This window comes from Haliotis asinina, chromosome 14 (genome assembly GCF_037392515.1).
Source record: "Haliotis asinina isolate JCU_RB_2024 chromosome 14, JCU_Hal_asi_v2, whole genome shotgun sequence".
NCBI lineage: Eukaryota > Metazoa > Mollusca > Gastropoda > Lepetellida > Haliotidae > Haliotis > Haliotis asinina.
In genome coordinates this window covers 7,136,499-7,242,384 of record NC_090293.1, presented here as the reverse complement: position 1 = coordinate 7,242,384, position 105,886 = coordinate 7,136,499, and the positions used below count along the sequence as shown (strand labels likewise).

The following is a 105,886-nucleotide window of genomic DNA, read 5'->3' as shown; positions in this document are numbered from 1 at the left end:
GTCTTTAATGAATAATACTAATAAATTCGTGAAGGTCTGGGGTAGAGTAGGCCTTCAGAAACCCATGCTTGCCATAAAAGGCAACTGTGCTTGTCGTAAGAGGCGACTAACGGGATCGGGTGTTCACGCTCGCTGACTTGGTTCACACATGTCATCGGTTCCCAGTTGCGTCGGTCGATGTTCATGTTGTTGATTACTGGATTGTCTGGTCCAGACTCGATTATTTACAAACCGCCGTCATATAGTTGGAATATTGCTGAGTGCGGCGTAAAGCTAAACTCACTCACTCACTCATAAATCCCTTTAACGTTTGAACTTTACTTTTCTTTCCAAAACCAACGTTTATATGCCACTTCTGAAATTCAGAACAACTAACCACCTTCTACCCATCGACAAGGGCCGCTGGTAGGGTATAACAAGAGAACATAGAACCTGTAAGTTACGCGACTCCCCCGCTATAGGGCTACGATGAACTTCATTATTTACTGCGATGGAGTTACTTTAACGGCATTAGACTACAATATATTCCTCCACGATACCTCCAATAGAAAAAGTCTGGCTACCTTCAAGCAACTAATGTGTACAAAGAAAACAGCAGAATTGAAAAAAGTTCTCGATGTGTATTAATAGTATACTATCACACTCTTGTACCACCTCTTGGTGGTTGAAGAGAATACAGAAGTTCGGGAGTGGAGAACTTTTAGTCTTCTTCGACGAAAAGCCAGTATTGCGTCTCCACGGCTGATGGCAGAGTGAGAGTGTGGGGACGACTCGGGGAGTGTTTTGCAGATGATTGTGTTCTGGAAAGACACTACTGGGGAGGTGGTGGTGCTATTGCTCTCAGTCACAAACCAGACCCTATTGGTCCTGATTGAGGAAATGGTGTAACATCTACCCGCTACATTGATGAAACGCTGAGTCCCTTCGTCGTGCCACATTTTGGTCGTCATGGAAACTCACGTCTTGTAACAGGACAACGCGCGTGCACATACTGTCAGAGAAAGTACAGACCTTCTCCGTCAACACGGCATACAAACTCTTCAATGGCCTGCCCTCCGTCCAGACTTAAGCCCAATAGATCACTTGTGGGGCGAGATTCAGAGGAGGCCCAGTGATGTGCGACCAAGGTCGACAATTACAGTTGAACTCTTCTCAGGCGTATCACCGAGTCTCGGCGCAAGGTCCTTTGGCCTTCATTAACCGTCCCATTCACTCCATGTACAGATGATACAAAGCTGTTGGAAGCGCTCAAGGAGGCCATAAACGTTATTGACTTTCTGATCTCACTGTCGCGCCTCCTATCGTCATTTTGATTTGTAATTATCTGAAAATCGCCTTTAAGTATTAATAATCAAACATGTCAATTTTCAAATCTTTCTGACAATTATTATGTTATTTACATGTGTTTGAATCAAACTGATTACCAGTTTCAAAAAGGGAGTAGCAGGGTTTTTTTTTTTGCAGGTTTACGATCGTCGTAGCCCTATGCGATCTATGGAACGGAACCCTGATGACAAGTACAGCGAAAGTACGCAGCACACCACTAACATCTTCTCTCAGCCGATATACACGCCACGTTACTGTGGGTTTCAGTATACTTTACTATACATTTCAGTATACTATCTTCGGTGACCAATGAGAGGTTTATCAGGTTTTCACCAAAGTGAAAGACCTGAAACGATGTGTCACTTTTTCGCAAATTAGACTGTTGTAAGACACACGACATAGAGCAGGATTATTTACCCGCTACAGATGAATGGAATATCGTTCGTTTATCTGGATATTGATGGATACATTCCTGAACAAGGTAGTATCCTGACATCGTTGCTATAACATTAGTCTGTTTTAAATTCATTATTTGCATTTTGTTTTAATTTATTTGTTGTAGCATTCAGCAGAATCTATATGACAGAAAACACACACTAGATCGCACATAGGTCGTGTGTGAAACAGGATCCACATTGGCAGTCTATACAATGTTTGAATGTTACAGTCATGTTAGAAATTTACTATAACTATAAGCAGACCGTATGTTCTTTTATTAGTTTTCAAAATCATATAAATATGACTATAAACTAATAAAGGTAATGAGACAAAATATGAAGACGTCCAATGGCTTCGTTATTTTTCCGTCCTAATAGTTTTTTTTACCATTTCTACCACTGGCAGATGATTAACCTTCAAAGTGTTTAATTTGTTTTCATAATACATTAATAATGAAGTGAAAATGACTTCACCTTAGTTCATCCGTCAATAATTAAACTCTCAATTGCGCAGCAGAGGTCACGAACCAGTCACGAATTGTGGGATATCATCCGGACACTCACGGGGAAAAAACAATAACAAAAGGCAAAAGGAACAACGAGTCCACGGAAATTGCTCCGCATCAGTGCCCCTTTAAAATTGCGTGGATTAAAGACCGTGGACCGTGTGTGGTCTATTATTACAACGTCGAACTCACGCCTTTATTGCTCATGCCATGCTGTCAAGCTGATGTTGTGAATGATTTATTCCAGAAAATGAAACCATTTTAAGGCCTTGAGCTGTTACCTTCAGCATGCACAAGTTGACCACTTAAACTACAAAAATGGTCTAAATACATCGTTTTCAATGACTTTGCTGAGAAGGGAACTCTCCCTTTACGACCAGGGCCTAGATTTTCGAAGCTCTCTTAGCGCTAATATAGTCGTAAGTTAATGTTAACGTACGGCACTAACGACTATCTTAGAGCTATAAAAGCTTTGGAAACCTAGGCCCGTGTTCTTACCCGTGCATGCGGGCTTGGACCTCGGTATATTAAGACTTTTTCCCTCTTGGGGTTCACAGCTCTCATGACAAAGCAACCTAATACAGCTGGAATGTTGACAGAAATACAACATAAATTTTATTGGTACCATGTTTGATTGTTGTGTGTAATTTATATGCTCTAGGTATTACGGATTTACTTTCACCACGGAACAAGTGTAATGAACCCTGTCTAAACAGGCACCATACGGGGCCAAAATAAAATGCCGGGTTAGACAGGGTGGCGGATTAGACAGTGACGATCACTTTCCAACACGGCTGCCATTTACACTCGTCAGTCTCTTTATCTCTATAATGCCTTGATCGTTTGTAATTGTGCAATAAATTCTAACACTGTTTTTGACAACCTGCCGGATTAGACAGGAACTGGTGTTTGAAAGTTTCACTGTGTATTTCGTTTGGTATGGATGCAGTATCACTAATGCACCTGAATACTATTTTGGTTTCAAACAAGCCGTAATATTGAGATAAACTGGTATGACGTAAGGTTTAGTTGATCATGTGTCACCAATATGATAGTGTCGATGATAAAGAAGCTATTACAGAGCTGATACAACCATTTCGACGCCCACTGTAACGGCATCAACAACTACGCCAGTATGGAACTACGCGTCTCTCTCTGTATCCTGTTTGGAATCTATTTGTCCACGGTCTGTTGCACAACAGCCACAGGTGGGTATAGTGATCGTCAATAATTATGCTAATTATAACTCCATCATGCTTTGTTTTGAGGCCAATGACAGGACGTTGTACTTATTTGTCCAATCAAACTGATCTCATGACCCGGAAAAACTGTTTAGAGATGGGAGTGATTTAGATGGTGACGTCACGCCCGAAACGAAGCTATATGCTCGCAAAAAGATCCATGGCATTAAACTTTTGAAAAAACTATACTTTGTCAAGAAAAAGAAGCCAGTTTAATAAACAAGCAAATAATCTTAACTTATCTTTTCTAATCATGAAATTAACTATAGATAGTTAGAACAAGGACTGGGGCGTGTCAGTTCGCAGCCATTCGGTTGAGGTTGAAGTCGTTCTTCCTCATGGAATTGATCGCATTACATACGTCGTGTGTCCGATAGCCATGCGCCTTGTTCTCTGTTAAATCGGGTCTATAGGGCGTGTTCTAATCTGTCAACCAAAGGGTACTGTATGTGACATTTATCAGTCATATGCATCTTTGGACTGCAAATTGCCCCTGCCAAAGAGATGACCTACAGTGGGCGATGCATGAGGTCTTGAGGATTTGACACAAAGTCCTCAAAAAAGGGCTTTTACTTCTCGTCTGCCTCTGAGTTAATCAAGTAATGGGCTATTCAATAAGCATTCAACTAGCTAGTTCTTCCATGTCTTGCAGTCTACCTTTAAACAGTACACATCCTGCCTGCATCCACCACGTGCGTCTTGGGCGTGCCAACGTGATGCCCCTTAGAGGTATTGTGGTCGGAATTGCCCGGTTGTCTGGATACAGTGAAGTTTGCAAAACCTGTGCCGGGGACGTTAGTATCGTAATTGTCGACATGGTGATCCTGGTGCTGGACTGGGTCCAACTTTTCGACCTAGGTACCCTATCACCTATTACCCTATCCGGATACCCGTTATGTTAATTTCTCACATCACATTTGTAAGGACAATAAATATTCATTCAGCTTGGAAACTAAATGTTCGAATATTTCAGCATTTTAATCATGTATTTAATTCAAAACAGTAATTAGTGTCTGTAATCATGTTTAAATCTTCAAAGACATATAACATTTTTTACCATGTGGTCATATGACCATAATGGGCCCTGGGATTGGTTACCCGTCCCAGCCCTATATACTCCCGTATATACTGAGCCGCAAAAGAAACGTCGGCCTACGAAAAATTTGCCAGATATGTTTCAACTGAATTTTAGAACTTTTCAGTTTTTATATGTCAACGTTCAAGAAAAACGGTTTCAGATTCTGTATTTGATGCAAAAATATGTCGTCAAAACGCAGTTAGTAAAGTAATGATGGGACGAGGTTATTGCACGTATTCATCCCGAGGTGTCATCCCTCTAAAAGAGCCCCCGAACATGCACTGAACCATTCACAGTTCGACTGTAGCGACATGCCACAATTATCAAGAGAATCGAGCGACCAAGCCTTAGGAAGACCGAATGCTGATCGGGATGCAAGACATGCTACAAATCATTTTCTGTTCATGTCCGAACAATATAGCTCATGTAGCAACGAGACTAAGCCACTGGACTCACAGCCGACCGTGCTCACAGTGGAAGACCGCCTGTGACAACTTTGGGACAAAACCGCAGGTTGTCCGTCATCACCTGCAAAATTGTGTCGCTAGGGCTACAGGAACTGCTCGGACAACCATTGGCAATCACCAGAGAGCAACCAACACCGAACCGACACAATGCGGAGGTGTTTATGGCAGAGGAACGTCAGAGGTCGCAAATGGACCCCAGAGACTATTAACATCTTTCCGTATGTATTGAGAGCAGTGGAAAGTTGATGTCAATGTCTCCAAAACTAAACTTGTTATATTTGGTGGTGGAGAACCTTCTCAAAGTAAACATGTGTTCCATTTCGGAGAACATGTCCTGGAGATTGTTCACTATTATACGTATGCAGGTTTAGCGCTACAGAGATCCGGTAGTTTGGTACACGCTATTAAAACCCTAGTTGACTCAGGAACTAAGGCTATGTTTTGTCTGTTAAATAAGGCAAGAAATATTAATCTTCCTACAAACTGTTTCATCCGGGCTTTTGATGTCATGGTTGTTCCCACTCTCTGATTTGGGTGTGAAATCTGGGGATATGAATCATTGGAAATTATCGAAAAAGTTCATCTGAAGTTTCTGAAAATCATCTGTAATCTTAAAGTATCTACCCCAACTTACATGGTCTACTGAGAAACGGATAGGTACCCTCTGAGAATTTGAGATGGTAAGGCACACCCTTGCAGTACTTGAAATATCAAACGTTAAATTATCTCACACGTTACACAACTTTGTTACTCTACAAAAACAACACTATGGCTGTCACGATAGGTGGATAAATGTTGTCGAATGTACGTTAAATCAGCTAGGTCTTAGTAATATTTTCAGAAACACAGTATGTGTTAACACTGAATGGCTGGCCCCAAAGGTAGAACTAATATTAAAAGATCAATTTACTCTGACCAGGTTGCCTTTAATGAATAATAGCTCCAAGGATCTTTAATGTAGGACTGTAAAATATCCCTATAACATTTGAACGTTACCTTTCTTTTCAAATCAATGTTTATATGCCACTTCTGAAATTCAGTGAGTGAGTGAGAGTGTGGGGACGACTCGGGGAGTGTTTTGCAGATGATTGTGTTCTGGAAAGACACTACTGGGGAGGTGGTGGTGCTATTGCTCTCAGTCACAAACCAGACCCTATTGGTCCTGATTGAGGAAATGGTGTTACATGTACCCGCTACATTGATCAAACGCTGAGACCCTTCGTCGTGCCTCATTTTGGTCGTCATGGAAACCACGTCTTCCAGCTGGACAACGCGCGTGCACATATTGCCAGAGCAACTACAGACTTTCTCCGTCAACACGACATCCAAACTCTTCAATGACCTGCCCTCCGTCCAGACTTAAACCCGATAGAACACTTGTGGGATGAAATTCAGAGGGGGTCCAGTGATGTGCGACCAAGGTCGACAATTACAGTTGAACTCTTTTCAGGCGTATCACGAAGTCTCGGCGCAAGGTCCTTTGGCCTTCATCAACCGCCTCATTCACTCCACGTACAGATGATACAAGGCTGTTGGAAGCGCTCAAGGAGGTTATAAACGTTATTGACTTTCTGATCTCACTGTCGCGCCTCCTGTTGTCATTTTGATTTGTAATTATCTGAAATCCGCCTTAAGGTATTAATAATCAAACATGTCAATTTTCAAATCTTTCTGACAATTATTATGTTATGTACATGTGTTTGAATTAAACTGATTATAAGGTTCAAAAAGGGAGTAGCAGGTGCTTTTTGCGGGTTCAATGTATTATCACTGGCTTACGATCGTCGTAGTCCTATGCGATCTGTGGAACGGAACCCTGATGACGAGTACAGCGAAAGTGTGCAGCACTTCACTAACATCTTCTCTCAGCCGATATACGCGCCACGTTACTGTGGGTTTCAGTATACTTGGCGCACAGTTTGTGCGATTTTGGTATGAATTCTGCTTCTCGACAGTGTATAACCAAAGTTGGACTCTTTTAATTCCAGTACTGAAGAGACCATAGACCTATAGCACAAAGTATGCCAACAATTATGACATACAATCACATATTGTTTGCAAACGTTGTGTTCTGTGTACAAAAGCATGGTGGATATACATATTGCGAATATGGGTTGTATTACTGGAGTTTATTGACAAATCAACTTTAAACATGTAAGGATACGAATGGTAATATTGTAGATAAGGGGGCTAAAGTTCTAGGCCTACATAACTTCAATGCTGGTGACACCAACTAATCTTAGAAGTGTTGTTGGACAGTGTTCGTCATCAGCATTTCCATTTAGTTTACTCCGATAGATCAACTTGTTCGAAAGCAACAGACCCTTGAAACATACAGGGGTATACATACGAATACAACGTACTGGAGTGCTGATTTCACATGACAATGCTTTGTCTCGCACTTCTCGACTGGCTGCACTACAGCAATGTGGCTTCGAAGAACTTCCTCATCCTCCATATTCACCTGATCTGGCCCCAAGCGACTTCAACTCACCTATTTCCAAAACTGAAGGAACATCTCCGTGGAAAACGCAATGCCGGTAATGACGAGCTCACATCTGCTGTACTCGTGCGTATACCCCAGTATGCTTCAACGACCTGTTGCTTTTGAACTAGTTGATCTGGTAAAACAGATTTAAAAGTGCAGTAAAAGTGGGTATTGGCAATTGTCTTGCCATTGCCTGGGTTTGTATCAGCTGTCACCATTCCGTCACCATTTGGCTTCATCACTGTTCATACCTAGAATACTGACACAGTCAGAGTCATATGACAAAGCTGCTTCCATTACGGCAATGGATTTAACAATGGCGTTAAACAACATTCACTCACCTGCAACTTGCACTCACTGTGCATCTATTCTGATAATACTGTGGATTCAATACCTAGCCTCGTTTTAAAAATCATTTCTTCATTTGTAGTCCTTGAGCCAGACCTTGAAAATCTGAAGTTGACTGCCAAATTGAGGTACCAAACAGTCTCTATGATTTTCATACAGCTTAAGGCATGGATACCTCCCACAGCCATGTATAACGCGATGGTCAGAGCTTCTAGAACATTTGTATGGCTTGAGTTCCAAAACAATATCTGGATCTGGATAATTTTCCCAATCTTTAAAAATGGCCGCAAAAAAAGAAAAAATAAATAAAAATAAAGGACAAAGAAAAAACAAAACAAAAACAAAAAGAATTTAGCTGGGTGTGGAGGTAGTCAAATTTTATCTGGCTCATGGAGCCCTTTTCGGAATTTGACCGGCTTCTTGGTAAAATGAACCAAGGTAATCGCCAGATATAGAATGGACATATACTTTCCTGCATTACTGAAGATGCTATTAATAAAGGTGGGGTGTTAAAGTGTTGCTGGACCTATTGTGTGTGATCTCATATTGTGATGGCGCTTCGAATGTCAGTCCCTAATTGTAAACAGGATGACAGAGCCAAGATACTGATAGCGCATGCAGTCGGATTGTAACTGGACACTAACAGTCAAGATCACGATCAACAAAAGAACTTAGCCCAACGATTGTTGAAAGCTTTTGACAAAGTATGAGAGTCATCCCAGCGTTTCGAGCATTGTGTGGTACAGGGAACAAATCACAGTTATGGTGGGGGTGTGTGCGTGCTTGCGCGTGCGTGTGCCTGTGTAAAATTGTAAACATCGAGACTTTAAGAGAACTCGAGTAATCGTTATAACGACCAGCAATACCCGGAAGTCTGAAGACCAACCAAGTCCTCGCGTTTATCCACCAGATCCATTATAGCACCTGCACGGGTTCTGATACGGTTAGATTATGACTCGAAACAAACACAGGGTCACAGCTGAGGGTCATTGTAGATAGGTATGTAATAGATGCAGTTGTTCAACAAAATCAACTTACCTATTCACAATCTGTTACCTATTCACACATAATCTGTTACCTATTCACACATAGTCCGATGCTTATCCTCACACAGTCTCTTACCTATTCACACGATCTGTTTCTTATTCACACACAATCTGTTACCTATTCGCACATACTCTGTTAGTTATTCACACAGTCTGTTACCTATTCGCACATACTCTGTTAGTTATTCACACAGTCTGTTACCTATTCGCACATACTCTGTTAGTTATTCACACAGTCTGTTACCTATTCGCACATACTCTGTTAGTTATTCACACAGTCTGTTACCTATTCGCACATACTCTGTTAGTTATTCACACAGTCTGTTACCTATTCGCACATACTCTGTTAGTTATTCACACAGTCTGTTACCTATTCGCACATACTCTGTTAGTTATTCACACAGTCTGTTACCTGTGCAGGAAAGCTGCTTTGTGCCACATCTCTGTCATGCAACTTCGACTACGACATGTGTGGCTTTACTTCCAAACGTGTGACTGGAACGGGGTTTCTGACATGGGCAAGGGATCTAGAGTTTGGTGGAACCACTGGTGTATCAGGTTAGTGGAAACAACATACCGTGACATCTTATTTTGTTACGAATTGTCATGACAATAAGATCACGCTAAAATGATGTCTTCAAGAATAAACGCTACCATGTCTGTTTTCATAAAGCCAATGAAATGATTTATGTAACTTATTTTTTATTTCCTGTTCCGTGTGACAGTAATGTGACTGGCAAGATGAAGGAAAACATGGCATGTTATCGAATACGATATCTTACGCTTGCATTCCAAGTGCCACTTTGTGCGACTCCCATTGTTCTTGGCTCTTCCTAATCTTCTGAATGAACTTATGGAAGTGCCCGGCGTATACTGTCATATAATGTGCTTGTGTACGAGTAAGGACAACGCTCATGCGTACACTCAGGATTCGAACCACTGAATCAGTTCAACCATCCAGCTATCCCCCTCATCCGCGCCCCGCCCTACTACTCCCATCCCCGCAACAATATATGTTTAAGGACCATGTACAAAGGATCATTTTCAAAGGATCATGTATTGATACCTTGCGTTCTGGTGTAGTCGTAAACGGAATTCTAACCCGCCTCTCTCTCGATGCACTGTGATATTATAGACAATATATGTCCCGTTTCATATGTCAGTTTGAATTTGACATTTTCATGTGTGTTTCATCCGTAAGCACATGTGAATAGTAGCATATCTAAATTCAAGACCATCATGCAAGAAATGTCAAATTATTTTTGCATGTGTTGACAGGGAATTTCGTTCACCTGACAACGACCAGTATACTGGCAAAGGACGGGGACACATCAGACTTGGTCAGCCCCCTGCTCTGCTACAATGAGACTGTGATGCTGTATTTTGATTACATGCTGCGGGGACAAACATCAGACACTCTGGACATCTTAGTTGCGACTTTGGAAGGAACATCTAATGTCATCTCATTGCCTCCCTCACAAAATTGGACAACCACAAACGTAACTCTTCAAGCAGCAGGTGATTCTCAGGTATGCATCTAAGCATGCAGTCGTGGAAAGGGTATTTTCACACATTTCTTAGTGTCTTTTGGAGGATCAAAGATCTCAAATTAGTATAAATTTTAAAGTCTTTAATCCTCGCTAAGACACGAGGGCCTGTGTATTTTCCAAGGGAATCACTTTGAAAGAAGCAGCAATGTTCTGATGGGTTTGCTAACTGTTATCACTTAACATGATGAACGTCAGTCTCAACATCGAAGAGCACTGTGTACACAGCCCACTGTCCAACAAGAGACGGATCACTGTCAACAAACAGACTTTACAATGTAAATCCACTGTCGATCAACCGCCGATTCACTGTCAACCCACTCTCTTTACATTGTTAATCCAATGGCGATCAACCGCCGTTTCACTGTCAATCCACAAGTTTCGTCTGTCAAATGCCGATGCTCTATTGTTCTATTGTCGATGAGTAGTAATCCTCGGCCCATGCGGTAGAAAGACCGCGTGAGACCTTCTAGAAATATGCTTCTCAGTTAAGCTTAATGAAACAAATGTATTTTTGTAGAATGCTTAAGCAAATGTTACAAAATCTTTTATTGTAATAGCAGTAATCCCTTTTACAACTGAAGCTGTGTGTTCATGTATTCGCAGATAATCTTCAGGGGCAGACTTGAGCACCATGGATCAATTGTTGCTATTGACAACGTGCGTGGATGTGAGTATATATATGTTTCGCTACTCAACCTGCTCTTAAATTACGCAGGTAACATGATTTTTACTGTAATGTTGACTGTTTAACTGGGTATTGACGATTCGCGTGTGAATCAGTGGGTAGGTTTTACGCCGCACTCCAGTTATATGGTCTGGATCAGACAATCCAGTGATCAAGAGCAAAAGTATCAATCCGCGCAATTGGGAACGGATGACATGTGTCAACGAAGTTAACAAGCCTGACCACGTCAGTCCCCACTTACGACAAACATGGGTTACTGAAGATCAATAACAACCAAGACCTTTACGTGTCCTCGCCTTTTTCATATTTATATGGGCACATAAACATTCCGAGAAACAGCAAATTCCAGGAGACTGTATAACTAGATGGATAACGTATGTCTTCCAATTTTATCTTGTGTCGGACACAATCCCATCAGTGCAATCCGTCAGTGACCACATTTCACGACTGTTGATATAAATATTATTCGTAGGAAGATCATCATATGACCCTTTTCCGATGCTGTTTGCCCAAGGAGACAACATTCCGTTAGAGGACGTTTCCATTTTTCTAGAATTACTGTACTTTGTCTGGATAGGACAATAGGATACTCTACTATACACACACAATAAGTGTTTCAAACAATGTTTGTTACCACCTAAATACTCAAGACCAACTTTGATTGTGTTTTTTTACAGATTCGGTGAAACCAACAGCATCTGAACTAACTATGTACAAAGCAACTACATACAGACCGTATGGCCCCAAAGCAACTTCGTACCAACCACACTACCCCAAAGCAACTTCGTACCAACCACACTACCCCAAAGCAACTTCGTATGAACCATATCACCCAAAAGCAACTTCGTACGAACCATATCACCCCAAAGCAACTTCATACGAACCATATCACCCCAAAGCAACTTCGTACGAACCATATCACCCCAAAGCAACTTCGTACGAACCATATCACCCCAAAGCAACTTCGTACCAACCGCATCACCCCAAAGCAACTTCGTACGAACCATCAGCTAAACCAACTACATACAAACCAACAACATCTACACCAACTACACATACTTCAACTACATACAATCCAACAACACCTGCACTAATTACATACAGATCGTATGGCCCCAAAGCAACTTCGTACAAACCATCAGCTAACCCAATTACATACAAAACAACTACACCTACATCAGCTACACATGAACCAACAACACCTACTCCAACTTCATACATCAAAGCAACTTCGTACCAACCATATCACCCAAAAGCAACTTCGTACCAACCGTATCACCCCAAAGCAACTTCATTCCAAGCATATCACCCCAAAGCAACTTCGTACGAAACATCAGCTAACCCAACTACATACAAACCAACAACATCTACACCAACTACACATACTTCAACTACATACAATCCAACAACACCTGCACCAACTACATACAGATCGTATGGCCCCAAAGCAACTTCGTACAAACCATCAGCTAACCCAATTACATACAAAACAACTACACCTACATCAACTACATATGAACCAACAACACCTACTCCAACTTCATACATCAAAGCAACTTCGTACCAACCATATCACCCCAAGGCAACTTCGTACCAACCATATCACCCCAAAGCAACTTCGTACGAACCATCAACTAACCCAACTACATACAAACCAACAACATCTACACCAACTACATCTACACCAACTACACATACTTCAACTACATACAATCCAACAACACCTGCACCAACTACATACAAACCAACAACACCTGCACCAACTACATACAAACCAACATCTGCACCAACTATATACAAACTAACAACATCTGCACCAACTAAATACAAACCAACAATACATGCACCAACTACATACAAACCAACACCTGCACCAACTACATACAAACCAACAACACCTGCACCAGCTACATACAAACCAACAACACCTGCACCAACTACATACACACCAACAACACCTGTACCAACTACATACAAACCAACAACATCTACACCAACTACATCTACACCAACTACACATACTTCAACTACATACAATCCAACAACACCTGCACCAACTACATACAAACCAACAACACCTGCACCAACTACATACAAACCAACATCTGCACCAACTATATACAAACTAACAACATCTGCACCAACTAAATACAAACCAACAACACATGCACCAACTACATACAAACCAACAACACCTGCACCAACTACATACAAACCAACAACACCTGCACCAGCTACATACAAACCAACAACACCTGCACCAACTACATACACACCAACAACACCTGCACCAACTACATACACACCAACAACATCTGCACCAACTACACATGAATCAACACCCACACAGGTACCACTGCCAACCCCCGACACCAAATCACCAGCCAACTCAACAGACACTCTATTAGTACAACAGACATTACACACTATTCTAACTTTCAAGAATCAAAACGAAGAATGTACGAAACTAAACAAAGAGGGAAGTGATTCCCTTAAGTCAGAAACTGACATAGTTCTAAATATCAAACAAAAGGTTCAGTTATACTCTTCAGATCTTCAAACAAAACAAACAGACCTCCACACAACCCAGACTCACATTAACACAGACCAGGCCTTGCTGCTAAACGAACAGAACCTGATGCTAACCACGTCACAGCGACTCGTCATGGACATCGGCGACCCCCAAATCTACCCATCGCCATCTGCCCTTTTACGTCAACTGGACTTCATCGAGGACCAGATGAGCCTCCTAGAGAGACTGCAGGACACGTTGATGAAGAACAACGAGGAGAATGTCCTATTGCAACAACAGAAGGTCCTCCTCCACAGCGAGCAGGGATTGTTCCAGCTGGACACGTCGTCCTTGACCCCCGAGGAGCGGCTTCTTCATCAGGCCACCCTGCTGCAACTTCAGGCCTCGTTGCTTCACAACGACAACATCCTCACTAACATCAACAACAACATGACGTCATGTCTTAACCAAGAAATGATAACTATATTGTCTCTTAGAGAACCCGTGTTGCACTACCGGACTACTCTAGGACTACAGGTGTAGTTTCATTAAACGCTCAACTATGTTGTGCAGTTGTTGCCGTGTCAGGTCAAAGTCCTGGGTTCAATTCCCTGCGTTGTGTGTATGTCGATTGCATTCAGTCGCTATGTTGCTTGAATATTGCCAAATCAAACGGTTTAAACACACTGACTGCTTTGGGTCCGGTTACAATGTCTGTTTAATTATTGTCATGACTATGCTTACCTCTGATAAAACATTAGCACATCACGTATTACTGTTAATGAGAGATTGCAATTGGGCATATTTTACTAAAGTTGAAAATATTTCTGCTTCACCATTTCTTAAAGCGACTGCCATTCACAAGATAAATATATATGCTTGCACAATGAATTATGTCCTCAAATATACAAGTTACTGTTAAAGCAATTATGTTTTATCGTTATTTCTTGCACACTTTTCAAGATTGTAAACAAATAAGCTGATACATCTTGTTTTACCACCACCACCACTACTACTACTACTGCTGTTGCTGTTGCTGTTGCTGTTGCTGTTGCTGTTGCTGACACTACTCGTGTACAAGTACGACATCCCCTGAAGTTCCGGGTAACCGCTCACATTCAGCAATCGATGATAACCTTAAGCAGTGGCATTGGTTTGTCAGGCTTGATGCCTTGGTTGACGCATGCCATTGAATCCCACCCGTGTGATTGATTCTCATGATGTCAATCACTGGATCATCAGGTCCAAATTGATTATTTACAGACCGCCATGTCACAATGTAGGGATACATAGTGCTGACTGCGGCGAGAAACAAACCACATGAAACTACAACTACTACTACTACTACTGCTGCTGCTGTTGCTACTACTACTACAACTACTGCTACTACTACTTCTACTACTGCTACTGCTACTGCTGCTGCTACTGCTACTACTACTACTACATCTCCGATATCTGCACAAGAGTTCACGGGGACTGAGGTTAGGAGCTGTGGAGGCCACATATTAACTAACATCAGGTGGTTAACTCCTGCTATTTGCTTCACTTCTTCGTGCACGATGTCGTATGTAAATGTTTGGTCACTGGTCGGTTTCAGACAGGCGTTGCTAAAGTGGAATACTTATGGTTTATTATATTCATGCACCTTTAAATTAACAAAGGATCATAATGAGCAACGTTCGTCTAAGGATTCTTTATTGCACAAGGTTTTACAGTCAACACGGTTATGTCGATTTCCTTATCATGGCGTGGAAATATTAGCGATTATGAAGAGGTCTGAAAACAAACCTCACCCTTACCCAACCCCAGTGAGTATCTAGCTCAGTCATAATAGGAGTTTGACGTCACGATAACGACTACCACGACGATGACGACAACCACAAGGACACAGCCACAGGCCACAGCCCAGAGAGAGTAACGCTTTGCCTGCGCGGACAGCATGAGAGCTGACGGAACATCTCCTCGGTCCAAAGCTCGTCGAGCCTGCAGGGAAGTAGAACATTAATCGGGTGTTAGATCTAGATTTGGGCTGATAATTAATTATATGAAGTATGCAAATAAACTATGGGACATTTCTAATTATCCAATCTTGCTGAACTTTTCAAATCTCAAGACAAGTGCACATGTATGTTTTCTGTATTTCCGAAAGGAACCGTTCCATATGTGAACACGAATGGTGTCTTGTTACAGACAACATATTCGCCTATCCGCTTCCGTGAGCTGTGGCTATTATCCCAAAATAATCACATTTGTTCATAATGTGTGGTACGTAGTTTGAATTATAATTTCAAAATAAAGAAAGAAGAAGTTCAAGAACCTTTTAGGGCACGTTAAGTACCAACCATCAAATTCAGCTATTCTTTGTACCAGAATGTTTACTAAGATAGTATTTACTAAGACAGTGTTTACCAAGATCCATAATAGAACCTGTGCTAGGATTTTGTCATACCCACCTCTTGAGCTCTGAGGATTGCCACAATGCCCAGCGGCCAGCAACACAGTACAGTAGCTAGGATGGCCAGTCCCATGTTATCAGGTACCTCGCTCACATGTCCGCGATAGACCCCTGGCTGGTGCACCTACAGAAACGGCAGAAAATTCAACATCACACAAAGACTTGGAGACCTTGATACATGAACATTCATCGAGTTATCCGTAGTTCGTGACAAGCGGACTACAATATCAAACAGCAGCACTGAATCGCATTATGTCAGAGACATGGACATACATATCCGTTCTGTATGCATCAAGATGAACAAGAGCCTGATCAAGCGTCACCGAATTATGCGCCGGGTTTCCCTTAAACGTAAATTCCCCGTATGGGATTTGTCTAAAGCAAAGAAGCGGCGATGGGGTAGCGTAGTGGTGAAAGCGTTCGCTCGTCACAGCGAAGACCCGGGTTCGATTCCCTACATGGTTACAATGTGTTAAGCCCATTCGTTCCATTGTGATACTGCTGAAATATTGTTAACGGTGGTGTTAGAACTCATTCACTAACTTAAGCAAAGTTAATTTAAGCAAAGCTTTGCTTCAGCTGCGAACTGAGCAACATTACGGGTACCTAAAACTAGTTCAGTTTGTACCAGGCAAACCATTGCACGAGGCGAGGTTATGTTGGCTCAACCACGTCAGCTAAGAACTGGCAGTCAAAAGAAACTTTACCATTTTAAGAAGGAAATTACAAAAGGTTATATACACAAATGAAAACACGTCAATGCAAACACAATTTTTCAAAAAGTGACAGTATGGCACATTTTTTCATGAAAGACAACATGCCGGGATCAACACATGTCGCTTATGCAGCCGAAACTATCAGGTATGTCAATCATAGGGATGGCATGTGAGACTCAACGTGATAGAAAACACCACTGCCATGCCACAATTGGCACACAAACAACAACATGTAGATAGAAGTCACTCATACCAACAATGCTAGTCGTGACGACGAACTACCTACGTCACAGGAAGAGATATAGCCTGAATTTACATCGCCAGGATCAATTCCTGGCAATGACTTAGCGACGACTGTCTGTGGGCGCACTGGCAGACAGTGTCCAGGTGGCCCTGGGTATTACAGCTAACAGACGTTACAGAGGACACTTACTGGCAAAGGCAGAGATTGAGATGAAATGACTTTACGTCGTTGGCAGCGACGTGACTGGCAGAGGGCCGTCTTAACTGATTAAAGTAGTTTTAATTGTTCAGAGTTGATAGATGAAACTGATGTTTACGGCAAATGGGAAAACGAAGCGGGACATGGGGATGGTGGTGTTATGGTGTTGGGAGGAACTTGGGATTTAGAAGAGGGCGGAGGTGCATCATCAACATCCAATTGACAACTGAGAGTTGTATGGATGGCATTCTTGGTCATCCCATTGAACAGCTGCCTACTGAGGTCCTTTGTCAGCACCCTACCGCTAGATCCCCATTCAGTAGGAATTGCACAGAACGCTCTGCTTGCACGCTACCCAAACATGTAACCTAATGATTACATCTACATGTCATGGATCGTCGTTTTCGACAGCGACTTCATCATTCAGGCAAACTACAAGAACAGATCCAGAATGACGGTATATCGCGCCGGGGAGGTCTTGTGGAATCAGGAGATGGTCATGCACGCTGTTAAAGTGACGCATAACAGAACTGAGGCGATTTTTAATGAATGCGTCCATTGTTCAAGAGAAAGCTTGCCCACCTCGGTTCAGGCAACTGTCATGCCAGTAGTAGTAGTAGTAGTAGTAGTAGTAGTAGTAGTAGTAGAGCTTGTTCAGCTTTCAGTTTGAATGTTGATTTCGTCGAGACTTCGCTCTTCCTTACATGTTTTACTTCATGCATCTGTATTTTGGTGACTTTAAACTTTAAAGATTTAAATAATGGCAAAGTGTTTTTTTCTGACCGCTAGTTATAATAACAGATTCATGCGTTTGTGTGTTGTATAAGGAAACGTGCAAAGTTAAATGGAGTAATCATTTCTGATTGTTTGATAGGAATTCTAGAAGTTGGTTAGTCAATAATGACACATACATCTCTATCATTTGTAGAAAACTAAACTGTAAACCCGTATGCATCATTATTAATCGCATCTGGAAATGAAAGTAATATACTGAGGGGGTAAATAAAGGATCACACGTAAGGACAAGTGTTCCTTTATTTTTTTTCCAGATTTCGTCATATGTTTTGCACCACCTAGCTTGTAAACAAATGGAAAGAAATAAGGGAACAGTTGTGCTTTCATGTGATCCCGTGTTTTCCCCCTCAGTACATGATTAGCATTGGTCCACGTGGTCGGAAAGGTCATACCATCAACTACCTAGTCTGACCACCTGATCCACTTAGTCGGCCACGGTCCATTCTAGTCGACGGTCAGTGCAATGTCCAGATGTTGTCTTTACCATCGTTCGTGCGCTGAGATCGCGGTATGGAAGGAGCCCGCTGATGTCAAGGTTCAAGTGCAAGCGATACGATCTTCTTTACGGTAAGATCACAACGTGGAACCAAGACCAGGGTCTCCTTTCACAAAGCACTAGGGTGATCGTAAGTCACTAAGGTAACCTTAGTGCAATGTGCAAGGTGATCGTAGATCACTAAGATAACCTTAGGGCTATGTTATAGCATGGGAGTTAAGGTTAACCTTAGTAAAGACTGGTTCGTGAAAGGGGTCCGAGGGGCTTCTTTCAAGAAGGTTAATGGTAACTCCCATTCTTTAACGTTGCAGTAAGGTTGCCGTAGTGACTTACGATCAAGTTAGTGCTTTGTGAAAGGACAATTTGATGATGAAGGACACTTCTAACCAAGACTCCGGTCCGTGATGCTTTAACCACATGTCCATAGAGCCGACCATGTCCAGTGTGCGGATAAACTGATTTAAATATGGAGAGTAACAACTACAGTATTTGAAAACAAAACCTACTATAACTTGCGGTTGTCCAGTTCCATAAGGTGTGTTATAGCCTTGCTGACCCACAGCTGCATAGCTCGGTACCCCGGGAGTGCCTCCTGGGGTGGGACCGTAGCCCTGGCTTTGCTGATAACTGGGTGGGGCCCCTTGGGGTAAAATTCCTGCGTGGAAAAAATATCACATTTTTTTATCATGACAGTCAATAATGGCTAGTCTAGCCGGAGTAGAGTGAGTCTGGGGTGTTTGTGTACATAAAGTTTAGTAAAGTATGTTTTACAAAGAAAACGTTTTCTTTTTTAACTTCAGCATTAAGAAACTCACTCACTCTTGAAGTAGTATCTGAAATATCCTGTCTGTTACAAACTCTGCTCAGTAAGGTGTAAAATCTCACTCACTCACTCATTCTTGAAGCGGGATCGAAAAACACGTTCCACCAAATAACCCCTTTTCAAAATGCTACTCATTGCGATGTTCTCCCTCGCTCGCCGTCTTGTAAATAGTGTTTAAATTAGAACAAACTGCATTTTGGTGAAAGATATAGGCATCAAAAACATGTACGCCAATTTTTTATTTTTAAGAAAATACTTTTTTATATGTTTTAATCGCGGAAACAGTTTCTGTTATCTAAGCTTCAGTCGTTATGCATATTCCGTTGGAACTCACGTCACCTTCCCGCTCGTGACGACGTATGTGACTAGACTGAGATATTGCCAAAACCACTAATTATTACAAATCGTTTTGTTTCTTTTTTAAATCGGACGGTGGTGTATTGCCTGAGGATGTACGGTATCATTGAACAAGGGAAATAGCCACCTTTACTTCCATGAAAAGACAGATTTAGGCAGGAGAAATGTTGTGCATTTGAAAGTGACAAAGATATGGGTCATGAAAATCTAAATGCTAAGAGGAAGCAGTACCGACGAGATTCATTTACAGAATAAAGTTCAGTCATTCAAAGTTACAAACTAACAAAGCTTATTCAGCGTGACATGAGCTAGTCAACATAGGCGTGACCCGGAAGATCAAATGGCACAAACGACAGTTAACTACATATGGGAACAGAGAATGTTATTAATGTTACGTTCGTGCAAAACATGCATACATCGGGCACATTAAACCATCTCTAGGTCCTTTTTCAAAGAGAGTGAGGACACTGGTGAAGATTTCTCGACACTTAGATGCCAAACGGCAACCTTGTCTCGAGTGTCCGGGCATGTTGACAATCAACTGACAAAGCTGCACCCTTTCACAATAATAGAAGTAACCAGATAGGCCACGGTCAGGCAATGCATTAGTATTCACTTGATCAGGTCAAGATGAACAAGCTGTACTGTCAGTGCTATTTTTAACATAAATAAATCGAGACTGACATGCGATGAAACATCTATAACCAAGATTAGTAAGAGATTTCACATTAGCTTGAAAACGTAGGTGATTTTCAAAATACCTTTACCCCTATGAAAATGTTTGTTTTCGTTAGTGTTCTCTCCTTTAAGGTTGTGTATTATCTGATTAATGTTGCCAGTCTCTAATAATTTAGAATCTGGAGAACACAATCTTAATGAAGACTTGTCCCGTTCTATATAGATAATATTTTACATGTTGACACAACAAGCTATCGCCTGTCTACTGACACTGAGGCCGAAGCTTACTGCTTACAAAATACAGCAGACTTATACAGTACAGAAATGGTAGATCAGAATTAAAATGTGTCAAGTGTAACAGTTCTAAATCTAAATACCTTCTTTTTCCGACATGATTTTGTTGCTATGAGCTCCGAACACAATGTGATATTGATGACCCTCGCCCAGTTATCAACGAGTCGTATCAGTAATCTCCACGTGACTGGAGCTTGACCCTCTCTGTACGTGACGTCATATATCACACCCGCACGAGCAAATGACTTTAATAAGTGTTTGCGGAACCTGATGCATTTCGCAATGAGCACGTGGGTGTATGTTGTCGATGTGTTGATCGACCAACGAGTTTGGAGTATCGGGATATATGTATTGTATATTATATACGTATATAAATATTTCGATATTTATCGCAGCGAGAGGATGGTGCATCGTAACTTATAGATATGTCTAGTACCAAAACATCAAGCATCGCGATACAATATTCTGTCGTTAGCGAGGATGACAAGAACTCTAGTATCGGAATATGCATCGTGTCGTCAATACAACCTTGCAATATCTATTGTATTGTAGACGCACTGTAACTATACTACACCACACTCAGCAGTATTCAAGCTATATGGCGGCGGTCTATAAATGATCAAATCTGGACCAGACAATCCAGTGATCAACAGCATGAGCATCGATCTACACAAGTGCCACTTAAGATACGATGACGGGTTGTCGCTGAACCAAAGAAAAAGTCATTGTCTAAAACACAACTGCAATACGTGGATAAAGCACAAAGTCATCCACATCGATTAACCCGTTCTTGTGTGTCCCATTATATCACTTGGTATATCCCCCGTATGCTTGCTAGTGAAATTAGTGTACTTCGACACAAGGCTTCTGTAAAGGTTTACAGAGCTGGCATTTTACTAACCATCAAGTTAGGGAGGCTCGCTGACTTTGTTGACACATGTCATCGGTTCCCAATTGCGGAGATCGATGCTCATGCTGTTGATCACTGCACTAGCCCGCGATTATTTACAGACTGTCGCCATATAGCTGGAATATTACTGCGTGCGGCGTAAAATTAAACTCACTCACTCAAGTTTTGGAGACGTTCTACTGTTGAATTTCTGCATTTGGAGTCTTGGACTGTCAGACAATTTACTCTAAATGTCCATTTATGGCTGTGAACATCACTAATTTTTGTCTGTAAATCATATGCCTTCATTAGAAAGAGTTGGTGAGTGAGTTTGGTTTTACGCCGCTTTTAGCAATATTCCAGCGATATCACGGCGGGGGACACCAGAAAATGGGCCTCACACATTGTACCCATGTGGGGAATCGAACCCGGGTATTCGGCGTGACGAGCGAATGCTTTAACCACTAGACTATCCCACCGCCTCCTCATTAGAAAGAAATGTATATCAAATTATTTGTATTACCTCTCAAAACCCCCGGATGTAGCTTTTCAATCTATGTTCTCGCAATGAACAAAATATCTTAAATCTGTCATTGTTTATAAAACTCCAGTAAGTTAAGAGATGAATTACTGAAACGTGAGTTAAAACTGACTTGACTAAATATACTTATGCATAACTCTGAAAACTGTATGTCGGCGTATTTTTTCCTGTCTGTCTTGTCTGATTGTGAACACCTTATAGGAAAGGAACTGCTGAGAACAAAACCACATAGATCTAAACAAATATCTCTGAAAACCCAGCAACAAATACTAATCCTAAAACAAACCATACAGTCAACCAATCAGTCAGTCAACCAGTCCGCCTGTCAACAGTCAGCTGGCCAACCAGTCAGCCAGTCACTCTGTCAACCATTTGACCAGTTAACCAGTTAACCAGTTAGCCAGTCAACATGTCACCCAGTCAGTCTGTCAAGCAGACAGCCTGTCACCCAATCAACCAACCAGCCAGTCAACCTGTCAAACAGTCAGCCTGTCAAGCAGACAGCTGGCCAACCAGTCAACCAGCCAGTCAACCAGTCAGCCAATCAGTCTGTCAAGCAGACAGCTAGTCAACTAGTCAGCATGTCAACTACTCAACCTGTCAATCAATCTACCAGTCAACCAGTCTGCCAGTCAACCAGTCAGCCTGTCAACCAATCAGCCAGTCAAGCAGAGAGCCAGTAAACCAGGCAAATCTGTAACATCATAGACACATGGCACTCTCACCGGCATTTATCAACTGAACTAAGGCAATCTTGTTACTGTAGAGTGAACGTCCTGTGCCTTGGTTGTCATGCCCCCACCCCACCCCACCAAAAAACCCCACCTACCTATTTATTCAACAACCGATCTGCTTGGCTACTTATTATTCTAATATTTACAATGTGTATGTTACTATATAGCTTGTGTGTCTTAGACGATTTGGTTAACAAGCAAAGTTCAAAACAACGGTTGTATGCCGGGTACAGGGAACATGTAGTCCCGAATAAATTTGTATTGATACTGCGAACCTGTCCAAGGGGCGCAACTCTACACAGCTGATTGCCTCGTCTCAGACGGTTGGTTTACCCACACGAGTCAACACACGGGTTGTCCGTGAAAGTGGATGTACCGATACGCTACAACATACGGTCGATTTCTCTGCAAGACATATTCACGACACGAGACTGCATCGGTTGATTTTGATCAATTTCGCTTTTCTAAGAGTTGGTCCTCGTGGTCCATGCGACACTAATCACATTTACACCTCCCAGGTCAAGGCCGTATATTGTGTCATTGCATCACAACTTGGTAAGCAGCACTGGCGCATTCATGTAGGATATGTCGATAACAGTTTTGAGATGCATACTTCGTGTGCTTTGTTGGTGTTCTATGTTCTATGTTCACTCCGTGTTACTACACAATAAAGAGCTCTTGTTATTAAATGAGTGAGTCAAAACGCTACCTGTCCAGATCCGTTTTGAAAAACATCAAAACCATGTGATCGTCTGGGGGTGCCGTGTGACGACCTGTTCCTTCCAGATCTAGCACCAAGTGAAAATCCAAAGAATAGCCCGAAAGGGTTCCTTGTGAATCTTGTTGATCTCCTTGAGAATGCATGAGAGCGATGCCGTATCCCACTAGATCGGTGTCCGGTACGTCGAGACGTTGACCGCCTACCGTGCCTTCCCATTCCTTATATCTACAGTGTCTACTGTTTGACCTTGACCTACGAACCATAACTCACTTTCTCCGACGTTAGCTATCCACGCAATCAAGAAAGTTTGACGGATATCTTTGTATGTGCAAAAAAGTGTGAAAAAGAACATTTTGAGGGTGTGCAGTGATCACAGTACTGGCTAGCGACCAGTTAATGGCCATTTTAGTCGTTTTGTAACGATATGCTCCACTGTTTCTTAACATACATAATGAAACACAATTTATCTTGATGGTATAATTAGCTATTCACCGACATTTCCTGCTTGTTTACAGTTGTCGTTCGTATTTCTCTGAAACGTGATCAACTTTAAGCGGGTAAGTGTATATACGTTGCCAACAACTAACAACGCCAGTTATCGCCATTCCAGATTTTTTCATGTTATTCGACAAATGTTAAATATATATGGTACTAAAACTGGCTGTGTTTAAACCTTGACATGTTCAGGGAATTTATTTATTTATTTATTTATTTATTTATTTATTTATTTATTTATTTATTTATTTATTTATTTATTTATTTATTGGTTGGGATGGGGGGGGGGGTGGGGGGTTTAAAATGAAATTTAAAAGATCAAAACTCGCTCTCATTGTAAATGCTGAGGGATGCTGATATAAGCTGACGGGAATACGAAGATGTCTCCGAGCGGATGAACTTATCAAAGTTGACTTTCTGAGTAGCTGTTTCCGGTTTTGGCAATGTTTGATATAAATTATGTAAAGATAGAGGTTATATTTTTGTCAGTATCGTCTGCATGGTATCTGTCGAAGTCCATGAAACGGACATGGAAATAAACATATTACAATCTACACTTTTTATGGACTGAAATGTAATGTCATAGATTCACAACATAGCTAGCCAGTATTTACTTTGAAAATAAGGCTAAACTATGAAGAACCTTGAGTTTACATATACACTAATGCAATGATTTACGTATAACTCGATCACAGTTTTGGTTTCATGTCATCCTTGTGATTAAGTCGTTCCTTCAAAATTAACATTTAGACTTGAATAAAATTCTTCTGTCCCTTTAGCACATCAGTTTTCGCTTTCTCGAACAATTTTCTGTTGCCTCCAAAATTCATAAATTTGTGATCACTGAAAGTATTATGACACATGAATATTTTTTTATGAATGCTACTGTATCTAATATTTCAACACTGTTCGTGAAATGTATATCTCTTTTTTAAAAAATAAATAAATAAATAAATCAGAATTCAGTCATTTTACAATTTACAGACTACTCACCAAAACCACCATCATCCAAAGAAAGTATAAATCTGCTGATTTCGGTATGAAATCAGGTAAAACTAGTTGTATATCAACCGAGGTGAAAGGTATTAGCTGGATATGTCCCGGATACTCAATAATCTCACATTATATAGAGACCAACACATAACCACAGTCCCTCGTGTCATTGCGAGGGTTGAAGATTTTTGTTTTAAAAAATGTGAAAAATATGAGATGACTCACGACTTGAAGCGATTGTACTGTGAAGCGTTTCAAGTCGGGGGTCATCTCAAATTTTTCTTTAAAAAATCTTTAATCCTCGCAATGAAACGACGGCCTGTGCACATAACCAGTTTCTTTCATCACAAAGTGCCTGTGGACGTGGTTTTGTTATACTAGTTGTAGTCGAAGTGTTGTGATACAGAGTCTTTGTTCGCCTGTATCGACGATGGTTCAAGGACTTATTTAGACAACATGTGAGACTACTTTAGATCAGTTTATATTGCTATAACAAAATACACGACGCTTTGTATGGATATATATTCTTTATCACGACGTTTTAAAGCTAATTTCTGTAATTTCCAGAAAATGCAGCATGCACTCACGGTAACATTCTTCCAACCTCATGATTCGTTTGAATTTGCTCCATCTATTTATTTATAAATTCATTCATTCATCCATCCATCCATTCATTCATTCATTCTTTCATTCATTGGTTTTCTTTAATAACTTACTTTGTAATTTATCGTGGAGATGATAAAGTACAAGAGACGATCATTTGAAAAAAAGAACTTCTCTCCCCTCAAAGGATGGGAGTAACAGAAATCTGGACAGCAATGAAAACATGAACATGCCTTACAGTTTATAGTAAAATTCTAAGTCATCGTTTTGTTACATGCAGTATACATGAAGGGCTAGCTATTGCCTCTGGTGTCGCATTGCATCTCAAACCACAATGAGTGAGGCCAGCATGTTATGTGATCCCTCTCAAATCCATACACTCATGGACGGCCGTTTGTTCCACATGGAGAATGCGCTGTGCACACGAAATGTGGCGTCGCCCCCAGATCAACTCCAGCTCCACGATGGATAGTGAAAGAACACGTATGCAACACCATGTACATACGTCGAAACAGTACCAACCCAAACCAATGGTTGATGAACATAGTCTCGAACCAACGGAATGCGTTGACATGCACTCAAACGAGTCCAACCGATCCACACAATCGTCTCTTCCGGTAGGCATGGAATGCTGAGTGTCAATACTTTTTCTCTGCAAACCCACCCGTATCGTAATGCTGAGGATCCTCGCGTTGTTACGGTTGAAAACAGCCGACCCACAGTAAAACAAATACTCACTCGCTACTGTAATATCACATAGTGCTTATTTTGTTTAGCCACCGTAATCCTTCTAAGCAAATCGCGAATTTCCAACTTGGAAATACATCTTAATGTCAATTCAAATAACAAATAACTTCCTTGTATATAGCGCTCCATACACACGTATGTCCAACAAGCAAATCTTATCACAGGTTGCGTAAACACATGGACATGAAGTTGATCAATATCTTTGAAGTAATATTCTTGTGCAGCTGTTCCTTGTTTAAATAATATCCTTCATACAACAGAAATACGAAACTAACCAAAAATAGCTGGTGTCAGTTCACAATGCAGCTATCACTTCGTTGTGACTTTGGCCTTGACCTTACATTCCTCTCAGGATATAACGCCATTTCCTCAGCATAACACCTCGAGGGGGAGCTCGTGGACTCAGTTGAAGCTCGTTGACGCATGTTCTCACGACCAGTCGTGATCAGTATTTCACTCAGTGAAGGCTCCGCCCTCGAATCACTTTCCCCTCGTGGCATCTCACCAAAGTCGTTCCTTGTTCTCATCCAAGGTCGCAAATCGGGGGCTAGAAAATGTGGAGCTTCCGGTGGGTTTGCGCGGGTCTCGAACACCATATATTTAGTCTGGTTGCAGCGTAACCGTTGACGTTCGGCCTCGTTGTGTGCCTCAAGCTCGTTGACTGCTTCCTCGTTGACTGCTTCCGTAACCGCTGGCGAAGAAGGTGATGAGTCAACTTTGTGTTCCGGACCAAAGAGTTCTTCATAACTTGGCGGCGCATCCAAAATAGCCCGGAGTTCAGCTGTTTGAATAGAGAAACAAAGAGATAGACTGACTTGCCGATAATCAACACAATCTGAATGCAGATGCGTGTATTCCTGACAAAGCCACTGCGTACATGAGACTTGCACAGTAGCATGTAATTTCAGAAAGATAAAGAAATGTCAGTATTGATTATTTTCCGACACAGATTCCCTTGGCTGTATTGAGTGAGTGAGTATACTTTCATGTCGCTTTTAGCTATAGTCCAGCAATATCACGACGGGAGAAACCAGAAATGGGTTTTATACATATCACTCATGTGGGGAATGGAACCCGGTCCTTCGGCGTGACGAGCCAACGCTTTAACCACTAGGCTAACACACTGGATCATGATCATTCTCAAAAATAGGACTTTTTCGTTGTCCAGAAAAAATATTGTCATAAATATTAATGGAACCGTACCGACAGTTTCCTTCATATTGATTAATATGTTAGATGTTATCGTAACATTTTCCACAACCATCTCTCTCTCTCTCTCTCACACACACACACACGCGCGCGCACATACATACACACATACACACACGCGCGCGCACGCACACACACACGCACACCACCCCCAAGGTTGTCACTCATCTACTTGTCATACACGTTTCTCCACTCTGTTTATACTACGACTTTCACCTTTCATAGAGTCCAAGGGAGGTTTTCCAACAAGTAATTAAACAATGGGAGGCGTGTCCGCGAGGCGGCTGAGTCGCTCGTACACTGTCACCCCTGTCGTCAGTTTCTATCGTCACGTGACGTGAACAGTACTTTACGCTCTACTGTCGGTACGTAAGACGCCCCGATCTGACATTTGAGCATTAATGTAGTAATCGGAATACACACAGTCGCAACAAACATACATACGGTACTCTCCGGTGTTTCTGGAGGCAGCCATTTTGAACTAAAATTAGAAAGCGATCCTCCTATGCACAGCTTTACCGTATTCGTACTAAAAGGTATTCAGCTACATTTTCCTGCTTCAGTGAGGGAATTGTGACAAGATGTTGCTCCCAGGCCTTTATCACTTCGGTCAAACCTCCGACTAAGGTACTGATAACATGACCGTGATTCGAAACAAGCATAAGGGACTCAACTCAGCGAATATTTGTGCTCTAAACCCCTGGGTTACTCCAACCGATTTACGGACCTATGAAATGCAGTAGTGTCATTATTGTAATCTTCTATTGATATCCGGAGTGTAAAGTTCATAACTAGGCAGATTTATTACCAAATGAAGAATTTATTATGAGCGTGCGGATCTGGATTAGCTTCAGGAACCTATGCTTGCTGTAAGGGACGAATAACGGGATCTGGTGCTTACAATGTCAATCACTAGATTATCTGGTATTGCTCGATTACTTACAGACTGCTGTCATTTACGTGAACTATTGGCCGCTTAAACAAATAACAACGAACGTTTGAGTGAGTTTAGTTTTACAACGCACTCTGCAATATTCTAGCTGGATGTGGTCTGTAAATAATATAGTCTGGGCCAGACAATCCAGTGATCAACAGCATGAGCATCGATCTACGCAGTTGGGAACCGATGACACGTGTCAACCAAGTCAGCGGGCCTGACCACCCGATCCCGTTAGTCGCCTCTTACGACAAGCATAGTCGCCTTTTATAGCGAGCATGGGTTTCTGAAGGCCTATTCTACATAGGACCTTCTCGGGTTCAACCAATTGCAGGTGAACGTGCCTGACTACCCGGTCTCGTAAGTTGCTTCTTACGACAAGTATGAGTTACTGAACATCAATTCTAAGTCAGGTCTCAGTGAAAAATTATTCATCACTGTAGTTAAACGATGAAATAGTATTTCACGGAAGACATGCATGTTGAACTGGTATCTTTTTAATACCTGGTCTCAAATCACTCTCTCATTTGTATCATATGGTACTAATTGTAGTAGAGTTAGCCGTAGTGCTGCTGTTAGTAGACCATGTATTCACATGTGTATTCATGGCGGCTTCACCTGAAATTTAGATTCCCAAGGGATGCCTCGCTCCTCCGGATAAACGGTTATGTGTGGAAAATATATAGATTAATTTTACTTTTCTCAAAAAGCTGTATCCGCCCCAGTCTAAGTAGATTTAGTCTTAGTAATTTCGTGACACTCTGCTACAGAGACTCAGTCGTGGGGTGTCACGAAAAGTACAGAGACTAAGTTTACTGGTATCCTCCCCTGCTTTGATATTCCTTCGGAAAAAAAGTTGGGAGTTACTTGATGACTGCACGTCTTCTTCTTCGTACCTGTTTACTTCATAATCCTGTGCACGTACACATTAATGAATGGAAAATTGGCCACATGAGTTTCGAAATACTCAGCAGATTCGACTCAAGGGAGTGATAATACGTGTACCCAAATCAAATTATCAATATGCATTGTGAACGATAACGCTAGTAGACATTAACTGGCCCAGAAACGTGTCAGATAAGAGGGCTTAACCACGAGTGTTAAGGACGCATGGCCTCTGGGCTTAATTTCAGTTTGTTGTCGTTGTTATTTCACGTCACTCCATTCCCGATATATGATGGCAGGCCACAAATATATGCGTCTGAACCTGACAATCCAGTGACTCTCATCATAAGCAGCCATACGGTTGGATCCAAGGACAGTCGCGGAGACAGCTTTTTGACAGAGGGGTGCACACTGTTGAGAAAGGGGTGAGAGTAGGCGTGGGTGTGGGTGAGTACTCACTGTAATTTCGCGAGAGTTTCAATGGTCATAAATCTCTCTCACTCTGGGGAATATCTAGGCCGACTTCGCAGTACGTGTGTAAGTCAGTCAGCATAATGACGTCATGTGTCAGGTAGTCAGTTCGTAAAGTAACTGCACCGTCATGATCACGTGTGTTGAGAAATCCTTTATCTGCTTCAAAGATATGAACGTTTGCGGTAAACATAACAAAAAGTATATTCTTCACACAGACATTAAAAGTAAGACAGATGTCACTTTATGATGCTTTATTACTGGATTGTCTGGTTCACACCCGATGTATTTTTGAAAAACATCTACTGAAATATCTACTCATGATATTGTCACAATTATACCAGAGACTCTGCTTTTGGCAGAGATTTCTTATAAATGTTTAAAGGGTTTTGTCGCTTGCATCTGTTTGATCAAGGTTGCTCAACTTCTAGAATTATAGTTTCTTAGGTCATATATTCTGCCTTATTTAAAGAGGAAAGAAACAACAACATTATCTGACAAAGCTTTAACGGCATTGTTACAAGTAAGTGTTTTGAAAATTATGGTCACGATCAATCCCAAAGTAATAATTTTCATAACACAAAAGCTTTTATTTAAACGTTTGGTTATTTTTCAAAACAAATTATTTGTAATAAATATCAATGGAATTTCACGACAGTTTCAAGCTTACTTACTATTATATTAGTTATTAATATCACAACATCTTAAAACCACCATCTCTCTCTGCTCCCCCTCTTTCTATCTCTCTTTCTCTCTCACTCTCTCTCTCTCTCACACACACACATGCACATGCATAATGCACAACACTATCCCAATCACATGTGATATGTTCCAGTAAATTGTCTTACCACTGTAGTACGATGTGCTATGCTGCGACATGACGTTACAGTCGTTGTCGTCTTAGGATGTCCCTGCCACAGATGTCACAGATTTTACAGATCACATATCACAGTTTACGATGATCACACAACATCCTGTCGACAGCTAACCTTAGAAACACAGTTTATCCATCACTGGCAATCTTCAACACCAGCAGTTTCACTCAGAAAACATACCGAGTTATATATACAGTAACACTGTCCGACACGGCAGAATCCGGGATCTGGTCCTGGTCACTTGCAAGTTATTATCCAAATCAAACATCAGGTTAACTTATCTCTAAGCCCTGTTGACTTAGTGTATAGACACGTGATTTGGTTGTGATGGAGATGATCTATATATACCTGTATCACGCACCTTGGTACATCACGTGATATTAGTCAGCACGTCCCGTTGATTACCAACGTTAATATTTCGAAAGTTTCCTTTTGATCAATAACATCCTATTTGGCTACTCGTGGGTATTGCATGTACGCTTCAGTCAATACACAGTGGTAACGTTGTTTGTTGCCTCCCCACTCAAACATATTCCAGCTGTGTGATAACAGTAAATAATCGATGCTAGACCTGCGAATACAGACATGTCTTTCTGCCAGTATGTGTTGTTGAAAATGAATTCTATTCCGAACCTTCGTATAATATAAAGGGAGTTTGTACAGTTTTTGGACACTTTCTCTTATCTGCAGATCCGTGGAGATCTGGGTTAGAATTGATGTCCAGCCACCCATGCTTGTTGCAAGAGTCGACTCACAGGACTGGGGCCTAAATTTTGGAAACACTCTCAGCGCTAAGATAGTTCCGAGTGCCGTAATAACATTACCTTACAACTAGCGCTATGAGAGAGCTTCGAAAATCAAGACCCGGACTAGGCTGCCTCGTGTCATCGTATCACATTGCGTATCATGATGCTGATTTTTTTATCACTGGATTGTCTGGTTCAGTCTTGATTATTTACCGACCGCTGCCATACAGCTGGAATATTGCTAAGTGCGGCCAGAGTGTTTGCAGTTCTCTTTTCTTTCACATGTTTATATCATTACTAGGGCTTCGGACAAATCAGGGAGAAAAAGTAATGTTTGTTTATCTTCTGTTAGCTGACCATCCTGTAGCTTTAGTGTACCCTTAAATTACCCGTCCACATAACACCCAAGTTCGGGAAACTTTCAGAAGATATTATTTGACGACATTTCTCATGGTTGAAATGCAGCCGTCTTCATACAGGCAGATATGAGTGCTCTTGTCAACTGTCATTATTTTGGCATATCTTAACCAGAGCAAGGGATATGCCGATATTTAGGCCATTAACATAGTATGGTATGGCCAAGAACAAAATTTTCTATTTATTAAATAAGCCTTTAATTCAGGATAATACTAAAAAGGCAGGCATCGCTGTATTTAGAAGAAGCAACGTGACGTCACTAACATCAGCTGTAGTTATCATCCCCCACCTAGGGTTGAACGTTTCGGTAAACGATAAACAATGCATTGGAAAAGCATACTTTCTGAAACTAGTTAAAAATATATTAACAAACTAAGAAACCAAATTCTGATATTCTATTATAAATCAATTCACTTAACTAAACACTTGATATACTTTCATGTACTTGACAGGCATCAAAGAAGAGTTTGCCTAAAAGTAATGTGCCTTTGTCGAAACACCTTCAACTAGCGAAAGTAACATCGTTCGTATGATATTACAGAACAAAATGGTGGTTCTAACTTCAGGTCAAGGTTTAACATCAATACCGGAAACTGAATGTACTAAAACTAAACCGATCAAGAAAAAACTGAAAAGCTGTAATCATCGTTTCAAAAAAACTGAGGAAAAACACTCTCTACAGTTGAAACGCACGCTCTTGCTGTTAGACAAATACCTTGCAATCATGCTGTACCGTATTTGATTCTTTAAAGGGACAGTACTAGTGTGCCCCGGGGAATTTTTTTAGAAGATTTCCTTTCCTGAATATATGTCATTAATGGGTGGTATAAAACATAGTCCACGTGACACAGAGTTAATGTTTCTTCAATTGCTCTTTGATCGGTTTAGAGAAGACTATACCTCATGATCAACACCTTATGTAGAAGGGTTGCATTCAAGCCAAGAATAGATCTATTTGGTATTAGCAAGGCAAAATGTCGATAGTGATCTTGAGTAGGTGTTGCATTGCTCGGAGAGTACGCTCAAGTTTGAAACCAATTTGAAACGCGTATTTATAATTTAAGCAAATATAGAATTTTTACATGTGGTATTGTCAATCAGTGGTGAAGATGTTTAATGTTAGTTTGTCAACGGTTTTATCATAGGTGAACCCTTTCAGTGTTATACAGATTTTATTTAAAATAGCCCTTAAAGATTTTAAAATATGCATTAACAATCTCACTAGAATCACCTTCCCCAAACCATATGTAATGCAAATGAGGACGAACGTTAAATGGCAATTCATATCCATTATTGTTCAGTACGGTCTATTTCAACATTCTATGTTTGAATATATATTTGAAACATAATATTTGTATAGTTTGACCTTCCAGTGTACAATTTCTCCATTCACACAGTCTTCGAAATAACCACCGGACCGCTAGCCCGTGGCTAGTATATCTGGGCAGCCAAGGGCCCGACTGGCTAGTGAATTTTCATGGTGCCATTTTATAAATATATCACTCTCTCCGACTCGTTAAGTTATACATTAAGGAGTTGGAGAGACGAGCAGAGCTGCACTTGATACTATTCGTTAGACTGTCATCGAAATTCAAGTTTATGCATTTTAAAATTATGTTGTTTTTTAAAATATTACCACAACGACACAGTTTAAATTGTACAACTCTCTCAAATCCCTCGAATTTCATACTTTTGGTAAACGACGCGCCTCAAGAAATATGTAATGCAAGGAAAACGAACACGTGCGTATTTACGTATGGTGAAAACTTTTGTTACAATTTACGTAAATATTTATTACATTTTTTATCAAAACACCAAGTACTTTCTGTGTTTACATTCATTTGGGTGACGCCATTTCTACGTGTAGGGGTGGCAGGTCGCCACTAATTTGAGGTGGTATTTTACGGCGCTTCGATAATTTTAAAGCCATTAGCGACGAACATTGATTCCTTTAAAGAGAAATTAAATTAGAACAATTTCACAATAAACTTTGTTTTGATAAACAAAAAATGCTAACATAAATACACCTTTGTCACACAAAATTTGCAGCATTATTGTACCTTTATAATGACTGGCTGTATGTTCTACACCCAAAAGAAATCTGTCATTACTGTTACTACTAGTATCGAGATAAATTAGACAGGATGTATTTTTTCGTTGTAAAAGGTAACAATATCCACACATGAACCATCGTATATTATATTATATTATATTATATTATATTACATTATATTATATTATATTATATTATATTATATTATATTATATTATATTATATTATATTATATTATATTATATTATATTATATTATATTATATAAACGAAGACCCTAATGACGTCTTGCATATACACCAATTGATAAATCAATTACCATCTCTCTGTGTAGCTTGGGCACGGTTTCAAAAACGTGAATTGCATTTTCAATGCACGGAATTGAATATAATAAATCTAAATTCTTTTAGCCCAAACTACACCGGAAACAGTAGCGTGTTACTAATTCTAACGACATACCCTCATCCAATCCTTCAGTGAAATAGCTTCTACGGGCAAACGCATTTTTTTAACCAAAAAAAATTACATTTAATCTATTGAAACTAAAACCGTACCGAAACCGGTCGGTATTCATCTCAAACCAATGAAATTACATGACTGGTCATGCATTAAATCACGTCACTGAACTGAAAGTGTTATTTTTTCATACATTTTATTAAAGTATTATGCACATCTGTGTCCAACTTCACTCTGAATATAAAACCATACTACATCCACATAAAAAACATACCTGACAAATGAAAAACTAATGAAATGACACATGACTATAAAAATCAGACACAACTGATGATAGCTATTTGAATATAGTCACAACTGCTGACCACTATCCACTGATAAAGAAAAGGAAACAATCACTACTGCTCACACGAATGTCGGTTGTGTCCAACAAGTTGGCACTTGCCACATTTCTTATAACACATCCTTCTTTTTGACGTTACAACGTATTCAACGTATTCAAGGTTTTTATGCATTATCTGCTTAAAGCTTCTCAGACCCTGTCTGAGCTGGTACAAAAGAACCATTTGGTAGAACAGTCATTCAGTTTCTCAAACCCTTGCTGAGCTGGAGTAAAAGAACCATTTGGTAGAACAGTCATTCAGTTTCTCAAACCCTTGCTGAGCTGGAGTAAAAGAACCATTTGGTAGGACAGTGATCCAGTTTCTCAAACCCTTGCTGAGCTGGAGTAAAAGAACCATTTGGTAGAGCAGTCATTCAGTTTCTCAAACCCTTGCTGAGCTGGAGTAAAAGAACCATTTGGTAGGACAGTCATTCAGTTTCTCAAACCCTTGCTGAGCTGGAGTAAAAGAACCATTTGGTAGAACAGTCATTCAGTTTCTCAAACCCTTGCTGAGCTGGAGTAAAAGAACCATTTGGTAGAACAGTCATTCAGTTTCTCAAACCCTTGCTGAGCTGGAGTAAAAGAACCATTTGGTAGAACAGTCATTCAGTTTCTCAAACCCTTGCTGAGCTAGAGAGAAAGAACCATTTGGTAGGACAGTGATCCAGTTTCTCAAACCCTTGCTGAGCTGGAGTAAAATAACCATTTGGTAGGACAGTCATTCAGTTTCTCAAACCCTTGCTGAGCTGGAGTAAAAGAACCATTTGGTAGAACAGTCATTCAGTTTCTCAAACCCTTGCTGAGCTGGAGTAAAAGAACCATTTGGTAGAACAGTCATTCAGTTTCTCAAACCCTTGCTGAGCTGGAGTAAAAGAACCATTTGGTAGAACAGTCATTCAGTTTCTCAAACCCTTGCTGAGCTGGAGTAAAAGAACCATTTGGTAGAACAGTCATTCAGTTTCTCAAACCCTTGCTGAGCTGGAGTAAAAGAACCATTTGGCAGAACAGTCATTCAGTTTCTCAAACCCTTGCTGAGCTGGAGTAAAAGAACCATTTGGTAGGACAGTGATCCAGTTTCTCAAACCCTTGCTGAGCTGGAGTAAAAGAACCATTTGGTAGAACAGTCATTCAGTTTCTCAAACCCTTGCTGAGCTGGAGTAAAAGAACCATTTGGTAGAACAGTGATCCAGTTTCTCAAACCCTTGCTGAGCTAGAGAAAAAGAACCATTTGGTAGGACAGTGATCCAGTTTCTCAAACCCTTGCTGAGCTGGAGTAAAAGAACCATTTGGTAGAACAGTGATCCAGTTTCTCAAACCCTTTCTGAGCTAGAGAAAAAGAACCATTTGGTAGGACAGTGATCCAGTTTCTCAAACCCTTGCTGAGCTGGAGTAAAAGAACCATTTGGTAGAACAGTGATCCAGTTTCTCAAACCCTTGCTGAGCTAGAGAAAAAGAACCATTTGGTAGGACAGTGATCCAGTTTCTCAAATCCTTGCTGAGCTGGAGTAAAAGAACCATTTGGTAGGACAGTCATTCAGTTTCTCAAACCCTTGCTGAGCTGGAGTAAAAGAACCATTTGGTAGAACAGTCATTCAGTTTCTCAAACCCTTGCTGAGCTGGAGTAAAAGAACCATTTGGGAGGACAGTCATTCAGTTTCTCAAACCCTTGCTGAGCTGGAGTAAAAGAACCATTTGGTAGAACAGTCATTCAGTTTCTCAAACCCTTGCTGAGCTGGAGTAAAAGAACCATTTGGTAGGACAGTCATTCAGTTTCTCAAACCCTTGCTGAGCTAGAGAGAAAGAACCATTTGGTAGGACAGTGATCCAGTTTCTCAAACCCTTGCTGAGCTGGAGTAAAAGAACCATTTGGTAGGACAGATATTCGGTTTCTCAAACCCTTGCTGAGAAAATGTAATAATATTACCATGGAGTTTGATCATTTCTGGAGCATGAAAAGCTAAAATATGCCTGTACAGCATAAATCCTTACTTTGATACACATACGAAGATTTTGTTCTGACCCAGTTCCTACATTGTCACATAATAAGTGACATTCACGTGCGTGAAATGATTCTTCTGAGAGAAGCTGAGATATTCGTGCGCTTGTAAAATGCAATATCACATGTCTTAGATTCACCCGGTGTGAACTCTGACACCTTAAGGCTTTCAGAAATCTTTCTATCCTCTGATCCAGTAAAGTCCCTGAACGTAAACCTTCCAGTTTCTTTATCGCTTGTGAAAAGACGAAATTCAATCCCAAAAGTTCGTACAAAATTCAAACTGAAACTGAAACTGAAAGACATTTACACATTTTGAATTATCATATTTTGTACTGCACCTTTGAATGCTACCCCTCCTTCTGAGCTCAGCGATGAGATGTTTCACCAGCTGGTCAGATATTCGGAGGTATAAATGTAAATGCAAGTCAGATACTACTCTGGCTAAGGCAATACGATTCAATAGAACTGGGTGAAGACAGTTGAAATTTTTACTTTGCTTCTAGGATATTGTTGAAATTTCCCGACCATCAGCAAGTGACCACTATCTGCTCACACCATGTCTGCCAGCTGTAAGTGCAGGAAGCTTATCCAAGACCACACCCCACGTTTAGAAACTTTAAATCTGCACCTATCGTTTGGCATGAAATGCATGTCGACCCTTTGTTTGTAAATAACTCTTCATCCGGAAAGAAATCTGTTCTAAAAGTGTGAGACCTTTGAATTTCGCTGACTTTAAAAAAATAATTACAGTCCAACAAATCACTGCGAAATAACGATACAACATCCTGCCGCAACTGAGGCACTGGTAACAAACTTTGAAAACCGGACTTCAACACGAAAACTATAGGTTATCGCCGCAGTCGGCGATCTAACCTCCTCAGCCACCTCGGATGCCGCTGAATGGAAGTAGGACACCTGGTAGTCCAGATCACTTACTTTGAGCGACCAACAGAGTAAGTGAAACCCCAAATATAACATATATGCTAAATTTGGCCACTTTCTGTGGATTCATTGTCTCATTCGGAAACTCTTGGGGTTTTGCTGTCTCCTTTGTGTCGTGTCCATCTCCGTGTCTCTCCCCCACGTTCATTATCCAGATGCATGTGCATGGTGCAGATCAACAGCTGCATTGAAACACATCCTTTGATTCACTCCTTATACGCACTGAGGACATGCAAACCCCGACATCCTTTATTACAAGTCACCTGACTGCATTTTACATAGGCGATAAACGTACGGTGTATGAAAATAAGATGAATGTTAGACAGAATTGATAGTTTCTCAATTTCATTTGAAACCGTGTTTTGAAGACCATTCTAAACGGAAACAAATACAGTGAACTCTGTCTAATTTGGACCGGCTTGGGACCCACTACAAAGTCCTAGTTACACAGAAATTTCCTGTAAAGTTCAGTCCGGTATATACAGCAATCCGAGAAAGACAGAGTCCGAGTTGGACAGAGTGCACTGTGTACCGATTATCAAGTAAACCTTACTTCCGTTTTGTTGTAGAAATAGGGACGTGTATTTCCAAGGTTTTTTGATAAGTTACATATTGTTTGTTTATGGTTGGGGCTGTACATTGTAACTGAGTTTAAATATTCTTATAACGGAATGTAATATGATAGTGATGTTCCCAAATAATTGTGTAGGTAAAAAATCATATAATTGTATTTTAGAATTTTAATAAATATTTTATTATTAACATTTCCATCACGTCTGTTGTGTTGATGACATCACCATGGTGGTGATAAAGTTGAATTGAAGTAGTGCAGCAGTGCTGTATATGTGCGCAGTGAAGCGGTCTTACATCAGAGGCACTTTCAAATTAACAGTGTCTAATTTTACTGACTGTCCAATCATATTCGCGTATTTCACGTAGTCATGGTAGTATAAAATTAATGAAATAAGGTGCATCAAGTGAGGACCCACGACCTACATGTTCATAACCACGTGAGCAATGTTGTGCAACACCTTGTATATAACGGTAATTTTTGCCAACACCTGTCACTCCAGCCACCTTCCTCGAAAATCAAGGTAAGAGTGGGACACTGCAGGATGTGATTATACCATCACTATGTAATGTGATCTCATGCAATGTCCAACTGACGAAAACACGCGTTAACTACTAGCCTGTCCAACTGCCCCGTTTATGAGTCATTCCTGAGTTTCGCAATGTCTACAGAACATTTAAGCTGAAACAATTCATAGAACAACATGAAATTTCAATTTCTCTCTTGTTGAAGTTGTCCTCCTAACTTTACCTTGGGTCGACCTTGCCATGTACCTTGAGTACGTTTATACGTGCACTTCCCTATCTCCGGTAACACATAAAATGCGTTTATGGAGGCTGGGCGGAAGGGGAGGTAAATGCTGTCGAGAACTTCATGTATGAAAATGGTCAGTCATATCATGGCTTTCGCTTATATTGACTGAACGCATAGCTGGATCACTCTAGCCCATCATCATTCCAGTGTACTGGAAATACCATACTCTTAGCTGCGTGTGTATTTGTTTGTACTTGTATGTGTGCGCGTGTGCGTGTGCGTGTCTGCGTGTGTTGTAGTGTAGGAGTATTTAAAACCACTCAGGATACAGTAGCTAGATGTGTTTGTATATATGCCTCAGGAAAACAGGGAGAATGTTAAATCGATAAAAATGTTTCTGTCGCTGCAGATGTTTCGCTTTGTCGTGGTCACCGTGCTTGCTGCTGTTGCTGTCACAGCAGATTTGAACAAAGAGTGGGACATATTCAAAAGTATTTACAACAAGGAATACCCGACAAAGGCGGACGAGGCTAACAGGTATTTTTCGTGAAATACCCAAAACACATCTGAAACTTTCATTAGATGTGTACCAAAACGTATATGGAATTTCCCCCCAAAAGCAGTTTTTGTCTTTCATCAATCAAAACCGACAGACGTCTTTGCGCACTGACTGAGTGAGTGAGTGAGTGAGTGAGTGAGTGAGTAAGTGAGTGTGTGGGTGGGTGGGTGGGTGAGTGAGTGAGTGAGTGAGTGAGTGAATGGTTGAGTATGACGTTCACTATGGCAACAGCTCGTCAGTGCGGCAGTAATTATTGCACATTTGCCGCAGACATTTAACACAGACTGGCAAACCCAGAAACAGAGCAATCAGGGTGTACAATGAAGCAGTAGACTACATCATGTCTGTTGTCATGTCATCATGTCATCATGTCATTAGGCCTAGTGTCTTGTTTCTGGTTTCCGCCTGCGTCAGTTTCCACCAAGCGAGTGAAGCATATTTTTTCCTGATTTAAATGGGCCACAGGTAGGTAACTCGATGCTGTATCGCCGTACAGCAGGGAAAGACAAAATACCACTTGTTTCAGTTCAAATAGAATGTAGGGATAAGATTATATAGCCGTGTGGCCTTGTGGAATGTAGTCTTGATGTGTCGCTACTCGAGTTGTACCAGTCACTGAGGAAAGGGCATTTTCGACCTGTGAAAAGTTTGTTTTATCATGACGGCGTGTCTCAATTTCAGTTGTAAAACATCAGGGATGCCGCAAAAACAGTCAAAGATGTTGTTATTGACAGTGTTCACCGGGCAATTCTTTTCTTGACACAATTAATTAAGAATTTGTTTCTGGAAGAAGTCCCATTTGAAATCTACCGGAGTGCACCAGATGAAGACCTCAAAGAATTTCTTAGTAATCTGAATGTGACAGATGCTACGTCAGGACTTGACATAACAAAGGAAATCGCTCAGAAGTTAACCCAATTCCTTCAGTTTATGGGGAAAAACATTGCCAGGAAAGACGCTATTCCTACTCTGTCAAAAATGCAGTGACAAGGATTGCAAATTCCACTCTATACCACGTGTTGTAACCAGACGTATTCAACAAGAATTATTTGCCTGACCCAGTTCTGGACACAGTGAGTGCAAGAGAAGACACTCTTTATCGTTATTATTATTATTGTATGAGGCAATCACCAGACATAGACCGACCTGTGAAGACTCATGATGGGCACCCTCCTGCACAAACACCAGCCATTGTGCGTAGAACTGTTGTGCGTCAAGGATGCATCAAGCCTAGGCTGTTGCATGCTGCCAGAAACTATACGTGAAGGAACTTTCTGAAATTGACAAGTGCATTTCTCTTGTGGATCATGTTTGAAAAGTTTCAAAGAAACACAAGATGGTGTTCTTTCACAAGCGTTTGTGGGGAAAAGTCTTCAGCGTTCGCTTCCAGTTGAGATTCCCTACTTCAGGTCTGGACTTTATCCCCAAATATGCTGCCACTGTGTCTGCAGTGATACTATTGTGCAGGATACAGCAATGGACGTGTATCTCATTTGTGTTGAATGTATCCAGATTCGTCCCAAAGTAATGAAAGGGAAGCTGTTGGAGACAAACGTTAATTCAAAGGAAAATTGGTATTTGTGGTTGTGAACTGTGTGACAGTTTCAACTTTCTGGATGGTGAATTTTTATACCAAAGTATTTGGTATTGTCTAGGACATTCAATTTGTTCATTTATGTAATGATAAAAGAATTTGGTTTTAAACCTTTGGTTGTGGCTGTTGTCACATAGGATACAAATGAAAGTGAAGTGGAATAAAAGTAGAATGAATTTTTTATTACTTTCTGCGAAGAACTAGTAGTGTGATTATTGATTAAAAACACACCGCAATAAAGTCGCGCCATCACATCATCTTAGTCTGTATACATATAGAGGGGAAGCTGTGAAAAACGGCATCTGGCCAATCCAGAAATTTGTCCACCCCTGCATACACTCTCATTCCCGTCTGTGACTGTACATTTATCATCAGCTCTAAAATCCGGCTCATTGTCTAAACCATAATATTATTGCGGTCCGAGTGAGAGTCGGTTTAGACAGATTCCAATGTACCAGAACAGTTTTGTTTTTAGTTTTTGCCTTATGACTGTATCGACTACAGAACACACACTAGAACGTACAAAGTTACAAGGAAGTAGATAGTCAATGGGCACGTGCTAAGAAAGAAGCTGGTACTTCACGGTTAACCTAACCTAAAGACGCAGTTCAGGTGGTTTTGCCGTTTTGGCAATCAGGAGACAGAGTTGGATCTTGACACAGGTACAGTCATGAGTGGACGATAGTGTGAGGTATGGGCAAGGTGACTTTAGCCACAGCCACCCAGATCTTAATTCTGACACTTTTTTTTATACTCAAACTCCTTTTTTTATGTAATCTGTGATTATTACTATTCCAAACATAGTTTCAAAAAATGCGCCCTTCCGCAGAATTCTTATTCGGCATTTTGACATAGATATGGAACTGATGATACCAGTCATGTTATATCACTGAACAGAAGGAAACTGATGTTTTCGTTTGTAGCATGGGTTAGCGCGCCCGAATGCACCCGTTGCTATGCGTACATGCACGTGGGTTGAAATATCCTGTGCATTTCGTGGCTATAGCTTGCGACAGCGTTAATGAGTTGAAGGCTGGCAGTTGGTTAGATGACTGTTGCAGGACGTCCGTATAGAGTACCAGTCTGGGGGTTACCGTTAAATTAGTATTAAGAAATAGCTTCCATTATCGGGAAGACATTTATACAGAAGTCTTAGCATTCACATTATTGGTGAATGTGCAGTGTGTAGGGATTTTACATTGGTTTTACTGCTTTGTTTCAGTTTGGGTGTATTAAATGCTCAGACATAATTCTTTTGACTTTTCGTTTATTTTATAAATGGGGAATAACAACTGCCTCCTTCCCCTGTGGTAGCAGAGCGTGGTTTCAAGCGATAAGTCAGTTAACTAAACGGTAAGTCAATAATTAGTCATGTCTGACATTCAGGAGAAAGGCTCTATAAAAAATGGCAGATTAAATCCCCAAGAATCAAACGGGTCTCAGTCACAACTTGAGAACATTTAGAAACTGAAACAACTAAAAGCCAACGCAAAGTCAGCATTCACCAAATCTAAAAACAAGTTGTACAGTCTACTAGAATCACCTAATCAACCACCTCGTACAGACATTAGAGATGGCATAAATAAAGTGAACGAATGTCAGGTGAAAGCAATCAATGTTATGACAAAACTCACTTTGGCTTATGCAAAGAATCAGCAGGGCGAAAATGTTAGTAAAACAGAACAAGAACTTAGTCATCTTGAAGATGAAACTAATGCTGTGATTGAACAGGCACAAGCTCACTTAGATACTAATACACATGCAACATCTACGTCAAGTAGGGGACTTCCTACATTGTTCGTGTGTATTAAATGCCCAGACATAATTCTTTTGACTTTTTGTTCATTTTATAAAAGAGGAATAACAACTGCCTCATTCCCAATCACAGTGTTACAGTTATTATGCCATGTCATGCATAAACTACGAAATGACAATTACATGTTAGTAACGAATTTCACTTAAAGCTTCTCTTCGGAAAACGGTCAACCCTTGTCGTACACCGAAATGCCACTATTTCAGGTTGTTTAAGATACTTTTATTTTACCGACACTTGCTTCCAAACTCACAATAAGTCTATCCAATTATTTTAACTGAATACATTCATGAAATGAAACTATGCAAGGCATTTTACTTGTTTGGTATGACCTTAAGGCCATCGCATGAGTTCCCACACCGTGGTCTGCCCTTTACCTGTCCATGAATTATCTCCCTTATATTCCAGACACATGGTGTGGTTGAACAACGTGAAGTACATCCAGACTCACAACCTAGAGGCTGATAGAGGTCTGCACTCCTACAGACTCGGGATCAACGAGTACGCAGACCTGGTACGTTCGCATCCATGTGTTCAACCACGACAGTTTCAGGAATGAATGAGTGAGTGAGTGAGTTAGCCTAGATGCGTTCTGTTGCAAAATGTCAGTGGTAGTTAAAGCTGGTGAAGTTGCACACGCCACAAGCATAGACACCAGACGAGAATAACGCTATGTATTGTCTCTCAGACCACAGAGGAGTTTGTGAAGCAGATGAATGGACTCCGGATGACCAACACCACAGGTGGCTCTACCTTCCAGCCCACAAGTGTAGTTGAAATCCCGGCCGAGGTGGATTGGAGGGCCAAAGGATACGTCACAGAGGTCAAGAACCAGGTAAGCCTAATGATCTACAGTAACTTCTATCCATTAAAATCGTGGTGAGACATGATCAAGTAGACATAGTGTGTGCCTGGAGAAGAGAAGATAGGGTGTTCCTTCATCACTCTGCTTTACTGCACTCGGCATTAACGTGATAAAATTCGTACTGGTCATCCCGGGGTCAGCTTACCGTGTCTGAGTGGGTTATAAACTTAAATATATGACGTTTTAGTGGAATTACAGACAGAAATGCGGCAGGAAATAACGCGAAGGTGGAGGTGACAAGCGCATGATTTAACGAAAATGATATCTCTTTGAATATTTAGGAAAATATAGGATAAGAACATTTCGATATGTTTATTAATTGTCGTGGCAATGACTGGTGAATGCAATTTCAGCTTAGATGCGGATCCTGCTGGGCGTTCTCCGCTACAGGCTCTCTGGAAGGCCAACACTTCAGGAAGACGGGACGTTTGGTGTCTCTCTCCGAGCAGAACCTGGTTGACTGCTCCTGGGATCAAGGTAGATTGTTATCCAGCTTGTAACCCTGGCCAATGTGAACAGTGTTCCTGCTTTGAGATTTGGGGGAAATAATATACAGACACATTGATAGGTCCGAAACTTATAAAAAAAAGTGTATGCATGAACTGCTTCAGCCTCTTTCAGTGACCATCTGCATGGTTCGTGTTGTCAAGTTTAATCGGTTAGATAATTTCAGAAGTGAAAGAGAGTTGTGATTGGTTCGCTCAACTTCCCCTCGTATACACCTGATTGGATAAAAAGCCAACCAAGGGAGGTAATAGATATACCGGCTTTATCTGTACATGTATCCGGGTATAGAGCAGATTTATCGGAACGTATACCCTGGAGATATCGAGGCTGTGCGATGAGGTGAACTTCAGCATTCCGCGACTGATAGGTGCTAACGTATCCTCATGGTGTAGATTGAGACTTACGGTGTCAGTCATGGACTGTCTAGTTCAGACTTACTTATTTAAGGACCTCCGTCATATAGCTGGCATACTGGAGTGTGTGGTGTTAATCTACAAATAAACAAGGCGACGTTTTAATGATTGTTCCAGGAAACAATGGTTGTGATGGTGGGGTGGTGCAAAGAGCCTATCGGTACATAATGGTCAACCAAGGCATTGACACCGAAGCGTCGTACCCATATGAAGCAAGGGTGAGATTACTTATGACTCCTTTTCTACCGTTGTGTCGAATAATACTTTGACAAAAATCATATTTTAAAGAAAGAATAAACTTATTTTTGTACTCTTTTATCCATTACACATGCAAGACTTTGGTTTTTCTTAGGTGGAACACCAAATTCAGTTTTAAAATCTTGTGGTTCATTAATACCGAGGGATCAAAAGTTGCCAAAAAGTCGCCTGCTTCACTCTCATCCTCCAAAGAAACCACAAACACGTCACGTAACTCTGTCGCCAGAGCACTGCAGCAAATAGGAAGTGAGGTAATGTGAGGAAGAAGTTTTCAGTTAGTCGTACATATAAAATGTGTAACAAGTTTGACATTTCTCGACGTCAACAGAGACATTCCGAATCGTTGCGTTGTCGTCAATTGCTCCCAGGTGTCGGATGATTGTCACCTTGCACAGATTTTCATCGGATCCCGCAGTTAGTGCTAATTGGGTTATGTTTGTGAGTGCAAAGCGACTGTTGTGGAAGCCTGTAGTAAATAATAAATCGGACCCCTACCTCGCATCCAAAATAGAAAATTCTACTTAGATTTCTTTTCTTCACTGAGTTGAAAAATTTAAACTGCTTGCTAGTTGTGGTAAATGCTTGATGACCAAAAGGATTTGTCCTGACACTACTTGTAACGTTCCGATTTCTTCCTCTGAAGCGAGGGTGTGGTTGAAGTGACAATAATATTAATATTATAAGTAGTATCATGTTGACACCCATCTCGCCTCCAAGAGTAAAACTGTTTTGTTATAAGCAATGTCATGCAAAATCTTATTATCCACAACTCAAATATATATTTTCCTACCAGTAGAAAGTGAATGGCAGTTTGTAATACGATGAAAACAATCCAAAGTAGCATTTATTCTCAGACTGGGCGATGTTTGCGATGTTTTTAAAAATAGTGACGTCACAGATTAAGGTTAGTTGGAGAATCGATTACATTATGGTTTGTTTTCATCAAGTTAGAAAGTCAAACATACCACGTACCACAAAATCATGAGAAGAAGGATTTTGCATGACACAGCTTGAACATAACGATTTATTACTGTGATGACAACAAACGATTTTGACAGAATCATCTATGAAAACAATTTGTAACTCAGAAGCTAGGATTCTGAATGTAGATTGTGAAACCAGTCTAAGTAAACTTAGTCTCAGTACTTTTCGTTATTCTCCACGGCTGAATCTAGTAAGAGGTCGCGTCAGGTAACCTTTGAGCGACCTATGACCGTCCAATCAAACGCAAGAAGGCCGAATTAATGGATTTGACCAGGGATAATCCACAACAGCGATAGGTCTCTCCCTTAACGTGTGCCTCGTTATGCTCCAACGCACACAGTGACTTGGCTCGTTCCCAGCGCAACTTCAGCTGTGTTTAACAGTACTGCAGCCTGTTTATTGTATCAGTCGCAATTTTACAATGCATGAAAGAATTATAGTAAGAATTAAGAGCAAGAATTATAAGTGAATGAATGAAAAAATACGCAAAAAAGTACATATGTGAATGAATGAAAGAATAAATGATACACCAGGGCCATCCCCCAAAACATGTTTAAGAATGCAAAAGTATTGTTAGAACACGTGTGTTAACATCAGCTTTTAAAACAATCTACTTTGAGACATTTTTGTTTACATTAATATTTAATTCAGATAACTTATTCCACTCGGGGAATGCCATGGACGTTAACAAAATGTTAACTGTCACTGTCACACATCCCCCCAAAATAGAAAGTGTAAAATAATCAAAAAGTGTTATAAACACATTTCCAGTTTTGTCAAATGATAAGATAACAAGAAAGAAAGAAGTTACATAACTCTAACCCTTAAGCATCACCAGCATCAATGGCGGATCAGAACAGATGTCATCTTTTTCACGCACCTTAAATACACCATAACCATTTTTAAGTCATAAAGCTATCACTATTACTTGCAAATACCTTTAAACTAAAGGTATGTTTCCCTTCTAAAAATCAAAAGAATGTATGAAATAAGTTTTTATCGACCTAATTTATTCTATCTTATTGGAGAATTGTCTTATTGTCCATCGGAATCGGGAATGGAAGCCAGAGACATACCGACTTGAAACTAAAAATCTACTGTCCCAATACTGACACTGATAACCATTATTTGACTTAAACTGAAGTGACAACATAGTTAACTTATCTTCTAGATATAGGTGTTAAGTTGTCACGACACTCAGCGAATGTAATCAGCTGTTGAAAATAAATCGGGCTCAATCTTAAATAATATGCTGTCGCCATATTGTCTATATACTGGTCACGTGACGAGTCGAGACGTACGTTCAGCGGCTTTTCCGGGAGTTTCTTCTCCCTCTCTTTATAGGCTCCCAGAGTTAACCAATCAGACAAAGGCAACTGTTTGAGGTTTGGAGCTCTAGACACCGACACTGATACCCCGCGTAAAACACAGGCACTTGACCTAAGCATATATGCTTAGAGCTTTTTGATGAAATGGTTGTCATCAGATATTATTTCCGCAAGCTGACATCCTGGAATATTGACAAAAACGCTATTTTCATCGATTGTTTACTCACTGTTGAAAGTATTGTAGCATGCTCCATGTGCATTACCCGGTAGTGATCGTACGGTAATAGCATTCGGAATCGTTCGGGTACAAATCTTTCCGAGGTAAAAATTCAAAAGGTATATGCGAATGTCCACTTTCGCGATTTGGTAAGTTTTGTTCTGATTGGTTTGGTTCTGATCTGAAAGGTTACCCGACACGACCTCCTACAAGGTTTTGTTAGACTCAGTAGGGGTGTTACGAAAAGTATTGAAATTAAGTTTACTTAGATTGATAGTGAAGCCCTAAAGCTTTCATTTTTCACAACACTTGTCACGATTCCAGGTTTAGACAATCCTATAAACAAGATAATTTATCCCTGAAAATTTACATGAACACTACAGCGGCCGACACAGGCGCACCTCACATTACGTCACAGAGCCTCGTTTTAATGACGAGGTTTCATTTACAAAGATAAATGAATACATGATTTATGCATTTGTATCCTCTTAGAGTAAATGTGATTTTTAATGATTAATTGAATTGTATTTAAGATAGACTAGTTATTAAAGCTATGAGTTGATATAGAACTGGTACGTAAATATCTAAGCATCTTAGTCTCTCTTAGATAGTGGCCCGCGCTGTAACAAAAGAAAAGGCGACTATGCTTGTCGTAAGAGGCGACTAACGGGATCAGGTGGTCAGTCTCGCTGACTTGGTTCACACATGTCGTCGGTTCCCAATTGCGCAGAACGATGCTCATGTTGTTGATCATTGGATTGTTTGGTCCAGACTCGATTATTTAAAGGCCACCGCCATATAGCTGGAATATTGCTGAGTGCGGCATAAAACTAAACTCACTCACTCACTGTAACAAAAGATGGTCCCGTGTATCTGACAGTCAGAGTTGCTTGGGTTTGGATTAACCCGCAAGGAGGATTACTTTCAGCCTGTCTCAAGTACACTAACTTTGGTTTCAGCGAAAGATCAATAGCAAAAACACGTCACGAAGAGAACATTATTTGAAGTTGGGCTTTTGTCAAGAAGCATGCTAATCGCATCTCTTAACTGTCACTGTCAGTTTCCACATTCATTCGATGACATATGTAGGTCATTTTAACACAATATGTCAACTTCATATCGTTATTTATGTCCCTAGCATGAAGATTGCACGTCTATATTACGCTAAGGTTTACTCTACAGAACGTAAGTGTGGGTGAGTGAGTGAGTGTAAAAACATTCAGTGTTTCATCGGATGTTCCAGGAAGGGCTATGTCGATTCACGACAGCCAACATTGGCGCAACCGACGTCGGGTACATGAACATCGACAAAGATAGCGAGGCTGATCTTCAGTATGCCGTTGCCATGGTCGGTCCAGTGTCAGTCGCCATCGACGCCAGTCGCCGCACCTTCCACCTGTACAAGAGCGGCGTCTACGACGACCCCTTCTGCAGCACCACTATCAACCACGCCGTTTTGGCTGTAGGATATGGCACCAGCGATGGCTTAGAGTACTGGCTGGCCAAGAACAGGTGATTAAATTGGATCAGACATGGTGATGTCTGTATGTGTCTAGAGATGTTGGCTTCCATTAAGCATTGGAAAGTATTTGCAACCGTTTTACTTGTTATGGGCAAAAATGTTTTTCTCACCCTTCCAGACGAGTAAACCCAATTCCACATAAATATCTGATAGAAATGGAGTCGACGGTGCAATTCTGACTTTAGAAGGAGTAATGCTATGTATTTATGAATCTTGATAATTCCAGGTGTTCGCGAGAAAGATGAGCGTGTCCTGTACCGTCTAGACAAAAGTCATAAACACATGCAAAGGTTAACAAGTTGTTCGCCCGTTCAAAATGAGGGAAGGTAGAGAACGTATCAGAATAGGGAAGTGCATGAAACCTTAATATTATGAAACCTTTTGAAAGCTTTACATTGACCGTTGTAACCTGGATGGAACAACTTCTGAGCAAGAGAGGTATGTCGTTCTTTGAAAACTTTTATGAAAGAGCATGCTGAATTGTTCCCCCAAAGTTGTGAGATGTTAACACCATAAGCCGGCGCTGCAGCAGTGCTGCTCTGCATGATGGGGGGCCATTGTTGTCTTTCAGCTTCGTGAAGAATTGATTTCCTCGGGGACCATAGAATGAAAAATCATTTAAACAAACGTTTCTTTCGATTAGCTAATGCAGCAGCTGCCCCGTCAGCTAAATCATTGCCATCGTACGCATACTCCTGTCTTTGTCTAATACTGCTCTATCTTTATCTGTGTACTCTTCACCTGTTTACATCGCTGTCTTCATCTACTTGTATCGTTGTCTTTATCTGTTTACATCACGGTCTTCATCTGTGTACATGACAGTCTGGATCTGTTTCACTGCTGCTTTCATTTATTTACATCGTTGTTTACAGCTGGGGAGACTCCTGGGGAGACAACGGCTATGTCAAGATGTCCAGGAACAAAGACAACCAGTGTGGTATCGCCACCCAAGCTTGCTTTCCCCTTGTGTGAAGAAACGCGCACCCCACGACATGACATCCTTTACAAACAGAGATTTTGTTAATAACTGTAATGTTTGGTTTTTTTTGTTTGTTTGTTTGTTAGTTTGTTTAACACCGCACTCTGCAATATTCCAGATATATGGTTGCCATTCCCTGTCTAGTCCAAACAATCCTGCACCATCTAAGCAACTGAGATACCATGACATGTGTCAACCAAGTCAGCCACCTGATCCCGTTAGTCGCCTTTCACAACAAGCATGAGTTGGTAAAGACCAGTTCTTCACGGGTCCATACTTTCCGAACTCAGATGCGGCGACACCCCCATGCTGGTCGTAACTTGAGAGCCCACATAGATAACGGATGAGTGAACGGTTCAGCTGGCTGGCACCATGCGGAACCACAATCTCTAATAGTATGAAAATATCCATAACCGCGCGGGTTTCAGTATTTGCCGTTCCGATATGACCGTTGTTAGTTTACAAACTACAACAGAACATATCGAGAATTTTGAAGTTTATCTAAACGTTATTTAAGTCTAGTACATGATATCTGAGATATTCCAGCTGCGAGACATTTCTATCAGAGTAATAAACTTGAATGTAATGAGATGTATATATATTTTTTTCTAAAACGCGGTTCAATATATTTTAAATATCAGCTCCAGTGAGACATTTAAAATTTATTTTTTAAATAAAATATCAACAAAAGATTGTTCGAATAGTCGGTGATAGGTAACCGTTCCTCCATTTGACATGAGTGCCAATGAATACACAGTGCAATTGTTCGTCTTTCTAAAATGCGGTTTAATATCTTTCAAATATCACATCCAATGAAACATTTCCACAAATGATCGTGCATTCAGCTCCGCTATTTGGTCTTGTATTGGGTTCAAGATCTAAGGACCCGTGAAGGTCCCGGGGTAGAATAGGCCTTCAGCAACCCATGCTTGCCGTAAAAGGCGACTATGCTTGTAAGAGGCGACTAACGGGATCAGGTGGTCAGGCTCGCTGACTTGGTTGACACATGTCATCGGTTCCCAATTGTGCAGATCGATGCTCATGTTGTTGATCACTGGATTGTCTGGTCCAGACTCGATTATTTAAAGACCGCCGCCATAGCTGGAATATTGCTTAGTGCAGCGTAAAACTAAACTCACCCACTCACACTCAAGATCTAATATTTATTAATACGTTTGGTGTATATTGACTATTTAGTAACAACTGACTGTAAAATACCAAGTGTCAAATATTGGCATATTTTGTTATACTTGTGCATTTCATTCTTCGCCTAACCCTACAGCACCACCTGGCCTCAGTTTTCACGTGAAATCTTCATGTCAGTTTGTCACAATTTGGGTGTGGAGACCGACATCGATTGGGACGGGGATGATGATATCCACTCTATTTTATTTGAGTAACCTAAACATATGCCGAATTTGCAGAGAAATATAAACCGATGATATCCAAACTCCTGAAGCCAACACGTGAGGATGACTGAGTGATGAATGATGCGACTTCGGCATTAACTGACAAATATGTTGCCATTTTACATTCTTTTCACCCTGGACTAGTTTAAAAACCTTGAGTCCAGTTGCTTTGGTTCGACATAATAGATAAAAATACTGGCTATTTGGAGCATGTGAAAAAAGAAAAGGGAGATTTTGTAATATATTGCAGACATTCATAACCTTTCAACGAATTTAGCCTTTGCATTCGTGTCAAGAGTTCTGTCCCAAGGAGTCTCAGTGAACGTGAAAGAGTTACTTACAATATTGCGACAGATGTAAATGTGTATGAGAAAGTTGAGCAATTGAATGTAGAAAGGTCAGTTTTACCTGATCGTGTAAAGATCAAGGACCGTATTTATCAAACAACTTAAGTCTGAATAAAAAACAAGTTTTAAAAACTTAGTTTTTGTTACTTTTGACTTACGTTTTGCACTAATTAGGTCATATTATATCAGAAGTGTTAGACTTCAGTTTTACCATTTTCAGACTTAAACGATAAGTCAGAAGCTATGTAGGCTCAAATATAATAATTTAGACTTAAGTCAGTTTTAGTAGAAAACAAAAGGGCTGCTCGGCGTCTACCTGGAGAATTTCATGAAAGGAAAGATGTGTTAAATAACCTCAGAGATGAGACAAACAGGTACTGTTTTGACAGACATTCAATCACATTTATCAGTGGATTATTGGACAATGACATGGCTCCTGTTACAAACGGAAGCCATGCTATCACAACAGTGTATAAAGTTTTTGTCGACACTGAGATATCTGGCAACAGGGAAATTTCAGCTGTGTAACGGCGATGACCATGGTCTGTCTAAGCCCACTGTGTCTAGAGTGACACTTTGTCAGCGCACAGTATTGTCCGACAGTTCATATCATTCCCCACTACAAGAACCGAATTTCATAGGCACCAAAGACGATATTTTACCAAACTGCAAACTTGCATGGTGTCGTCGGTGTGACTGATGGCACACACACATGCAGCTACTGTGAATGGAGATGAGTACGTGAATAGGTATCATTATCATAGCAGAAGCACACAGGTTGTGTTTGATAGTGATGACCGGGGTCAACACACGACACTAGGATTTTGACCAACAGTGGTTTATATGCATATTTTCCAAAACAACAACATGAAGCGAAGTGTCACCCTCTGGGAGGCAGTGGCTATCCTTGTATGAGATGGTTGCTGACACCATTTTTGAGGCCACAGCCCGGTTCACAGACAACTTACAACAGGTAATGTCATTTTGTAAACTATCAAATTCATGCATTTTCCTGGGAAAAACTAGTACATTTCCTAGGTCTACACAGTATGAGTTATGTTGCTACCTTACTCATTCTATAGGCCATTAATATCTTCAATAAATTTCAATACCAACACAATGTCGCCTGTCAAATCAAAGCTCCCTTGGTAAAGGGGAACGATTCAGTCTTTGAGTTACTTCCCCAAAGAAAATGTGTAAAAAGCATCCATAACATATTTATTTTGCCTACTTTCTTGGACCGTAAAGTTTCTTAGTATATATATTTGTGTCCTTCTTAAATACGCTTCCGCGTACTCCATGGAAAAAAAGACTTTACCAAAACATGCAAGGTAATGAATAACAAACAAAATTATTCTTGTAAAATATATTGTCTGGTTCAACAATTGGTTTAAAATTGAAAAGTAACTGGAAGAGTAACTGTATAATTCTAAGAGCACACATAAGCACATAAAATGGCACAGTGAAATAAGTTAATATCTGGCTCACAAACCTTATTAGTGTATTATATGAAAATATTAAAGATCTAACCATATACAAATCTTTTATTCTTTGAATATGTTCAGTTAACTCTCAGTTCAGCTGAATTTAAACACCAACGCATCAAACAGATAATGATACAACATCATGATCATTAGTAAACTAACAGTTAATATCATGTGTTTCTTGTACAAAAATAAACTGCGCCCAAAATATAAACTGGAATTAGTGTCAGTTTTCAAATGTCTTTGTGTTTGTTTTGATCGAAGGTAAACATGGTCTCACCATCACACACTTTTATAACACACGTAAAAAGATCATCAATATATTAAAGTGTTTTTCAAAAATGGGTATGCTGATATCTCAACTATATCATTGCTTTACAAGTCCTTGATCTTGTCTAGACGTGACTATGGTTGCTGGGTATTGTCCAAATATGATTTAAATAAGCGTGTTCAATCTAAAAAGGAGAATATGCACAAGGGTCTGTGCATGAGCTTCAACCTCTGTACTTCAGCGTTGAGATATGCCTCTTTACCTTTACAGAGAACAAGTATCTCTGAAATATTTCTTAACAATTAGAACCAAGCGCAAAAAACATGTTGGCAATGAGCTTATTAACGGCTATGTGGAATATACCATGCGTGACTGGTTTCGGGGCAAGCTGCCATTTGGCTTGAATATTCATGGATTAGCTGCTCGACATGGACTTTACAACTCTAATCCAGTTGATCCTCCTGCCCTGCCTGTCATATCCCAGTGAACTTTGCTGAAGCCTGGATTGAGTTCTGAGCTCAGTCCAAATGTGAATAGGAAAATGAACCTACAAAACAAAATAAAAATAATAATTCGAGACTTTCTGTGTGCGTGTTATTCTAATTATAATATTTAGACCGATGCATCAAAATAAGCATCTAATGATCGTACTGTTAGGGCTCATTGGATACCAGATTTCTCGAACTCTAAGGCGTTCAGATTACTTGATTACCGTTCGTGTTTCTATGGGTTTTTTTTCTTTTGCAGCTGAACTTATCTCCATTCTGCAAGCCCTGAGATGGAGAGAGGAAAATGGTCATAAAGCAGTTACCTTTACAGATTCCATGACAACAGGTAAAACTAGAGAAACTGGTACCAATGGATACGGAGGGGGCTTTGTTTGTGAAAATTTCAAGTTGGATGGGCTTCTAAACTCGACGTACACTGCATGTAGTATTTTGGAGGGTTCCAGCACATGTTGGGGCAGAGAATGAGATAGCAGGTAATTTGGCCAAATCCGGATTACAATATCTTCAAGTTGTTTTAGTCTTAAAGATTATGAAACAGTTTATCGAATCTTGTTTTAAAGAGTGGGCAACAGTTGTGTAATGTTGGTACTAGCCGCCGACTTATGTACAAACTGAACATCTTCAGTCTGGTCATAAAATCCGTTGTCGTAAATGGGGCTCAATGCATACATGGGTATCATCGCTATGTCTCTTCTAAATGTGCCGGTTACTATTTAAGATGCCTAAAAATAGTGGACACTATCTAATTATATGTCCTGAGCATAACAACATAAGACCAAATTTCAGAAGTGTTGTGCTTGAAATTAATAACACTGTTTCTTTAGTTACGGCTTTCGGTTTTACAGTATCATGTACTCCTCCATGCAACGGGCATTTTTAGATTTTGTCTTCGCATCCGGAAAAAGTGATTTCACGTTAAATACTAGTATTTTATATTCTTCATACACTCCGTGATGACAGTGTGAGGTTTTCATGATATAACGTTGTAATGATTCTTCATGTATTGGTACTTTGTATGATTCTGGAATTCTGTATTGTATGCACAGAGAACTGGAGAGCAAGTTAAGTCACATGTTTACTGATCATCAAGCATGGTACAAGTAGTGCCATATTCCTACACCAGGAATGGTACTGCCCAAAGGGGGTAGTGAGGTGGCTGGCAATATAGTCCATATATTAAAAACGTGACATAACGTGACGTGACATGACTTAACGTAAAGTAACGTAACATTACTTAAAGTAACATAACACGAAACAAATCGGGCCTTGGTTTTATATAATATAACATGACATGACAAGACATGACATAATATGAATGGCATTTATTATATGTACATAACGTTACTGAATCAGTCCACGGGAAAACACTTGGTTTTATTGAAAATGGAACTGATGTCAACAGAGCTCCAGAAAAGGCGCGTATTTGCGTATTTTACTCAATATGAAAATAACATATACTCAATTAATTACAAATCTGGGAGTTCAAAAAACGCACAAGAATCACTTAAAACCATTAGGTCTGTAATACCTTGCGCACTTGACTAAGTTAACTAAAGTGGCTTGCGTATGATTCGCCGTGGCGCCCAAACTCTATAACAGCATTTAGCAAATGGTAGGCGATGCCTATAATAACTGATACATATAATCTTATAGCCGTAGCCACAGTCTGGAGTTTACTATAATCGTCACGTGATTTCCATGTTGAGTATATGACTGAAAACTATTTTGCAGTATACCAATTAATAATGGCTTTTAGCCTATTGAGAAGCATTTATATTTATATATGTAGGAGAGTTAATTACCCAATACGGATAAGAAACAAAGTGTAGAAATACGCAATTCTTTAAACTACTGGGAGTACACACAATGCTAGTTACTCGTAAAAAATGCAATTAAGCGTTAATACAGACATGGGAGTAAATACCAAATTTGCTTGAAAAATTATCTGGAGCTCTGCGGCAAGGATTACATAATTTTTATACCGATCTTTGGTTCTGTAAAACAATGATTTAACAAGTCATAAGTCCAAAGGAAGCGTATATGCATTTTGGGGTATTTAATCTGCTGCACGACTGTAATGTTTTTACCTGTTCATGAATTATCTCCCTTGTATTCCAGACGTATGGTCTGGTTGAACAGCGTGAAGTACATCCGGACTCACAACCTAGAGGCTGATAGAGGACTCGACTCCTACAGACTCGGGGTCAACGACTACGCAAACCTTATGAGTTAACAGTCATGTCATATGGATCAGACGCGTGTGGGCGCGTGGTCTTTCAGTCTTTCATGGGATAAAATGAAACAGTGATTGAGAATGTTTTTACGACGCTTTTAACAATGTTCCATCCCCAACATGGAGTGAGACACCAACCTTGAACAGTAATCCAGCTAGCATGTGTCACCTTCAGTGCTGTTGGTCGTACACGCAGGGTGAAAAGGATGTCGAACCCACGGTCATAGGTTTCTGGTGTGCCCAAGGGAAGCAACACAGCTGAGTGCTTATACTCGGCTTTAACCTACGTCAGTTTTGCTGTCGTTAAATAGTAATGCAACGCCGTGACGTTGCTCACAAGCATGGACCTGATGCTGACACCCGAGGTTTATACTGAGGTCAATAACGCTGTATATTGTCTCTCATATCACGGAGTTTGTGAAGCAGATGAACGGACTCCGGGTGACCAACACGACAGGTGGCTCTACCTTCCAGCCCACAAGTGTGGGAGAACTCCCGGCCGAAGTGAACTTGAGGACCAAAGGATACGTCACAGAGGTCAAGAACCAGCTTGGCCGACTGATTTACATAATTCCCCTCACCACTTTCATGAGAAGTGGATATCGGATTAAGTGGATTGAGTGTCTACCTGTGCAATGGAAGACGGTGGTTCGATCCCCAGACGCCGAGGCATATAGCCAATATAAGTATCCCTACATCCTTAACAACCCTCCAAGGATATATAGTTCAGCAAAGCCGTTTACTCCTTCGTAAACTCTAATGCTAACACAAGATACAGTTTTAAACAAATGTTTCCAGCCCTCCTTGGCCAACACCACCGTAAAGAGTCACTGATATAAAGAATAAGTTTGATATGAAATCACTTGTTTTCAACATATTACGGCAAATTTCCAAGTACAGTCTGATGAGTGCAATCCGTCACTACATTTGTGATTCTAAGTTTATGAAGAATAATGTTTGATCGCAACATTTCATAGAAAAGGTAACTACATATCATGAAATGCAGTTGGTAAATGTACTGGAGACCAGGTTATCTCTCTCCAGTTATCTAACAATAACAGCAGGACGAGAACACTATGGATGATATAGAATGATCTCAGAACTTCACTGACATTGCTAGAATTATAAGACTTGGTGCAGCTCCAATAGAGTCAGAGGCATGTCTATGTGGAACAGTTGTTCATGACATTGGGAAGCATTTTTATGCCATTCCAGTATATCCTAGTTGAAAGGAATTCTCTATTTGAAAGAATATGTGACCTCCTTGACGTGGACAGTTTTGTTAAAGTGTGGACAGAAGAAGATGATGTATTGCTGCCATTCCTGCTTGGAGGTACACCTGACCACTGTAAAGATGTATTAGACTGTAGTGTGGACAGAAGAAGATGATGTATTCCTGTCCTTCCTACTTAGAGATATACCTGACCACTGTAAAGATGTATTAGACTGTAGTGTGGACAGAAGAAGACGATGTATTCCTGTCCTTCCCACTTGGAGGTATACCTGACCACTGTAAAGATGTATTAGATTGTAGTGTGGACGGAAGAAGATGATATGTCCCTGTCCTTCCCACTTGGAGGTATACCTGACCACTGTAATGTGGACGGAAGAAGATGATGTGTCCCTGTCCTTCCTACTTGGAGGTATACCTGACCACTGTAAAGATATTTTAGACTGTAGTGTGGACGGAAGAAGATGTATTCCTACTTGGAGGTATGCCTGACCACTGTAATGTGGACGGAAGAAGATGATGTGTCCCTGTCCTTCCTACTTGGAGGTATACCTGACCACTGTAAAGATGTATTAGACTGTAGTGTGGACGGAAGAAGATGGTGTATTCCTGTCCTTCCCACTTGGAGGTATACCTGACCACTGTAAAGATATTTTAGACTGTAGTGTGCACGGAAGAAGATGATGTGTCCCCGTCCTTCCTACTTGGAGGTATACCTGACCACTGTAAAGATGTATTAGACTGTAGTATGGACGGAAGAAGATGATGTGTTCCTGTCCTTCCTACTTGGAGATACACCTGACCACTATAAAGATATATTAGACTGTAGTGTGGACGGAAGAAGATGGTGTATTCCTGTCCTTCCTACTTAGAGAGGTATAACTGACCACTGTAAAGATGTATTAGACTGTAGTGTGGACGGAAGAAGATGGTGTATTCCTGTCCTTCCCACTTGGAGGTATACCTGACCACTGTAAAGATATATTAGACTGTAGTGTGGACGGAAGAAGATGATGTATTCCCGTCCTTCCTACTCGGAGGTATACCTGACCACTGTAAAGATATTTTAGACTGTAGTGTGGACGGAAGAAGATGATGTGTCCCTGTCCTTCCTACTTGGAGGTATACCTGACCACTGTAAAGATATTTTAGACTGTAGTGTGGACGGAAGAAGATGATGTGTCCCTGTCCTTCCTACTTGGAGGTATACCTGACCACTGTAAAGATATTTTAGACTGTAGTGTGGACGGAAGAAGATGATGTGTCCCTGTCCTTCCTACTTGGAGGTATACCTGACCACTGTAAAGATATTTTAGACTGTAGTGTGGACGGAAGAAGATGATGTGTCCCTGTCCTTCCTACTTGTAGGTATACCTGACCACTGTAAAGATATTTTAGACTGTAGTGTGGACGGAAGAAGATGATGTGTCCCTGTCCTTCCTACCTGGAGGTATACCTGACCACTGTAAAGATATTTTAGACTGTAGTGTGGACGGAAGAAGATGATGTGTCCCCGTCCTTCCTACTTGGAGGTATACCTGACCACTGTAAAGATATTTTAGACTGTAGTGTGGACGGAAGAAGATGATGTGTCCCCGTCCTTCCTACATGGAGGTATACCTGACCACTGTAAAGGTATTTTAGACTGTAGTGTGGACGGAAGAAGATGATGAGTCCCTGTCCTTCCTACTTGGAGGTATACCTGACCACTGTAATGTGGACGGAAGAAGATGATGTGTCCCTGTCCTTCCTACTTGTAGGTATACCTGACCACTGTAAAGATATTTTAGACTGTAGTGTGGACGGAAGAAGATGATGAGTCCCTGTCCTTCCTACTTGGAGGTATACCTGACCACTGTAATGTGGACGGAAGAAGATGATGTGTCCCTGTCCTTCCTACTTGGAGGTATACCTGACCACTGTAAAGATATTTTAGACTGTAGTGTGGACGGAAGAAGATGATGTGTCCCTGTCCTTCCTACTTGGAGGTATACCTGACCACTGTAAAGATATTTTAGACTGTAGTGTGGACGGAAGAAGATGATGAGTCCCTGTCCTTCCTACTTGGAGGTATACCTGACCACTGTAAAGATGTATTAGACTGTAGTATGGACGGAAGAAGATTATGTGTTCCTGTCCTTCCTACTTGGAGATACACCTGACCACTGTAAAGATGTATTAGACTGTAGTGTGGACGGAAGAAGATTATGTGTTCCTGTCCTTCCTACTTGGAGATACACCTGACCACTGTAAAGATGTATTAGACTGTAGTGTGGACGGAAGAAGATTATGTGTTCCTGTCCTTCCTACTTGGAGGTATACCTGACCACTGTAATCTGGACGGAAGAAGATGATGTGTCCCTGTCCTTCCTACTTGGAGGTATACCTGACCACTGTAAAGATGTATTAGACTGTAGTATGGACGGAAGAAGATTATGTGTTCCTGTCCTTCCTACTTGGAGATACACCTGACCACTGTAAAGATGTATTAGACTGTAGTGTGGACGGAAGAAGAAGGTGTATTCCTGTCCTTCTTACTTGGGGGTATACCTGACCACTGTAAAGATATATTAGACTGTAGTGTGGACGGAAGAAGATGGTGTATTCCTGTCCTGCCTACTTGGAGGTATACCTGACCACTGTAAAGATGTATTAGACTGTAGTGTGGACGGAAGAAGAAGATGTATTCCCGTCCTTCCTACTTGGAGGTATACCTGACCACTGTAAAGATGTATCAGACTGTAGTGTGGACGGAAGAAGATGGTGTATTCCTGTCCTGCCTACTTGGAGGTATACCTGACCACTGTAAAGATGTATTAGACTGTAGTGTGGACGGAAGAAGAAGATGTATTCCCGTCCTTCCTACTTGGAGGTATACCTGACCACTGTAAAGATATATTAGACTGTAGTGTGGACGGAAGAAGATGGTGTATTCCTGTCCTTCCCACTTCGAGGTATACCTGACCACTGTAAAGATATATTAGACTGTAGTGTGGACGGAAGAAGATGATGTATTCCCGTCCTTCCTACTTGGAGGTATACCTGACCACTGTAAAGATGTATTAGACTGTAGTGTGGACGGAAGAAGATGGTGTATTCCTGTCCTTCCCACTTCGAGGTATACCTGACCACTGTAAAGATATATTAGACTGTAGTGTGGACGGAAGAAGATGATGTATTCCCGTCCTTCCTACTTGGAGGTATACCTGACCACTGTAAAGATATATTAGACTGTAGTGTGGACAGAAGAAGATGATGTATTCCCGTCCTTCCTACTTGGAGGTATACCTGACCACTGTAAAGATATATTAGACTGTAGTGTGGACGGAAGAAGATGATGTATTCCCGTCCTTCCTACTTGGAGGTATACCTGACCACTGTAAAGATATATTAGACTGTAGTGTGGACGGAAGAAGATGATGTATTCCCGTCCTTCCTACTTGGAGGTATACCTGACCACTGTAAAGATATATTAGACTGTAGTGTGGACGGAAGAAGATGATGTATTCCCGTCCTTCCTACTTGGAGGTATACCTGACCACTGTAAAGATATATTAGACTGTAGTGTGGACGGAAGAAGATGATGTATTCCCGTCCTTCCTACTTGGAGGTATACCTGACCACTGTAAAGATATATTAGACTGTAGTGTGGACGGAAGAAGATGATGTATTCCCGTCCTTCCTACTTGGAGGTATACCTGACCACTGTAAAGATATATTAGACTGTAGTGTGGACGGAAGAAGATGATGTATTCCCGTCCTTCCTACTTGGAGGTATACCTGACCACTGTAAAGATATATTAGACTGTAGTGTGGACAGAAGAAGAAGATGTATTCCTACTTGTAGGTATACCTGACCACTGTAAAGATATATTAGATTGTAATGTGGACGGAAGAAGATGATGTGTCCCTGTCCTTCCTACTTGGAGGTATACCTGACCACTGTAAAGATATATTAGATTGTAATGTGGACGGAAGAAGATGATGTGTCCCTGTCCTTCCTACTTGGAGGTATACCTGACCACTGTAAAGATGTATTAGACTGTAGTGTGGACGGAAGAAGATGAAGTATTCCTGTCATTCCTACATGAATGTGCACCTGACCACTGTAAAGATGCATTAGACTGTAACATCTGGTGAGAACTGGTGGTCCTCATTAGCTCCTCAGTGGGGATGTGGAATAGCATACTCCGGTAATGTTCATAAATAATTCCTGTTCCTTCACAATTGAATACTACCGTCTTACATAATTACAGATAGTTAGAACCTTTATGTACTACTGTTTACCACATAAATGTAATCTTCATCTTATGGAGGAAATACAGAATATCTATGTATCTATAGAGGATGTCTGAACTGGGTATCCATGTTAAATTGAGGGATGGTTTCTCATTTGGCAGCCACTGTGACATGTATATACTTCAGCAGTACCAAGCACACACGTAGGTACACACGCTAATGTAGAAGTGAAATCCTGAGGTAACAATTCTAAATACACGACTTCGTTTTGTTGACAATTTGTGAGGTCGGTTTTTTTGTTGAGAAGTAGAGATCTCACTTTAAGATTGTGAACAGTGTTGTTTAGGAACTTTGAAATGAGAATGCAACCGTGAGCGCGAGAACTGTGACGTTTTTCCTAGAGTGCAAGTGATCTCCCAGGACAATCGAAAGGAGTATGAAATAATCTGTTTTTATATATCATGAAAGATATTCAGATCTTAAACATAATCTTAATCATTCCATATTTTAGATTTATTACCTTAACTGCCTAACAACGTTTGTGACATGTCTTTTTGTTGACAATAGTCTGACACAATAAGAAATATGTGAGATGAAGACAATTATACATGCGTACAGATTAATGATGTACAATGTGGACAAAAGTTGCTACGAGTAGATAGACATTACGAGTGTGACCGGGGGCTACTTAATGCAATGATCCACGAAATATCTCCATGAACACTAGCCTTACAAATGTAACAAGCAGTAGGCGTGACACGCATGTCTAGCCTATAGGTTAACATTGTCCATTAATAACTTGATTATTAAATGTGACAACATATTACAACATATACAGTGCAACATACAGCATATACAATGCAACATACAGCATATACAGTGCAACATACAACATATACAGTGCAACATACAGCATATACAATGCAACATACAGCATATACAGTGCAACATACAACATATACAGTGCAACATACAGCATATACAATGCAACATACAGCATATACAGTGCAACATACAACATATACAGTGCAACGTACAACATATACTGTGCAAAGTACAACATATACAGTGCAACATACAGCATATACAGTGCAACATGTACACTACAGCTCTGACACATTACGTTAATAGTAAAGGGTGGTTATAATCTTTAGATGCGGCGCTAGTAACTAGGGGAGACAACTTCATGTCATAAGATACCAGTTTCAAAGGGGAATACAATAATTAATTTGCAAAACATTATTTGTCGCAGAAATTCTAAATTGCGTTTTACAATATAGTTTAACATAACTGACGTAATTATTGTACACAAGTCTAGAAATACACCCTGTACACAATGGCTTAAGTTGCATTATTATAGAATCAATAATTACAATAATGCCAAAATCGTATATAACAAAATACGTGTATACTTCTATACCTTCAATGAGCTACATACCTTGAATAAAGAAGGCAACCGTGAGCACAGAATTGTGAGATGATCCGTGTATATCTGGAGTGCAACTGATGATTAGGACCTACATCTGCGCTCCATATATATGTTATAGTCAGATTGTCAGTCCAGTCATTTCGTGGATTGACTACAGGATGACTTAGAGGATTAGCCATTTCACTTCATTGTGGGTAACAATCAACAGATTTCAGTCATTTCATGAAATTTCACTAAATAATCGGGAAATGTAGATCACAATTTCTACATCATTTATTGTTACTAAGAATTATAACTACAGAGGCAACGATGTTTCACTTCAGCTTGGCTTTGAAGCATTTACACCTGTTTGCTATGTGTGTCGATTGTTGTTATGCAAAATGACACGAAATGGGCGATCCTTTTAGTCATTTCACGAAGTGAATGAAATTTTTAGTCTTTCAACGAAATGACTGATTTCACAATCTGACTATGACATACACATATCAGCTCGTGCCATTCACAGTTTCCTTAAAATTGACCAGCTCACAGAGTGAGTATATGTCTGTACACAAAAGAATTTATTATTATATCTATTCGACTGCAAAATACGCATTTACAATAAAGCTAAATTAATCAGTTATGTTTCATATATATATTTGCTTCATATTAGCACTTTCACAGACAAGAGCAATAGTGATGAACGCGACATTAAACCTCTACTTGGCGGAGAGCATGTTGTGAAGACCATTCTATTCAGGTAGACATACCTGTCTAACGTTTTGTTGTAGATTTTGTAGAAATAGGGACGTGCATTTCCAAGGTGTTTCCAAGTTACATACTGTTTGTCTAAGGTTGGGGCTGTACATTGTAACTGAGTTTGAACATTCTTATAATAGAATGTAATATGATGGTGAGGTTCCCAAATTACTGTGCAGGAAAATAATATAATTGTTTTTTAGAGTTTTAATAAATGTTTTATTATTAACAGTTCCATCCCGTCCGTTGTGTTGATATTAGCCATGCTGCTGGTCAAGTTGAAGTAGGGCGGCGGTGTTGTATATGTGTGCAGTGAAGCGGTCTAACAAACATACGCACTTTTAAATTGATTGTGTCTAATTTTACTGACTGTCCAATCATATTCGTGTACTTCACGTAGTCATGGTAGAATAAATGAAATTAAGTGCATCAAGTGACGACCATACGACCCACATGTTTATAACTTCGTGACCTACATGTTTATAACCACGTGAGCATTGTTGTATAACACCGTGTATATGACGTTAATTTTTGCCAACACCTGTCACTCAAGCCACCATCCTCGCACATCAAGGTAAGAGTGAGACACTGTACTTACTACATTTAAAATGCGCAAGTGCTGGTAAACGATCACAGGTAGGTCCAGATGCCTAAATAGTTGTTTTGTCTTGACTTGTGTGGTCGTCTGAAGCGTATTCTTGACAGTTTTTTTATGCGATTTTTTACATTTTCTTTTTTTTTTTATTCATTCAAATCAGTAGACACAAACACAAATAACACACATTATGCAACAGTACAAGTACACAATAAGACATAAGTTCATATGGGTAGATATTATACATACCTGAAATATGGCAGCAGTGGGGTCAAATTTAACATATTGTAGTATTCTTATTAGCAATAAACTTTTCAGTTTTGAAAATATCGCGTAGTATGTTTTAGAAATGCATCCAATGATAACTTGGTGTTTTAATACGAGATACATGGATGTATTTTTACCAGCAAGAAGTATATGGTTCATTAGGTCGGCATTATTTCCGCCAGTTAAGACTGTATATTTTACAGGGTAAATCTTCTGTTGTTTATCGCCAGTATATTCTTTCAGTTTCAGGTAGAATGTTTTCACACATTCACATTCCCAATAAATATGTATCAAACTTTCAGACACTAAGTTACAAAATGACCAAAGTTCATCATCAACTAATTTTATGCAATTTTGTCCAGTCATTCCAACGGCAAAACAACACCTCCCATGAGCCAAAACCGCACCAGTGTGTGTGTGTGCGCGCGCGCGCGCGTACACACACGCGTGTGCATGTGCGTTTGTTCCGGTTCTATACATCTGTATTTACTTGCATGTATTTTTAAATGTCTCTAAGGACGCTATCTTTACTGATTGCAATGTTTCTGTCGCTGCAGATGTTTCGCTTCGTCGTGGTCGCCGTGCTTGCTGCTGTTGCCTTCGCAGCAGATTTTGACAGAGAGTGGGACATATTCAAAGGTACTTACAACAAGGAGTACTTGACAAAAGCGGATGAGGCCAACAGGTGAGAAAATACCCACAAATACATCTCAGTAGTTTTTGTCTTTCACCAATCAAACAAAGCCAGACAAAGCCAGAATCAGTGTACACAGCAGCAGACGAAATCATGTCTGGTTTTATCCCTGTAGCGACTACATAACAGACTAGAACGTATAAAGTTATTACTGTGTACAGTACAAGGAAGTAGATAGCCAATGGACACGTGCTAAGAAAGAAACTGGTTAACCTAACCTAAAGACGCAGTTCAGGCGGTTTTGCCGTTTTGGCAATCAGGAGACAGAGTTGGATCTTGACACAGGTACAGTCATGAGTGGACGATAGTGTGAGGTATGGGTGTGACTTTAGCCGCATCTACACAAATATTAATTCTGACACTTTTATATAGTTACTCAAAGTCCTTTTCTTTTTAAGTAATCTGCGATTGTGAATATTCCAGACATATATTTAAAAAAGACACTCACAAAAGGGCCCCTCTGCAGAATTCTTGTTTAGACATAGAGATAGGGCTGAGGACACTCCAGTCCGTTTGTCTCAAAAGCGGACAGATGATTTGCAAACATAAAATACTCAATGAAAAGTTTATCAAAACAATCAAAGCATCAGATCAACTCTTTGACCTTTTTGTAGAATTTGTCCTAAAAATAAGAAAAGTGTTTAACCTGCTGTCGTTACAATATTGACACAGTTCACTATTTCTTACGAGGGGGGAGTACAAAGAAAGGGACAGCCAGGTGTCCGAGGACAGGTGCACAAGTACCGACAAAGTTATTTATTAATTTAGCCGTGCTGTGCCGTTTCCATCCTTTCTTACACACCTGGTTGTATTTTATGTTTATTAGTTAGATTGCAATTCATAGGTCCGCTTTTGAGCTGGACGGACCATAGTCATGTTATATCATTGGAGTACAGTTTTTAGGCCAAGTCATGCATACGAAATGACAATTATATATTAATAACGTATTTCACTGAATGGCGTTTGATGCTTAAACGATCGTCAACCCTTCTCGTAGACTTAAATGATGTCACTATTTCAGATCGTTTAGGACACTTCATCCTTTTATTTTACCGACACTTGCCTCCAAACTCACAATACGCCTAACGAATTATTCTAACTGAATGCTCTCATGAAACTATACAAGTTGAAGGCATTTTACCTGTTAGGCCATCCCTAGCGTTCTCACACCGTGGTCTGTCCTGTACCATCCAGTGAATTATCTCCCTTGTATTCCAGACGCATGGTCTGGTTGAACAACATGAAGTACATCCACACTCACAACCTAGAGGCTGATAGAGGTCTGCATTCCTACAGACTCAGGGTCAACGAGTACGCAGACCTGGTAGGTTCACATCCAAGGGTTCAACCACGACAGGTTCAGGAATGAGTGAGTGAGTGACTGAAAGGTCACATGGAACCAATTTAAAACAAACAAAATTATAACACTTATAACTATCACTTATTCATGACATATAATATATATTGCTGATTGTGAAAAAACAAATAAACAAAATTATAAGCGTACAGTCGCGATTCAAACGTGCACTATTTTGTATTTGTATTTACTTTTCTCGAAACGAAGAACCGGTAGACCGAACCCGGTCACAGTATGCGTATATGGAGATGATCTGTTTGGGTGGCATTTTAGAAGTCTGGTGGGTAATGAGAGAGAAAGATTTTTATGGATAACAACTTCTTTTATTGTAAATTATGCTACGTTTCGGTATGGATTCATATACCGTTGTCAAGCAAGAGTGATAACAGTATCAGAATCCATACCGAAACGTCGCATCATATACAATAGAAGAAGTTGTTGGAATGTACGAAGAATGTCAGAGGAAAAAGGTAACAGGAAAAATGTCACAATTATACAAACAATCATACTAGGAATAAGCTCATTTCCTCGAGCACTCGATTGTCTCATGTGATGCTCCACGACTTTTGAAGGAATGCAAAAATGTTCAGTTTGTTTTAAACATGATTATTTAATAAGGGGACTTTTTTACTTAACGCCGTCTGCTTACAACAAAACCATAATAACAAAGGTCTGTACTGGCCATCAGTTTCTGGGACACGGTCAAAGTCATCCATCTTGTCATACAGCTATATAAAGAAGTGAGTGTAGTTTTACGTCGCATTCAGCAATATTCCAGCTGTATCACGTCGGGGAAAACCAGAAATGGGCTTTTTGCCTTCAACCAGTGTAGAGAATCAAACCTAATTATTCGGCGTGATAAGCGAAAGTCTTTACCACTAGACTACCCCACCGCAACCTGAATTGTTATGAAAAAGATGAGGATTCGCTGCTTGTCTCACATGTCTTCAGTTGAAGTAGGTGTGTCCCTGGAAAAGAACTCACAATTAGATGTCTGTTGAACTAAATCAGATCCTTGATGCGTCCTGTTGCAAAATGGCAGCGGTAGCTGAGGCTGGTGACGTTGCACACGCCACAAGCATAGACACGAGACGAGAATAACGCTATGTATTGTCTCTCAGACCACAGAGGAGTTTGTGAGGCAGATGAATGGACTCAGGGTGACCAACACCACAGGTGGCGCTACCTTCCAGCCCACAAGTGTGGGAGAGCTCCCGGCCGAGGTTGACTGGAGGACCGAGGGGTACGTCACAGAGGTCAAGAACCAGGTAGGCCTAGTGATCTACGTTTATCCGTTGCTAACGTGGTGAAGACATGGTCAAGTGGACAGAGTGTGTGCCTGGAAAAGGGAAGATAGGGGGTTCCTTCATCACTCTGCTTTACTGCACTCGGCATTAACGTGATAAAATTCGTACTGGTCATCTCGGGGTCAGCTTACCGTGTCTGAGTGTGTTATAAACTTAGATATATGATGTTTTAGTGGAATTACATATGGAATCGCCACAGAATATACCGCGAAGGTGGAGGTGTAGATATTGTTTGTGTTCAGTGACATGTCCAGCAAACGCTTTAATGATACCTCTTTGAATATTAGAGAAAAATAAAAGAAAAGGATAGTTCCATGCCTTCATTATTAGTCGTGGCAATGACTGGTGAATGCAATTTCAGCTTTCCTGTCGATCCGGCTGGGCGTTCTCCGGGTGCGGCTCTCTGGAAGGCCAACACTTCAGGAAGACTGGACAACTCGTGTCTCTCTCCGAGCAGAACCTGATCGACTGCTCATGGGATCAAGGTAGATTGTGAGCCATCTAGTATCCCTGGCCAATTTGAGCAGTATTTCTGTTATATGAAGGTATCCTCAAATCATTACGGAAGGAATTTGTGTCAGGTCTTTGATGATTGACTGTTTATTGAAACCACGAGTATAAGCATGGAGTTGATAACACATATCCACAAGCGTTACCGGGAAGTGGAACAAGATATAATCCCTCATGTTTCCAGACATACCCCATCCTCGATATCTCCAGGGTATGCGTTCCAGTAGGTCTCCACTATTCCCTGGATGCATCTACGTTTCGGCCCGATAATGTTATTACCTCCGTTTGCTGGCTCCGCATTCTCACAGTAACCAATCAGCTAGGCTGCCGTTGCAACCCCGCTTGTCTTGTCAACGGAAATAGCGGTCGCAGCTAGGAAGGTTTGTTCGCAGTGCGACTCGGCCTTGGGGGAAATCATAGAACCAAATTGATAGGTCCGAAACTTTAAAAAAATGCATATCCAAGAACTCCTTATACCTCTTTCAGAGACCAATGCATGGTTTGTGTTGAGAGATATGGAGGTTATTGAAACACGTAAAGACTGTGCTGAAAACTTTGAAGTCTACACGGTACTAAACAGGACACCAGTGCAAAGATTTTATTAGAGCGGTTATATGATCATATTTAGAACTTAAAGGAAAAATTCTGGCGGCAGTATTCTGCACTTTCTGGTGGTATTATTTCATATGTTCTTTGGGTAATTCAGTGCAGTAGTCTACGCAGAATGACACAAGACGTCTGAGCAGGATATGTGCACTCTCTTTATTTATGTATTTTCGGATAGTGCAAATGGGACGAATGTGAAGGTAACATGTCTTACACAGATAATCCACTAGTGCAGACATGGAGTGGACTGTAGGTGTACTTACCTTGTCGTGATGGGGAGATATAGGCAGAAGCAATTGTCACTTGTTCAACATCTACCTTGACGATGTGCTGTTGTCTTCCAACCAACAATACCTTTTTTGTCATCATTTAACTTGACTTTTCTTTCGGTCATCCATGACTTTGTTTCAGTAGTAGAGGTTTCAACTTATTGTAGGGTGTCTGGCATTGATTCAGGGTTAAATGTGTTCATCAGTTGGACATCATCTGCATATGAGAAATGAGGAGTCTCAAACTTGTCTCTTATGACTTTGAGTTAACGTATAAGAGAAACAGCACAGGTCCCAACACTGGCCCTTGTGTTACTCCACACGAGTAACCAGAATCCACTAGATACCTGTTAGCATTAACCACTCTAAGGAGCAAGGTCTCTGTTGAATGCTGCGGACGATATGCTGACTGATGGTCATCCAGGATGTGATGGGGGTCCATATGATTTATCAGTTGATTAGTAACAGCTTTCTCCACACGTTTGGAAAGAAAGGTCAAGTTTGAAACTGGCCGATAGCTCTAGAGTATGTTGCTGTTAGGTTTGAAATTCTTTAACAGTGGAATAACAATAGCATCTTTGAAACATAAGGGAAAAAAACACAAGATGAAAGACTTTTATTAATAATGTCTGTTATAACTGGAAGTAAATGATCAAGATGATCAGACTGCTTGGCATTGGATCATTCAGACACGTAGTTTTGTAGGATGATTTACTTAGTGTCAGGACATCCTGTGCAACATCTCTTAGAGAAACGCCATCCAACAAGGTTTCCTCGAACAACATGTCTGGGTGTTGATACTCCCTGAGAATTTTTTTGATATCCAAAATTATATTCTCAAAGAATGAATTGAAATCACAGCCTATTTGTGTAAGATTATCACTTTAAAGAAGTACAACGCCCACAATCGATTTCATGAAATTGTGAAGCTCTCCAGGTTTTCCCACACGCAGTATAATTCGATGTTTACAGTACAAAACGTTTCTGCTTTCGGACGATCTGTCAAAACGTATTTATATGAGATTTTTACATTTGATGATGTATCTCAAGTTGAGATTTTCCTCACCTACTTTCTGCTTTACGTCTTTGACGTTTAGCCTCAGTAGAAGCTTGAGCAGTTCTTCTACTTGATGATCTGAAGTGGTATTTACTGAAAAGTAGATTCTATCGCAGGACACAGTTCCACACTTTCGGTCGGAGCTTCAAACAAGTACCGTTCTTTTAAAAATGAAGTCAAGAAGGTTACGTGAATGGACAAGTAGTGAAGGCTTGTTTCAGGACTACACGAGTGTTCACGAATATACATGGACAATGTTGCAAGACTAATGCGGGAGTCATGAGGTGCGTATATTGAGACTTATGAGAGTCATGGGCTGTCTGGTTCAGACTCGTTTGTCGTGACCGCCGTTATATAGCTGGAATATTGACAGTTTACAAACAAAGAGGCTTCGTTTTAATGATTGTTCCAGGAAACAATGGTTGTGATGGTGGGGTGGTGCAAAGAGCCTATCGGTACATAAAAGTCAACCTAGGCATTGACACCGAAACGTCGTACCCATATGAAGGAACGGTGAGATTACTTATGACTCCTTTTCTATCGAATCTTGCTGTTGTATCGAATGATATACAGATCATTTTAACAGAACATATCAACTTCATATCGTTATGTGTGTGCTCTTTATGTCCCTAGCATGAAGATCGCATGGCTTTATTACGTCAAGCTCTACTCTACAGAACGTAAGCGTGAGTGAGTGAGTGTAAAAACATTCAGTGTTTTATCGGATGTTCCAGGATGGGACATGTCGCTTCACGGCAGCCAACATCGGCGCAACCGATACCGGGTATGTAGACATCGAACAAGGTAATGAGGCTGATCTTCAGAATGCCGTTGCCACGGTCGGTCCAGTGTCAGTCGCCATCGACGCCAGTCGCCCCACCTTCCACCTGTACAAGAGCGGCGTCTATGACGACCCTATGTGCAGTTCGACGCGTCTCGACCACGGCGTTTTGGCTGTAGGATATGGCACCAGTGATGGCTTGGATTACTGGCTGGTCAAGAACAGGTGATTATCTTTGATTATTATGGTGATGCTGTGGTTTCAATGTACCAAGTAAATGCTTTAAATTTGAAAAGTGTGTGGTTCCATTAAATATTACAAAAGTTTTGCAGCCAGTTGTCTTGATGTGGGAGGAACTCTAGTGGCTGGCTGGCCAGGAACAGGTGATTACATTTTATCATTATGGTGATGATAAGCTTTTGAAAATATGTTTGCATCCATTAAGCATTAGAGAAGTATTTGCTACCATTTCTCCTTGTGGAAAGGGTGACCGTCACCTGTTGTCCTAGAGCTGTAAAATCGACACGCATGCAAACACTCATCTGTTTACAAAGCTGTCTTCACTGGTTCACTGTCCTCATCTGTTTACATCATTGTCTTCGACTGTATACAATTCTGTCTTCTTTTAATACTCATCTATCTTTGCCTGTACACCCTTTTGTCTTCACCTGTTTACATCGCTGTCTTCATCTACTTGCATCGTTGTCTTCATCTGTTTACATAGCTGTCTTCACCTGTTTATATCACGGTCTTCATCTGTTTATATCAGGCTTTCGTCTGTTTACTTCACACTCTTCATCTGTTTACATAACTGTCTTCACCTGTTTATATCAGACTTTCATCTGTTTACATCACACTCTTCATCTGTTTACATCACTGTCTTCATCTACTTGCATCGTTGTCGTTATCTGTTTACATAGCTGTCTTCACCTGTTTATATCACGGTCTTCACCTGTTTATATCACGGTCTTCATCTGTTTATATCAGGCATTCGTCTGTTTACTTCACACTCTTCATCTGTTTACATCACTGTCTTCACCTGTTTACATCAGTTCTTCATCTGTGTACGTCACGATGTTCATTTGTGTCACTGCTGATTTCATTTATCTGCAACATTGTTTACAGCTGGGGAGAATCCTGGGGAGACAACGGCTATGTCAAGATGTCCAGGAACAAAGACAACCAGTGTGGTATCGCCACCCAAGCTTGCTTTCCCCTTGTGTGAAGAAGCACCCCACGACATGACACCCTTTACAAATAGAAATTTTGTTAATAACTGTACAGTTGTTTGTTTGTTTGTTTAACACCGCACTCTGCAATATTTCAAATGTATGGTGGCTATTTCTAAATCGAGTCCAGTCCAGACAATCCTGCACCATGGGAGTCATTCTATGCAACTGAGATATCATGACATGTGTCAACCAAGTCAGCAAACCTGACCACCCCGTTAGTCGTCTCTTACGACAAGCCCGGGTTTGTGAGGACCAATTCTTCACGGGTCCATACTTTCCGAATTCAGATGCGGCGAGACCTCCATGCTGAGTCGTGACCCGGGAAGCCCCATTAAATGATGGATGAGTAAACGTTTCAGCTAGTTGTCGCTTTGTGAAACGACAATCTGCATAAAACCAAGCGGAACCACTATCTCTATAAAACTATCCATAACCACGAAGGTTTCAGTAAATTCCGTTCCGATATGGCTGTTGTGAGTTTACAAGAAACAAAAGTAAGATGCTCTGAAGTAAGATGCTCTGCTCTGAACATACCGAGAATTTGAAAGTTGATGTAAATATTCATATGACGAGAACTAGTGTGGGAGAGATATGAGATATTCCTACAGAGAGACATTCCAATCCGAGTAATACACTTGAATGTAATTTGATTTATTTTTTTCTAAAATGTTGTTCAGTATATTTATGATATCGCTCAAATGAGAAATTTGAATAAAAGATTTTGTAATTAAAAAGTGTTTCAGTAAAAATATTAATAAAAGAGAGCTTGAGTAGCGACACGTAAAGGTTCCTCCATTTGACATTAGTGCCAATGAATAAACAGTATGACTGTCCGGTTTTTTTTCTAAAAATCGGTTTAATATATTTCATATATCAGCTCCAATGAAACGTGTACGAATTGTGTAATCAGCCCCGATAGTTCGGCTTGTATTGGGTTCAAAATTTAATATTTATTAATACGTTTCGTTTATATTGACTATATTAGCAAAAAGTGACTGAAGAACATCTAGTGTGTCCAATGCTGGCATAATTTGCTATATTTCTGTGTTTCATTCTTCGGTCGATCCCTACCGCACCATGTGGTCTCAACTTTCGCACATCGTAAAACTTGGGTATGGAGACAACGTTCTGGGCGGGAATGGTGATATTCACTCTGTTTCATTTGAGGAACCTATAAAGATGCCGAATTTGAAACGTGAATCGATGATATCCAAACGTATGAGTGAGTGAGTTTGGTTTTACACCGCACTCAGCAATATTCCAGCTATATGTCTGTAAATAATCGAGTCTGGACCAGACAATCCGGTGATCGACAACATGAGCATCTATCTGCACAACTGGGAACCGATGACATGTGTCAACCAAGTCAGCGAGCCTGACCACCCGATCCCGTTAGTCGCCTCTTACGACAAGCACAGTCACCTTTTAAGGCAAGCATGGGTTGCCGAAGGCCTATTCTACCCCGGGACCTCCACGGGTCCCCAAATGTTAGAAGCCAAAACGTGAGGATGACTGAGTCATATAAATGATGCGACTTTGGGATTACCCGGCAAATATGTTGCCATTTAACATTCTTTTCACCCAGGAGTACGTTTGACAAAGTTGCTTTGGTTCGAGATAATTAATCCAAACATTGGCGATTTGGATTATATGAAAAAAGAAAAGAGATTTAGTAATATATTGCAGAACAGCTGGCCAACATAACTTTGCAACGAATCTAGCCTATGCATTCGTTTCAAGAGTTCTGTCTGAAAGAGTCTCGGTGAACTTGGAAGAGTTACTTACAATATTAAGACAGATGTAAATGTGTATGAGATAGTTGAGCAAGTGAAGGTCAAAAGGTCAAACGTGCCCAACGACCTATTGGTAAAAACGGACCAAGCGAGATTATCACTTCAACCAGTCTTGCATTTTCAGCCCCTCATTTACCTGATCTTGTAAAGATCAGTCCTGCCAGAAATATAGAACTGCCAGAAATATAGCCATGTCTGGATCAAACCAAAAATAGAAAGGCCTGTCTGTCCGAGGTGCAGTGGTGGGCCCAAAATTGAAATGTTTTCCGAAAATATATCCAAATATTGTAATTGTGGAGGTAACCACAGTGCCGCTTACAAGGAGTGTGAGAAATACAAGGAGGCAATATCTGTGCAAGAAGTGGAGAAGAGAATAAAGTCTCTTAGGCTGAATGAGCCCGTATGGTCAAGTCCTCCCCACCACATGGTGCCACTGCTGCTGCTCAGCTCAAAACACATCATCACATCAATGTTCCCAGGCACTTCCTAAGTCAGCGCCATGTTGAGGTGCCCGAAGGCCGATTTGTCGTATATGGTTCCCAAGTTGCCAAAAGCAGTGTATGGGGCTAATGCAATAAAGATTCAGTAAGGAATAAGATAAAACCATTACTATTGTTAATATACTCATCACATAAAATTAAGCAACAAGTAATTTCAGTGTAATATCTTTATGTTTATTTTTTGCCAGTATGTTACTGAAAGGTAAATATTTTAAGAATATCTACCCTTTAGTGGCTGTCAAACTGATTATCTGATGACATCACACGAACTCAACAACCCTCAGAAACAACATGCAAAATGTGCGACATGAATGTGCTCCACACTTCATACATGCAGTCTGTTCGGTTAAAACGTACGAGTAAACCTACCTGTAATGGACAAGCGGATCCTAACTTCATTCTTATGGATAATAATGCCAGTCCATGGATGATAATGTCCGAGAAGGAGTTGATGTTTATATCAACGTCACACACGTGGACTGACATGCACGGTCACCCGATCATAATCTCGGTGCAAAGAAGCCTGCATTCGTGCTCATGATGGCCATACGCGTTACTGAACACTGCCTCACGGTCCAACACTGACTTCAACTTTAAGGTTAACATCTTGCCACATCAGTGGAGCACATTTTGCATGACTGTTACGCATGTATATGCTCTTGATGACTTATGAACCTATTTGTGATCAATACAATTTGATTTCATTTTATTAATCGTGTGTACATACGTTTCACCTTTCTATTGTATCATTCCATGATTTGCAATTTAAAAAAGTGGGAAGGTTATGAGACTAAATAGTTGTGTTGCTTAACGTTTTCTTAGGAGTATACGGGTAATACTTGTAAGTCAAACGGATTATAATTGTCACTTTTTAACTCATACTAGATACAGCAGTATTTGTCCTTTTAAACCATGGTAAAATGACTCGCTTTCATCTAGGCACACTGAAATTTTCTCCCTCGGATCTTTCAACGATCTCCCAGTTGCGTAGATCAATGTTCATGCTGCTAGCTACCCGATTGTCTGTCATTCATGTGCTATGAACATATCACATCTAATCTTGTCAATGGCTATGTTCTTATGTCTAACACTAGTAACAATGCATGCTATAGTCATTCAGGTTTGCATAGGTCACGAACTGTCACACGTGCATGTGATTGGAACTGAGTGAGTTTAGTTTTACGCTGCATATACATAACCGAGTCTGTACCAGACAATCCAGTGATCAACAGCATGAACAACGATCTGCGCAACTGGGAACCGATGACATGTGTCAACCAAGTCAGCGAGCCTGACCTCCCGATCCCGTTAGTCGCCTCTTACGACAAGCATATATAGTCGCCTTTTATGGCAAGCATAGGTTGAAGACCTATTCTACCCCAAACCTTCACGGGTCTGATTGAAACTGGTAGCCTACAAGAAAGTGTACTAAGTCAGTTGTATTCCATACGTGAGGTTATGTACGTAATGTTAATCAGTCAGTCAATCAATTTTGATTCACTCTAAAACCACCAACGGCGGGACAAGAGCAAAACACAAAACAGTAATATTATTCATAATATGCGTCCTATAAACTATTTCTTCATAGGGTTTGTAACATATTTTTTTAATCTTGGACAGTTCTTTTTGTGCATTTAGGTGTCAATATTTTACAAAGATTGGGCATTATACTTTTAGAATATACATTAATCTGTTTGGGAGACGTGCTTCACCTCTAAAGATGTAATAAAACTCACCCCCCATTCATTACATTTGGGTTACATAGTCTACAAAGGCGACCTTCCCTCGCAATCCCCGGCCACCGGCCAGGCTCTATGGATAAGTCATGATTTGAAGTGCGGAATGTTAGAATGGGGATAGAGACAGAATTAGGTAATAGTAAGTATTCTTTAAGTCGTATTGATTTTTTTAATTGTTTATAGAGACTGCCTTTACGGCTAGATTCAGTGATATCCCTCCATGTTTGCTAGAACTGATCTGGCAGAATTTGTCCTGCTCTAGAGAGAAGCCAGGGAATAGAACAAAGCGAGGGATTGACAAATAAACTAGCCTAAATATAGCAGCATTAAATGCTTTATTAAATCATTCAGCTACAGTCTTTAACTGATAACAAGAAGAAAAACGACGCAGCTCGTGATCTAAGGCCACGTGAATGACACTGAGGTGGATTATTCAGTATTCGATCAACAATGCAGAACTGACTAGGCGCTTTTACAACTTTCTGGGCAGCAGATATTGTTCAATGCCGGGAGTGGCCACCTCTAGCACTGATGCAGGCCCGAATCCGGCGTAGCTGAGTCTTCTGACGTCTTGATGATCGATCCGACGTCATTCCTGTAGCAGAGCAACTGCCAAAGCGTTCCTCGTGAATGGATGATTTTGGCGTTTCCGAATAGGACGTCCCTGGTATTTCCAAAGGTGCTCAATTGGGGACAGATCTTGAAGAACTGGAACTTGCTTTCGTCCCCAAAGTTCAAGTTTCGCCACTTTCACTGCTGCCAGTGTGGCACAGACTTGGTTCATCTCAGTTTGGCTCGTCGATGTTGGCACGTCAACGTCATGACACTGAAAGATCGATCGGCACAGAGACCACGAATGCGGATTCGACTGGTAATACTCTGCCTGCTGACTGGATGTCCAATACAAGCGCAAGACCCATAAAGGCCTCATGTTGAGAAGAGACCTTCAGTCTATCACTCTTTGGCTTGTCTGCAGTACTGCCAGTCTCTCGTAGACTTGTGACAAGTCTTCCGATGGTGGATTTGCACCATTCCATGGTCCTACAGCTTGTTCAGCATGACCTGATCAAGTGGATACTAATACATCGCGTGACCGTGTCATAACTGGTTGGATCTATTATTGCCAAGGGGTGTGCCTTTATCAGGTAATTGTCAACATGTCCGTACAGCCGAGACAAGGTCGCCGTGTGACATCTCAGTGTCGAGAAATCGTCAACAATGTCCTTATTTTAAACAAGTAGCTACAGGTTGTTTGGTGTTTCTTAGTAGTGCTATTAGGCAGCAAGCAGCAGCCGTGAATCGGAATCTGAAAGTAAAAGACTTTAGGCTGTAAGCTGTTCAACCAAACCAGATAGCTTATGACTATAAACACAATTCAATAAAAACATGAAATGAGTTGTTTTCCGGGATACGTTCTGTAACGAATCCATGTTTGTATCTTTCGCTCGAACGCAACAATAGCAACATTCTCTGCTTCCGTACTTAATGCGGTTAACTCGACCAGTCGTTTGTGCCATTTGACCACCCCGGCCATGCATATCTAGAGTAGCTCAGGTCAAGCTGAACGATCAGTGGCCACGTGCTCTTGTGCCTGTTCTATCTGTAACATACCGATTGCTCTCTCCCTCTGTTCTGGTGTGAAACGAAGCATATTCCTGGTTGTCAGTCGATTAAAATGATGTAAGAGAATAAACCTTGCTAGTTTTTATACCCTAATTTGATATGGATATCTTTGTGCAAAGTTTCCTTTGTATTCGTGTAAATTCGGGATTTTTTGTTTTCCGCAAAATACGAAATGCAAGTGCAAATATTCACTGGGAATAGACATGTTGTGTTCGAAATTAACTATTTTCAAACAGTCCTGACAATTATTTTGACAGTTTACAGTCCTTTTTATTTTGGTGGCGTGTCTTTTGACCGCTAGCTTATTTCACTTAGTCCGATATTATTCGGCATAGTTTCGATAAAGCCTATGCAGGGATAACCATATAAGCACTGTTAATGTTTGGTCAAAATGCAGTTATACACGATTTGAGACAGGTTTAAGGTTTCGGTATTGGGGTACGTAAGTTTATGCCAAAATGATAGCATGCGCTGTAGTATCTTTATATGAACTGCAGTTCTACCCAGTGCACCTAGATCATAAAATTTGGGGTAGATTTACGAAGGCCAGTCGCCATTTTGAGAAAGTGTAGATGTAGGTTTTCAATCAGGTTTAAATGTTTGTACCCACCTGATTTCTGATTAAATTTGGTGGAATCATCGTATCAAAAGCAGATAAGAGACAGTCATGTGGTAAACCAATCATTTAACATCTACTTGTTGACAGCAGAGGGGAAATTTCTGTCCTTTGGTGATTTTATTGATCCATATAAACTCAAACTATTTTTCCTTACCTATGAAGGGGTCAAACAAGCAATTACTGCTTACATGTTAAAGGTAAGTACTAGTACTTCACTCTGAGCACTAAACCGACACACCCTTTTAAGTTTTCTAAACTAAAATTCAGTGAAAAAGGTAGCAAATATTTCTAAGAAACTCTCCTATACTCTAAATTTAAAACAGAATACTATAATAAAGGAAACTGGGATATCTTGAATCGAAACTTTCTACCAAAGGACTGGGGAATATTTAATATTATCCCATGGAATTGCTCTTATAGCACTGATCTAAGAGGGTTACAGTTCAGAATTATTCACAATATTCTACCTACAGAACAGTTTTTGTTTAAGATCAAACTCACAGACTCTCACATTTGTAGGTTTTGTAATAATAACATTCAATCAGCAACCCATCTCTGGTGGGACTGTACCATTGTTCACAATCTCTGGAAAAAACCTCCAGTCATAGCTCTTAACTGACTTCAATATTCCGTTGCATTTCACAAAACAGAATGTCTTACTTGGGATCACAGGGGAAACTAATAACCCAATTAATGCCATAATACTTGTTGTGATGCAAGTTATCCAACTGTTACAGTACCCTTTATCAGCCATGTGAAAAGGGGGATAATTAAGTATTATGACATTACAAAATGCACTTTTCCAGCAGTGTGAGGAGAGGGATGGATGCACACGCACACACACACACGCACTCACACGCACACATACATACATGTATATATTTTAATACACTTACGAGGAGTGTCCCATAAGTAGTGAGCCTCACCAAATAAATGGTACTGAACTTGAATTTATTTCTCAACATAATCCCCATTGACTTCAACGCATTTGGTCCAATGTTCTTCCAACATTCGTAGCCACATTCCTTCTCTTAAGTTACTGACGTATGATGTAATCAAGGCTTTCTTCTTGTGCGACTTCTTCTCTCCACCATGGAGAGTTTTGTGTGTATGTGTTAATTGATTAAATATATTACTGTGTCACCAGTAACTTGCCGTCTTTCTTCGTCACAACTCCATCTGTGCAAACATCAAATTTTACATCTGACCACTTTCTAAATGGTATTGGTTACTGAAGGGAATCCTAAGTGTGTAAGAAGATACACACACACACACACACACACACACACACACACACACACACACACACACACCACCACCACCACCACCACCACCCCACCACCCCACCACCCCACCACCCCACCCCCGCCCCCTTTCCCCTTCTTGACTTGTGCAAGTTACATTCTGTTCATACACATTGCCATGTAATATTGCAATTCAAAACAGATTGCATGACACTTAATGCAATAATACAAAACAGCGATAGGAAGTATGTGAGAGTATAAAACATAAACATCTCTGGACTTTAAGCGTAAATCCTCTTAACTGTTTCATTAAACATGCGTAGTTGTTACCCATCCGCAGGTAGCAAGGCATGTATAATGATCGGGGTTTATTTCCGAACGAAAGAATATGATAATATGACCTACCCTCACCCCCGCTCCCTCACGAACAGAAACCACACCAGTTTCAGTCAAAGGCTACTATTTATGATGCGCAACTCAACTTTCGGATAGAGTGTTCACGCTCGCTGATTTGGCTGACACATGTTAGCGTATCACAATAACGCATACAGATGCTCTTGTCGTTGGTCACTGGATACTCTGGTCCAGGCTGGAATGTTTACAACTGTCATACAACGGGAATATTGCTGACAGCGGTGTTAAACATCAGAGAAACATTTAGACTTGCAAACGATCCATATATCTTTAAAAAGTTCTTATCGCATGTCATATGACTGCAATACACTCTGTGACTTCAGCACAAGTTACATCAAATGACGGTCACACAAACCACATGTTTAAAACCATGTGAGCACTTTTGTAGATAACACATTGTATATAACGGTTACCTCACAAGCACCTATCACTCAAGCCACCGCTCTCGCCAAGGTAAGAGGTGATACGAGGGCATTGTATGGAGTGAAAACCTCCACGATTAAGGGACTTGGACTCTCAAACTGTGTCAGCTCATACCCTGTGTTATTGAGTGAGTGAGTGAGTGAGTGAGTGAGTGAGTATGGCCTTTCTCTGCTTTTGGCAATATTCAACTGCTGTCAAGACAGGGCTTTTTACACGTGTGACCCGGTGACGAGTGACGCTTTTACCTAGACTACTCCTCACGAGCCCATCAAGCTATTGTGATTTTTGACTGTACTCTGTCCTCTAATCATCTACAATTTCAAAGAAAATGTTTGAAACTTGAAATTCAAAATTCGTTAAAATTTGCTTTTTAGTAATGGCACACATTCACAGAATTATACAGGCAGGTCAAAGTGAGCATCAAGGACGTCAGACTCACAGCCTAAATAGTTACTGTATCGACTTCATGTGTGATCGCATGAAGTGTATTCATGGCTTGTTTCTTGCGTTGTCTTTTTAAACTACCCCCCGTCCCCTTCGAATCAAAACCACACCAGGTTGCTTTCAATATTCATAATACGTGTACATGTGTGTGTATGTGCAGGTGTGTATGTGTTCCCGCATGCGCTAATCTGCAAATCTCTAAGGAAGCTAACTTTACTGATTACAATGTTTCTGTCGCTGCAGATGTTCCGGTTAGTCGTGGTTGCCGTGCTTGCTGCTGTTGCCGTCGCAGCAGATTTGAACAGAGAGTGGGACATATTCAAAAGTACTTACAGCAAGGAGTACCTGACAAAGGCGGACGAGGCTAACAGGTGAGAACACAGTAATCTAAAACCTTTGATCGATAAAACGCCTATAAAATTAAATAGGCTTTTTTTAAATAAAGAGATAAGAATACGCGAAGTAATACTGAATGGTGTGCTGACAAAGATAGAAATAGAATCAGACCGAGTACACTGACGCAATCGCCACAGTTATCTGCCCCTGTTTCTGTTCCTATGGATTACATGCAACACTTAACACAGAATGACGTACAACAGACCAGACAGCTGACCGTTTATCGTCATGCAACAGCAGTTGCATGCTTGCACTAAGTTACAGTTTGTCTTTGTCTTTGGACTACCCTCCAGTTTACAGGACAGTAGTGTAATCTACACCTGCGTGTATTATAAGTTGTTCACTGGTCACGAATTTCTTTCCTGCTCTCGGAACATAAACAATTAGCAAACATAAAGGGTACATGAACTGGGCCCCGGGGTACCAGTGATCAACATGTTTATCTCACCGAACACCTCACTGTAAATTTTCAAATGTTTGATTCACTGGTACTGGATCATAGTAAGGCGAGACAAGGCAATTAGCCAATACTAGATTTTCAGATAACATAGAATCTAGCATGCGATACGAAAAACAATTTTAGAGTTAGCTCCCTTTCATCGGTTTGCATTCGCAAAACTTCGGTAGTTTCCGTACTTCAAACATGACCCAATTATTCGAGATAAAGAATACCGAATCAAGAAGTACCAAATGAATTTCCACAGTTCCGTATTCCAAACGGTTAACTTAGAAATGGTTTCTCGCTTATAAGCTGCGTGTATTGAAAATAATAGAAGCCTACAAGAAAAGTATACTTATGTGTGATGTAAGATAATAGACACATCATTCAACTTCTAAATCCAGGCATTCTCAATGAATAACTGTCACTTCGTATACTGAAATACTTCAAGCAATAACTGTTCGGACGTTCAGGTTCCCGGAATGGAGACCTTCCACGGTATCCAGAAGAATATCCTTCCTTGACAACTACATATTCAGCAACACCCTGTAAATAGTGTGTTAAATGAGTATAGATGTATAGATGTCACTTTAAATGTCTTATTTTACCATATATCATATATTCAGTCCATACTGACAGTGTGAGATTTTCATGAAGTGACTAAAGGTAACGTAAAGTAACATAAAACAAATCGGACCTTGTCTTTAAACAACACAACAACACACAAAATAAATAATGTAATGCAATAGCAACTACCATTATTCAGGGTACGGGAAAACAGTTGTTTCCTCTGTCTAGTCTTGTTAAACATGGAAGTAACGTCACGCATAATTCAGCTTTTGTACCGATCCTTGGTTCTTTCAAACAATTATGAAACAAATCACGGCTTTAAGGAAAATTTTGCATCGTGGGTATTCAGTCTGCAGTACGATTGCTGTCTGCCCGTTACCTGTCCATGAATTATCTCCCTTGTATTCCAGACGCATGGTCTGGGAGAACAACGTGAAGTACATCCAGACTCACAACCTAGAGGCTGATAGAGGTCTGCACTCCTACAGACTCGGGGTCAACGAGTACGCAGACTTGGTAGGTTATCCCATGACGTATGGCTCAGACGTGGGCTTTGATTCAGTATTCAATTTAACGTCAGACAAAATGAATGGTTTCCCCAAGGAACGCAACTCGACTCAGTAATTTAACATTGCTTTAACATGCTCCAGTTCCGTAATTGTATGGCGTATTTGATAGACACAAGACTGACACAAGGGTTATACTGAAGATGATTAACGCTATGTATTGTCTCTCAGACCACAGAAGAGTTTGTGAAGCAGATGAATGGACTCAGGGTGACCAACACCACAGGTGGCTCAACCTTCCTGCCCACAAGTGTGGGAGAGCTCCCGGCCGAGGTGGACTGGAGAACTAAGGGATATGTCACAGAGGTCAAGAACCAGGTAGGCCTACCGATATAATTCCATTAGAAACAGAATATTTACCTGGAGAAGAGAAGATCAGCAGTTCAATCTCGTGATCACGTCGTACGTTACGATGTTCATATTCCTTATTATTCTGGTACTCGGTATTAACGAAATAGAACACAATGTGGTCATCTCGATCAGGGTCATGCTACTGTTTCTGTTTACTGTGTAATTAACTTATGATGTTCCTAGTTCGGAAATGACAGATAGAAATTTCAGGACAAAGAAGGACTGTTGAAGTTTCACAGATACTTGAGTTTCTTACTCTGGGTATTGTTTGCGTGTTGTCCACTGGTACTCAAACCAGTGATTGTGATGCGATGCTTTGGCAAAAATGACACCTCCTTGAATATTCGAGGAAGATAAAAGAATAGTTCGATATGTTCATTATTTGTCATGGCGTAGTCTGGAGAATGTCATTGCAGCTTACCTGCGGATCCTGCTGGGCGTTCTCTGCCACCGGCTCTCTGGAAGGTCAACACTTCAAGAAGACTGGACAGCTCGTGTCTCTTTCCGAGCAGAACCTGATCGACTGCTCTAAGCCTGAAGGTACTGTCAGATTTTGAGGCAACTGTAACCCTTTGTCTATTGAATCAGTGTTCTATGATATTATGGTATCCAATATAGGAGCTTCACAGATACCTGAGGCATTCTTGCAGGGTGGATGGACTGTTTATTGACTATAGGTATGATGTTGAGAGCATAACTTTCGCGCGTGGCATTTACAATTTTAATAAGAGTGTTTTTTTTCTGTATTAAGATGGCACATTGATTAACTTTTCATTATAATGAGTTTAGAGCTAAGTGTTATTTGAACTCTTGGGAGCGGAGGGGAGGGGAGGGGAGGGGGGACGCTAGCAGGCAGATGAACGTACTTCCAAAGTAGTCCTCAAAGTCGTGTTGAACATCTCGGAATCCTCGCGTATATATGCATTGTACAATTCCATAGAATTCTGGAGAAAGATACGCCACAACACAACCATTTAGAAATGTCTCACAGCTTCCACGTTATGCGCCGGGCAGCAAAATGCAAAGGGAAGCATACAGAAGTGTTCACGACTGAACAACCAGACAATGCTACAAAACTCATGCAACCTGTGAAGGTCCCGGGGTAGAAGAGGCTCTCAGCAACCCATGCTTGCCATAAAAAGGCTACTATGCTTGTCGTAGGAGGCGACTAACGGGGATCGGGTGGTCAGGCTTGCTGACTTGTTTGACACATGTCATCGGTTCTCAGTTGCGCAGATCGATGCTCATGTTTTTGATCACTAGGTTTTCTGATCCAGACTCGATTATTTACAGACCGCCGCCATATAGCTGGGATATTGCTGACTGCGGCGTAAAACCCAACTCACTCACTCACTACAAATTTCATGCCTTATGATGAGGTGATATTCAGCATCAGGTCAGCGTGTCCCCGGAGATCCATACTCATGATATCAATCATTGGATTGTCTGGTCCAGACCCTATTGTTTGCAGACCAACGTCATGCACATGGAATAAGTAAGCGCCGGGAGACAACAGACAAACAAATAAACAACGCTACTTTCTAATGACTGTTCCAGGAAACCATGGGTGTGGAGGCGGGCTGATGGATTACGCCTTTGAATACATAAAGGTCAACCAAGGCATTGACACTGAAACGTCTTACACATATAGAGCAAGGGTGAGATTACTGATGACTCCTTTTGTACCGAATATTACTGATGTATCGAACAATATTATTAATAAGAGTGTAAATGAATTCAAGATATACCTTTGCGAGTGAAGACAGCAGTATAAATCTAAACATCCAAGTATCGTAGGTCCCATTTTTTACCCTTTTTGTGTGTGTGTGTTTTATTTTTTTCAAATAGCGTGATTGTTCATCTCGTATTTCTCATTGTCAGTTCTTCCTGTGTTTCGATGAGATGTGTACGTCATTTTAACAGGAAATTCAAATGTCAACTTCCTATTCTATTGCTATATGTGATGTTTGTTTCACTAACATTGAGACCGCAAGTCTTCATTACTCCAAACTCAACTCAGCAGTGAGTGAGCGAGAGAGTGAGAGAGTGGGAGAAAGAGCAAGTTCACTCATTCAACATTTCACCTGACGTTCCAGGACGGGAGATGTCGATTCAAGAAAGCCAACATCGGCGCAACCGATACCGGGTTTACCAACATCCAGAAAGGTAGCGAGGCTGATCTTCAGAATGCCGTTGCCACGGTCGGTCCAGTGTCAGTCGCTATCGACGCCAGTCGCCCCACCTTCCACCTGTACAAGAGCGGTGTCTATGACGACCCAATGTGCAGTTCGACGCGTCTCGACCACGGCGTTTTGGCTGTAGGATATGGCACCACCGAGGACTTAGATTACTGGCTGGTCAAGAACAGGTGATTATCTTTGATCATTATTGTGATGCTATGGTCTCTATTACCAAACACATGCTTTTGAAAAGTGTGTAGTTCCATTAAAGACAAGATGTCTTGTTTAGGAAAATGTGTTTCTTTCACCCTTCCAGGCGAATATACGTGACAAAACCTCTTCCACAGCAATAGAAAATATCTGCTAGAAGTTGAGTCAACCGTACAGTTCCGACTATAAACTGATAATAATTGTGCCTATAAATCATTGCCAATGTAGTGACAATGCCAGGTGATAGCGGAAAGGTAACCGTGTCCTGTTCCACCGGTTGCACCTGTCATCCGTTTACATCGCTGTTCATCTGTTCACATAACTGTTTGCGACGTTGTCATCATCTGTTTACGACGTTGTCTTCATCTGTTTACACGGTTGTCTACATCCTTGTCATCATCTATTTTACAGCTGGGGAGAATCGTGGGGAGACAAGGGCTACCTCAAGATGTCCAGGAACAAAGACAACCAGTGTGGTATCGCTAGCCAGGCCAGCTACCCCCTTGTGTGAAGATGCATGCAGTTTTCCGATCTCATTCCGAAATAGATGATTTGCACAGATGTTATACTTTCCGAGTCAAGATGTGCCCACTGTACAGGTCGCGACCTGCTAATTTGACATTTGAGACATTCCTACAGAGAGACATTCCTACAGAGAGAAAATCCAGTCGGAGTAATACATCTGAATGTAATAACATTGATTTTTGAAAATGCAGTTGGATATATTTCAAATATCAGCTCCAGTTAGACATTTCAACCAATGTGTTTGTAATAAGAGTGTTCGTCAATAAAATATAACTAAAACAGGGCAGTTTATTTTTAATAAACAATGATGCGAAAAGGTTCCTCCATTCGAAAACCCTGCCAGCGAATACACACCATCACTGTACTAGTGCGTCGCAGTAAGTGAGTATTCGGTTTAACTCTTTGAATAGTATTATATAAATTTGTGTAATGCATGAAGGTGATTCAAATTAATCTAGAATGGAAGCTCTTCGGCACCTGCATGTCCTTCTCATTCGCAAACTGCGTGAAACCCATGAAAAGAAAAATGGTGTTGACTGAGCAGAGGCATTATATAAATAGTCTGAGAAACGGTTAGCAACAGAACCGGCAACACTAAGGGACGCAACCTTTCACAGAAACCTCCATTTACTTTGGACTTTCCATGCATGTTATCAAACCGGAACTGTAGCACCTTGAACAATGCGACTGAGTCAAGTTCAAGTAAAGTATTTTTCTTTTAAGCAAATAAATGCTACGAAAAACATTGCTATACTGGTAGATGGTATCAAAGAATTCGATACCTATAATTAGAAAAAGTGAACCTGACAAAAAGCATCAGTTGTACTTATCGGTTTAAGACATAGAATAGGCATGTTACCAGTAAACCTGTAAATGCTTATAACATATGGTCGCCTGAAACCCAGAGTGTACTATGTCACAAAAACCTACCTTTGGAGAAAATCGATCTTGCAGTTGATGAGAGCGATATCTTCTTAGGTATTTAGTCGAATTCTTTGGAGTTTTACAGGTGACATGGCAAAAAGTGAAATGTGAGAATGGCTTTGGGAATCGTTTTTGCAAGGAAAAAAACCCAAATATTTCCTGCTCACGTACCGAGGCTTCAGTCTTGAATCTCGATTCCCCACATGGGTGCACTGGTCGAATCCCGTTTCTGGTGTCCCCAGCCTTGGTATTGCTGGAAATTTGATAAAAGCGGCGTAAAACCCAACTCACTCACTAAGTGATGAATCTCTGATCAAACAATTGTTGAGGAATATCGGTTTGAAGTTCCTCAAAAGTATTTTATAAAAAGAGCATATACTGATTCTGCCTCAAAAGTATAAAATTTAAACGCCTTAATTTAACGTTGAAGTTGTTGGAATATCGCAAGACATGAACAAAAAGTTGGGGTCATCTTTATCTTTTCCTTCACCCATTACATTTGATAGAGAAATGAAGCAGATGGTCCCTGATCTCGCACGTTTATGAATCACAACGAAATTATCGGCGATCCCGTGTTTTCGAAACAGAGCAGAACTTTTAATTCGCGAGTGCGCAATGAGCAAAGATTTATCTGCTCACTGCATAGATAGGACAATGGTTGTGAATGAAAAATAATTCTCCAAGTGCATCACAAAATAAGCTGCCAGCTTGTTCATTTCATACAATAGACAGGTATTTTTTTCTGCCCAATGCATGCAACTGAATAGTGACTGAGCTTACTTTTACGCCGCTTTTGGCAATATTCCAGCAATATCACAGGCGGAAGGGCTTTACACCTTGTGCCCGCGTGGGGAATCTAAACCGTGTCTTTAGCTTGACGAACGAGCGCTTTAAACTCTTCAGGCTACCCTACCACCACCAGCAATCGAAATAGTTTCATGAGTGACTTCAGATGCAATGTTGGCCTTCAAAGGACGGATAACATGAAACTTGATCTGATATCCTTGATAATTTGGATTGAGTCTGTAGCCGCCATATTTGCTTGATTAAGTCGTTCAGTACCTTGGCAGAGAGGCGTTTCGTACCCGTTCCGGAAGTTGTCTTGCCTCTACGACGTTTCTCAATACACACCCAAACCATGTAAGGTAATATCATGGTTCTGGAGATATTCTGCCTACATATTGTGTGTGTTTTCCTCCACATTTTGATGGGTGAACATGCACATGCCGTCCTTCGTCTTCACATCAGACAATTATATAAATGACATTTACGTTGAAGAGAATACTTTCTCCCCCGACCTGACCTTTCCAGTGTTTCTCTTGTGTTCAAATAGATATATTTCCATGTGAACATTTCAGTTCACAGCAGATTATATTGCACTTCAAAGTGATAGAAATTTTATAAAGGTATCACCCAAAAATTCAAAATCAGCTTAAAGTGTGTTTTCTGACTTATTAACATCTACAAACATCCACGCATAGTTTCTACACAGCTACAAATCTACACACATCCACGCATAGTTTCTACACAACTACACATGTACACACATCCACGCATAGTTTCTACACACCTACACATCTACACACATCAACGCATAGTTTCTACACAGCTACACACGTCCACGCATAATTTCTACACATCTACACATCTACACACATCCACGCATAGTTTCTACACAGCTACACATCTACACACATCCACGCATAGTTTCTACACAGCTACACACATCCACGCATAATTTCTACACATCTACACATCTACACACATCCACATAGTTTCTACACATCTACAGACATCCACGCATAGTTTCTACACATCTACACACATCCACGCATAGTTTCTACACATCTACACATCTACACACATCCACGCATAGTTTCTACACAGCTACACATCTACACACATCAACGCATAGTTTCTACACAACTACACATCTACACACATCCACGCATAGTTTCTACACAACTACACATCTACACACATCCACGCATAATTTCTACACAGCTACACATCTACACACATCCACACATAGTTTCTACACATATACACATCTACACACATCCACGCATAGTTTCTACACACCTACACACATCCACGCATAGTTTCTACAAGGCTACACATCTACACACATCAACGCATAGTTTCTACACATCTACACACATCCACGCATAGTTTCTACACAGCTACACATCTACACACATCAACGCATAGTTTCTACACATCTACACACATCCACGCATAGTTTCTACACAGCTACACATCTACACACATCCACGCATAGTTTCTACACAGCTACACACATCCACGCATAATTTCTACACATCTACACATCTACACACATCCACGCATAGTTTCTACAAGGCTACACATCTACACACATCCACGCATAGTTTCTACACAGCTACACACATCCACGCATAGTTTCTACAAGGCTACACATCTACACACATCAACGCATAGTTTCTACACATCTACACACATCCACGCATAGTTTCTACACATCTACACATCTACACACATCCACGCATAATTTCTACACATCTACACATCTACACACATCCACGCACAGTTTCTACACAGCTACACATCTACACACATCCACGCATAATTTCTACACAGCTACACAGCTACACACATCCACGCATAGTTTCTACACATCTACACACATCCACGCATAGTTTCTACACATCTACACAGCTACACACATCCACGCATAGTTTCTACACATCTACACATCTACACACATCCACGCATAGTTCCTACACAGCTACACATCTACACACATCCACGCATAGTTTCTACACAGCTACACACATCCACACAGTTTCTACACAGCTACACATCTACACACATCCACGCATAATTTCTACACAGCTACACACATCCACGCATAGTTTCTACACATCTACACACATCCACGCATAATTTCTACACATCTACACACATCCACGCATAATTTCTACACAGCTACACATCTACACACGTCCACGCATAGTTTCTACACAGCTACACAGCTACACAGCTACAAACGTCCAGGCATAGTTTCTACACAGCTACACAGCTACACACAAATAAGCAGAGTTTCTACACAGCTACACATCTACAAGAACAGAAGCATGTATAAGGATTATGTGCATCTCAACATCAAGTTTGAAGACGATTCACTCGCGATCAACAATTAAGCTCCAAGAACAAACAACACTTATAACAACCAACAACACAAAGTAACCTGAGCGCTGCGATCACCTCAACTTAAGCTTACGATCACAGCCGCGCGAAGAACAACAACGCCAGGTTGAGTAAAAGACTACTATTTATGATAGATTGCTCAACTTTCCGTTTACGTCGAAACCGTAGCAGCTGGTCTCTGACTGTGTTGACACGTGTCATCGTATCCCAATCACATACAGAGATGTTCATGCCCTTGATTACTGGAAGGTCTGGTCCAGACTACTGTCATCAAGTTGGGATATTGCTGAGTGATATTTTAAACAAAAAAAAGAAACATTCAGCCTAGCAGACAGTTCAGGTATCTCTCAACAGCCCTTATCGTATGTCTTATGACTTCAACCCCAGTTGCATCAAATGACGGTCACACAAACCACATGTTTAAAGCCATGTGAGCAATGCTGCAGATAACACCGCGTATATAACGGTTACCTCACAAACACCCGTCACTCAAGCCACCGTTGTCGCCAAGGTAAGAGGTGATATGAGGGCATTGTATGAAGTGAAAATATCAGTACGATTTTGTTACTTGGACTCTCAAACCATGTCAGATTACCAACTTTTCGGTTTCGTTAATGTACCGATAGGAAGCTCTCTTAACTCTGATCACACTCTTCAGTGTTCTGTGAGTGAGTGATGTGTGGGGCTAACCCATCCTGACGCATATACAACTAGACTGCTCCACAAGTGGAGCACGCTTTGATGAGTGTACACCGTCATTTAACGAATTCAGTTTTTCTGAAAACTAATTTTAACAACCTCAAATTCGATATTCCTTGAAGTTTGCTTTTTACCACTTGTAAGAGTAAACATATATATTCACATTGTACTTTTCAACCTTCTCATTATTTAGTTATATATTTGGGATTTTACCTTGACTCAGAGTACATCCAGTAGATCAATGGTTTTGCACGAAGTGTCCATTCACCGGTTGCATTTAAAATGGGGGCGGATGAGTAGTCTAGCGGAAAAAGCCTTCACCGAAGACCCAGGTTCGATTCCCAACATGGGTAAAATATGTGAGGCCCGTTGCTGGTGTCCTCTGCCTGGATATTTGTTGGAATATTGCTAAAAGCGCCGTAAAACCATACTCACTCATTTTCTTGTTGCATTTAAAATGAGATAGTGGTGCTAAACAGTCACAGTATATGCAGATAGGTCAAAATGAAACGACAGCATCAAGGACGTCAGAATCACAGACTCACTTGTTGTATTGGCTTCATGTATGGAGTTTATTCATGGCTGTTTTGTGTATGGGATCTTGTCTAGTCATTCCAACGGCAAACAACATCCCCCATGAACTAAAACCCCAGGTTGCTTTCAATATCCACAATACGCATGTGCGCGCATGTGCATGTTCGTGTGTTCCTGTTCTACACATCTGCATTTAGTTGCATGTATTTCTAAATGTCTCTATATTTACTGTTTACAATGTTTTTGATGCTACAGATGTTTCGCTTTGTCGTGGTTGCCGTGCTCGCTGCTGTTGCAGTCGCAGATTTGAACAGAGAGTGGGACATATTCAAAAGTACTTACAACAAGGAGTACTTGACAAAAGCGGATGAGGCCAACAGGTGAGAACGCATGTGTTTTTTCGGAAGAACAATAAAAGGCAAGCATAACTCTCAGTCGATCTGTCTTATAAGTATTGGATTTTTGAAAAAATAAAATCTCAAATTTAACTTTCATTTTTTCCATTTTAAACAGTATTTCAGATGTGTCACACCGTGTCTGCTTTGTGAGGGTTGAAAACCCGAAGTAATGAGGTGCTGACAAACACTAGAAACAGACCGCGTACAATGACACAATAGACCCATTAACCTACCCCGATTCTGTTTCTATCGTCAACACGAAAACACTCACAGTCAACAACAACATAGCATAGAACAGACAGCTGACGGTTTATCACCAAGCATAGACACAAACACTGCAACACCAGCTGGGTGCTTGCACTCCGTTACAGTTTGTCTTTATCTTTGAACTACGTTCCAGTTTACAGACCTCAAGAATGTAATCTAAAACCGCGTGCTTATTTCCATGGACACATCAGTGCAAACCTCTTAATGCGAGAATTCTCATACCCTAATCCCGCGTCACTTCTTGAAGTAGTTCAAGCACTAACAGTACTAATGCTAAGGGGTCCGGAATAGAGATGTGTATTCAGGTGGATAGCTTTCGTTGACAATTTTTGACCTTGTAAATACACTCTGTCAAAAATTAAACGCCACCCCTGCATTTTGCAGATTATTTTCGTGAAATTTAAGAGGATACAACACATTTAATTTAGAAGACAGAACAGTGAGATTTGGCACAATGATGATCTAGACATTCCAGTTTAAAATAATCATCTTAACAGTTCCTCCAATGTTACTGGTTTGCCACAAGGGTTCGTCTCTCTTACTACCTCGTGTGGGCACTACGAGCTGCAATCACTGCACGGCCTCTCCATGGAGCATGACGGATCAAACGTCGGATTCTTTCAAGAGGGATTGCTCGCCACTTCTGTACTGCAAAGGCTAGTTGTTCGAGCGTCCGCGGCGGCGGTCAACGTTGACGTACACGTCTGCCAAGAAACTCGCACAGATGCTCTACGGGGTTGAGGTCTGGGGATTTGGAGGGCCATCGCAACACATTCATGTTATACTCCTGTATGAAATCCACTATTACCCTAGCAGTATGAGGTCTGAGGTATGAGGTGGCTGATCTTTTGGTTGTATGATATGGCTCCCCAAACCATGACGCTTTCTCCAGAATATTGTCCACCTGTATGACGCAGTCTGGTGCCCAGCGTTCATTCCGTCGTCTTTAGACCCACTGTCTTCCTCCACGATGTTGCAACCGGAAACGTGATTCTTCACTAAACCAGACACGTCCCCGGTTTCACAGGGTCCATATGCATACGTTGTTAAACCACCTGAGTCGTCGGCGTCGAAGTAGTGGGCATAGTCCAGGTCCAACAAGCGGTCTTCTTGCTTGTAGACCGGCCTCTCGCAAACGGTTCCTGATCGTCTCTCAAACCTGGCACTTGTGTTGCAGTGTCAGTAGATGTGGCGTGCCGATTACGTCAGTGATGGAGCTGGATAAACCGATCTTGAGCTGGCGTAGTGATTCTGGACCTACCACTTCGTGGGCGATCTTGGGTCTGATTGAATTGGTTGAAACGGTTCCAGAGTCGGGTAATCATTGTTTTGTGTACACTGGCGTGTCGTGCAGCTCTTCCGAAACTTTCTCCGGCTTGAAGACGATCAATGGCGATGTTTCTGTCTGCAGCAGTCAACCATGGCATTCTCGATCTTCGGCGACGAATGAGGGAATGAGATACGAATTCACACGGGCTGTTGTATACCCCAACATTAACTGTCATTTCCACAGTTGCACGTGCATTAGTCTTTCGGTGCAGTCACCATGAAAACTTTATGCACGATGCGGAAATGAGACAATGAAGTTCCCTATGCATGATAATTGTTATGTTCGTACGCTTATATTCATGAACGACGTATATTATATACTCACCTGTCACACAACCTGCATTTGCACATAATATCTTTATTCTACAGTCTCTTATAGTGTTACGATAGGGGTAGCGTTTCACTTTTGACAGAGGGTAGTGTGGTTTATGCTGAATGGTTCAGTAAAACGATTATTTCGAAAACATGTCCCAGAGGAAGTGCATAGGGTTCTGACCTTTACCATTCCATGAATCATCTCCCTTGTATTCCAGACGCATGGTCTGGTTGAACAACGTGAAGTACATCCAGACTCACAACCTAGAGGCTGATAGAGGACTGCACTCCTACAGACTCGGGGTCAACGAGTACGCAGACCTTGTGAGTTAACAGCGATGTTATATGGATCAGGCGCGCGTGGGCTTTGATCAGTCTTTCAGTTTTACATGGGATAATATGAAACAGTGATTGAGAATGGTTAACAATATTTCATCTCTAACATGGCAAGAGACACCAACCTTGAACAGTAATCCAGCTAGGGCAAGTTCCTTTCAGTGATGCAGGATTTACATACTAACCACATTGCTGCAACCAAAGCAGTCTGAAACGGGCTTCGAACCGACGGTCATAGGTTTATGGCTGGCCCAAGGGAAGCAACTCGGCTCAGCGATTCATCGCTGACAAGCATCATACTGGTCTGAATAACGCCATTTATTACATACGAGGGCGAATATAATTACGGTTAATATTTTTGTTACGATGGTAAAATATCACCTTGTCATGGTGACGTGACATCAAGAGCAATCCTATGGCGTCACGTTTCTTTTGTGATTTTGCGTTCTGTATGACGGCAACGGCCAGCCTATCTTTGAAAACAGATTTGGGGTTATTTCCTCAATATGAAGACTGCGGTAACAAACAGAATAGTATGTTAGTGCCCATAATATGCTATGTTTAACAACATTTTTGCTCGGAAATACCAACATTTTTGCTATATATTTCTTGATATACTGATATTTCGGCACGTGCATGACAGGAGGACTCATATACGTAATATACTCTATGTATTGTCTCTCAGACCACGGAGGAGTTTGTGAAGCAGATGAACGGACTCCGGGTGACCAACACCACAGGTGGCTCTACCTTCCTACCCACAAGTGTGGGAGAACTCCCGGCCGAGGTGGACTGGAGGACTAAGGGATACGTCACAGAGGTCAAGAACCAGGTAAGCCTATCTCCCCTCACCACTTGGATAAGACCGACTGTATGGTTAAGTGAATGGAGAGTCTGCCTGGACAATGGAGAATCGGCGGTTCGATCCCCAGACCTCTTGGTATTTAGAGGATGTTTAAACTGGTTTCAACACCCGCCCCAAACCCAAATTCGTCAACCCGCACCCCCTGCCCCGACCCCATCGTCAGATGTTGACACTTCAGTGGAACGTAGCTCTGTTCACTGGATATATGTCTTCTAACAATCTTTAACAAAACATATGAGAAGCTTGATTTAATTATAACTATGAACTAATGAAGCAAGAAATTCGAACCTTAATTAGTCGAGATTACCTTATAGTTCGAACCTGTATCTTCGAGTAAACGCATCAACCACAAATTACCCTCCGATTCCCAGAATCATGTGGAAAGCAGGAAAGATAGAAAAATAGATAGGAGATTTGCGCATGAAATGTGATCTGTCACTTTCGACCTTCACCTTCAGCTCAAATGTGGAGGGTGCTGGGCGTTCTCCGCCACCGGCTCCCTGGAAGGTCAACACTTCAAGAAGACTGGAAAACTTGTGTCTCTCTCAGAACAGAACTTGATCGATTGCTCCAAGCCTGAAGGTACTGTCAAATTGTGAGCGAGTACAGCAACTAAATACAGGATCCTTTAGGACTTGGATGTTTGCCGTGAAGTACCCAAGATTTCGAACGGGACGTTTAGTCTGTGCACATGAACATTAATGAAGCTCCACCATTGTTAGTACGAGAACACTACACGCTGCCCTGTATGCATTGAAAACCAAAATGGTAAATGTAAACTATTTCATTCTGACAGAAACAAAAAGTAACACTGAAACTGATATTTGGTAACAATGTACTTGCGATCTGAGAGGAATACACAGAAACGCCAATATCAACAATGCCGGAATGTCTGCTTTATGCTAAAATATGATCAAATGTTTAGGCCAAAATTGTTTAAAAGTGTCCGTGGATTCAAGTGGTGCTTAGTTAACTGTCATGTATACACTATTAACAACAGAATTATGTAAGTTTTGAGACATCCCTGAAGACTCTGACCTGGTATAATATTAGTCCCGCTGTCATCCATAAGGGTGAATGCTTTTTCATGTAACCTATTCCTGCATCTACGATGTTGATAATCAAAGCATATCATACACATAAAGTCTATGTCCCCTATGGGTTTCCATAATGGCCACTTTTCTCTACCATCCTCAAAAGTGCAACCAATCACTTTCAGATCGAGTAGTGGCGGTTGTAGGGTTAATAATGGTTTGTCCCTGTAATGGCGTGAGTAAGTTATTTGCTTTTACGCCGCTGTAAGCAGTTTTCCAACAATATCACCACGGGAGACACCAACAATGGGCTTCACACATTGTACCGATGTTGGGAATCAAACCCAGGTCTTCGGCGATACGACCCAACCCTTTGACCACAAGGCTACCCCACCAGCCCCCGTAATGATTCCACTACTTCACAGGTACAATGTCCCCAAGTAGATCAAGGTTAAAATTTGTCCTCTACAGAACATGCTTGTCGTGAAGGGCCTCAAACTGGATTGGGTGGCCAGGCTTTACTGTCCATGCCATAGTGTCCTCCCAATTGCTTTGATCGAAGCTCATGATATAGCTCATTCGCTATATTGTCTGACCTAGATTTCTTAATGATGACCTAATGATTGTTCCAGGAAATCATGGTTGTGGAGGCGGCCTCATGAACTTAGCCTTCGAGTACATACAGCTCAACGTTGGCATCGACACTGAAGCGTCGTACCCATTTGTGGGAAGGGTGAAATTACTTCCGTCTCTTGTTGTGTCGAATAATACTTTTGTATCGAATAGTACTTTTGTAGAAATATGCGATTAATGGAATTGTTTTACCTCAACGCATCCTTCATTGCGGTCGTGTCGTAATGTATATAATTGGTGTGATAATTTCAAATCTATTCGAATCTCTGACTACTTGGCTATATAAGGTTGCTAAATATCCCTTCTACACTTACGAACTAGAAACATTGGATCGGCATGTGACAAGAAACATTCGCTGATATAAGCAAGATCAAGAGAGTACATAACAGTAATATTGGCTCGGGTCAAGCATTGAAGTAACACGCTTTAGAACTCTCACTTGGATGAAATAACACTTTTTGTTTCATCTCAAATTCAGTATGTATTCTTTTAGCGAAAGACCCGGGTTCGACTCCACACATGAGTACAAAGTGTGAAGTCCATTTCCGGTGTTCCGCGGCCGTGATATTGCTGGAATATTGCTAAAAGCGGCGTTAAAACATGCTCACTCATACATTGACATTCCAGGACGGCAGGTGTCGATTCAAGAAAGCCGACATTGGTGCCACCGATATAGGGTTCATGGACATCCAGCGTGGTAGCGAGGCTGATCTTCAGAATGCCGTTGCCACGGTCGGCCCAATCTCAGTCGCAATCGACGCCAGTCGCCCCACCTTCCACCTGTACAAGAGCGGTGTCTATGACGACCCGTCATGCAGTACCATTAGTCTCGACCACGGCGTTTTGGCTGTAGGATATGGAACCAGTGATGGATTGGCCTACTGGCTGGTCAAGAACAGGTGATTAATTTTTATCAGTACTGTAGTGATATCCTTTATATTTACGAGGCAACATACTCAGTTTTCTTCATTAATTTACAGCACTGTCTTTGTCTGTATATACCTATGTCTTCATCTATTTACATCGCTGTTTTCATCTGTTCATATCGCTGTCTTCATCTTTACAGACCATTATCTTCATCTGGTTACATTACCTTCATCTGTTTACAACATTGTCTTCATTTGTTTACATGATTGTCTGTTTACACCGATGTCTTCAACTGTTTACACGGTTGTCTACATCGTCGTCGTCATCTGTTTTACAGCTGGGGAGAATCGTGGGGAGACAAGGGCTACCTCAAGATGTCCAGGAACAAAGACAACCAGTGTGGAATTGCAACCCTGGCCAGCTACCCCCGTGTATGAAGAAACACCCAACTGCAAAACACCCATGTAGACAGAGCAGGGTTTTTGACATCACATTTTTCTGTGTGAGATGTGGGATTAAAACGTTCATGTGACACGACCTCCTATAGGGAGTTTGTCATATGTTCCCACAGAAAGATGTCGTATACGAGTAATACATCGGAATGTATTACAGCGTCATATATCTCGTAAAATAAACAAAATCTTGAAAGAAACCCATTTTTCTGACAGACCAAAATCAATAAAATAACAATGAAAGAACGTGTCTGAATGGTTCCTATTATTACAAAGGGCTAATCTATGGCCGAGATCAATACCACTGAAGGCAGGTTCAGCGTCCTGTAACGCTGCATGACTGAGTGAATTATATTTAAAGCTTTTGATAAAATTTAAATTACATAATATGAGACAGGCAGTCAAATTAATTTAGGAGAATTGCCAAAAGACGTTTACAACTGGAAACATTCTTAGAGTGTAATCAAGACTATGAGTGAAGCCATGGGACTGTGGAATGACAGTTGACACTTTGGACAAACTGAGTTTGTCGGCATCTGGATATCTGCGAATTAGTGTGTCAAGTTCAACATATATAGCGAGTCAAACACGATGTACATTCGGATGCGTCGGGTCCTAATCGATTAAAGCTTTTGTGCGTCATGCCAAACATTGGTTCGATTTTCCACACAGGTACAAAATGTGTGATACTGGAATGTGTGAATAGATGGAATATGGTGAAAGTAGTCTAAAACGATGTGTTTTTACTCAGATTCAAGTCCTTGAACAATCGTACTGACAATTTCAAATCAGATTTGATTTTTAATCATTTATATTCACATTTCGAATACCACGTACAGTTTCGTAGGGGAATTAAACTTCAACAACTTAGGGGTCCCCAGTGATATAGACAGATCCAACAAAACAACATATTTCTCATACTTTCCAGTTTTTTATATTGTAACCAAACTCCTCTTGTGAGAATCGTTTAGAGAAAATATCGTGCGTGTGGTCAATTATTTTGTTGATGCGACGCCTCTGGGATGGTGTATAGTGCTGGAGAGACGAGGATGTATTTCTCCGATGGAAACATCCTTCTGGGTCTGCAACAGCACGCAGGACATCCCCTGGGACGCCAAGGAAAGATAGAATACGAGCCAACTCCTTCTCTAGGTTATCCAGCAGGTTCTCATAGACGACCGGCATCAAGTGGTCCGCCTTTAACCATGATTTGTAGAACGGCAACCAGTCACGGCGGAAGCGTCTGCATTCAGAAAGCCAGTCTGAAAACAAACATTGGAAGTAAAATACTGCATAACGCACTTTTCTTACTGTGGTGGATCCTTGCACGAACGCGACCTTAGGGTCGTCCCAATCCGTACTTATCCTTAGATGAGGTTGGTGAGGCGAGTTTGAATTACTATAATAGTAACACGCTTTGACGTCACGCTCTACAATCTGCTTATTATTACCCCGGATAACCCAAGCTGCCTGTGAGGGTAGAAAGGTTAAAAGTCACAACGCCTATCCCGCCGGGTACCCACTTTCTGCTGGGTGGACAGAGACAGGTTTGAGAACTCACTTGCCTAAGGTGAGATCGCATGCATCACGTGTTTCGTTGTGGAACAGAACTGAAGTACTACACATTCTCAGGAGTTAAGCTGCCAAATACAGTCACCCATCTAATGAAAGGACTCTCCTCGCCCAACGTTGATGAACTTCAACTGATTTGTGACCAGCACTCTACGCACAGAACCTCAGACCACCACACCAAATGGGATTTGCCATTGCGTTGAGAGTGTGTGTGCTTGTGTGGGTGGATGGGTGCTAGATATGTTTAAGTACAAGCCCATCAAGAGCTACAATCTTGTATCGTTCTGAACTTGTAACTCGAAAACAGAACACTGAACCTTCCGCTGTGTTGACAAACGCTTTCAATTTACCATAAGAGCACAGAGATGGTCAGGTGAACGTAGAATTACAACTGTTACAGCGCAAAGATTGCTTTGTGGAAGTAGGCCATACCCTCATTGAAAATATCAGTGAAGTTTATGTGTGAGATCATGAAGTAGGATGCATCTGGTTTCGAGCTGCCTGTAAATGTCCTCGTATTGGAAACGAAATTACTATCCTATACGCCCTACCGAATCGGGAATAAACACAGTCAATGTAATAAGTCGGAGCTGATGACCATTAAAATACAATGTGTTTATAATACATTAATCGTGGCCACCCTATTCCACCAAGTATACTGCACATATTAATAATGTCATCCACAGCGTATATTATATGGTATATTACAAATATATCGCCCAAATACATAACGTGTGTCACGAAGGCTACCAATCACATATATAGTGTATTCCACATATTTTATATAATACCACACACATTAATATTGTTATCTCATTCCTTAAGCTACAGAATTCATATGAATAATGTCTCAGCTGTTCACGCGTCGAGTTATTTTCTGTTTCGATTTTATGAAGGCCCTACAATATGTGCCAGCTAAACATGTGTTACAAACTGATTTTATTCCACAAATGTTTAACACGACTGTTTGCCAATTAAGACGTCGCAATTCGTTGTGTAGTGTTGCTTAACTTAGAAGTGCCAGACACCGCTGATCGAGAATTCAAAACCACGTTTACACTGATTATTTTCGCCCCTTGCCTGTGCTGCTGGCTTTCGTGAAAATGTTTAACATGTTAGACATGCCTTACCATCGCTTATTCCCAGATCAACTTGGGCAATACTGATATAACTGAAATCTTGTTCAAAGCAGTATTAAAAGGCGTCATTCACTCACACTTTCGCCAGGCCTCAGTGGGCGCTTTGCCCTTTGGATGTCCGGAATATATTCTGTTGAAGTTTGCAACAATGGCGCCATATGGGTTCCTGATAATCAACAGGACTTTGTCGGGAGTAAAGGTGTTGCTGGGATACCTGAGGTGTGTCTTGATAGCCACGACCGTGTTGTCCGCTCGCTCTTCTCCACAGAAGACACTGCGCAGAATTCTGGCGTTGTGGACGGAGCCTGTAGCTAGCCCTTGTGTGAGAAAAAGGGGGGAAATCAGACGATGGTTTACCTTTGCACAGATGCTATCATTTTATTGGCATAAATCATCTGATTATTCTCACAGATCATTCAGTCCTACATGAATCATCCCGATCTTGTTCATTGTACATGTCGTGAATCATCTAGGGGTCCTCAATGGCCATTTACTCAATATTAAACCGACTCTTTCTTAGGTATCATTGATTGAGATATGAATCAACTATTGGTTCTCAATCATCAATCCTTCTGATATGAATCAACTATTGGTTCTCAATCATCAATCCTTCTGATATGAATCAACTATTGGTTCTCAATCATCAATCCTTCTGATATGAATCAACTATGGGTTCTCAGTCATCAATCCTTCTGACATGAATCAACTATGGGTTCTCAATTATCAGTCCTTCTGACATGAATCAACTATGGGTTCTCAATCATCAGTCCTTCTGACATGAATCAGCTATGGGTTCTCAATCATCAGTCCTTCTGACATGAATCAGCGATGGATTCTCAATGAGCGCTGACATGAATTATTAAGAGGTTCGTAGTGATCACTCCCTCTAACATGAATTGTGTTTATGTTCTCTCTGACTCTGACGTGAATCAGTTACATTGTATCAGCGATCGTTACCTGACATGTAGGGGTACATGCTAACCGTATGCGATCCGTGTAATCTCTGCGACAGGATTCATATTTGCGCGGTTCTTATTTGCGTGCTCGTCATTTTCTCCAACATGCCTTACCCAAGAACCATCGTATCAAAACTGTGTACATCAATGCTCGTGATGATGATCACTGGATTGACTGGTCCAGACTACTGTAATATAGCTGGAATACTGCTTAGTGCGATGTTAACAACAAACAAACGTTGAAATTATCATCAGGCCGTGGTCTTTACCATATCAAAACCATTCCTCACAGTTTAGACATGTTATAGTAAAGTGTTACGTTTGTAAACCTCTTGTAATCTCTGTAAGATATACATGTATTCAGCCATTGACTAAGACAGATATCTCTGTGTACAAAGGAAAGAAAGAATATGTAAAGTGTATAGCTGTGGTTACACTGAGAATGAATATCACCTATTACTAATCTGTACAGTTTTACATAATCTACGTAAAAAATACGAGTATTTTGTGTGATAGAATTTAACATGCTCATGCCATCCAACCAATCACCTGTTGATATAAACACATCCTCATACTTATCATACCTCTCAGCTGAGACATGGTGTAGTAAAGTTAACTCACTACCTCATAAATCATCTACATTTTATGGAACATATACAGTATGGTTCAAAATTATTGAGAATAGCTAAAGCATTTCATATTATTAAATGAGAACAAATCAGATAAAATTGAATGTATTGTGAAAGTGAACTGACCTTTTCATGTTGTGTAGGTAACAATTTAATATTTTATCAAGTCTCCTTGAGCTTCACGGCACAGTCTAAGACGGGTAGGCATACTTCCTATCAGAGAGGTTAGTGTCTCGTGAGTTATGCTGTCCCAGTATCGGACCACTTCTCTCTTCATGTCTTCAATTTTTGTCAACCCCTTTTGATTCACACATTCCTTCATCATCCCCCAAATGTTCTCAATGGGATTTAAGTCAGGACTATATGCAGGAAATGGTAATGCAGTCACATGTTTCTCCTGAAACCACTGCTTGGCATGTTTTGCGGTGTGTTTAGGATCATTATCTTGCTGCAAAATCCAGTCATTTCCATAAAACACATGTGCACTTGGAAGGAGAAAATTATCTAATATGTTAGTGTAGCGTTGACTTGTCAGATTTCCGTCAAACACACACAGCGGGGTGGTTCCTAATAAGGATATCCCTCCCCATACATGAAACTTTGGGCTGTATTTAGGTCGTCGATACAATGGTGCTGACGCAGACTTTGTCCATATTTTCACATTATTGGGATATACCCATATTGAGCTTTCATCAGTAAAAATCACATTTTCCCAGTCAAAGTTTTCATGTGCCAAACACCACTCAACACGCCTGTCTTTATGTTCTTGTTTCATGAGAGGAGAAGGAATTCCAGTCTTTTTCTCCCATCCAAGATCAATCAAATTTCTTCTAACTGTAGATTTTGATACCACTGTTGATCCCCTTTCTATCATTTCATACCTGATGTTGGAGATGCTTGCCCTTTGCTTTTTAGATGCTAAAATTCCCAGCTGGACGCGATCTGAGAAGTCCAATTTTCTGGGTCTCCCTGCTCCTTTCTGGTGTCCAAAATCCTTTCCCTCTTTAAAATTCTTCCTAATCCTATACACAGTAGAAAGAGGAGTTCCTGTTCTCTCTGCCAATGTATTTACATCATCAATTCCTTGATTACACAACTCAAAAATCAACCTTCTTTTATCTTCAGCAGACATTGTTGACAGTGCTGAGGAAAATGGCGTCTGCTACAAATTCAGGGGAGGTAACTCTAATTGTACTATACTCAGTAGGCCAAGATGAGTTACCTCCCTTATACCATTACTTAGTTACAAGTATCAGTGAATCAGTTGAGGTGTTAGGATAGCTCAAAGTAAGAAGAAAAATTCTCAATAATTATGAACCAGACTATATACCAGTATGTGTGCACTTAGGTGTAATGGACCAACCAATGTTAGGCCAGGTGCCGTTGGCCCATATCTGCACTGAAATAAAGAAATCGGAATCGAACATGAATATCCCCTGTCTGTCTTGACATCTACAATCGTCTCACCTGTCATTTGCTCTATGAGGTGTCTCGTCCAGGTATTGCCAGTCCCCGGGAAGCTGGCCAGTGCAGTCAGTGGGAGGGGTCTGGCCGAGAACCGGATGCCTGATCTACAGCCCGACGAGGTGTGGTTGTGATACAGCGTGTGTCTCAGTTTGAAGTTCACAGCTTTGATGTCAGCTGATGGATGCCTTGTGTCCGTCCATCTCAGCGTCCCGTCAAAGACAGGTCGACGTGATACATCAGATAATACCCAGGTGGTTATATGTAGAAAGACGCTGGTGATGATGTAAATCAGCATCGTCAACACTGTCAGATGGGTTAGAAAACGTATCCGATTAACAGTTCCCATGCCACAATATTTTAAACATTCCCAAATATGTCAGTTTTTAAGAACACTAGATTTAAAAGCAACAACCATATGGCAAACCAGGTTGATTTTGTAGGTATATATGTGGTAGAAGTAGGAGACGGGGTTATAGGACATGACACAGATGCAGCGAGACGGGACTCTGAAAAGAATGATTATAACGTATTGTATACGGTCAGCGGCTCAGCCGAGAGCAGATGTTGCAGAAGAATGATTCGGTATGTAAATAACGAAAGCGGTTCATACCTACTACGTGTGTGTATGCGCTGTAACGCCATCTCGGTAATATCACAGCTGTAGGACAGCAGCTGTAGTGTGTAAATTATCTAGGCTGGACCACACAATCCAGTGATTGCCATAATGTACAACACATACTTTTTCATGGGTGCGTTAACAAAATCAGACAACCAGGTGAATGTAGTCGCCTTTAACGAGGGTGCAAGCGTTACCCGGAAAACTAGGCATGTACATACGTATAAACGATGATTGGATGTCGAACGCGTGTAATTGAGAATATTGCTTGTTACGAAATGCAGCGAGAGGACATCTGCTGTTAGTGAGTAAGATAGTGAGTGTGTGAGTGTGAGTGTGAGTGGGAGTGTGAGTGTGAGTGGGAGTGGGAGTGGGAGTGAAACTGTGAGTGTGAGTGAGTTAGTGTAAATGTGAACGTGAGTGAGGGTGTGCCTGAGTGTGAGTGCGTGAGTGTGTGAATGAATGAGACTGGCGTAACACGAATCTGGAAAAGTCAACAGAGGTGGGCTATACATTCAGCATCTGCTGGAAGATTCGAGCACGACTATGGCTCGGATATATTTGATGCATGTATATTTCTACTTACGGTATTTTGACTACACATATATGAAACAAAATGTCATTTACGAAAGCAGTCATTAAATAGATCTTTATACATTGTACTTTTATCAGCAAATACATGCCAAGACAATGTTGATAATGAAACATGGTGAGATGAATAAGACAAGCATGTCTTCAATATGTGCTTTAAAACAAGGTTGAATTATAAACCTCGGAGTTTGATATGAAATGAGTCGTGTTATATCCATGCATACTGGCAAATCGGGACAAAACAGAATAACACTAATATGATGAAAATATTCAACA

General features: G+C 40.8%; 7 protein-coding genes across 9 annotated transcripts; 4 read left to right on the top strand and 3 right to left on the bottom strand.

Moving 5' to 3' along the window:
- Nucleotides 1–15,362: 15,362 nt before the first annotated feature.
- Nucleotides 15,363–20,929, bottom strand: LOC137261527 (proline-rich transmembrane protein 1-like). The gene is made up of 4 exons (XM_067799286.1): nt 20,824–20,929; nt 19,095–19,243; nt 16,138–16,263; nt 15,363–15,667 (listed from the first exon to the last, which is right to left on the bottom strand). Exons 1-4 carry the CDS (start codon nt 20,837–20,839, stop codon nt 15,506–15,508), a joined length of 453 nt encoding a protein of 150 aa, XP_067655387.1. The 5' UTR covers nt 20,840–20,929; the 3' UTR covers nt 15,363–15,505.
- A 4,692-nt stretch (nt 20,930–25,621) lies between these two features.
- Nucleotides 25,622–31,106, bottom strand: LOC137261780 (uncharacterized). Of its 2 annotated transcripts, none has more exons than XM_067799562.1 (2): nt 30,814–31,106; nt 25,622–27,244 (listed from the first exon to the last, which is right to left on the bottom strand). In XM_067799562.1, the coding sequence occupies exons 1-2, from the start codon at nt 30,842–30,844 to the stop codon at nt 26,754–26,756; spliced, it is 522 nt and encodes a 173-aa protein (XP_067655663.1). In that variant the 5' UTR covers nt 30,845–31,106; the 3' UTR covers nt 25,622–26,753. The 2 variants fall into 2 exon arrangements, with proteins under 2 accessions (XP_067655663.1, XP_067655664.1); XM_067799563.1 differs by lacking the exon at nt 30,814–31,106 and adding an exon at nt 28,117–28,163.
- A 7,587-nt stretch (nt 31,107–38,693) lies between these two features.
- On the top strand, nt 38,694–52,089 carry LOC137261701 (cathepsin L-like). 2 transcript variants are annotated; one of them, XM_067799480.1, is made up of 8 exons: nt 38,694–38,928; nt 39,568–39,695; nt 43,533–43,638; nt 43,813–43,959; nt 44,343–44,466; nt 45,027–45,127; nt 48,940–49,208; nt 50,091–52,089. In XM_067799480.1, exons 2-8 carry the CDS (start codon nt 39,568–39,570, stop codon nt 50,188–50,190), a joined length of 975 nt encoding a protein of 324 aa, XP_067655581.1. In that variant the 5' UTR covers nt 38,694–38,928; the 3' UTR covers nt 50,191–52,089. The 2 variants fall into 2 exon arrangements, with proteins under 2 accessions (XP_067655581.1, XP_067655582.1); XM_067799481.1 differs by lacking the exon at nt 38,694–38,928 and adding an exon at nt 39,330–39,394 and having other exon boundaries at nt 50,091–50,783.
- Nucleotides 52,090–64,639: 12,550 nt separating this feature from the next.
- On the top strand, nt 64,640–72,809 carry LOC137261205 (cathepsin L-like). The gene is made up of 8 exons (XM_067798914.1): nt 64,640–64,661; nt 65,507–65,634; nt 66,862–66,967; nt 68,122–68,268; nt 68,669–68,792; nt 71,162–71,262; nt 71,484–71,755; nt 72,656–72,809. Exons 2-8 carry the CDS (start codon nt 65,507–65,509, stop codon nt 72,753–72,755), a joined length of 978 nt encoding a protein of 325 aa, XP_067655015.1. The 5' UTR covers nt 64,640–64,661; the 3' UTR covers nt 72,756–72,809.
- Nucleotides 72,810–81,093: 8,284 nt separating this feature from the next.
- LOC137261228 (cathepsin L1-like) lies at nt 81,094–87,081 on the top strand. Its single transcript, XM_067798939.1, has 8 exons — nt 81,094–81,147; nt 81,805–81,932; nt 83,377–83,482; nt 83,704–83,850; nt 84,300–84,423; nt 85,441–85,541; nt 85,980–86,251; nt 86,685–87,081. The coding sequence occupies exons 2-8, from the start codon at nt 81,805–81,807 to the stop codon at nt 86,782–86,784; spliced, it is 978 nt and encodes a 325-aa protein (XP_067655040.1). The 5' UTR covers nt 81,094–81,147; the 3' UTR covers nt 86,785–87,081.
- A 4,323-nt stretch (nt 87,082–91,404) lies between these two features.
- LOC137261192 (cathepsin L-like) lies at nt 91,405–98,886 on the top strand. The gene is made up of 8 exons (XM_067798895.1): nt 91,405–91,422; nt 92,400–92,524; nt 94,672–94,777; nt 95,475–95,621; nt 96,113–96,236; nt 97,321–97,421; nt 97,949–98,220; nt 98,526–98,886. The coding sequence occupies exons 2-8, from the start codon at nt 92,400–92,402 to the stop codon at nt 98,623–98,625; spliced, it is 975 nt and encodes a 324-aa protein (XP_067654996.1). The 5' UTR covers nt 91,405–91,422; the 3' UTR covers nt 98,626–98,886.
- A 669-nt stretch (nt 98,887–99,555) lies between these two features.
- On the bottom strand, nt 99,556–104,698 carry LOC137262050 (WSCD family member CG9164-like). Its single transcript, XM_067799840.1, has 3 exons — nt 104,404–104,698; nt 101,429–101,668; nt 99,556–99,902 (listed from the first exon to the last, which is right to left on the bottom strand). The coding sequence occupies exons 1-3, from the start codon at nt 104,696–104,698 to the stop codon at nt 99,556–99,558; spliced, it is 882 nt and encodes a 293-aa protein (XP_067655941.1).
- Nucleotides 104,699–105,886: the final 1,188 nt, after the last annotated feature.

Excerpts from the sequence above, each read along its gene's own strand:
- LOC137261205 (XM_067798914.1), top strand. The coding sequence starts at position 65,507 with ATGTTTCGCTTCGTCGTGGTCGCCGTGCTTGCTGCTGTTGCCTTCGCA. Across the intron at positions 65,635-66,861 it reads AAAGCGGATGAGGCCAACAG|ACGCATGGTCTGGTTGAACA; the intron begins GTGAGAAAATAC and ends CTTGTATTCCAG. Across the intron at positions 71,756-72,655 it reads TACTGGCTGGTCAAGAACAG|CTGGGGAGAATCCTGGGGAG; the intron begins GTGATTATCTTT and ends CATTGTTTACAG.
- LOC137261701 (XM_067799480.1), top strand. The coding sequence starts at position 39,568 with ATGTTTCGCTTTGTCGTGGTCACCGTGCTTGCTGCTGTTGCTGTCACA. Across the intron at positions 44,467-45,026 it reads TGACTGCTCCTGGGATCAAG|GAAACAATGGTTGTGATGGT; the intron begins GTAGATTGTTAT and ends TGATTGTTCCAG. Across the intron at positions 45,128-48,939 it reads CGTACCCATATGAAGCAAGG|GAAGGGCTATGTCGATTCAC; the intron begins GTGAGATTACTT and ends CGGATGTTCCAG.
- LOC137261780 (XM_067799562.1), bottom strand. The coding sequence starts at position 30,844 with ATGTCGCAGCATAGCACATCGTACTACAGTG. Across the intron at positions 27,245-30,813 it reads TAGCACATCGTACTACAGTG|CTGAACTCCGGGCTATTTTG; the intron begins GTAAGACAATTT and ends CTATTCAAACAG.
- LOC137262050 (XM_067799840.1), bottom strand. The coding sequence starts at position 104,698 with ATGCTGATTTACATCATCACCAGCGTCTTTCTACATATAACCACCTGG. Across the intron at positions 101,669-104,403 it reads CCTCATAGAGCAAATGACAG|GGCTAGCTACAGGCTCCGTC; the intron begins GTGAGACGATTG and ends TTCTCACACAAG. Across the intron at positions 99,903-101,428 it reads CACTGAGGCCTGGCGAAAGT|ACTGGCTTTCTGAATGCAGA; the intron begins GTGAGTGAATGA and ends GTTTGTTTTCAG.
- LOC137261527 (XM_067799286.1), bottom strand. Across the intron at positions 16,264-19,094 it reads CTGGACAACCGCAAGTTATA|GTGCACCAGCCAGGGGTCTA; the intron begins GTAGGTTTTGTT and ends CCGTTTCTGTAG. Across the intron at positions 15,668-16,137 it reads CAATCCTCAGAGCTCAAGAG|GCTCGACGAGCTTTGGACCG; the intron begins GTGGGTATGACA and ends ACTTCCCTGCAG.
- LOC137261228 (XM_067798939.1), top strand. The coding sequence starts at position 81,805 with ATGTTCCGGTTAGTCGTGGTTGCCGTGCTTGCTGCTGTTGCCGTCGCA. Across the intron at positions 83,483-83,703 it reads TCAACGAGTACGCAGACTTG|ACCACAGAAGAGTTTGTGAA; the intron begins GTAGGTTATCCC and ends ATTGTCTCTCAG. Across the intron at positions 86,252-86,684 it reads TACTGGCTGGTCAAGAACAG|CTGGGGAGAATCGTGGGGAG; the intron begins GTGATTATCTTT and ends TCTATTTTACAG.
- LOC137261192 (XM_067798895.1), top strand. The coding sequence starts at position 92,400 with ATGTTTCGCTTTGTCGTGGTTGCCGTGCTCGCTGCTGTTGCAGTCGCA. Across the intron at positions 92,525-94,671 it reads AAAGCGGATGAGGCCAACAG|ACGCATGGTCTGGTTGAACA; the intron begins GTGAGAACGCAT and ends CTTGTATTCCAG. Across the intron at positions 94,778-95,474 it reads TCAACGAGTACGCAGACCTT|ACCACGGAGGAGTTTGTGAA; the intron begins GTGAGTTAACAG and ends ATTGTCTCTCAG.